At 38.9% G+C, this 144,179-nt stretch overlaps 2 protein-coding genes and 1 long non-coding RNA gene across 5 annotated transcripts; all 3 read left to right on the top strand.

Annotated features, from left to right (window-relative positions):
- The first annotated feature begins 27,315 nt into the window (after positions 1–27,315).
- Positions 27,316–91,130, top strand: si:ch73-60h1.1 (calcium/calmodulin-dependent protein kinase type IV). The gene is given in 12 exon segments (XM_048155849.1): positions 27,316–28,133; positions 29,785–29,863; positions 29,969–30,031; positions 30,123–30,205; positions 36,341–36,413; positions 61,655–61,745; positions 61,870–61,944; positions 62,147–62,222; positions 78,227–78,353; positions 78,557–78,598; positions 78,600–78,710; positions 90,189–91,130. Coding segments are annotated over 12 exon segments (1,407 nt in total). The 5' UTR covers positions 27,316–28,026; the 3' UTR covers positions 90,669–91,130.
- On the top strand, positions 53,407–54,717 carry LOC125245359. The gene is made up of 3 exons (XR_007179500.1): positions 53,407–53,731; positions 53,915–54,191; positions 54,309–54,717. It is a non-coding gene; the product is annotated as an uncharacterized LOC125245359 (long non-coding RNA).
- Positions 91,131–105,632: 14,502 nt separating the features above from the next.
- elavl1b (ELAV like RNA binding protein 1b) lies at positions 105,633–111,848 on the top strand. Of its 3 annotated transcripts, none has more exons than XM_048155859.1 (8): positions 105,633–105,773; positions 106,314–106,379; positions 107,118–107,180; positions 107,317–107,497; positions 108,751–108,854; positions 109,660–109,813; positions 109,901–110,126; positions 110,280–111,848. In XM_048155859.1, the coding sequence occupies exons 2-8, from the start codon at positions 106,344–106,346 to the stop codon at positions 110,602–110,604; spliced, it is 1,089 nt and encodes a 362-aa protein (XP_048011816.1). In that variant the 5' UTR covers positions 105,633–105,773; positions 106,314–106,343; the 3' UTR covers positions 110,605–111,848. The 3 variants fall into 3 exon arrangements, with proteins under 3 accessions (XP_048011816.1, XP_048011817.1, XP_048011818.1); XM_048155860.1 differs by having other exon boundaries at positions 105,634–105,773; positions 107,320–107,497; XM_048155861.1 differs by lacking the exons at positions 105,633–105,773; positions 106,314–106,379; positions 107,118–107,180; positions 108,751–108,854 and having other exon boundaries at positions 107,361–107,497.
- Positions 111,849–144,179: the final 32,331 nt, after the last annotated feature.

Genomic DNA, 144,179 nt, shown 5'->3' with positions numbered 1-144,179 from the left:
AAAAAACGCTTAAAAATGTTTTTGGCCCCTGGACTAGTGCATCTCTATGTTTTATTATAGTTCAAATCAGATTGGACACCGGGCTGTAAGTTTGACACCCCTGATATACAGCTATTTGCACTGTAAATTGTTTTATTTACTATGGTCTAATAAATTTAACCTCAATAAAGGTTAGCCTGGGATGAACGCAAATTCCCATGATAAACCTCTGGGATTTTGGAGCACCAAATTGTAACAGTAGGTCAACATAACTATTGCATTCTTTAATTGATTCCCTGTCTTATTCTGCCCTCTAGTGGGTAATATCGAACATGCTGCTAACCCTGCCCAATAAATAATTTTAATGTTATTAAACACTCGTTATGCAGGTTATTTGCACTTTTATAACATTGTTTTCATTTTTATTGAAAATAAATGCCTTTTTTGATATGTGATGTGAAACTAGAGAAGAACGAACTCGGCAAAAGGCGGATTCGAAACTGCGGCAATCGCAAGTAAAAGCTAGACTGGCGGTCCAATATTTTAGCGTTGCGCCACTGGGGACATTAATAAATGCATGTCCTTTATCATACTTGAGAGACAATGAAGAGTTATGTTGAAATAACAACTTATTATGTCGTTATAATGACTTATTATGTTGAAATAACGAGATATTATGTCGTTATAACGACTTAATATCTTGAAATAACGAGATATTATGTCGTTATAACGACTATTATGTTGAAATAATGAGATATTATGTCGTTATAACGACTTAATATCTTGAAATAACGCTATATTATGTCGTTATAACGACTTAATATCTTGTAATAACGAGATATTATGTCGTTATAACTACTTATTATGTTGAAATAACGACTTAATTATCTTGAAATAACGAGATATTATGTCGTAATAACGAGATAAGTTTTCGGGGTTTTTTTCCTCCCCACCAAGTTTTTTTTTTTTTTTTTTTTTTTTCACCATGCAGTTCAGGGCTTCCGTAAGATATACAGACAAAAAAAAAAGAAAAAAAGAAAAAAAAAGGTGAGCATCATGTGATGAGCCTAAATGTTTGACAGTCAAAATACTGTTACAAAATCAGTTTATCATATAATGATATAATCATATGTCATATAATATATTCACTGTATAACAGAGCCTCACATAATAATAAATAATAATAACCAAGTAACTAATTGAACCATTATTCCACTGAAAGATATAGTGTCCAAAATCTTGTGCCTTTCATGAGCGCTGCATAGCAATATAGTAAACAGATGTTTCACATCATAGCTATTGCCCTATTGTGCATTTTAGCATGACTGGAAAGCTGTATCGACCAATCATCATCCAAAAATAAAAATTCCGTAAAAATTAAGCAGGCCTATATACAGTTGACTTTAATTGTAATAAGCAGGGATTCAGTATTTCTTTCGGACAAAACTTGGCAAATTTATATGATTTATATTATTTATACTTGCGGTCAGAGAGGTGTTGGATCAAAACTGTAGCTGTTTTTTTCTGAATGTGCTGCCAGAACCATTAGTGAAGCTCTGGCCTGTGGTGGGCCTCTGGGGGCCAAAACAATGAGATACAGGAGCTGTCAAAAATACCAAGAGGCCCTCAAAGAGAGCTGCGTATGCACTTATGTGTCCTCACTGAATTAGTATTCCAGACATGGGTGCTGATAAAATTCTCATCCAGATGATGATGGCCAGCTTTTCAATATAGTAAGATCTGTGCCTGTTTGCTTGTTTTTGCCTTCAGGATAAACTCTAATTTGTTTTGATACACATCTGAATATTTCTCTTTTTAAGTCAAACAGTTCCAATATATGTCATTTTTCATGAGTCATTTAAGCAGACACTTTTATCCAAAGTGACATATCACTCAAATAGAAACTGTTACAATATTATGTTATTCATACAGGGAAATGTGTCTAGCACCTGTATAAGCAGCTGGCTGTATGACAGACCTATGAATGCTACATGAGCACAATAGCAGAGGAATTTATTTAAACAGTTCCCAGAGAGTTTCTCACGGTTACTAATTTTAGAATGCAGTAATTATGAATCCCTTTTAAGCGCAGCCAAACACCCTGTCTATTTGAAATTTACTCTATTTGTTTAAGGTTTGTGGTTCATTGGCAAACAGATGTTGCAGGACCCACTTGATTAATACTAATTGTTCCAGATGAAAAATAGTCTAAATAAATTAATGCAGAAATAAAAAAATCTCCCAAACTCAAATGGTTTCTGTAAGTCTAATGGAAATCTATTATTTAGATGTACTGAAAAGTTTCCCAAACCCATTTTCCTTCATTAAAGCTACAAGAGCATCTCTGAACACACGATCCAGGAATCCATTTGAGTGTGAGTGTTTTCATATTCAAGATATGCACTGATGGCACATCCATATTAGTGTCCAAATGAAAATAAAAATGTGTTGTGTGATTTTGATGGTGAAACTATATAAATGCAAATGGGCGCCGGGCCTGATGGGTGTTTCCTGTCCCTGAACATCACCTTTCAGTCTGCCTGACTGTCGCACTGAGATTCATAAACAATTTGCACAACCAAATTGATTCTTTTATTTAATTTTCTTCTTTTAAATGGTGGTGAACTACTTTTCTAGAACAAGAAAATGTTTGATATTTTAGTTCTCAGAAGAGACAGAATTTTTTGGTATTCACCCTTGAAAAATTAGTCCAAGCAGCAAGCCCTTTATGTATTACAGTTTTTTTTCAACTGCTTACACACAAAATCCTTTTTCTGAAACCTGACACTCAAACACCAATACCACATACCAAATCTGCAAAACCATACACTAATTCTCAGCCTTTTTACTCAATTTCATAAAACACTTTTTGCAAAACACAACACACAATTCTCTGTAACACACAAAAATCTAACTGGAAGTATCTTGATTTCTTTTTTTTTTTTTAAACATAGCCATTGTTTCTGTCCAACTACACATGGTTGATGTATTTCTTTTCCTTTATAATACTGTATTCACAACCATAAATGCTTACAGTAAAAAAAAAAAAAAAAAAAAAAAAAAAAAAAAGTTTGGTTTCAATCTTGCTCTTGTGTTTACCATGAATTTTTCAACATCTCTCTGCCAATTACTTTCAATCTTGTACAGAAATGTACATAGGAGCTCATGAAAGAAAAGCTTAAGTGTGAGGGACCGAGGAGCCAAGGACAAGGAACACCAGCAATTTACCATAAATATGGGTTTTTATTAGAACCCAAGGGAAAAATGTCAACTTTACAACTCAATCTTTCACAACACAAAAAAAAAAAACACAAAAAAACCCAAAAAAAACAAAAATAAATAAAAGGCAAACAATGAAAGCAACAAACTAAAACTGACTTGACCTTGAATGAACAAAGCAACAACTTATAAAGGAAAGGATGGGCCCATTACAAATTAAGAGGGGAAACAAATGAGACTCAACATTAACATATAACACCAAATAAATCAAAATAGAATCATACAAAGAAATATATCAAATCAAAATAAAGAAAAGCAAAATGTAATCAAATACCGCAAATGTACAACTACATAAACCAATTAACAAAAAGCAACAACGTTTCCTTCTCCCCCGGGCAACTTCAGCAAATGGAAAGTCCGGGCGGAACCAATAATGTTTAAAAGCCCTGTTCTGGCCGGACACCAATTCTTGCGACACCAGGATGCGGCTGCAACAGACCCTGTCGAGATCGCCACCCGTTAACGGTAAACTTAAACTCAAAAGATAGAAACAAATATAAGAAACAGATACAATGTAACTAATTTGTGTGCACTCCAAATCAGTAACAATGTATATAAAAAGTATGTAATAAATATTATATGTAAACCAAATAAAGAATTAATGATTATTGTTCGTCTTGTATAATTATTAAAGCAAACATTATATTGAAACCAAAATGAATGTGAATGACAAAATAGGTTTAAATAAAGATTACCTTAAATGAACAAACATGTCCTCCAGGTAACATGTGTACATGAGGGCTTGCATGTGAACGTGTGTGTGTGTGTGTGTGTGTGTGTGTGTGTGTGTGTGTGTGTGTGTGTGTGTCTCGATACGATCACATTACCCCTCTTGTGCGGCCATCACTCAGGCCGTCACATTTCCCCCCTCTTCAGGAATCTCGCCAGTAGAGCGGGAAAGATAGTCAGCAGTAACGTTGACTTTACCAGACACACGTTGAATCTTGAATCTGAAGGGCTGCATGCCGAGATACCATCTTGTAATTCTTCCATTAGAATCCTTCATTTTCTCCAACCACTGCAACGCTTTATGATCGGTCTCCAGGGTAAACTCACGGCCTAGTAGATAGTATCGTAAGGAATCCAAGGCCCACTTTATGGCTAAACATTCCTTTTCGATCGTCGAATAGCGTACCTCTCTCGGAAACAGCTTACGACTGATATATGCCACTGGCCGTCGGCTCTCTGGTGGTCCTTGCAATAGGACGGCGCCTACACCCCTCTCAGAGGCATCAGACTGTACAACGAACGGTTGACTAAAGTCAGGATTGTGCAGCACACTATCGGTGGTCAAAGCTCCCTGGATGTCCCGGAAGGCTTCCAATCTCTCCTCCGTCCACTGCAGTTGATTTGGGCAATGTGCCCCCACCATATCCGTTAGTGGAGCAGCCCTGCTGGAAAAGTTAGGGACAAAGCGATGGTAAAATCCAGCCATACCCAAAAAAGATTGCAGATCTTTACATGTCTGAGGCACCACACACTTTTCCAAGGCTTGAACTTTCTGCACTTGTGGTCGCACAACACCCTGGCCAATGACATAGCCCAGGTATTCGGTCTCTTGTTTGGCTATAGCACATTTATTACGGTTGACGGTGAGACCGGCCCGCTGAAGGCGCTGCAAGACTTCCCGGAGATGCTGCACATGTTCCTCCCAGGTATTGCTGTAAATAACAATATCGTCAAGATAGGCAGCAGCAAAAGGTAAACCACGTAGTACTTGATCTATTAACCTCTGAAATGTTGCCACGGCCCCATGAAGGCCAAACGGTAAAACCTTAAAATGGAAGAGGCCTCCTGGTGTTCTGAATGCAGTTAAGGGCCGTGAAGATAGAGTCAGTGGAATTTGCCAATACCCTTTAGAAAGGTCCATGGTTGTCAGATATTTGGATTGGCCCAAACGATCAATTAAGTCACTTATGCGAGGGGTAGGGTAGGAATCAAACTGAGATACTGAGTTCAGGTATCAAAAATCAATGCAGAACCTAATACTCCCATCCTTCTTTGGCACAAGGACTATGGGATGACACCATTCGCTATTCGAAGGCTCAATAATGCCCAAGCAGAGCATAAGGTCAACCTCTTCCTGCAAGGTCTCCTGGAATCGCTCAGGCATTCTGTAGCTCTGGCGCTTCACAACAGCATCAGGTTTCAGTACTACATCATGCTCAATCAAGTTGGTAAATCCAGGATATTCAGAAAACACCTTTGAAGTAAAGAGAGCTTGTACCTGTGACCACTGGGAATCTGTTAGATGATCAAGCCCGATGTCTCCAGGAACTGGCTGTGGCAGATACTGCTCATCCGATTCTTCCTCGTCAACACAGCGAATCATCAGTGACTGGGATTTCTCAGAACGGGGAACCCACTCCTTCAACAGATTAACATGTAAAACTCGACTGGAACGATCTTGACCAGGCAGACTGATTTCATAGGTCGTAGGACCCAGACGCTTCTTAATTTCATAAGGACCCTGCCATTTGGCTAGCAGTTTACTCTCCTGACTGGGCAACATGACAAGTACCTTCTTCCCGATCTCCAAATTCCTTTCTCGAGCCAGAGGGTCATACCAGGTCTTCTGCCGTTCCCTGGCTTCTGCCAAATGATTCTGTGCCAAAGTAGTCATTTTCTGTAAACGTTCCCTCATTTGTAGAACATAGAAGACAACACTGGTGGGCTCTTTCTTTTCAGGACTTCCTTCCCATGTCTCCTGGAGCAGAGCCAACGGGCCCCTGACATCATGGCCATACAACAGCTCGAAAGGAGAAAAGCCTGTGGAAGCCTGAGGAACTTCCCGATATGCAAACAGGAGATAGGGCAACCATTGATCCCAATCTCGACCAGTCTCACTGACAAACTTCCGTAGCATCTGTTTCAAAGTCTGGTTAAATCTCTCAATTAGCCCATCCGTTTGAGGATGATAGGGGGTCGTGCGCAGACTCCTAATTCCTAAGAGCTGGTAGACCTGCTTCAGCAAGGTAGACATGAAATTGGTGCCCTGGTCGGTTAGAATTTCTGTGGGAAATCCGACCCTGGAAAATAACTGGACTAAGGAAGTAGCTACAGGTTTTGCTTTCACAGATCTTAATGGAAATACCTCTGGGTATCTGGTGGCATAGTCTGTTATCACCAGCATGAAGCGGTTCCCTGAGCGACTCCTCTCCACAGGACCAACGACATCCATTCCAAGTCTCTCAAATGGAGTACCAACAATAGGAAGTGGTTGCAGTGGTGCTCTTGACGGACGTTGAAGGGAAACTGTAACACAGTTCGTAAATATGGGAAGAAGGAGGCGGGAACCGGCGAACATTCAACAAAACTTTAATTGAAAAATAAACAAATACAAAACGAAAGTAATGCCGGCAGACCCTCGCGGACGTCTGCCGGCCACACAAACATAATAAAACACAACGTAAAGTCCAGGCCTGGTCCTCTCTCGTCCTCCACGGTCGTCGCTCCTCCTTTTATGCTCCCGGAGCTCCTCCATGAGAGACTCAAGGCCGGTCCGCCTCCCAGGTGATGCTTGTTATCACTTGCGTCACCGGCCTCGCGCCGTTCCCTCACGGCTCTCGCCCGCCCTGGTCGCCACAGAAACCTTCTGACAAACAGGACAGCTTTTACAAAATTGGGCTACATCAACTTTCAAACCGGGCCAGAAATATAGTATTTTCTGATTCTTGCAGTGGTTTTGTTTTTCCCCAGGTGGCCAGCCCAAGGAATCAAGTGACTCAGATGTAACACCATCTCTCGAATACACTGTGGAACCACCAATTGTTTCTGGGCCCCGATCTCTCGATAGAGTATACCCTTGATCATCACATATCTGGCTGTATTGTCATTTAAAGGCTTCTCCTTACTCTCCGCAGCTCTAACAAAGCACTCTGTGAGACTAGCATCTTCCTGCTGCATCTGAATAATGTTTGTGACAACTGGAAGTTCACAGGTAAATCAGAGGTCTTATTTTCAGACACTCTTTTCTCTTCTAGTCTTTCTCCTCTTCGGCACCCCAGCCTCAATCTCTGCATTGAAGAAAGGTAAAGTACTTAGTGTGGATTCAGTCTCCTTTGACCGATTCACCTTTGCTCTGGTCACTACCATGTGGCTCTGTCGCGTCGGGTGCAACAACTCCAGCAGCACTGGTATATCTTGACCCAGAATCACAGGAAAAGACAAGTAATCAGCCACCCCCACCTCCACCATGTAAGCCTGATCTTCTATCTTGACATAAACATTGGCGGTAGGTAACAATCTTTCATCTCCATGTACACAGCAAATAGGTAGTTTGTTCACTGTGCTGATCAAAGAGGGTGATATAAATTTTCTTCTTACCAGAGTCTGGTCACTGCCGGTGTCAATCAAAGCAGTTAATTTCTCACCGTTTATCTCTACATTTGTAGTTCTCAAAGAGCTTGCGGATTTGGTTACATTCCTGCTTTGTACGAAACATAGCTGTGTAAGCTGAGCTGAGATCTTTGGACAATTGGGCTTAGTGTGCCCTTCTTGACCACACAGGTAACATATAGGAGGTCGTTTAGGAGCAAGATTTGATTTGGTTAAAGGATGTTTTCCCAGGTAGGGCTTACCAGACCCCTCCACCTTCCTTTGCTGAAAGTGAGGCACGTCAGGAAAACAGCAGTCTTTAACAGGCTTCCAAGCCCACAGCTTATTCTTTCCTCTGGCTGCAACAAACACATCTGCCAAAGATGCTGCTTCCGCTGCTGTTTTGGGATCTCTCTCCCGAATCCACACCTGAAGTTCAGGGGACAACATTTTAAGATATTGCTCCAGAATGATAATTTCACTCACCTCCTCCACTGTTTTCCTCTTAGGCTGGATCCACTTTCCAAAGAGTTCTTTGAGCCGGCTGTAAAGCTCCTTTGGACTCTCAGTTGGCTCTATTGTTAAGGAACGGAACTTTTGTCGATAAGTTTCAGCATTAACATCATATTTCTTTAAAATAGCATACTTCACTTTGTCATAGTCAGTAGACTCATTGAGATCCATGTTGACATAAGCTGCTCTTGCTTTACCCGTCAGCAAAGGGATTAAATGCCAAACCCAGTCAGTTTTAATCCACCTACAAGCAACTGCAATCCTTTCAAAAGTAACAAGAAAGTGATCTACGTCATCAGTGTCACTCAGCTTTTCTAATTGAGGGGTCCGAGATAATGGTGGGCCTATATTGTCCTCAACCTGATTAAAACTTTGATGAGCTGAAGCCAACGAATGTCTGTCGGAATCTGAAGGATCCCCATCAGGCCTTTCCTGGGCCTCCCGGCCAACACTGGTTAAGTGAAAATTAGGAGAAGTACGTGCTTGGACCTCCATTTGTAAAAGACTGAACTGGTGCTGGAGTGCCTTAAACCGTCGCTCCTGCTCTACCTGCTCTTGCTGTCTTGCAGTCTCCCGGCCTTCCGTCCTGGCCATATGGGCTCGAAACAAATTGGCCAACTCAGTCACTGAAACTTCTCTATCTCCTGTTGCCTTCCCTCCTTCAACTCCTTCTGCCACATCCTGATCCTCCTCACCCCTTTCTTCCTCTTGCTGAAAGGGTGGAGCTTTAGGCATATTTTTCTTTGAGGTACGACTCATGATAACAGAGAAAAAAAAAACACAGCCACGTGGGGCAAAAAGAAACAAAACAGCTTAGTGTCCTTGACCGACTGAATGCATCCCACCGCTGCCACCATATGTGAGGGACCGAGGAGCCAAGGACAAGGAACACCAGCAATTTACCATAAATATGGGTTTTTATTAGAACCCAAGGGAAAAATGTCAACTTTACAACTCAATCTTTCACAACAAAAAAAAATAAAAATAAATAAATAAAATAAATAAAAAATAAATAAAGGCAAAAATGAAAGCAACAAACTAAAACTGACTTGACCTTGAATGAACAAAGCAACAACTTATAAAGGAAAGGATGGGCCCATTACAAATTAAGAGGGGAAACAAATGAGACTCAACATTTAACATATAAACAAATAAATCAAAAAGAACATACAAAGAAATATACAAATCAAAATAAAGAAAACAAAATGTAATCAAATACCGCAAATGTACAACTACATAAACCAATTAACAAAATGCAAAACGTTTCCTTCTCCCCCGGGCAACTTCAGCAAATGGAAAGTCCGGGCGGAACCAATAATGTTTAAAAGCCCTGTCCTGGCCGGAAACTTCTTGGAAGGATGCGGCTGCAACAGACCCTGTCGGGATCATAGACATCATATATAGCTAGACGCCCTACGAATGCTACTGCCTATTGGCACGGAGAGCCGTGGAGCCGCCATCTTGGATCGGTCGCCAGCTCCACTCAGTGTAACTTGTTTGACAGGTGCAATGAGCTGTCAGCGCATTTAATTAATCATATCTCACTGAATACCTAACTGATTTTGACTCGGGTTTTTTTGCTGCAAAGGTAATTCATGTAGCTATGATACAGGACACATTGTTGAATGTATTTTAATATTCATAGTAGACTTAACAGTTATATAATATTCTGATATAATAAAGATATATAATATAAAAGTGACCAGACGTCCAAAATCAAAATATGTGATGTAGGATATAAGGTAATTTATAAATCACACATTATAGATATAATAAAGAAGCAGAAACAGATAGTTGCAGTAAAATACGATATTTTAGTAATACTAGCAGAATAACAAGATTTGCGCTTTGCCGTCATGTGTGTATGCTTCCTGATATCACGTGCACAAACACAAATAACTATTTTGTCCGGTCGAACAATGTATGTATTAAATTCAGATTGGATTGTGTTGGTAATAGGCACTTAACGTTACCTAACGCTAAAAGTAAGTTTCGTGCATTGAGCGCATTCTTGTGCTTTCGAACTTCCTTCTGATCTGAATAGTAATTATGTGGAAAACACTTGCGAGGTCCGACGGTTAAGCAGAGCGGTTAAGATAAAGGGGCTTGAATAATTAATAATCAATATAACCTTGACGAAAATATATTTATTAAATGTTATCCACATTATATTTAATCTGCAACAGCACTGTGAACATTTATAACGATGCGTTTGGTCATTAACTTTTAAATGCATCATTATGCAAAGATGAGGAGAGTTATTGCATGAAAGACCCATGACTGGCAGATCAACGTGCGACTACATCTCTCCGAAACGGTAGGAAAATAAATTTAATTCAATGTGGAGGATTTTAACTGTGACAAGATGATTGACAGGGTAGTTTAAACAGTTACAGGTTGCGTAAATAAGCGATATAATGTCCGTTAAAGACGCAGTTATGACGGTAGTATGTCCCAAAGCTTGTCTACTCTTCTGCTACACACTCAAAAGTATGTACTTTTTCTTTACAAAAACAGTAAATGCTTTTAGGACGTCGTATAAGTAGGCGAATTGGGACGCAGCTTAGGAGTACGACCGGTCTAAGATGGCGGCCGCAAATCTCGGCGCCCTAGTGGCCAATAGGGCGTCTACCTATATGATGTCTATGGTCGGGATCGCCACCCGTTAACGGTAAACTTAAACTCAAAAGATAGAAACAAATATAAGAAACAGATACAATGTAACTAATTTGTGTGCACTCCAAATCAGTAACAATGTATATAAAAAGTATGTAATAAATATGTAAACCAAATAAAGAATTAATGATTATTGTTCGTCTTGTGTAATTATTAAAGCAAACATTATATTGAAACCAAAATGAATGTGAATGACAAAACAGGTTTAAATAAAGATTACCTTAAATGAACAAACATGTAACATGTGTACATGAGGGCTTGCATGTGAATGTGTACATGAGGGCTTGCATGTGAATGTGTGTGTGTGTGTGTGTGTGTGTGTGTGTGTGTGTGTGTGTGTGTGTGTGTGTGTGTGTGTCAATACGTTCGCATTACCCCTCTTGTGCGGCCATCACTCGGGCCGTCACATTAAGGTTTTGAATAACTGTGTATTAGGGTTGCATGGTGTACCGGTACTACGGTAATATCGCGATACTAAAGCTTCAAAATACTGGCGATGCCATTGTATTTTTTAAACGGTAGTATCGTCAGTACCGTAAGGAATGTTGTATGTGCGGCAGGTACACTTCAATTGAACATGTGTGCCTGCAAAAACATTACAAGAGACTGCCGTTGACTGTCTGCTGTGCCCTGTGTAGTAAATGCTCTGTAGAATTAGCGCCTTATTGTTTCCTGATGCTTCAGTTAATTTTGCAATGAGATAAAGTTGCGCTTGCACGTTGTTGTTTGCAGTGCATTTTATCTGGAGAAAGGGTCTGAAATTCACTTAATTAACATCATAAAATCTTTATATAAGAATGAATTCTCACAGTTTTCCGTTGCTCATTTGGCCACTTCAGGAAAAGATTAAATAGCTTGTTTCTAGAAACATCTTTGCGAATACGATTCAGACAAATGCAATTCCATTCATCAATAAGTTATAGCGGGTTTGCACTCGGTTCTTATCAGTCATATCAATCGTGATTTTATAATTATAAATGTATTATATGTTTTAATATACATACTGCTCTCCAGTCAGAGTTAGATATTTCAAGATAGGCTGGCAAAAATATTCCTGATAGTTCGTGACACGAGCAAGAATGCTGTTTTTGTTTCGTTTCTAAATGAATCTGTTTTTGAACAAATTTGGCGAGTCACTGACTCACTAATCCATTCATTAAGACAGTCATTTGCTTCGTTCCTGAATGAATCAGCCGTTTTGAACGAATCGGTTGAATGATTCATTGACTTAATCATTAACACTTGCTGCCACCTACTGGCGACTTTAGTCTCCCATCTAAAAGTAGGTCTATTCTATCATTTTTTTCCACCAACATTTTTATTTCTATATTCAAATTTTTATATTTGAAACATTAATATCATAACATTATTTATGCAATTGTAATTGAAGTGTAAATGCATAAATGCTACATCGTAATGTCAGTTCATACAGCTTCTGTGCAGTGCTAAGATGAATTTTGTTTACAATGATTCATTTGATTGGTAATAAAAGCCTGTTATTCATTCTCATTAATGAAGTATTCAGAGAAAAATCTGGTCTGTTTTCGTGTTTTTATGAAAGTTTGGTTCATTTTGTATACTGCATGGTATCACGATACTACTTGGTATCGTGATACTTCAGCTGGTATAGTACCGTAAGACATTTTTATGGTATCGTGACAACCCTACTGTGTATATGATATATCCAAAAAATAGAATATTATGGCAAAGGTGTTTGCAACGTAAGACAAATGTTTGTTTTTGTGATATTTTGAATGCAGTGCTTCATTTTGCAAGAGATGTGAGGCATTTTGAATTTTGTGTGTGCAATTCTTTAATTTGTGTGTAAAGTTTTGGGGGGAAAAAAGAGTTTTGAAAATGTGTGTAAGCAGTTGAAAAAAACAACAACTAATTTATTTATGAAATACAAGAGCTACAAAGAGCAAGTTACTGGTGTAACACTACTAGACATAACACACATCTCCCTCTGGGGGGCAGACTGTAACCTACTTGACCATTAGGCTAGAAAAGCCTCCTGCCATTAAGTGTAAAAACAGAGCTATGCTGCGCATACTGTAGGGAACACACCCTAGGAAGTAAAATTAGCTCAAATGAAATAATTTATTAGGGAATTATAAAGAGTTGTAAGTTTACGACCGAGCAGCTGATTCGTCCAGCATTCATTTGCTCGAGCCGTAATAAGCTCTTCTAGCGGATATAAATATCCAACAATCGTGAAAACACTGATTAAAGCACGGTAAGATCGCAGTTTAAGACATTAAATTACAGAAGCACATAATACAAGACACATTCTTTTAAAAATCTACAAGAGATTTTATTTATTCTAACACAAACTAATCTAACACAAACACACGCACATACACACACACATACATTCATACGCGTTGCAGTAAGAAGGAAATGATAGAGAAAGAGTTTTGAGAGAGAGAGATATGATTAACAGAATTCCTATCAATGCATTTCAAAGACCCGAACGAACCATGAATCATTAATTTAAATGCACCAGTTCAGTTTTCATCTGGAGGTAGGCTACTTGCTTGCGTTGACTTTAAATGTGAATTTCCCTCGTCGTGCAGAGAAGGGTTTCCCAAGTCGATGATTTGTCCAGAGTCAAGTCCGTGTGGAACAATGAAAGGAAGTCTCTTTGTCGCTGGAGTTGAAGCGGCAAAAGTCGTTGGTTGAACTTTGCGGCGAAACTTAGGACACAAGACTTTCAGCGGTAAAGAAAAATTAAGTAAAAGAAAAGTGAGTGAAGGTTGGATGGCTTGAATGAGCGGCTTGTCTGTTCTTCTTGTTACGCCATTGTTCTTGGTACTTGTCTTGACTTCTTTTTTTCAGAACTAACCCGTTCGCTATCTTGCAATATGACAATTTAAACTTAGTTGTTTGTCACACCTCTGAGGAGTCTTGGCCAATCAGACATCGTCCTGTTTCAAAAGGGCTTTTCTCTGCCCCCAATAAAACATAGGTGTTACATCCCGGTCTGTCTCTGCTTTAGCAAAGTGCCATTTTAACATAATTTCTATTAACTGGAATACATTTTAAACAGATTTCATTCAAGCCATAATTTAAGAAAGATGAAAAGAAATAAATCAAGTCCAAATAAGGCATACTTTCAGTCATTCAGTCAAGAGTTAACACATTTACATGAATTGTGAGTGTTCTAAAGCATAACTGGTTACAGGCAGTACTTGTGGACACATAATGCAAAATGTATGTAGTTAAAAGATGTTTGATAAGTCCATTAAAATTGTTGGAACAATTTTGATGCAGTTTATTTGTAGAACAGTCTCTTTGGCTTTTCTGTGAAGTAAGGAAACAAAAGGGTCTGCATTGTCTCTCTGTTTCTTTGCTCTGGTGATCAAAGAATCTTTATCTTCTTGGGTGACCATTTGGTGTCGCAAATGGCTGAGTTCATCACTTCTCCTTCTGTCAGGAAACATGGATGTCGTAAAAATCAATCAGCATTGGTTTTCTCTGCAGACGAGTTGGAGCCGAAACCTCGATTCTGAATTGGAATTATGTTTTGAAAGAATCATCTGAATGATTAATTTGTCTGGTTCGTCCATGGTTCCTACAATACATAATGTAAATATTGCTTTAAATATAAATACATTGTCACTGAATATTTCAATCAATGTTTTATGTATCTGTTGGTACAATTACTTGACGGTAAAATACATCCCCTCATATGCATCTCTTTTGGTGTTGGAAAATAGCAGTGCATTTATATTACAACCCAAGCATCTGTTTGCAGTCAGCCTCAGGTGCCAGTGTTTCATTTAGTTTACCACTCTGTATCTATTTATTCTGATCCCATAGCTGGAAAATTGATTTCTTTGCTTTGTACTGTTCATTATTCACCAGCAAATGAGTCTAAATGTGCTGAAATAAAACATGAAACACTTGTGGAGTTTAATTAGCTCTCTTTGCACTTACCTTCCTGTACAAAGTGACAGACCATTCAAGAGGAGAGGAGAGGAGAGGTTGATGCGATTAAGTGTAATGTAAGAAATGAGCTCAGAGAGCACAATCAAGTAACTATATATATATAACTTATATTAACTTATATAGTCCCTTTATTTAAGCAAAACCCTATTGTGTACTCTGCATTCTGTTTAATCATACATTATTCTCCCTCCAGTTCCATCGTGGCAAACAGGGTGACATCAAAACAGTCCCAATTTAAAAGCTCAGAAAACAGCCAAGGCTCTCCTCAAAGCACACATGAATTGCCTCTAATGGACCTCACACTCATTTACAAAGCTTATAAAACCTCTGGGGGGATTTTCTGCATCAAATTAGCCCGCGCAATTTGAGGCACTTACAGTGGTCTGAAAATGTAGTCATTTACTTCGCCGAATCCCAAACAGATGAATCACCAGTGGTGATAGGCCTTTAGAGGCAGTGAAGTTACAGTGGGTATAATGTCTTTAATAACACACTGCAGTCATTTAAAGGTCTTAGTACTTTCAGTCTGGCTTCAGGAAACAAAAATCTTGTTAAGCAAAGCATATTTGGAAGTACAGGAGGAGTCTATGCCATTATATTGCCATAAGGTCATGTTTCACTCTCCGTTTATATAGGCTTCCGACTGTACCAAACATAGCTGTATACATTTTAATTTTCAACTGTGAGATTGTCCGTGGTTTGGTGAGTTGAAAAGATTATGTAACTTGTGCCTTTTTTTAGCTTTGCTTATGATTTATTGTGCCTCATAAACACATAAAACCCCTGCATGTGGGTTTAAGCACACATGAGCATTTCACATCGCACTCCAGAATCTGAACCTGGAGGGTAGTTAAAATTATTCTCCATGTCTTAGTGTTTGCTTCCATCCAGTGGATAAAGTATAAATTGCACATGCACATGAGATTAAAGGTCCATTGATGCAATAATCATTGAAGATTGAAGACTTTCTTTATAGCCTGCGAGTATATATATATATATATATATATATATATATATATATATATATATATATATATATATATACACACACTATATTGCCAAAAGTATTGGGACACTCCAAATCATTGAATTCAGGTGTTCCAATCACTTCCATGGCCACAGGTGTATAAAATCAAGCACCCAGGCATGCAGGCTGCTTCTACAAACATTTGTGAAAGAATGGGTCGCTCTCAGGAGCTCAGTGAATTCAAGCGTCGTACCGTGATAGGTTGCCATCTTTGCAATAAGTCCATTCATGAAATTTCCTCACTACTAAATATTCCACGGTCAACTGAAGCAATTGGGAACAACAGCAACTCAGCCACAAAGTGATAGGCCACGTAAAATCACAGAGCAGGCTCAGCACATGCTGAGGCTCACAGTACACAGAACGCAGGCCTTCTCGCCAACATCACTGCCTGAACTCACAAATGTGCTTCTTGAAGAATGGTCAAAAATTCCTATAAACACACTTGGGTGGGCCAACTCCATATTAAACCCTATGGATTAAGAATGGGATGTCATTAAAGTTCATGTGCACGTAAAGGCAGGCGACCCTTTTGGCAATATAGTGTATATATATATATATATATATATATATATATATATATATATATATATAAACAGTATGAATATGTCTATTACATTAATATTGCATAAATCAATTTTTTAAATAAATTTTAATTGATTTCACATTGACACTTGCACACTGTAGGCCTATTTGTTTTTAAAGGTGCCCTAGTTTTAATAAGATGTAATATAAGTCTAAGGTGTCCCCTGAATGTGTCTGTAAAGTTTCAGCTCAAAATAGCCCATAGATTTTTTTTGTAATTATTTTTTTTAACTGCCTATTTTGAGCCATAATTATATATGCACCAATTCAGTGCGTGGCCCCTTTAAATCTCGCGCTCCCCCGCCCCCGAGCTTGGGACTGCCTTAACCAGCATAAACAAAGTTCACACAGCTAATATAACCCTCAAAATGGATCTTTACAAACTGTTCGTCATTCATGCTGCATGCATGCATCGATTCCTGTGAGTATAGTATTTGTTTGGATGTTTACATTTGATTCTGAATGAGATTGAGGCTGTGCTCCGTGGCTAACAGGCTAAAGTTAACATTACACACTGTTGGAGAGATTTATAAAGAATGAAGTTGTGTTTATGAATTATACAGTCTGCAAGTGTTTAATAATGAAAATAGCGACGGCTCTCTTATCTCCGTGAATGAAGTAAGAAATGATAGAAACTTTAACCACATTTAACAGTACATTAGCAACATGCTAATGAAACATTTAGAAAGACAATTTAAAAATATCACTAAAAATATCATGATATCATGGATCATGTCAGTTATTATTGCTCCATCTGCCATTTTCGCCATTGTCCTTGCTTGCTTACCTAGTCTGATGATTCAGCTGTGCACATCCAGACGTTTTGCCCTTGTGTAATGCCTTGAACATGGGCTGGCATATGCAAATATTGGGGGTGTACATATTAATGATCCCGACTGTTACGTAACAGTCGGTGTTATGTTGAGATTCGCCTGTTTTTCAGAGGTCTTTTAAACAAATGAGATTTACATAAGAAGGAGGAAACAATGGTGTTTGAGACTCATTTCCATGTACTGAACTCTTGTTATTCATCTATGCCGAGGTAAATTCAATTTTTCATTCGATGGCACCTTTAAGGTGGAAAACCATGTAGTGAACAGCACATTCCAGGGCCCAGTTTATGGCCGGGCCCCTCTCTGTCCGTAACAGCGGACAAAGGTTTGCTACATTTTGATTGGATCTTGGTGGACTAACACAAACAAACTGTCCAACACCATCAGATAAAGATGTAAAGACAACATCCAGACACCTTTTATAGGGCAAGAAGAAGACCTCTTGTACCAAGCATGAGAAGGACAGGTCTTCTCATTGGTCCACATGGAGTTTCTGCCCTTCACCCATCTAGAGACTAGGTTGGCTAGAGACCATAAGGTCCTCAGGACCTTAGCAGCAATGTGTGAAACAGAGAGAGATCACAAAGACCAATCCAAATCCATTTAAAACTCTGTTTGAAAACCTTAGAACTGATGCAAACTACACATCCATCTCATACTTATTCACAGAAATAAGAATTCTCAGTGACAGCTATTTGTAGTCCAACATCTGAAACAAATTCAGCTGTTAATGTACAATTGAATGACAGTTCAATCTTTTTCCATCATGTTTAGTCTCTATTTGTTTATAATATTGCCAAAGGTATTCTGGTGGTGGTTTGGAAAGTGAGAAATGCATTGGTATACTTTAAAGACACTGTAAAGATTTCCAACTTTGTGCTTTATGCAAATTAGTTCCACAGGGGAAAGAAGGGTGGGCCACACTTTGTGTGTCCTGTCTGATGCCAGCAGCCAATCACAGCACTCGAATGGAGAAGCATTCAAGGTTAAGCTCAGGAGAGCAAACCTTCACTCCAAGGTACCTTCGTCTGCGTGTTCCAGATTGTTAAGGACCTTCTGCACCTACGCCAGGGCCTCATCTGCGTGTTCCAGATTTTAGGACCCTTTGGTGCTCCAGGAGATCAGCATCCCACAGAGCTTTGTGTTCAAGACTGTTGAAACAGATTCCGGCTCCTCTCCCCAATGCATTGTCACCCAGCACAGCCAGTGGAAGACGTCACCGTCATCGGACTCAACCACGTGGAACGTAAATATCACTTAACCAAACCTCTTTCCAGAGACCTTGGCATTGTTGTATAACATCAGTATAAAATGTCCTAATTCCCATTAGATATAATATAGCTGATGTTAGTTAATAACAAATAATCTCTCGTTTATTTGTTTGGTGCATAATAAGGTTCTCCGCCTTATTATTTTCAGAGAAACAGTTTATCTTTCCATAAGATAACGTAATTCTTCCATAGCCACACCCAACTTAATCACTTGTATTCTATGTATCCTATGCACTTTATTCCTTTATCATTCATGGTATTCATTTAGTAGTTGTTTTAGTTATTCTTGTTTATCTTTTTGTTAATAAAATGTATTTTATTACACTTGTGTCTTCCTTGTGCTGATAATACAGAAGATGTTCTACAAGTTAGCAATATCACCCCTTCACTCCAAGGTACCTTCGTCTGCGTGTTCCAGATTGTTAAGGACCTTCTGCACCTACGCCAGGGCCTCATCTGCGTGTTCCAGATTTTAGGACCCTTTGGTGCTCCAGGAGATCAGCATCCCACAGAGCTTTGTGTTCAAGACTGTTGAAACAGATTCCGGCTCCTCTCCCCAATGCATTGTCACCCAGCACAGCCAGTGGAAGACGTCACCGTCATCGGACTCAACCACGTGGAACGTAAATATCACTTAACCAAACCTCTTTCCAGAGACCTTGGCATTGTTGTATAACATCAGTATAAAATTTCCTAATTCCCATTAGATATAATATAGCTGATGTTAGTTAATAACAAATAATCTCTCGTTTATTTGTTTGGTGCATAATAAGGTTCTCCACCTTATTATTTTCAGAGAAACAGTTTATCTTTCCATAAGATAACGTAATTCTTCCATAGCCACACCCAACTTAATCACTTGTATTCTATGTATCCTATGCACTTTATTCCTTTATCATTCATGGTATTCATTTAGTAGTTGTGTTAGTTATTCTTGTTTATCTTTTTGTTAATAAAATGTATTTTATTACACTTGTGTCTTCCTTGTGCTGATAATACAGAAGATGTTCTACAAGTTAGCAATATCACCAATCTTTCAAATAAATCAGCTGACCACTTTACGTTAACTCTAAATGAATGAAAAGCCCCTGTTGAGAGTGTTCTCATACCGCCAAGGTAAAATAACTTGACTGGTCCCCTGAATTGGGGGGGAAGTGGTCATCTGATGTACTCATAACCACACCTTAAGAGACGTGTGATCCAAAAATCACAACGTCAGCGGTGACGTGAGTACCAATCCCTATTTTACTTTGCGTCCTTGGATGGACAAAGTAAAAATCATTACAACCAGTTATTTATATGGACTGTAAAAAACGATCCCACTTCATTTTTCACGACATGTCATGCCTGTCTTGAAGATAATTATTCCTTCTTAACAGGTTTCAAACAAATCAAGAAGTTTTAATGTACCTCAGTGTCCATATCCTTAAATATTAAACACATGCGCCATAAAATCCCAGATTTATGTGAAAATGTACACTTTTCTTTTAGTCATTCATTCATTTACCAAACACAAATTCCATGTGACTAATAATTCCATATTAAAACTCCTTCCAGCAGCAGACAAGGAAAAATTCACACACACACACACACAACAAAAAAAGGAGGGGGGAGGGGTTCAATATCGAAAGTAGCATTCAGTAAGGAGCAGTCAATATCTGGTGTGGCCACCAGCTGCTTTAAGTTCTACAGCGCATCTCATCTGCACCAGATTTGCCAGTTCTTACTAAGAGATGCCCCACTCTTCCACCAAGGCATTTGCAAGTTCTCAAACACATCTGGGGGGACATATGATTACACGTGGTTTGGCACTGCAAGGGCAATCAGCTGTCCTGCAAGCATCAAAAATATTGTGTAAACCCTATATCCAATAAAGATATGTAAAGCTTATTTGGATTTGCCATAATTTACATACTTATTTTTAAAATAATATATATATATATATATATATATATATATATATATATATATATATATATATATATGCAAGAAATAGTTTATAGTTTTCACCCACTATAACATTATAATATTGATTGTATAGTTACAATAGCACCTGTCAGCAAGCAAAAAGCTTTGACAATTATAGTGATTTTTACTTTGTCCATCAAAGGACACAAAGTAAAATAGGGATTGGTACTCAAGTCACCACTGACGTTGTGATTTTTGGACACACGTCTCTTAAGAGGTGGTCATGAGTACATCAGATGACCACTTTCCCCTTTTTCCCTAGTTCAGGGCACCAGTCAAGGGTTGTTACCTTGGCAGTATGAGAACACTCCCAACAGGGGCTTTCATTCATTTAGAATTAACGTAAAGTGGTCAGCTGATTTATCTGAAAGATTGGTGATATTGCTAACTTGTAGAACCTTTTCTGTATTATCAGCACAAGGAAGACACAAGTGTAATAAAATAAATTTTATTAACAAAAAGATAAACAAGAATAACTAACACAACTACTAAATGAATACCATGAATGATAAAAGAATAAAGTGCATAAGATACATAGAATACAAGTGATTAAGTTGAGTGTGGCTATGGAAGAGTTACGTTATCTTAGGGAAAGATAAACTGTTTCTCTGAAAATAATAAGGTGGAGAACCTTATTATGCAACAAACAAATAAACGAGAGATTATTTGTTATTGACTAACATCAGCTATATTGAATCTAATAGGAATTAGGAAACTATATACTGATAATATACAACAATGCCAAGGTCTCTGGAAAGAGGTTTGGTTAAGTGATATTTACGTTCCACATAGTTGAGTCCGATGACGGTGACGTCTTCCACTGGTTGTGCTGGGTGACAATGCAGTGGGGGGAGGAGCCAGAATCTGTTTCAACAGTCTTGAACACGAAGCTCTGTGGGATGCTGATCTCCTGGAGCACCAAAGGGTCCTAAAATCTGGAACACGCAGATGAGGCCCTGGTGTAGGTGCAGAAGGTCCTTAACAATCTGGAACACGCAGACGAAGGTACCTTGGAGTGAAGGTTTGCTCTCCTGAGCTTAACCTTGTTGCAGATGTCGTCACTGTCTCGCTGGACGGAAACTTTGAACGTAGTGTTGGTTAACGTCTCTTTCCTCAAAAGCTGGAGGCTTAGAACGTGGTCATCTCTGTTGCTGCCTCACAAGCTGTAGACTCAGATCATGGGATCTGTTGTTGTCTCTTCTGGATGGACCAGAGGCTCAGAACGATGTATCTGTTAATATCTGTCCCCGTGCAGGACAGACTCAGAACGGTGTATCTGTTGTGTCTATCCCCTTTGACGGACAGACTCAGAACAATATCTGTTATGTCTCACCTGATGGGAGACTCAGAACAAGGAGTGTCTGTTGAAAGGGTACCTTTATCCCTTTCCGATGAGGAGGAGATTGCATTTTGGCGCTTCTCCATTCGAGTGCTGTGATTGGCTGCTGGCATCAGAGGGGACACACAGAGTGTGGCCCACCCTTCTTTCTCCTGTGGAACTCATTTGCATAAAGCACAAAGTTGGAAGTCTTTACAGTGTCTTTAAAGTTTACCAATGCATTTCTCACTTTCCAAACCACCACCAGAATACCTTTGGCAATATTCTAAACAAATAGAGACTAAACATGATGGAAAAAGATTGAACTGTCATTCAATTGTACATTAACAGCTGTATTTGTATCAGATGTTGCACTACAAATGGCTGTCACTGAGAATACTTATTTCTGTGAATAAGTGTGAAATGGATGTGTAGTTTGCATCAGTTCTAAGGTTTTCAAACATAGTTTTGAATGGATTTGGATGGATCTTTGTGATCTTTCTTTGTTTCACCCATTTCTGCCAAGGTCCCAAGGAATTTTTATGGCAGTCTCTGGCCAACTTTAGGAAGTAGTGTTTAGATGGGTGAAGGGTAATAACTGCCTGTGGACCAATGAGAAGTCTTGTCCTTCCCAGGCTTGGTACAAGAGGTCTTCTTCTTACCCTCTAAGAGAGGTCTGGATGTTGTCCTTACATCTTTATCTGATGGCGTTGGACAGTTTGTTTGTGTTAGTCCACCGAGATCCAATCAAAATGTAGCAAACCTTTTTCCACTGTTACAGAGAGAGAGGGGCCCGGCCGTAAACTGGGCCCTGGAATTCACTACACAATGAAGCAAAGCAAAAAGGTTGCCTGGTCTGAAAAAAATATGTTTACTTTTAGATCGGTGGATAGCAGGTGCATGTGTGTCTTTTACCTGGTTTAGAAACTGCAGCAGGACACACTATGGAAAGAAGGCAGGCCGGCTGGCTGAGGCAGTTTTATGCAATATTGGCAATGTTCTGGCATTCATGTTGATGTTACTCTGACATGTACCACCTACCTAAAGATTGTTGCAGACCACATAGCACATACTTGCCTGGAAAATCCAGCCTCACCACTGTACCAGCGGATGAGTCTGGTTGGCCATTGAATCAATTCGATTTCTAGGGTGGAGCAAATCCGAGCAAACAGGAAGCGGAGTAAACCAATCAGAGAAGGGCGGATATGACGTTAGCAAAGTGACAAGAGAGTCAACAGCGAAAAGTAAATAATTAATCTGTTTTTGGTCATTTAAAACTGAATTCACTGCTGAATAGAACAAACTCTCGGGTCTCCCGTGCGCAATCTTTGTTGATATTGAAGGGACTTTCGCCGCACTAGAGTGACGCTGTTTGCGTCACTGAAATAAACGAATCTGATTGCACGATACGGTTTGTAGTTGACTCGAATCGCGACTCGAATCTTGTAGAAGATATATCAGTCTGGCCTTGCCAGGCAAAGCACGTACACCCCTTCATGGCAATGGTGTTACCTGATGGCAGTGGCCTCTTTCAGCTGGATAATGCACCCTGAATGGTTCAGGAAAGGTTTGAGGAACGTGACAAAGTGTTTAAGATGTTGCCTTGGCCTCCAAATTCCACAGATCTCAATACAACTGAGCTCCTATGAGATGTGCTGGATGAACAAATCAAAACTTGCAGGGCTTAAAGCGTCTGCTGCTAATGCCGCATTGCCAGATACCACAGGACACTTTCAGAGGTCTTGTGGAGTCCAATGCATCAGAGCTGTTTTGGCAACACAATGGGGCCTACGTGATATTATTAGGCAGACAGAGGCTAATCTATATAGCCTGTACACACACATAAATAAATAAATTATTTTACTAAAAAAATAAGAAATATTTTATTTGTTTATCTGCAAGTCATTTGAACATTGCCTGCATGTCATGTGACCAACATCAGAGAACTGTGTATATGCGAATATACTGGTAAATTACGTTATTACTTAAAACCACTTTTACTTGAAATACCAGAGGGTACTTCAAGTAAAAACTTTAGGTCAAAGGGGATCGGCTGATAAATGAGCATGGGAATCCTTTTAATAGAGCATTAAATGAACATTAGAGGGCAGCAGTGAGTGCATTCCCACTCTCTTTTCTTTCTGTCATGATGTGGTGAACTAATTTTTTATCAAGTGATTATCTGCTAAAAATATTGAATCTGTGCACATCATTCTCATTTTATTATTTAAGTTTGAATTTGTTGTCATACTTTGTTTTATAAAAAAAATTAAAAATTTTCCCCATGTGGTCAGATCGAATACTTTTTTCAGATTGGGTGTTACAAATGGCCTTTGCTATGAACTGTATGCACTGTATTTATTATTAAAGAATATTTCTGACAAGACAACTCACCGTATTCTCCGTCACGTTTGTTCTGTTGTCAAATTTGCACAAAATTGCACGTTTCACTTGTTCAAGTCTTTGCATTGATTGATGCATTTACATTACATGCCCATATTCTGTCTTTATGTTGCTACAATTTGTAACAACATGTACATAAAGGAAACAATGTTGTCACATAATACAGACAAATGGGAAACATTTTATGTGTATCTTTTGGTCATTTGTTTGTGATTTAATATAGAAATCGGAAAAATGGGAAAAAAAACGGCACCTTTTTCGTTTTTTTTTTTTTTTTTTTTCAAACTAATATAAAACTAATATTCGGCTTGATTTTTCGTTCAGTGGTAGAAAATGAATAAACAACAATTTTAATATTTGATCTCTACATGTGGGCGGGAATGAAACACCCCTTTCCGCTGATTGGTCGACCAAACATTAAACCGAGCCGTCTTCAGGGCTGCGTTGACAAAACGTTGCAAAACGTTTTTTAAATGGAAACGGTGGTGCGTTGAACACACTGTTCTGATGACGCAAGAGCTGCAGCTATGGCAGCTGAGAATGCCATTATTTGTGTTCCTTTTCAAGAATTTTCGGAGCCTGATGAAATACGTGTTTAATACTGCAAAATACGCTCGATGTTACAGTCACTGCCCTTGCCGTCCAGAATAAAACAGAACATCCCAATCGAGTGAAGGGATTTGTGGAAACTTCTAATTATTGTGATATAACATTTGCCTTGCATTTCAGCATGAAAAGACAAACATTTAAGGTGAAGGATAATCCACTTCTTACCTCCGAGACTGTTGATCTATATTATTTTTATTGTGAGTATTAGGCTTATCATTATTGCTGATCACTGTTGTTGTGCTATGATATTGTAACATTTACCATTATATAATCAGAGGAGTATAGAAAAGTTTATTATAGTGTCACTTCACAATACAATAGCAAAATATATAAGTATTTTTATGTTACATTAATACCCATTGTGCGAGCTGTCTCTTTAATACCGCGTGGTTTATATACATCTTGCCGCTGATTGGGCTGACATTTATGACACACCCACTAAACAAGAGAAAACGTATCTCAAACCCGTTGCACACCGTTTCTAGGAAACATGTAGTTAAACCCGGAAAACGTAGCAAAACGTTGCGCACTGGTTTGAGCTTGAACTTGCCCCAGTTCTTCCGCAGTTCCGCGCAGCAGAATAACAATCCACTGCTATGGATTCATAACGCGTTTATTGCAACTACATTTAACTCTCGTCAAACAGCCAGACTAACGAATGGCTTGACACATACCATACCGAGGCAGAGCATAGACAAGGCTTTTTTCTGTGTGTCCATAAATTCGGCAACCTACGCGTATTTATCTCAGAAATATTATTATTAAACTAGTTTATCTCAGAAGTAATAATTTACTTAGCACCTGCACTCACAACTACCTAATAGCCAACACCGTTGGCACACTGCCTGTTTTATTATTGTTGACCCCGCGACTCACTGGACAGCACAGAGATATGGTAGTGAATCCCAGACCAGTATCAATTTAAGTCATCATACAGAAGTCATAACTTTTTTATAGTCAATAATACGCTGAGATATGGACAATGGAGGAACTTAAAATATATCACAGATATGAAAAGAAATGACATCGTATCGTAGTTTATGTTCACAGCACATCTAGTTCTATTATGATTTTTATTCATACATTACACAGATGGATATCATAATGTCGTTATCCCACAGAATGGCTGTTTCAAATATGAATTTGACGTCATGATTTTAAAATGAACTCGTTTGAGTATGAATAAAACCCTGAAATAAGATTTTGAACAATAAACCAGAGATGAAGGGTTTTCATATTTAGTGCCATCTACCAGAGTCAGAAATTAACTTTCCCATGTGAGGCAAATGATTTTCAGGGTTTTTTATTTTCTTTTACCTTTCTGTAGGATTTCTTTCCTAATCTTATTAAATATGTATGCTATTAAAGATAGCATGTTAAATTCTTAAATTTAGTCAAATAAATTTAAATAAATAAATATGACACTATAGGCTGTTACCAATTAAATCAGTATTAACCAAGTGCATGAAGTTGCTTTCAGATGTAGCTATTTACAGTAAATACATTTACATAGCATTAAAACTGTATAATATAATGAGATTAATATTTTAAACAACATTTTTAACATTTTAACATTTAACATTGTGTTAAGGAAGGAGTCATTTATGTATTCATAGATTCGTTCAAAACGCTGATTAATTCAGGAATAAAATCAAGATGTTTTCTATATTAATTGATGATTGAATCATCGTCTATATTAATGGGTCGTTCAAAGACTCTTATTCATTCAGGAATGAAACAACTCTGTGTGCCTACTGCAAGTCAGTCGCACAACGGTTCATTCCCGCCCACATGAAGAGATCAAATATTCAAGTTGTTTATTAATTTTCTACCCCTGAACAAAAAACGAAAAATCAAGCCAATTTCTTGTTTTTCGTTTTGTTTGAAAAAAAAAAAAAAAAGCGGAAAAGGTGCCGTTTTTCCGATTTCTATATTAAATCAAAAAACAAATGACCAAAAGATACACGGACCATTCATTGTATCATTTCTTATGCATGTTTGAACAGAAAATTGTCTTTATTTAAAATGTTTTATAAAATATATTGTTGTTAAATATTGTAGATATCTATCCGATCAAAATTCATGTGAAAACAGCAGAACATTACGTGTAGGGGTGCAGCTCTATTAACTATATAAGCTCCGCCCATAACTTCCGTCCTGTGGCTGCTGGTTTGGCGATGCTGGTCTGAAACTGCAGCTATCTGCCGCTGGATACTATTGGAGATACATTTATAGCACCACCAAGCTGTCATTTTGCTAAGACGGAACAGTCTGAAACAAGTTGAGCTGTCCGAGGTTCTGAAATGAACCACGCGCAATTGACTATGAGCAATATTGTATTTGATTACGGGAAACGTTTTTAACTGTGATATGTAAGATTACTCAAACGTGATACCTAGTGATGGGATCCGTAAGAAATTCGTATTTGGCTTATCTTAACGATTCCGTAAGAATACATTCCCAACCCTAATGATAGCAGAAACACATCCGTTATTTTGATTGAATATTCCGCTTCCCATTTGCAGCCCACAGTGAAAGCCAGGGATTGGAAGAGAGGCTGAGAGGGCGTGTGTATGTGACTGTGTGTGCGTGTGTGTGTGTGTGGTTTACCGTGTGACAGACCCCCTCCCTTTCTCCACCCCTTACCAGCACAAACAGCAGTGTGATATTTACATTAGGAACGACTTTACTTCATCTTCACCCTTCTAATTCACAATATTCGTCAGCTTTTTGAGAAGCATCTAAGAAATAAGACGCTGATCTGTTGTTTTTCATTCTGGCGAGGACCAAAGCAAGGAATCTTTCATCATCCTGTCGCTTGTGACATCGGGAATCGCAGGATTATGATATTTTCCTGAATGTTGTGTGTCGTGGGAGATTTAAGGGTTGGGATCTATGAGGCCATTTGGAAGCTGAAGACCCACTTTGAAAACAGCCTTTGTATTGTTTTGAGTAACCGAGTAAAAAAACATAATTTATGAGATATGTCTTCTTGTTAACGTAGGATATAGATATAGATACATTTAAAATAGACCGGATTTGGAGATCAACTCCAGCCCGCAGTGATGCTCAGTGTCTGGACTGACTTTTAATACGCGCACTCAGACGGAAATGGAAACCTGGACATTTTAAATCATTGATCACTTTGAAGAGCAGATTCATAAACATAGACTAGCAACCATAGCATAGCTTAATCTGACACTCAGATGTAAAAGTGATCGAGGTTTCCTGGGCTTCCCTGATCTAGGGATTAGTTGTATTCATTATAACGGAAGAACAGTCTTCGGAGAGTCCATCATGCCCACCTCTCGGTCCGGCGCGTGCACGGTGGAATACTGGGTCGATGGATCGCGCCGAGATGCGACAGTGGAGGATTTCTATAACATGGGCCCAGAATTAGGCAGGTAAGTACATTACTGCATCCAATTTACATTTATTTTGATATTATATTGTAAATACATAGGCCTATACGTTCAAATTACTTGTCGACCTATATTGTTTTTATGACCATAGTGATACAAATTATGTATCATATGCAGAACCAATATTTAATTATTTTATTTTATTTCTGCTTTTTACCATAAGTAATCATCAGACTGCAACAACAACAACAAAAAACCTATAACATATTTGTAAGTATCATTGTTAGTTGAAACCGATCATTTTTTTTTTTTTTTTTTTTTTTTTTTTGTGAAGTTATCATTGTGGCAAACTGCCACTAACATAAAAATATGAATAAAGAATAAATTAGTATAAATGGCAGCTATTTAAGTAAAGATAGCCGATTAAAATATCGGTAAAATAATATTGGTCAAACCAATTAATGGTCTTTCATTATACTTAATATGTATTTACTATGTGGAGCTGTTATAATAGTGTTATTACTGCAGTTGGTTATATTTATATGTGCAATGTAAGTGTTAATATTTGTGTTACCTTTGTCTATATATGAGCAGGTGGTTTTGTGTTGTAATAAAGTTTATTTTGTCCTGCTAATGAGTGTGATAGGTTATTTCTAAACTAATTGAGCTAAAATTTTATCTCCCTGTTGTAAACAAACACCCAATCTTTGCAAATGTCACCAAGTATTTTAAAATGTTATCATTACCTCCCAGGATGTGGGATGCAAAATGTTGAGCAGCTCATGCTGTCACCTGATTTCAGTTTGTCATTATAGCCGTGTGGCATGGTATGAAATTCAGCACAGAGAATGACTTCTATGGGGCTCGTTTTCAAAGAATGAATTGTTTTTAATGTACGCCAATTCCTGCACATTGTATTACCGTCAGTAGATTGATGTCTATTGCTGATTATATGGAATTGTTTGTCAGACACTGATGCATTGAAGTGCTGGATAACAAGGCAGCAGATGGAGAAATTATGGCCTTCTCTTTGAGTGCTTGTCTGATTGAGTCATTCAATGACCATGAAAAGCAAAGACAAGATCTGAGAGGCAACATGAGGACCATATATGGTTATATATAACACAAATATTGTATAACATAACACAGCCATGTAAGGGCTTATGTACTAGAGAAGGAAGGTGATTTATTTAATACATTACATATTATGTTCAGGCTAGTACATCAGGCAGAATACAGTGTGGAGAATATTTGTATATGTGAGCATTTTAAGAGCCTTGTCTGAAGTACAGGCAAATTTAATTTTTGGTCCAGTTTAGTTTAGTATGATGTCATTAAATGTGTATTCCCTTCTTTAAGATTTCATGTCCTCATGGAGACTGACAGTTTAGACTCAGTTGTCATGGAAATGCACAGACATATAGTGGTGATGGGGGAGGTAGAATGTAGGTAGGAACCTTCATGATCAGGTGAGCAGTGGAGGCCACATTTGGTTTTATTAGCATCTTCCTATCTGTCACTTTGTGCTATTTGTTTATGTATGGTAATTTCTGTGATGTACGTTTATCAAATTTAAGATCCTTATTAAATTATGAGTATATTATATAAATATATATATATATATATATATATATATATATATATATATATAATATAAGTATACATAAGTATACTGCTTTGTGTTAACCAACAGGGGTGCCACATCTGTTGTGTTTCGCTGTGAAGAGAAGCAGACTGAGAAACCTTATGCTGTGAAGGTCTTGAAGAAAACTGTAAGTTGATTGGTGATTTTATAGGAGCATATTTTCATTTTCATTTTCATTTCTGAAATCCCAGAATGACTGTTTGAGGTTATTTTCATTGTGTCATCAACTCAGATTGACAAGAAAATTGTGAGGACTGAGATTGGAGTCCTGCTGCGTCTGTCTCATCCAAATATTGTAAGATATTTATGTTCCCCGTTCATTGTTTTCCATGAGAATATGGATGGGCTTGTTCTGATGTGACTGTTCTCACTTTGTTTTGATTCAGATTCGTCTGAAGGAAATTTTTGAGACAGAGACAGAGATCTTTCTCATCCTAGAGCTGGTCACAGGTGGAGAGCTCTTTGACAGGTATTATGTCCCCCATTAATTAGATGCAATTCAAATGTGAAACAGGCTTTAGGACATTCATCGTCGGCTTAAAGGGATAATTTACCCAAAAATGAAAATTCATCATCACCCTCATGTCATTCCAAACCTCTTTCTTTTGTGGAACACAAAAGAAGATATTTAGAAAAAAGGTGTACTCTTTTTGCCCACATGATAAAAGTCAACGAAAGTGAAAACTTCATTATAAATCATAAACTTTTATAGTATTTATTAATATTTTGAATTAGGCTTTTCATTGTATATTTTTCAGTTTTCATTGTAATTTTAAATTTAGTCATTTTCTATGTGCTTTTGACATTTTTATATTTTTTATGTCTTTTTAGCATTTATTTACTTTCAATTTCAGGAATTTAGTACCTCAGCTTATTTATTTCAGGTAGTTACATTTATTTATCTATTTATTCATTTATTTATTTATTTATTTATTTATTGAGGTTTTCCATCTGATCTAATATTTATATTTTATTTTATTTCAGCTTTATTTCAATTCCCAAAAATGATTTCCAATTGCTTTAGTTTCAGTTAACAAGAACAACACTGCAGAGAGGAAAGAAAATCATACTAGTTTGGAACAACATGCGGGACAGTAAATGATGATAGGGAGAACTATCCCTTTAAGCAACTGTCTTAACACGGTTTATTGCTCAAAGTATATTACAGTTTTTTTTTCAATTGCTAACATCCCTTTGTTCAATCTGTAGTCACATTTTCAAAACTCTAAACACAATTAGCACAACATCTGTCTGTTGTGGCCATACCATTAAACCAATTCATGTTGTTTTCATACAAAATGCAGTCAATTAACATGTTTCTAATATGCTTAAATGTTCTTTTCACACAAGCTTACCCCATACCAAAATCATGGATCATTCTGATCTTATTTACAAATTAAACACAGCAAGTCAGAAATGAAGACCTAATGTTCCACACTTTAAATTTGTTCAATGTGGATGCAGAACAACACAGAGTAGCAGAGAGAAAAAAATGTAAGGGAGAGGAATAGATGAAGGAGGAGAGGAGTAGTTGGATCAGGACAAGGGAGAAGAGGTATGGGAGAGGAGTGAGATTGTGTGCTGGATTGTGCATCTCTATATTTTTTTCCCCTTACACATGTGGAACCTATGAAAGCTTATTTCTGCCATGAATTAAAAAAAAAAAGAAAAGGAAAAAAATAAAAAAAAAGTAATTCTTACTTTTTATCTCACAATTACTTTTTCTCTCAATTCCTATAGTTTACTATATATCACAATTCAACAAGATGTAAACTCACAATTGCAAGAAAAAAAAAAAAAAAATAGAATTGTGAGATAAAAAGTCACAATTTACCTTTTATACTTTTTTATTCTGTGGCAGAAAAAAGCTTCCATAATAACCAAAGGCCATGTATGTTGGATTTGTTGTTGATCAATGGAAGCAATATCATGTTTTCATTTCAGTAAAAGCTTCATACTACAGTGATTTTACTACAACAATTCAACTACCACTGTTCCATATATGCAAAATATGTGGTCTGTGTAGGGCACTAACTACCAAGGGGACACCATCCCACCCTCTATGGGGGCATCAACAAAACACCACCCCACCCCACCCCCCACAAAGCAATTTCAACCAAGGGGGCAACTGAAGTTCTGCATAGGGGACTCATTTGACCAGTGGATGCCCTGAGCTATTTTGTTACTTTCGTCTTCTTTTTTTTCTACTGTACATTCTATAATGGGGACTCATTCACTTTTTAGTATGTTGCCAAGAATGCACACATTAAGCACTCAACCAAAAATGTAGAAAGGCTTACATGTAAGCATCCTACTTTTACTGCAGTAAAAGGAAACTGAATTTTATAAAAACAATGGATTTCATATTGTCTGCAGGTAGAACTGAAACAGTAATGCAGTTTTCATAATGCCATCAACTGTTAGTATTTTGACAGTCATTGTGCAATGATTGACTATATGTTCATGTTGGATAGAAAACTAGTGCTTGTGCTTTGACAGAACGACTTGATTTTGAATCAGGTTTGCTGTGTTTTGATAGAGTTACTATATGTAGAAAAAGGTTTTTAGCATTTTGAAATTTAGAGTTTGTATTTATTTAACAAAATATGGTTTTGGGCAGAAAATTAACTATTTGGCTAAGTATGTGATGTAGGAGTGTTGCTGTATTAAGAGTTTAAGTATTAAAAGTACTTTAAGTATTGGTAAACGCTTGCAATTGTAAAAAAAAACTGAGATATAATCTACCACCGTGTGATGATATGATGAGGGCCAAGTTTCTCTCCTTAGATCTTATATAGGAATCTCATTCTTTCTTTATCATCAACACCTTCTGCTCAAGTTCTTACAGCTCAGTGGCCGTTCTATCTGCTCTTCTACCAAACAGTGAGACGTAATTGAACATAAGTGGGTTTGGTGTAGAGTAGGAACAAGGTTTAAGTGGGTTTGGTGCAGAGTAGGAACAGGATGTGTTTGCCTATATATATATATATATATATATATATATATATATATATATATATACATATATATACATATATGCCTATATATATATATATATATATATATATATATATATGCCTATATATATATATATATATATATATATATGTATATATATATGTCATGATCACCGTCTGTTCCTGTCACTTCCCGGACTTCATTCCCCATAATCCTCTCTGCCAATCACCTGCACTCACTCCACCAATCACTGCACTAATCACCACACCCAGCTGCCACGCATTACCTGGACTATATAAGACTCACACACTCTTCACCTGATCGCGAAGTCTTGATTCACCCTGTGACAATTCTAAGCGTTATTTCCCTGTCTGCCTGTTCGTTACTGTTTCTGCCTGATTCCTGTTTTACGACCCATTGCTGCCTGCCTCGATCCTTTGCCTGTACCCTGACTACGATTCTGCCTGTAGTGATGGCGAGATGAAGTCTCATGAAGCATTGAAGCTTTTCAGCCAAGTGGTTCACAAAAGGGTTCATTTCTCGAGGCTTCATTTGCTCACAATTCCACCTGGTGGTCAAAGAGTGTAAAACAAGCAGATACATTACAGATGACCTGATGTGATCTGATACACTTTATTTTGCGCCAGTTAAGGCTTATAAATAACGGTGAAGAAGAAAAAAAGCAATTTACACATAGACTAATATATTTATTTGAATGTAATGTGTATTTTCTATTGTATATAATTACTGTTTAACATAACTGTGTAATAAACATATTTGCTTCAAATTAATGGGGCTATCAAATGTGTGCAAATAAATTCTTTGGTCATAACAGGCAGGAGGGGCGATATTATTATTCTAAAACCACAAATTCTGAGGGGATCCCATGGTTTATATATCTGTCAAAATGTCACGCTAAGATTTGAACCGCATCCTGAACCAGTCAGGCAGAAGCGAGGCTTCGAACGTCATCAATGACGTCATTGATCTAAAGTGATACAAGCCTCGATACGCGCTTCACTAAAAGCTTCCGGGATTTCTCGACACACGCTCCGAAGCCTTGGCACAGAACGTAACATCACTATCTGCCTGTTCTTTATTGCTCCTGTTTGTTCCTGTTTGACCCTGCTTGTACGACCACGCTCACTTTTAATAAAATGCTGCATTTGGATCCCCTGCCCGTCATTACAGAAGACTTCGCCACACTAGATCCAGCAGCTTCCACGAGCGTTTCCAGCCTCAGCATTGACCCAGCATGGTGTCTCGTCAGCCTCCGCCAAGGTACCCGTACCCTCGAGGTGCACATTCAGAACTTTTTGGATATAGCTAACTTATCTGATCTGCCGGATTGTGCCCTCATTGTTTTTTTTTTGTTATGGGTTAAATGAACCACTGAAGGGCTATTTAATCACCAACGGTCCCCGAGGATCATTTGTTGAACTTCTGGACTTTGCCCTGTTAACTGTTGGTTCACGTTTTACTGTGGGTGTCGTGGAGGATTCCGACACCGCAGTGAATCATGTAATGGCCGCCGCATCAAAGACCACTCACAAAATGGCGGCCACTACAACATCACATCACGTCTTCACTGATCACCCAGAGCCACGTCCTGTCTCCACAGATCGCCCAGAGCCACGTCATGTCTCCGCTGATCACCCAGAGCCTTGTCACATCTTCGTTGATCGTCCAGAGCCAAGTCAAGTCCCCGCTGAACGTCCAGAATCACGTCACGTCTCTGGATTCGTCCGAGAGTGGAGGAGGTTACGTTCCAGCATGAATGATCCTCCACTGACTACAGCACGAGCAGCTGGCATTCCTAAGCCTCCGCCGGCCGCTTCGTTCTCAAGTTCGCCGGTTGCAACGCACTCAAAGTCGCCGGTTGCAACGCACTCAAAGTCGCCGGTTGCGACGCACTCAAGTTCGCCGGTTGCAACGCACTCAAGCGCCCTGGACGCGTTGGACAAGATGGCTGCTTTGCCAGGTGCCTCACAGGCAAGATGGCCGCCCCTTCGGTGCTTATGGATGTAGGGGGCGTTCCAGCCATTGAGTCCGCTCCAGAACCCGCTGCAGCCAGTGAGTCTGCTCCAGAACCCGCTCCAACCGGTGAACCATCGCCTCATCCTCGGAAGAGGAGGAGGAGGAGGAAGAAGGCTTCTTCCATTCTTCAAGGCTCAGAAGCCTTTCAAGAGCCCGCTGTGGGTCTGGAGACCACTCCAGAGGTCTCTCCTGCTCCGCCCAAGCGTCGTGCTCTGCCAGCACCACCCAAGCTTCTTGCTCTGCCAGCGCCCCCCAAGCTCCTAGCCCTGCCAACACCGCCCAAGCTCCTAGCCCTGCTAGCGTCGCCTAAGCTACTTGCTCTGCCAGCGCCGCCCAAGCTTCTAGCCCTGCCAGCGCCGCCCAAGCTCCTTGCTCTGCCAGCGCCGCCTAAGCTCCTTGTTCTGCCAGCGCCGCCCAAGTTCCTCGCTCTGCCAGCGCCACTCAAGCATCTTGCCCTTGCCGGCGCCACCCGAACTCCTTGCCCACAAACCCGCTACGGACCCCATTGAAATCCCCAAGAACTTTTTTTTGGGGGGGCAGTATACCTAAGGGTGGGGAGCTTGTGGGTGGGGAGCTTGTGGGGGGAGCTTGTGGGTGGGGACCCTGCCCGGCCACTGCCGTCATCGGCCTTGGAACTGTTATGGCCACCCATGGACTGTAACCCACTATGGCCGTTTATGGACTCTGACCCACCGTGGTCATCTATGGACTCTAACCTGCCGTGGTTGCCCAAGCCACCTAACCTGCCGTGGTTGCCCAAGCCACCTAACCTGCCATGGCTGCCCTGAGCCACCTGACCTGCCGTGGCTGCCTGAGCCACCTGACCTGCCATGGTTGCCTGAACCACCTGACCTGCCGTGGATTCCCGACACTCCTGACCTGCCGTGGCCGCCCCAGCCACCTGACCCGCCATGGCTGCCCAAGGCTCCGGACCCGCCGTGGCTGCCCGAGGCGCCTGACCAGCCGTGGCTGCCCGAGGCTCCTGACCCGCCGTGACTGCCCGAGGCTCCTGACCCACCGTGGCTACCCTGAGGCTCCTGACCCGCCGTGGCTTCCCGGACTTCATTCCCCATAATCCTCTCTGCCAATCACCTGCACTCACTCCACCAATCACTCCACTAATCACCACACCCAGCTGCCACGCATTACCTGGACAATAAAAGACTCACACACTCTTCACCTGTTCGCGAAGTCTTGATTCACCCTGTGACAGTTCTAAGCGTTATTTCCCTGTCTGCCTGTTTGTTACTGTTTCTGCCTGATTCCTGTTTTATGACCCATTGCTGCCTGCCTCGATCCTTTGCCTGTACCCTGACTATGATTCTGCCTGTTCTTTATTGCTTCTGTTTGTTCCTGTTTGACCCTGCTTGTATGACCACGCTCCCTTTTAATAAAACGCTGCATTTGGATCACCTGCCTGAGTCTCCCATCATTACTATATATATGTATATGTATGTACACACACACATACACACCTAAACATCAGCTGTTCATTTTTAAAAACAAATGACAGTCTCTATATCTGCTATGTGCTACTGTGAATTTTTTTTTTTTATTCTTTTTAAATTTGTCTCTAAGATGGTCCTACATGAGATGTGTGTCGTTTCAGGATTGTGGAGAGGGGCTACTACAGCGAGCGAGATGCAGCTCACGTTATCAAACAGATTCTGGAGGCTGTGGCGGTAAGACCATATGAATCATGAATCGTGAAAGGCAATAATGGTAATGTGAATGTTTAGGATTTAAAATTTCCTGGGTCTTTTTAAGTAAAAGAATCTGGGTACTGGGTAGACATACTCTAATGTTCACAATACAAAACTGCAAAAAAGGCACATTCAGAAATCTCCATGGTTTTGATGTTATAACATATTACCACCCACTCTTACAGGTTAATGTCTGTTTACAGTTTTTTTTCTTTCAAATTGCTTACACACTAAAAGTGGTACTTAAGGCCCACTCAGTGAAACCATTCACTCGTGTATAGAATCTTCAGACCAAGTCTGCAAAACTATTTTGCAGACTATTGCTATTTTGCACATTATGTGCTTTACACTCAGTTTGCTATTGTAAAACTTTAAATACAGTTCTCTACATCACACATTGCTCAAACCTAACAGCTCTTGTGTTTAATTTGGGAAACACTGCCATTTATAGTTTTTTTAACTGCTTACACACATTTTCAAAACTTTGCCTTTTATTTTACACACAATTTTACACACAGATCCAAGAATTGCACACACAGAATGCAAAATGCCTCACATCTCTTGCAAAATGAAGCACTGCATTCAAAATATCACAAACACATCTCAAAAGCAAACATTTGTCTTATGTTGCAAACACCTTTGCCATTATATTCTGTTTGTGTGCACATGCACACATATGCACACAGTTAGTCAAAACCTAAAGCTCTTCTTTCATGAGCTCCTATGTACATTTCTGTACAAGATAGAAAGTAATTGGCAGAGAGATTCAAGGTAAACATGAAAGCAAGATTGAAACCAAACTATTTTTTTACTATAAGCATTTGTGATTGTGAATACAGTATTACACAGTATGAAAGAAAAGAAATACATCAACCATGTGTAGTTGGACAAAAACAATGGTTGTATTTGAAAAAGTAAATCAAGATACTTCCTGTTAGATTTTTGTGTTACATAGAAAATTGTGTGTTGTGTTTTGCAAAATGAAATTAATGAAATTGACAACTCAGTCAAAGGCTAAGAATTAGTGTATGGTTTTGCAGATTTGGTGTGTGGTTCTGGTGTTTGAGTGTCAGGTTTCAGAAATTGGGTGACAAGTAATGATTACGTGTGTAATCAGTTGAAAAAAAAACTTTAAATGCCACACTTAATTTCCTGATCACCTACACCCAATGATCATGTGTGAAAACTCTTACACATAACACATAGAAAAAACTGTAACAGAAAAGATCATGTAAGTGCTTTTATAAAATTATAAGTTTCACCATTCTACTTTTACGTCCCTTTCTAAGTGTCTCATTGTATCCTTGATTTTTGCTTTTCTTTAAAGAAAACAAGTGATGCATTAAAATAATTTTTGTGTTAATCAACTTTATGCCACATATGCTGTCGATTGAGCTTACTAAACCAGAATATTCCATTTAAAGATGCAGTAGAAGTCTTAAAGGTGCAGCATATATTAAAAAATGTTTATTTTTCAAGGATCAGAGAGAAGTTAGAAAATGTAGTGTAAAACATAATCATGATTTGTTGAAGCAACATTACAAGACTTAACTATGAAATGCTACAAAAGGTGTATAATATGGCCCCTATAATGTGAGGCAAATAATATGACCAAATAGCATGATATAATGATACGTGTCATGGGGGACTGCAGTTGCTTTAATGCATTTTCAGCTGGAGGATTATTGTGAATGTGTTGGTGTGGCTGAACACATGTCCAGTGATGGGCTGACAGTGGAGAGATGTGGGTCAGTCTTGTCGTCACTCAAAAGTGGACGGTAGAGTAAGCGGATGTGTGCACAGAGCTGCTAGTGAAAAATAATCTTCTCAGAAAAAAAAACATTGCAATTTTTTCCCTCAGCTTTTAATCTCCCTGAGCAAGAGGAATGTGGGGTGGTGTTACATAACAGCTCAGCAATCTGACAATGAAGCAACAATGCCACATGTGCTGATTTATGTGTAGAATGTTTGTGTGTGCAGGTCGTATCTGTTTAATACACATCTGTGACATAATTTCTAGTGCTTGATTGTGACATAAGTTTTATATATGTGCATATATGACAATTTTGGGAAGACTTTGTATCTGTCTCTGACCTGGGTTGACCAGGATTTTTTTGTTTTTTCAGTTGCTCAGCTAACCCAGTAAATCCCATTTTGATTTGGCAAACCCAGAAACCACAGAACACCCTAACAATTGCATAGCAATCTGCTAAATCCACTAAAAACAGAAATCTGACAAACACCTTAGCACTAGATTGGTGATTTTGCTCACATTTTTAGAAAATCTAAAAATCTAGCTAAATTTATAATTTCCTAAATTATTTGGCCTAATATTTAAACCTAATATTTAAACTCCCACTGAAGTGCCTTGAAACGTGTTGCGTTATTCAATGTGTTTATGTAATTTCCACTGAAACAGGAAGACAGGAAGGAATATAGTGAGTGGCTCATCCCCTTTTTTAAATAGCCAATAGGTTTTCATTTATATCACAGCTTGGCCAGAGCTGTTGAACTTGGCAAAGCCGCATTTGACAGCTTATGACAACCACATATTGTATATAAATTTAATCTAATAGATTCACTCTTTAGATTTAATATGAAAGTGTTACTACAAAACAGTGGTCATCATCGTCATAATGCCGAGGATGCATAGTTGTGTGTGTGTGGCCCTGGTAAACCCTACGTTGTGGGGCAAAATGGACAAAATATTCTTTGGTCCCCATGAGGAAAACAGCTTATAAATCATACTATATGATGTTTTTGAAAATGTATAAATGCAGAAAGTGAGGGTTGTGTTTAGCAGTAGGGTAAGAGGTTAAGAATATACAGTTACAGTATAAAAACCATTATGTGTATGGAAAGACCCCTTAAAATATGGAAACCCAACAGGCTGTGGAGGTTTGCATAACACTGCCATGAAACCAGACTGCATTCACCTTAATGGAAAGAATATTTTCACTGTCTAAATTGTTTCTGATGAGAAGCTGAAGAGCAGAATGATGTCATCAAATTCATTGACTATTACATTTTGAATGGATATATCTTCTAAATGCCAATTTTGTTTTTGGTTTGGAGCACATTAGCTTATAAATAACCTTAAAGGGGACCCACTATGCCCCTTTTTAAAGGGTTAGTTCACCCAAAAATGAAAATTATGTCATTAATGACTCACCCTCATGTCGTTCCAAACCCGTAAGACCTCCGTTCATCTTCGGAACACAGTTTAAGATATTTTAGATTTAGTCCGAGAGCTTTCTGTCCCTCCATTGAAAATATATGTACGGTAGACTGTCCATGTCCAGAAAGGTAATAAAAACATCATCAAAGTAGACCATGTGACATCAGTGGGTTAGTTAGAAGTTTTTGAAGCATCGAAAATACATTTTGGTCCAAAAATAACAAAAACTATGACTTTATTCAGCATTGTATTCTCTTCCGGAATCCTTTCCATTAAATTGATTCCATTGAATTGATTCCATTGAATCCTTTCATCTGTCGGCGTTGGTAATGCACTTTTACATCGTTGTTTTTGGCGATTAGGACATCCGCGACATGCACACTTATGCACCATTTTAAAAAATATAGCAATACCAAAATACAAACAATGTAGAATAGCTTGAATACAGCATGCGTCTCCCTCAGACTGTAAACGAAGCTTCGGGCGCACCGGATAACACGTCAGCAGCGTCATTGCGGAGTCGTGAACCCGGATTGACAACAGACCCGGAAGAGAATACAATGCTGAATAAAGTCGTTTTTTAAAATAGTTTTTGTTATTTTTGGACCAAAATGTATTTTCGATGCTTCAAAAACTTCTAACTAACCCACTGATGTCACATGGACTACTTTGATGATGTTTTTATTACCTTTCTGGACATGGACAGTCTACCGTACATACACTTTCAATGGAGGGACAGAAAGCTCTCGGACTAAATCTAAAATATCTTAAACTGTGTTCCGAAGATGAACAGAGGTCTTACGGGTTTGGAACGACATGAGGGTGAGTCATTAATGACATAATTTTCATTTTTGGGTGAACTAACCCTTTAAGAGATGTAAAATAAGTCTCTGATGTCCCAAGAGTGTGTGAAGTTTTAGCTCAAAATACCTGACAGATAATTTTTTATAACATGTTAAAATTTACACTTTTTGGGGTTGAGCAAAAACACACCATTTTAGTGTGTCCCTTTAAATGCAAATGAGCTGCTTCTCCCGGCCTAAGAGGGTGGAGCTTCAAGAGCTGATGCTCCGAGCTCCGGTGACAGAACAATCTCATGCACTAATAATATAAGAAACTCTCCGTAGCAGTGTTCAGTTCGAACCGGAGTCTGAAAATGATGCCTACAGAGCCAGGAAATATATGCTGCATGGAGATAGAACAGGTACAGTTCAGTTTAATTGCAGTTATAACTCATGTTGTCATCTTGCTTTTATCCACTATTACAGTTTTTTTTTTTTTTTAATTGCTTTGGTGCAATTTTCACAAGCAACTGGTAAATTTTCAAAACTCTTAGTACTAATATCACAACAGATCATCAAAGGTGCACTTTTTTCAAACATTTCAGCATATTTTCAATTGTGTTAGTACAATACACAAAATCAGTAGTACAATATTATAAAATCATTTTCACTACACAAAATAAGTGTTTCATCTATATAAATGTTTCATTCACAGTAACTGCCTTTCATGAAGCTAATACTATAAAACTTTTGATTTGCATCTCTTCTCGTTTAGTTTAATACATTAATACATTTACATAATACAATACACAAAACACTTCATACATGTCTCAAATCAACTCATTCTTCCAGAACACTAGCAAAGGTTTTCACCATAAAACATTGACCTAAAAACACTAACATCAGTTAGAATTATACATTTTGTTTTTTTTTTTAATTTCTTTACAAAACAAGAATGACACTCTCTACTGCTTATAATTCACTGCAGTATATGTGACCAGATCCAGCAAAATGAGTCACAGTGACCCAAATTTCAAAATTGAGATTTTGGTATCAATGGAAAGATGAGACTATAAGCTTTAAAATGATATCCTAGTCAAGATATACCCATTTTAATTATGGTTGTCTGCCCTCTTTTTCCAGTTGAAAACCTGAGAAAATCGCTTTTAAAGTTTTTTGCCCGTTTTTTTGTTATCTTTCAAAATCCATTGCATTTAAAGGGATAAACTATTTATTTTACAGCTTAATTTGACCAAAGACATATATATATATATATATATATATATATGAATGCTATTAAACCAGGCTGAAGCTCAAATATTTTAAAGTATTTATTTGAATTAACCCTTTAAGACCTGAAGGCTTTTTTAGAGTTTTATTTATTTATTTTTTTATTTATTTTTTTTCTCTGAGCGACACACACAAAAGTAAAGACTCATAACTCCAAAACTCTAGCAAGGAGAGTCAAAAGGTAGGTATCATTTGATAGAAAACATTTTAAATTTTAAGAAAATATAAATTACATTACATTTGGCCATTTTCTTGCTGAGAAACAGCTGATAAAAGACAAAAAATATATATAATTTTTAAAAAATAATTTTTCTTTTTTTTATTTGACTTGGAATAACTCAGGAACACAATAAGATCGCTAAAAAAATCTTTTTTGGTGATACTCTCCTATATGTGAGCTGCATCTGGTTCAAATTTCGTGGTGATATTATAAAGAATAGTTTGAAAAATTGTTGTTCATTTTTTCCACAGCCAGGTGGCGCCAACGGGCGGTAAACTCAGGTTTAGAGGTGCTTCTCAGCACTCGTTAAGAGTTTGTCAAAATGATTAGATGCATTAAAAAGATGAGATTCTAAGCTTTAAAATGATATCTATTTTGTGTTATTCCACGTTGGAAAACGAACATGGATGGGTCCGGGAACACTGGATACACACTGCATCCCGGAGAGATGAGAGACATGTTTTTAGCCAAGTAGCCTATGTTAAATCATTTTGTGAGTAATATCTTGTGATCAACGCAATATATTATATTGATTTTGGATTCGTTTTAATCTTGAGAATCTGCTTTAAATATTGATGTGCCATTTTTATGATCTGTGCATTTTTCATGAAGTTATGAGCACGTGAAATATACATACTTGTATTCAGTTAGCGGCTGTGCTGTTTTTGTTGTAAACACATATTACTCAGACTCATTAGAGGGTGAAAACAACGCAACAGAAGCATGTTGGAGGCGTGATATTAAAGTTTAAAGTCTTTGGTTTTGTATGCAAAAAGAATTTTTGTGCTACCTATATGGATTCATTTTTTATTGGCTCTTAAAGAGAGACACGCAAATGGCTGGACCGATCGCGTGCCTGTCAGTCGAAACGGGGCTTCCCATTGTTAAAAATCAGCATTTAGGTCAGTGTGTTTACATTTCTAAGCTTTTTGATTGGTTCTATACAACGTGTAACACCATATTTGTAGAGCAGAGATAATGACGTTTCAGGGGATACCGGGAAATACTCATAAGTGACAAGAGGAGTTGAGAAGTTCATTTCCAGCGAATTTAGTAAAACCATGTCAAATTTAATAGCCATTTAAATACCTTTACTCAATTATCTGGACTACGAAACTTTGGGAGATTATTTTTGAAAGTCTGTTCTTTGAAATTAGCTTAAAAAAATCGATTTTTTCATTGTTTTTCCACATTATCGGCCCATATCTTAAAATAGAATGTTGCGACTTCCGACTCATTTCGCCAGATCGGGTCACATATGTTACATGGCCCATGTTTACATTACAGAACAAAATTATTCCTAAGTTTCCCCTTTTTAATGGATGGTAATGAAAATGAAAGACTAATGCTTGTGTAGGTGTTCAATTTCATCTAATTGTTTTGGTAGTAGTTGATTTTTTAGATTCAGAATATATGTCATAGCTATATTACTGTAGAAATGTAGCCAATTTCTGTCTTATTCAGTTTGGTATTATGTTATTGTTTTGAACACAAGTTTAACAGTTTGAAAACAGTATGTAAGCCTCTGCAAATTGGCCTGTACGTACAAAGAGTTTTGGCAGTTGTTGTGTCTGAGTGAGAAAAGAATTCATGAAATTTGAGAGATGTAGTCATTGAATGCATTTTGTGCCAAAGCAATGATAACTGATCCTCAGTTTAGCCCACATAGACTTCTGTTGTGCTCACTGTCTGAAGAGTTTTGCAAAAGTTGAATGGATTGAAGTATTGAGAAATGTGTCCTAGCATCTGTAAAAAACTGTAACGCAACATGAAGCAATTGCATAAACCAGCACATTAGTTTTATTCTTGTGCACACACTAAAACACAGACAGTTCCGTTCATTGGTGGAAAAATGTGAACGTGCAGAACTGCTTGTGTTTCCGTGTGTGCGGATGAAATATAATCATCCGTGACATTCCTCTGCCGTTTGTCTTTGCACGCTTCAACTCTCAATGCACTACAACTGCTCCTGACAAAAATGCAATTAAATGATTTGGTGGTCTTGTATTAAACGCATAAATTAAAATGATTTACTTTTCATTCAGTAAACGTTTCTGGATTTATTTGACATTTTTTTTGCTCAGGATCAGTTTAATAATTTATTTAATAATTCATAATATTTTGACAGCCCAGAGGGCTGCAGTCCATATTTCAATGTGCAAATAAGGGCCATTAAAGTAGCATTACAGTTTTTTACAGAGGCTAGGACACATTTCTCAATACTTAGGTCACTTTTGCAAAACTCTTCACACAGTTCTCCTAACCAACTTTCAGCTTGGCAAAGCAGTTCATTTCACATTCAAAATGCACTACAACTACCAAAACACTTTATTCAGGTCTCAAATCAACTCATTCTTCCGGAACACTAGCAAAGGTTGACAGCCGACAAACACACTTTGTCACCCACAAAACAATGACCTAAAGAACACTAACAACATGTAGCATTATATAATGTTTTCTTGTTTAAAACAAGGACACATCTCTGTTTATATTCACTGCAATATATGTTACTGGAATGAATCAGACATGATGCAGAATTCGTCAATATTTTATGTTGTTTATTTGTTTTTATTTTTTTGCACTGAGTAATTCCAAAATACAAGAATTTGTATACACATCATCCACTGATACAGATACAATTCAAGTTGTTTTTATAACATTTAATTTTAAGATTTAAAATATATTTCATTAAAATATTACTGTAGCAAATTGCTGTCTTATTCAGTTTTATATAATGTTATTGTTTTGAACACAAAGTTTAACAGTTTTGAAAACAGTATGTAAGCATGTGCAAATTGGCCTGTACGTACAAAGAGTTTTGGCAGTTGTTGTGAAATTTGAGAGATGTAGTCATTGAATGCATTTTGCGCCAAAGCAGTGAACAATTGATCCTCAGTTTAGCCCACATAGACTTCTGTTGTGCTCACTGTGTGAAGAGTTTTGCAAAAGTGACCTAAGTATTGAAGAAATGTGTCCTAGCGTCTGTAAAAAACTGTAATGGGAAAAGTGTATTACAGTAGGTGCATTGAAGTGCATTAGGAATACACAAATATAATAAAACTTCTGTAGTGATTTTTACTTTGTCCATTCATGGACGCAAAGTAAAATAGGGATTGGTACTCACGTCACCGCTGACGTTGTGATTTTTGGATCACACGTCTCTTAAGGTGTGGATTATGAGTACATCAGATGACCACTTCCCCCTTTTTCCCTAGTTCAGGGCACCAGCTAAGATCTTTTACCTTGGCAGTATGAGAACACTCTCAACAGGGGCTTTTCATTCATTTAGAATTTATGTAAAGTGGTCAGCTGATTTATTTGAAAGATTGGTGAGATTGCTAACTTGTAGAACCTCTTCTGTATTATCAGCACAAGGAAGACACAAGCGTAATAAAATATATTTTATTAACAAAAAGATAAACAAGAATAACACAACTACTAAATGAATACCATGAATGATAAAGAAATAAAGTGCATAAGATACTTAGAATACAAGTGATTAAGTTGGGTGTGGCTATGGAAAAGTTACGTTATCTTAGGGAAAGATAAACTGTTTCTCTGAAAATAATAAGGTGGAAAACTTTATTATGCAACAAACAAATAAATGAAAGATTATTTGTTATTAACTAACATCAGCTACAGTATATTACATCTAATGGGAATTAGGAAATTATATACTGATAATATACAACAATGCCAAGGTCTCTGGAAAGAGGTTTGGTTAAGTGATATTTACTTTCCACTTGGTTGAGTCCAGATGACGGTGACGTCCTCCACTAGTTGTGCTGGGTGACAATGCAGTGGAGAGAGGAGCCAGAATCCTTAGAGCCTTCAACAAGAGCCTTAACAATCTGGAACACGCAGACGAAGGTACCTTGGATTGAAGGTTTGCTCTCCTTTAGCTTAACCCTGTTGCAGATGTCGTTACTGTCTCGCTGGACGGAAACTCTGGACGTAGTGTTTGTTGATGTCTCTTTCCTCACAAGCTGGAGGCTTAGAACGTGGTCGTCTCTGTTGCTGTCTCACAAGCTGTAGACTCAGATCATGGGATCTGTTGTTGTCTCTCTGGATGGACCAGAGGCTCAGAACAGTCTTGTGTCTGTTAATGTCTGTCCCCGTGCAGGACAGACTCAGAACGGAGTATCTGTTGTGTCTTTCCCCTTTGACGGGCAGACTCAGAACAAGGAGTGTCTGTTGAAAGGGTACATTTATCCCTTTCCGATGAGGAGGAGATTGCAATTTGGCGCTTCTCCATTCGAGTGCTGTGATTGGCTGCTGGCATCAGACAGGACACACAAAGTGTGGCCCACCCTTCTTTCCCCTGTGGAACTCATTTGTATAAAGCACAAAGTTGGAAGTCTTTACAGTGTCTTTAAAGTTTACCAATGCATTTCTCACTTTCCAAACCACCACCAGAATACCTTTGGCAATATTCTAAACAAATAGAGACTAAACATGATGGAAAAAGATTGAACTGTCATTCAATTGTACATTAACAGCTGAATTTGTGTCAGATGTTGCACTACAAATAGCTGTCACTTGAGAATACTTATTTCTGTGAATAAGTATGAAATGGATGTGTAGTTTGTATCAGTTCTAAGGTTTTCAAACATAGTTTTGAATGGATTTGGATGGATCTTTGTGATCTCTCTTTGTTTCACCCATTGCTGCTAAGGTCCTGAGGAATTTTTATAGCAGTCTCTGGCCAACCTAGTCTCTAGATGGGTGAAGGGCAGAAACTCCATGTGGACCAATGAGAAGTCATGTCCTTCCCAGGCTTGGTACAAGAGGTCTTCTTCTTGCCCTCTAATGAGGTGTCTGGATGTTGTCCTTACATCTTTATCTGATGGCGTTGGATAGTTTGTTTGTGTTAAGTCCACCAAGATCCAATCAAAATGTAGCAAACCTTTGTCCGCTGTTACGGACAGAGAGGGGCCCGGCCATAAACTGGGCCCTGGAATGTGCTGTTCACTACACTTCTGATCAGGTATGTGAATTTATTTCACCATTTCAAACTGACTATATGTTGTTTTCTTTATTTGTCATATTTACAAATATTTACTATTATAACTACCTTCTATATGTATATTTGCTTTGCAACCATGCAAAATTGTGAAAAGTGCAATTAAATTAAACAATAGCCTACCTGATATTCAAAGTGTGAGCAAATTATTAAAAAAGGTAAATATCATAATTAAACTTACTTATGATTATTTTTTGCAACTCAAAACACATTTCCTGTAAGCTTTTATCTAGGCCAATACTATTTTTTATACTAAACAAGTAGAACTCAAATACTGTTCATTGAAATAAATTACTGAAGTACTTAAAAATGTAACAAATGAAATCATTTTATTTGTAAATTTCTCATGGTTACATCTGAGCTGTAAGGCAAAAGTTGTGTTTGAAAATTCTGCCCTTGTTTGCACAAAAATAAATTCTCATCTAAAAAATTATATAGCATCATCTAAAAATAATTTGATCTTTCTCAGATTTGAAATACATGGTGAGACTTGTGTCTTTAGTTACAATGACTTTCTAGACCCTAAAGTGTCCTTCTGACAAATGTGCCAAAATCTGCAACACAGATTCCCAATTGTGTGCACTCCAGCGAGTTTAGTTGTTTAGCAAAAGTACAGCAAAACCGATTGTTGGTGAGTGTGATGGCATTGGCTTTATGGCGTGTTCAAAACATATCAATCATTGTGGTTCAACTAGTACGTTGGGGCAGGCCAATGGGGGTCAAGGTTTAGCTTCAGCAGTTACAGTGTTTTCAAGTCATGTCAGAAAGAATGTATTTACTTTATTTGCAGTTCTTCTTTATTGCACAATGCATATTTCTTAATATTAAGCCTAAAATGTGTTTAATATCACTATTAGTAAGGATAGTATGATCACTGTATAATTTGAACGCAAGATATATATACATGTACTAAAGTATACTTGCAATAGTTCTACTTTAGCATAATCAAATGTACATAAGTATATCTTTAGTTGGACCTCAACACAAAAAATACTTGTTCCAGTTTAGCAGACTTTAAGGGTGCTTTCACACCTGCCTCATTTAGTTCGGTTGAATCGTACCAGAGTTCGTTTTCTCCTTTGGTGCGGTTCGTTTGGGCAGGTGTGAAAGCAGCAATCGCACTCGAGTGCGCACTAAAAGCGGACCAAACAAGCGTACCGAGACCTGCTTGAAGAGGTGGTCTCGGTACGCTTTCAACGACTCTGGAGCGGTTCGCTTGAGATGTGAAAGCAATCCGACCCAGTTAACGGACCAACGAACCAAATGACATCATAATTCATAACGGAAAATGTGATATAAAAAGCGGTAGTGTCTGATTCTGTGAGTGAGCACATTATTTACCACAGATGTAAACCAACGAGCGCCTCTGTTGTGTAATTGCACTTCTCCGTGTGAGAATGCTGTCCCGACAAAGCCTTTTTCCTGCTCTGCTTCATTATAAAATGTATATAGTCTCTCTCGACACGCTGACAACAGGTCGCTTACTACACAGCGCTGGGAAACCAGAGACAGACCGAGAGAGACAAAGAGCGCGCGTTTGAATTTGCCGCAGTATTAATATGAATGTAGTATATAATTTAACAGCTGGAAAGACGGCTACATTTATAAAGTGTTTGCGTGTGTCTCGACAGTTACAAATAAAGCCACAATAATCTCATGGAGCGAACTTGTCAATCATTATTTTGATGGATGACGCAAAGAAAACTCTGACCAATAAGAGGACAGTTTTACTCGCATGTGACTTGCCTAAACGCATTTTGGTACGCTTTGAAATGTTGCCATGTGAAAGCGAACCGAACCAAGAAGAAAATGCAACATTGTAACAAATTTAGTCCCTGTTTCGGAACAAAACAAGCGATCCATAGGTGTGAAAACACCCTAAGTATACCAATTTAGTTTACTAAAAGTACAATTGCAGGGTATTTATATTAAGTACATGCAAATGTAAATGCAATTGTAGTACACTTAGCATAAAATAAATGCATTTCAAATAGATTTTAGTATATTTGTTTTTCACTAGGGTAGATTTCTATAGATATTGATTCTACAGGCTATTTGCAATGTTCTACATAAAACCTCATGACTGTGTCATATTTCATCACACCTTTTGATAACACTGAATAGATACTATTACAAACATTATGGATTTTATGTCAATTATGTAATTTAGGTAATGTAAGTGTATTTTCTAATGTGGCGTCTGTAGCCTGTGTAACTATTTCAGCAGCAAGGTTGATTTGAAACATGTATCTTGCACTGTTTGCTTTTGAATGAACTGATTGTTAAAAGTACTAAACTAAAAGAAGAACATACTGTTGTGTTTTGGTGATTAAACCAAATGTTCTCATTACATATTACAACGATCTTGTGTTTTGAAACAGTGATTATGTAGAATGAAAATATGTAAAACTAGAACGAAAGCATGAGATCAGGTTTTGAAAGAATGACTAGCTGTGTTAGATGTGTGATCAGTTTGGAGTTTTGTACTAAGAGTTTTGAAAATGTACACCTTACTTGTGAAAATAGTACCAAAGCGAATTAAAAAAAAAACTGTAGTACAAGCCTGTTGTATCAGACCCTGTTTGAATAATAGCCAAAACTTTACTGAATAAACTTTATGAAGTTTATTGTACATCACACAAAACATGAAGCATATGTTTTCACTCCAGAAAATCACCATTAGAGCTGAATAAATCAGTACAAGAAGTGCACATTAAAGTCTTTTATCTATAAACTCTCTCTCCCTTGTATTCTCATCAACATACACAGCGAATTACACAAAAACACTCATTACAACTAACAGTAAACAAATATATACAGACCTTGTGTCTTTTTGGGGGTACTTAATAAACTGGTAAACTTTATAGCTGTAAAACAACTCCGATGGACTATAATAAAGTGCGCACTTTCCCTTAAACAGTTTTTTACCATAGGTTTGTACTAGGGCTGAAACGATTAGTCGACATTATCGACAACGTCGACAATAAAAAATTGTCGACAAATATTTTTGTTGTCGAATAGTCTCTTGATCTCATACGACCTATTTGAAGGGCCTGCAATAACGCGGTGTAACCAGTGGGGCGCTGTAGCGCAATACTGTAATGCAGCCCTCCCGGATCCAATCCAATAAAAGAAGTCAGCGCTTTGGAGAGCATAGTGCAAACGAAGTCGAACCCGTGAAATGTGGGAGATTAACATAGCATAAACATAACAAACATAACATTTAGCATAACTACAGAATACTGTCATGCAGGGCCACCAACTCTCATTCAAACTCACTGTTCTCACGCCACACGTTCATGTTCTCACACAGTGAAAGATGCATCGCAGAGCAAAGAGGACACAGAAAACGCACCGACAGATCAGGTTACTTTTGATATAAAACTAAGTCTAAGCTTTTAAATTCAGTCAATATTACTACGGGATTCAAACAATACTTGTGGTGGTGACGCTGTTTAACGTTGTGAACCTATTCCTCTCTATTACAGCGCGTAAACTTGTGGCAGATAAACTCGATAGTTTGTGTGTGTTTGTGTGTGTATGTATGTATATATTAGGGTTGTCACGATACCATAAAAATGTCTTACGCTGTATCACGATACCAAGTAGTATCGTGATACCATGCAGTATACAAAATGAACCAAACTTTCATAAAAACACGAAAACAGACCAGAACACAAATGAATCATCGTAAACAAAATTCATCTCGGTTCATAAATAATGTTATGATATTAAGCGGCATGTGAACCTATTCCTCTCTATTACAGCGCGAAATAAACATGAATGAACATCAAAAAGTACTTACTGAACTTACTGAAATGAAGTCAATAAAACTTGCAAACAAATATATCACACAAAATGTAACATCTACCTCAGGCAAACAACAAAAGCCATTCAATGACCATAAACTCGATAGTTTGTGTGTGTTTGTGTGTGTATGTATGTATATATATATAATATGATATATAATATGTGTGTGTATGTATGTTGTTGTTTCATTTTTAAAAAAAAACCCAAATAATAATATTATATTTTTTTAACCTGAAGGATATTGGTCTATTCAGTTGGCTTGAAAATTATTAAAAATACACTTTTAAAAGCTGAAGTGATTTCCTTGTTTTATTTACTAGTTAAAGTACAGTATAACTCAATATTTTAACTAATTGCTGAAGTAGAATAATCGAACAAAGCTTACTGATTAACCAGTGCAATAATCGATGATTAGTCGATTAATCGTTCTAATAATCGACAGATTAATCGATTATCAAAATAATCGTTTGTTGCAGCCCTAGTTTGTACTAACCTATGATCCATCCTGGAGTAATAACTTCAACCACGGTGTCCACAATGACTCAGATGGCTGGAGTCTATGAAACCTTGTATGTTCGTTGGTACATCCAACAACAGAACATTTGTAATGTTTTTTTTGTTTGTTTGTTTTGGAACAGACATTGTATATCTCTAGCTGATACAGCAAGTAAACAGAAATGGCAGACTCTGTGATTCTCACTCAGGGAGGTATCTATGCTAACAGGGCAGATCGCCACCAGTCATGGGCGGGGTTTGTCTACCCTTACGTAGGAGTAGGGGGAAATATAAAACAGCATGTTCTGAGAGATTGAAAATGATAAATGGGGATTATAAAAAAGTATTGGGTGGATCTTTACCATTATAGGCTGGTTGTTTACACACACTGTGGACACCCATCTGTGTTAAAACACCTTATAAAAGTGAATTTTGCATAATAGGTCCCCTTTAATGCTAACATATTCATACTAAAAGGCAAAAAAAAAAAAAAAAAAAAGCACCATCAAACCATCCTACAGAGTATTTGTAATTAAATGTTTACAATGTCAAAAAACTCCAGAACTGTATTTCAACAAAGCACAGAGTGTGTAGTAGGACTGACTCACCTCTGGTTTTCACACTAGTCATGTGCTAAAACAGAAGAGTGACTTCTGTCACCTTCATTTAACCACTTTGTCATCTGACAAACACTTTATGTATTTCATCACGTTCTGCTGGGCTCACATTTACAAGGAAATCATTGTCTTCTCACCCTGTCGTGATGCACTTTTATATTTTTGGAATTATGTTAAAGGAACAACATCTGTCTTGTGCCTATGAACACAAAATTAATTAACACGACCTGACACTGAATGAGTCATCCTCGCACTTAGCAGACCCAGATCACAAACGCCCATACACAGATGATGGGGAACGACCCCATGATCTTAACAGAGTGTTAGAAAAATCTCTTCAGGGATGACAGAAGGTTTGAGAGGTTCAGGAAGAGACAGTGTGCAATTTGCAGTGCTGAAAACTGGAACCCAGGGATGATTTGTTAAAGGAATAGTTTGTCCAAAAAAGAAAATTCTGTCATAATTTTGTCATGTCACTTCAAACTTGAATGACATTCTACAAGCTGAATTTTTCAACTCACTGATTCAATTATTCTGCCATTAAAGTCAGCATGAAATGAAAAATCACATTTTCTAAATGCATGTTATTGATCTTATTTTGAACAATTCATCCATGCATTCCATTTTAAAATTATTTTTGACCTCATATCTTTTCATTAAAATATCTACTCAATCTAAAATCTTTTCTTTTCTCGACACATTTCTTACAATCGATTACAAACTCGCATTTAGATCTGCCTCCATCCAATTAACACTCGATAAATACACTGAACAAAATTATAAACGCAACACTTTTTTTTTGCTCCCATTTTTCATGAGCTGAACTCAAAGATCCAAAGGCCTGTATAAACCGGGACGAATATTGTGCGCGATTATCGCCAACGTTTAACGTCTCCTGACTAAACAAAGGGCGCCAATGTGAGTGTGCACACCGACGTGAAAAACGCGAGGCATAAAAGCGTCATTTTTTACAGTTTTTTATGATTGTTTACACACTAAAATAAAAATTTCCACACAATTTGCAAAATTCTACTCCAATGAGCAAAACACCTCCACAGATTTGCACAACATTACACACAATGTCTGCTTAACCCTTTTCGCAAAACATTACACACAGTGATTTGTAAAACTCTACACACATTTTCACACCTTAGACACAGATAAGGACTGTGAGGTTACTTCCTTGTCATTACAAAGCCCCGGATTGCCAATGACCACACTAATGAACGAATTGGATAATCACATCCACCAGGTGTGGAAGCACACATGTGCTAATTTGAAAACGCAGCACTCAGGTGTGCTATAAAAGGCAGCAGGTGAGTTCACCTGTCTTCAACAAAAATGGAAGGAGCTAGAAGAAGAAGAAGAAGAAGAAGAAGAAGAAGAAGAAGAAGAAGAGTGAGAATGAGAATGAGAATGAGAATGAGAGGGGGAGCTCAAAGAGGAGATGAAGGAGGTAGAGGAAGAGGAGAAGGAGGTAGAGGAGGAGGCCCAGGTAGAGGTAGAGGAAGAGGAGAAGGAGATAGAGGAAGAGGCCTAGGTAGAGGAAGAGGAGAAGGAGATAGAGGAAGAGGCCTAGGTAGATGAAGAGAAGAAGGAGATAGAGGAAGAGAGAAGGAGATAGAGGAAGAGGCCTAGGTATAGGAAGAGGAGAAGGAGGTAGAGGCCTAGATAGAGGAAGAGGTAGAGAAGGACTTGAAGAGTTGATAGAACCTGAACAAAGAAGATGAGGACCAAATTTGACTCAAGAAATCCATGCAACACTTATTGACCATGTTATCAACCATGGACTGACACTGATGGAAGCTGGACAAATAGTTCAACCAAATCTCAGCAGAAATACTGTTGTGTCAGTAATTCGGGCATTTCATCGAGAAAACAGGTAAGCTAACCACACAGTACATTGAAACTGAAGCTTGCTGTACTTATCATCAATATTGTTTACTGTGACATTTGACAGTAGGCTGCATGTGTGTGTGTATATATATATATATATATATATATATATATATATATATATATATATATATATATATTTTTTTTTATTTTTTTTTTTGAAACTGAGGATTGAGGACACCAAGGTGGAAGTGGCCCTATGTTCACTCGTACACAACGAGGCCGCCATTGTGAACATGGTTTTGACCAATAATTGTATCAGGCTGCGAGAAATACAAGCCAATATCATCAATGATGACCATATTTTCAATAACATCCAATGAGTCTCTCTGTCAACATTAGGTCAAATCCTCAAGAAAAATCAAATATACATGAAGCAACCGTATCAGGTACCATTTGACAGAAATTCAGAGAGAGTGAAACATCTGCGCAATGAGTATGTGGAGGTATGTATTGTTCATCTTACTATGGTGTGGTATTGTGCACTGCTCAATGTTCTGGCACAAAAAAATACTGTGCAATAGATATTGAATAGCATCCTATTGTCTTTTACTGTGTTTCAGAGAGTCTTGCAAATGGATGCTGCAGAAATTCAACATGAATTTATATATGTGGATGAGGCTGGATTTAACCTTGCGAAAACAAGAAGAGGGAGAAACGTAATTGGACACAGGGCAATGGAGAAACGTAATTGGACACAGGGCAATCACCAATGTGCCAGAGCAGCGAGGGGGTAACATCACCCTTAGCACTGCTATTACACAAAATGGGGTCCTCCACCACCATGCAATTCTGGGACCCTATAATGCAAATCTAATACTTGCATTTCTTGACAGATTGCACAAGATTGTCACAGCATTAAACCAAGTGGACCAGATGCGGTACATTGTCGTTTGGGACAATGTCTCATTCCATCGGGCTGCTCTGGTCCAGAATTGGTTCCATGGCACCCTGAATTTGAAGTCTTATACCTTCCCCATACTCCCCTTCCTGAATCTGGTTTTTTTCAGCATGGCGGTGGAAGGTATACCAATCTATGACCGTTTGCCCCTCATTCAGGCCATGAGCAGGCCTGTAATCATGAATGAATGAATGAATGAATGAATGAATGAGGCATTTATATAGCGCTTTCATAATTTACACCCAAAGCGCTTTACAATCATAAGGGGTCTCTCTTCCACCACCAGTGTGCAGCACCTTGGATGATGCAACGGCAGCCCATACAACGGCGCCAGTGCGCTCACCACACCCAGCTGTAGGTGGAGAGGAGAGAGAATGAAAGAGCCAATTCAATGGATGGGGATTATTAGGAGGCCGTGATTGGTAAGGGCCCATGGAGGGAATTTGGCCAGGACACCGGGGTTACACCCCTACTCTTTACGAGAAGTGCCATGGGATTTTTAATGACCACAGAGAGTCAGGACCTCGGTTTAACCGAAGGCCGGTGCTTGTTACAGAAGTGTCCCGTCACTATACTGGGGCATAGGACCCACACAGACCAGGGTGAACCCCCTGCTGGCTACCAACACCTCTTCCAGCAGACCGTTTCCCAGGAGGCCCCTCATTCAGGCCAGCCCTGCTTAGCTTCAGTGGGCACCGGTCTTGGGCTACAGGGTGATATGGCTGCTGGCATCATATCGAAGCAGCTTCTGTGCAGGGGTGGATTCGTCACATGAGGCGATTCTTCCAACGGTGCCTTGCCAATGAAGACACAGCCTGTGATGTGGATGAAATCTTATGGCCTGATCCAGCCAGACAGAGAGATGATGAATAGTTTTACAGTAGTTTTTCTTCAGAGTCAAAGTGTATGTACTTCATGCAGTAATTTTTATTTGTCTACAGATTTTATTTGTTTCATTGATTTCATTATTGGTTGATTACTGTAACTGATTATGGTAAGAAATACTGTAAGTATTGAAATAAATACTTGAAATATTCAGTCTGCAGCATCAGTGTTGTGCAGTGCCTGGTAAGTTTATAGTAGGCCTATTTGTGTACATTCTCCCTATATCTCAAACTAATCATGAAGAATGTTGTGGGTTTGTCACTATTTTTTTTTTTTTTTTTTTTCATCTAAATTATCCCTTACATAACAATGTCTGGCCAAAAATCTAGCACATGCTATTCCTAAAATTAGTTTTTTTTTTTTTTTTTTTACAAATGTGTTTTATTTATCACAGCAGTGAAAGCAGTAAAACTGGCTACAATAGTGTCTGATCATTGAGGACTGTGTTGGTTAAATGAGAACTAATAGCATTTTCACAAATGTGTATATGTTTTGACTGAAGTGTGTCATTTTGCAAACAAGCTAGGAATTATGCACATTGAGTGTGGTGTTTGGGTAATTTTGTGATTATATTTTGAAAAAAAGAACCCGGTTTTCAAAATTGCGTGTAAACAATTGAAAAAAAACTGTAAAAAACGCCTCTGGTTTGTTTTTTTGGTTTGACTCGCCGCGTTAAAAACTGACTGACCAATGAGAGTGGCTCTTTTGTTCACGTGCCTGGAGCTGCTGAAGTTACACATTGATACCAAGACGACGAAGAGAAAGTAAGTAGACGAGGAAGACCCCTACAAACTATCCCTGCATCTCAAACAACTCCCTAGCTTCCTAGGTCGTATCAGTATACCGTGTAAATGAATGTGGCAGACTCCCTGATCAGTGCCCTGACTACTGAACTAGGGAGCTGATTGAGACGCACGCAAAGTGCTCTGCCACTTCTTGGCCACACCTATAGATGTGTATTATTTCTGTATTTTTACTGTTTGTTTTTTTTTTCTTTTACATTCAAGAAATATAGTGGAGAATGTCTATTTCATAAATATGTTTATTTGCACTAGCATTTCTGACTACTATCTCTCATATGTCATATATATGCCATTTAATATCTGCATTTTTATCTTATTTAACTTTATTAATATCATAAATATGTTTATTTGCACTACCGTTAAGCACAAGCGCCACATACTGACAGTATGAATTTGCACGTTTACTCTGCGCATCGCCAGTGAAAATCGTTTGGGTATGAACACAAAAAACGTCTCAAAAAACGCTGGCGATAAACGTGTGCGATATTCGTCCCAGTGTGTACAGGCCTTAAGGCTTTTTCTATGTACAGAAAAGGCCTATTTCTCTCAAATATTGTTCACAAATCTGTTTAAATCTGTGTTAGTGAGCACTTCTCCTTTGCCGAGATAATCCATCCACCTCACAGGTGTGGCATATCAAGATGCTGATTAGACAGCATGATTATTGCACATGTGTGCCTTAAGCTGGCCATAATAAAAGGCCACTCTAAAATGTGCAGTTTTACTGTATAGAGGGTATGCACGTGACGTCGCCGTCGACCGTTACGACTGTGGTTACGACCACTGAGTGGCAAAAGACTGAGCGGCAGCATTGGTTTTTAGTGTGAATGCAGCGAAAAACACATCCAAAATGGGAATGAGCTTTGCGATTGACTGTACAAATAGCTTTGACACAAAATCTGAGGTAGCCTATATATGACTGCCGAAAGCTACAGAAGAAATAAGCAAATGGATTGTTGCAACAGAAACAATTGGACTCCAGGCAGAGAAACATGGATTTGCAGTTATTATTTTGTGTTAAAATGTTGGACTTTGAGGTAAAATCATACCGTATATATTGTATTGTTATATATTATGTTGACAAATTATCAATCATATATTTACCATCTTATATTCTACATAATTGAGTGTTTTTAAATAAACATTGACAAAAACTATACAAGTTTTAGGACTGGACAATATTACTATATATATATATATATATATATATATATATATATATATAACATTGATAAAAGTGATTACTCGGATTTAAACCTACCTATATTGTAGTTACAAAAAATATTCACAGGCAGAATGCTTTATGTATTTCCCCGGCGTCGAAATCAGGCACATATAAATGTCAGGAAACACATCGATGGATTAGGTTTATTTGACAAGTTGTAAGAAACACTTTAGAGCCAAACCTTTAGAGTAATTGTTTGTTTTACTCGCGTTTACGCAGTTTCCCCTATTAAAGCCAGTCATGCCGCAGGTTCTTTTGCCACTCAGTCCCACTGAGGGAGCGCATTCCGGCGGGAAAGTAACGTCGATGCAGAGATAGGGGGTCCAAAAACCAGTCAGTATCTGGTGTGACCACCTGTCGCGCAGTGCAACACATCTCCTTCGCAAAGAGTTGATCAGGTTGTTGATTGTGGCCTGTGGAATGTTGGTCCACTCCTCTTCAATGGCTGTGCGAAGTTGCTGGATATTGGCAGGAACTGGAACACGCTGTCATATACGCCAATCCAGAGCATCTCAAACATGCTCAATGGGTGACATGTCCGGTGAGTATGCTAGCCATGCAAGAACTGGGATGTTTTCAGCTTCCAGGAATTGTGTACAGATCCTTGCAACATGGGGCCGTGCATTATCATGCTGCAACATGAGGTGATGGTCATGGATGAATGGCATAACAATGGGCCTCAAGATCTCGTCACGGTGGGATTCAAAACGCCATCAATAAAATGCACCTGTGTTCGCTGTCCATAACATTTGACTCTCGAGTTAGGGGGGTCAAGAAATTTATTTTATTTTTATTTTATTTTTTTATTTTTTTTTGCAGGTAAATGTCTTTTTGTACCTGCATCAGCAAATTATTCGCAGACGTTTTAAGCAAACAAGTTTGTTTGCTTTTTCTTTTTTTACTTATTTATTTAATAATTCACTTAATTTTATTATCACGGGAAATGATATACGTGGACAATATCTGAATCAGTGTCCATCATTTTAAAGAAAAATGTCACGTCGCAATATTGAATATATTTCCATTTTAAACCATGAAGCCGAGCCAGTTGATATCACACAAACAATATGCAAACTTTGCGTGAGAGACTTATGCGGGTGAAGTCTCACTAGAGAACAGTAGTGGCTTCTGGCCATAAATATAGGTAGGCCAGATTCTGGGTCTAAGTGCTAGTTTATGATAGCCATTTTGTAAGCTTTATATTCTAATCGTTGAACACAGACACACTTTTGGCAGAATTCGAATGTCCTTGCGTTATTCAGCCTGAGGGTGGCGCTCTAATGGTGATTGACAGACTTTAGACACACAACACACAGAATCTTAGAACTGTATTTATTGCTTCCGAATTTTGTTTTAGAATAGTTATGTAGGAATTCGAGTGATGAAAAAAGTCTCGTCTATTTTCAGAACAAACATAAACAACAGAACTACTATAAAAGCTATTAACATGAGCACGTTTAAATTAAAGGGTTTATACTCTCATTAATTTGATACGCTACTCCACATAGGAAGAACAAGACATGCCAAACAGTTACTGACCTGAAGCAGACACATCTGAAGCAGAATTATATCGTCTTGATCTGGAGCGAGGTGTACGTGAGGTGTTGTTTAACGTGGAAATAAGTGGGGCAGCCAGAAATCTGCCACAATGGCTCCATGAGAGGGTGCTGCAGTTCCATTTTACACCACAGATTTACATAGGAAAGTTGTGTGGCGCTGTAGAGTTGGGAAGGGCTCTGAGACCGGCTGCCCCGCATAGTATTATGAATACATGCCTGTCGAATCCATGCTCTTCATTTTAATATATCCTGCTCACTTTACGACTTAAAATAGTCTAGAATATCTGAAAAATATTTGTTGCAGAATGCTGAACACATTAATAATTTATTACTAATTCAGTGTGCATAGGGGCAGGCCTATAGGATGAATATTTTGGTGAGGCTCTGCCCCACCTGCCCATACAGAGCCGTGGCTGCTACAGAAACTGAAAGTAAAAACTGACTGAGCTTTTGGCATCTGTCGCTGCATTAACGGCGCATATTCTCTTAGAGACGATTAATTTATTTTCTTGATATTTCTCTTGTGGTCCATAGTGAGGAAAAAAAAATATATAAAATTATACGAAAATATTTCCTGTTAAACAAGTTGTTTTTTTAAATGAGGAGTATCCAACTAATCTTTTATTATCCTCACTCACAGCGCATCGGTTATGCGGTGATGCGCTATGATATTGCGGGGCAAATTAATTACAATATTATTTTAATAATAAAAGTAGCATAATAATAATAATAAGAATTTAATAGCCCTACATGCCCCGTCCGATATACGCCACTGTGAAGCAGCTGTCCGGGTGGCTGGTCTCAGATGATCTTTGAGGTGAAGATGCTGAATGTGGAGGTCCTGGGCTGGTGTGGTTACACGTGGTCTGCGGTTGTAAGGCCGGTTGGATGTACAGATGTACAAATTCTGGATGTACAAATTCTCTGAAACGCCTTCGGAGACAGCTTATGGTAGAGAAAATGAACATTCAATTCATGGGCAACAGCTCTGGTGGACATTCCTGCTGTCAGCATGCCAATTGCACGCTCCCTCAAAACTTGCGACATCTGTGGCATTGTGCTGTGAGATAAAACTGCACATTTTAGAGTGGCCTTTTATTGTGGCCAGCCTAAGGCACACCTATGCAATAAGCATGCTGTCTAATCAGCATCTTGATATGCCACACCTGTGAGGTGGATGAATTATCTCGGCAAAGGAGAAGTGCTCACTAACAAAGATTTAGAAAGATTTGTGAATAAAAACTATATTTGAGAGAAATTGGTCTTTTGTGTACATAGAAAAAGACTTAGATCTTTGAGTTCAGCTCATAAAAAATAGGGGGCAAAAACAAAAGTGTTGCGTTTATAATTTTGTTCAGTGTAGAACCAACTACATTTTTTTTTCAATGATATGTTTCACTCAAATGTACGTCACAATACAAAAAAAAAAAAAAAAAAGATCTGTTGCTACTTTCAATACATTGCGACTTCAACAGCTCAATGGAGGGAAACTTATCAGTGAATGACAACTTAAATTTTGGTCTGTTACTCATGACCAACATATGACTTCAGAAGACAGAACCCTCAAGCTATTTCCTCCTTTTTAAAGCTTGAAAGCCTCAGCCACCATTTATTGTGACTGCATAGAAAAGAAAAACCAGGAAATTATTTAAAAAAAAAAAATCCTTTTATATTACACAGAAGAAAGAAAGTCATGCAGGTTTGGAACGACATGAGTAAATGACGACAGAATTTTCTTTTCTTTTTTTCTGTGAACTACCACTGTGAAGTGAGGAGACACTGAATACAGAGTCTGTCTCTGCCTTCATGACAGCTGTTTTAACAGAGAACTGCACCAGACTGCCTCAGTGAACTCATCTTTCCCACCTACACTCCATCAGGACTTCAGAGAACCAAGGATGTAATCTACAGTCACACACAATAAGACACACAAACATGCTCCTAGAGCTGCATAATAAGTTCTAATGAAATAAACATAACAAATCACCTATTAGAGTAGCTAAATGAGGGGTGGTGGGGGCTTAGTAGACATTCTGATTACTCTCTGAAATTTTCCATGTTGCCTCAATCATATCGCCAGTCATTTTACTGTTTATCCAGTTAATCCATGATGCTCCTTCTATGATTTAGCAAATTGCTGCAGATTCCATTGAAATTCACCAATGAATCTGTCTTAAAGGCATAGCACACACACAAAAAAAATGAAAATTCTGTTATCATTTACTCACCCACTGTTAGATTATTTTCTTTATCTGTCAGCGCCCTCAAATATTCTCAGCCACAGGAAGAAATGAACACAAACATAGTTCATTGTTCAAGCTTCTTCAAAGTTTATTGTTCAAGTGTCGGCTTATATACGTTTGTGAACAATGGTAAAGGTGATTTCCCTCTTCTCTCATTATCTCATAATGACATTTGTCTCCCCCATACATTACATTTGTCACCTATGTACAAAAAACACAGAGAGTGAATCACTTAAATGATCATTGTATGTACACAAAACTGATCTGCTACCTTTGTTCTATCTCTGTTGCAGTACTTACATGAGAATGGAGTTGTTCACAGAGACCTCAAACCAGAAAATCTCCTCTATGCTGACTTGTCAATAGACGCACCTCTTAAGATTGGTAACGAACTGTATACTCATACATTTAATCCATTATATCTTTGATGTGGGAAAAATGAGACTGAACAGTGAGTTCTTCACTCTTCAGGTTTTTATTGATTCCATCTTTTCTGTAATGTCCACAGCGGACTTTGGCCTTTCTAAAATAATTGATGAGCAAGTGACGATGAAGACAGTATGTGGGACCCCCGGCTACTGCGGTGAGTCAGAATTTAAGATAACACATTATTTGTATTATGATTTAACCACCCCATTACTTATTTCCTTATTTTTAGATAAACAGGTACCTCTAAAATAAATCATTTAGGTGTCCACAAGCAAGCAAATTCCAGTGAATGATTTATAAAGTTTTATAAGCCAATTAATTTGCAATCATTTGCCTCTATTCTCACATCCACTCAGCTCCTGAGATCCTCAGAGGAAACGCTTATGGTCCTGAGGTTGACATGTGGTCCGTGGGAGTCATCCTTTATATTTTGTGAGTATTACATTTACACTAAAGGGGTCATGAACTGTGTTGGTTTTATAATGTTTCTTGGGGTGCACTTACAATGTTAGTATGCTTTTTACATCCAAAATTGTCATAATTTATAAATAAAAGGCATTTTTCCTACCCTAATTTTAGCATCTGGTTTGAACGCTCCGTTTTAAGGGGCGTGTCTGCTGTGAGACTTCAGTGTAAACACCCACTGCTGTGATTGGCTGACATCTTTGCATATGAAATGGCCAATTATTACTCTCTCTTTTAGTGCGTTTTTACTATTAAAGCTCTCAAGGTTAACTAATCGTGAAAAGTGACAGACAAAGATCAACTGACTGTACATGAATCATTAATATCAGATCAGGCATTAGAATTAACACAGTTACTGACATGTTGTTGCATTACTGTCGAGTCCAGGTCCTGCACAATATTTTCTAATCCTCAACGGCATGTTTGCTTGGTAGCTCGATCTGGTTTAGCACCACGTAGGCCTATGTTACTTAGGCCAAAGAATATACATTATCAAGAAGCAACACTTAATAGAAAGTTCCACTGAAACATCGGCGCCCAGCAGCAGCCCTACGTTTCCGCCATTTTGTGGTGAAAGCGAGTTGGCAGTCCAATAGTTTCTATCAGCTGCTTCGTTTAAAAAACAAAAAAAACAAAAAACGTACATTAAAGCTGAAATCCAACCTGAATGATGACAACACAGAATGAAATACTATCACTAGTGATCATCAAATCCTTTTTACAGTTTATTTTACACACTTTGTGTTTAAGTCTTCCACTTTTTTCACAAAACCTTTGCTCTCTAGTCAGTTTGGGTTAAAAATCTTCAAGTTCAAGTGTTAGCATTATAAACACTGAATTAATAACAACATATGAAATTAAATTAAGAACATGCATCAGAAAAATTGGGAATGTTGGACAATAAACAACTTGATTTTGCAGTGTTGTCTAATGTCTGTTAAATCTCTTGTATTTGACCAGAAAGAACACACATGAATGACTGTAACTATATGTTACTGCCTCTGAAATAAAGCAACATGCAGCATAACATTGGTGTTTTCTGACTCATCCTGGACTGAAGCACAGGCTCTACTCTCCAGCACAATGGTGACCCATAAAACACACAATAGAAACACTCTAAATCCCAACAGAACATGAAACACTAACAGATCTCTCAAGATCTCAGCATCTTCACTTATTGCAATCCAGACTTTATTTCATATTAAAGTTCTTATTGAGAATTAACAGAGGTTTAGATGTTGCTGTTTTATTGAATAAAATAATAAAGTTTGAAGTCACCGTTCTGGTGGTCAGTGCTTGCTTTAATTGAGCTCTTGACCCTTGACACTTTAACATTAGTATTTCTCTGACTGCTTTAACTGTGTGTTTCTGATACACGTTTGTTATAGCAAAAAAGAAAAAAAAATCTCAGATCAGATGATGTTGGTCACTTTTTAATTGATGATAGTCATCATAAAGTGTCTGACTCATTGATAGCAGGTTCTGGTCTCTAAATTGTTTAATATCAGTTGTAATTTAAAATACCAAAACTTCTGCAGTGCTCTAATACTATAAACTATTTTTTTTTTTCTGTCAAGGTCATGCAGGCTCACACAGACACCAAGAATCAGTGTATGAATCTCAACAAAAAACAAACAAAAACAACAAGAAACTCAGATCAACTCACTACGTCACAAAACAAGCTACTAAAGTCACAAAAAATCTTTGTTGATTGACTTTTTTTTTTTTTTACACTTTTTAAAGTGAAGGTATTTGATTGTAATAATTCAGGAAATACCTGTAAAATAACAGCGTTTTTCGGTTTATTTAAATTAGGATATTTTACTTTAATTCTACAGGGTTTTTGGGCTGCCATTCATTTGACCGTTTTACCATTTAACTGTTTTGTTACTGTTTAATTACTGATAATTTTTTTAATTTTACATTTGTTTGTAATTTAAGAAAACAGAAAAAATACTGTATAAAAAATACAGTAAATTTTCTGTAAAAAATATGTGAATTACTGTAATTTTTCATTAATGTCATAACACATAAAAGAGTTTTGAGTATAATTTAAAAGAAAAGAAAATGACCGTAAAAAATCACAGTTATTTTCCATAAAATTAGGATTTTTTTTTACAGTGTAGGAGCCATACAATTTACTGATGACTTAATTTAAAAAACTGTGCTATTGCGCTTCTGATTTGGCAGTAAAATTGTGAAAATGTGAAGGATTCTATGGTCCAGTTAGTATTTTCACCCCATAATGGCGGCCGCGCTACCGGAACGCCATCTAGTGGTTGTTACCCAAAAAGTATCAAAGTGTTGCCTCTTGGGTTCTAAGCTCTTTGCTTAGGCTACTGAGGATCTTTGTTGACATCTTTGTACGCATGCGCGGTTGTGTGGCAACAAAACAAACAGTATGGCGGGCTGTAAAGACGCGACGAGCACTTTCAAGAGAGTTAGCGGGCGAAATCCACAATATATAAGCACTTTAACATCTGAAGACCGGAGGAGGTTTGGAGAGAAGCTCAAAATCTGTATTGGTGACAAAATTGAAGTTATTCAAAGCCCATATGAGATCTGGGATGACAAAAAACGTTGGTCCGACTCGCCCGTGTCTTGGCCACCAATCTGCTGGGGAGACATTTATTCTTATTTAATAGAAACCCCTGGACCCTTCACTCATGAAAGATTAAAGGCTTTCAAAAGTCTGGAGGCCTATGATTATTTTGTTTCTCGCAAAGTTGGGCCGATCTTTTCTGCCAAACAGAAAGCAGTGATCGTGCTAAAAGCAGAGGTTAGACCTGGCCAAGCAGAGTCACAGCGTGATTCGCATCTCCCGTGGGCGATCGCCAAAGAGAACGGCGAAATAATCACTGCTCACTGCGACTGCAAAGCCGGGTAAGAACGCGAAAACATATGACTCGGTTGATTTGACTCAGTTTTATTTATTTTTTATTTAATCTTCTATAAATACATAGTCACTAAGACTTACCATGAACAAAATGTGCCTCACAAACTCGATCAGAAGCTGCAGGAATCCAGGCTTTCTTCAGAGCGTCCAGGTTCAATCGCCTAATTGCACGCAACCATTTCTTTCGTTTTTCGCTATCCTTTTCGGAGGGAATTCGAAAAAACTTTTTATCAGGCCCCCAACGAGCCGTACAATCGACCACACAGCAAGAGTGAACCATCCTCTTCTCTAAATCCTCCTCCAAACGTGCAAAACAATCAAATTACAGGTATCTAGCGGCGTTTCTTGCCACACGACTCCCATGATGCAACGCGACAAACATAAACAATGACGTCACAAAAGATCCGCCTATTGCATGTCATGCACAAATCGGTGGGAGGGGCTAAACAGGCAGGAATAAAGTAGGCATTGATCTTCTTCTGCAGAGGCGGTGCTTGCTGCCCTTTGACATCATAGATCCCCACTTTGTAAATCCTGTCATTTTCTGGGTCTGGTGTCAATTAAAGCTTTTATTGGACTAACAAGAAAGTTTTCAGCTCTGAAACTTAAAGGATATTCTTATAGTATGATGACCTCTTATATGTCAAAAGCTCAAGGAAAATTTGATTTCTCAGTTCATCACCCCTTTAATGTTTATTCATTGTGCAGACTCTTTTATCTGACTTGCAAGTAGTATATGGAAAAATTTAAACACAAGTGCTTAATCATATGATTTTTTTTTTTTTATTATTGTAAAATAACACCTTAGTGGCATATTAAAAGTGGTAATGTATAATGTCATATTTTTGAATTATAGGATTTTTTCATAATACAGCTATGTCATAATTATTCAACCCCTATTCAATATTGCTGTTTTTAAATCACTTACTAGTATGGTAGAGTACAAAATTGTGTTAAAAATCAGTTAAGCCTTTGGGAACTATATAACAGCACTTTAGTTAGAGACACATAAATTTAGCTCATGCATGTGCTGAAATTGAGTAGCAGATATGGGCAAGACAAAAGCTCTCTCACAAAACCTAAGAGAAGAAGGCTATGGCTACAAGATATTTCCAAGACACTAAAAGTTCCTAGAAACACAGTTGGCAGCATTGTTTGTAAGTTTAAAATGCATGGTACCATAGCAAACCCTCTAGCATGGAAGAAAACTCACAATTTTATCAAGGGGAATAAGATTTTTTTTTAGCATAGCTGAGCCTCAAAACCCTCAAGACTTGCAAGATGACCTGTTGAGAGGACCTGATGAGAGGAGGATAAAACATTTCAATGCAGATTATAAGAAGTACACTAAAGACTATAAGAATATTGACGTCATGCCCAAACACCTCGACGAACGCCACTCTTGACCAAGAGAACAGGGTGACTTGAATATGCTAAAAAAGCATTTGATTAGTTCTGGAAGAATGTTTTATGGAATGATGAGACCAAAGTATCAGGACATTTTGGCAAAAATTATAAAGCCTTCAGTGTGTAAACTAAAGCGTCACTGGATCATTGGACTTTCCAGCTGGACAATGATCCCAATTATCTCAAAGTATCCCAAATCTACCAAGCTTGGTGGAGGGATCGGTCCTGGAATGTTCTTGAGTGACCTGCTCAGTCTACAGAATAAAATCCCCTTGAAAACTTCACTTTGCCCCCAGTTCCTCAGAAGGAGAGCTAGCTTTAGCCACACTCGCCTTTTTGCTCTTATCTCCAGTAACTTGTTCCTGGAAAGGGCACAGACGATTTATAAAGAGGAGCTGAAGGGAATGGAAAAAGGGGGCAAGAGCTTGGGTCTCCGTCTTGCTCAAACATTCTCCTCTTTCTTCGCCACACCCATAGCTCCCCGATCTGTGTATGGCTTTTTCCTATTGTGCTGACTTTGCCCCCCACTTCTCGTAGAGAAAAGCTGGGCGGGCAGCCACACTCGTCTTCTGTTCTTAGGAAGGGCCTGATTGAACCCGGCAAAGGATATACTTCCCGAAAGGCAGACAACTGCGTTCTCGCCTCTCTAAACCTGTCGACCACCATCTCAACAGCAGTGCTAAACAGCCCAGAGGGGCATCAAGGAGGATAGCTTTATCTGACTCCTTGATCCCTGACAAATTAAGCCAGAGATGTCTCTCTGTTGCCACCATAACATGGAGAGCCAGATCTATGGCCATATGCAGTTCAGAGACCTCCTCAGGAGATAACGGGAGTCTTGATGAGTATGAGGATGAATTTAGCAAAGGTAATTTGCTAAATTACTTTCCTCCCGAGGAATCCACCCATAACCCTGCTCGCTCAGCCCCTCTACATTCGAGTAACTCAAAGCCGAATGGACCAGACGGGCAGAGTATAGCTCTCCACACACCTGACACCTCAGTGTGCAGGTCTGGGATAAAGGTAAGGATCACCATTCATCTAAGATACCATTCATCTAAATGACCTTCCACAGTCTCACGCTTTGAGCCAGACCAGTTTAAATTCAGTCTGGCTGTGGCACTAGTCATAAGTTTCACCATTTCATCATAATCAGCGGTTTGCAGCGTTGAGCAGGAAACAGATCTATTAAATACATCCATTTGTACTGACACAACATCTATTATATCAGAATCATTGATGAGCAATGAGTCCTTGCTTTCCGTGAGCTTGCTTTCCTGAGCTGGCTTCTGCTTCTGGTACAATGATGATGGAGCCGGCAGGAGAGGTGAGGGGAACTCCAACAAGCTACTCCACCAGCTCCTTCTGAGATTCCCATGATCATAGCCTGCGCGCTGCCTCAGCAAATGCAGAGTTAGCGCTGTGGGGATCAGCAGCTTGACTCTCTTAACTCGTAAAACCATCACAATGAATGCATCCAACTTCATCGCACTGTGTCGGCCATTGTATGGCGTGTTTGTACACGTGCCTCAGACACCGTGTTCTGCGAGGGCACATCCCTGTAGAAGTTCCCTCGAAAGGGAACAGAGGTATTTATACCATGGGGTCAGTATGTTTTTTTTTACAGTTTTTGCCCGTTGCTTGAACACATTTTGCAAAACTTCGCTCATTGTGCCAAAACTCTACACACAAGTAAACATGACACAACACTGGGAAATATACCATTCACATCTCTGTCAAATTGAAACTCTGCTATCAAAACTTAACATTCCTTTGTCAAAATGTAACTCTGATGACAAAATGACACACACTTGCATCATATGAATACACTTTCAGATCAGCAGTAACACACTAGTCTACTTTATATAAAACACTGCAGTCTTTAATTTTCACTGTTTTTATTCAGTTCATCAGTTAGCATTCTGTGAGGCTCAATGCAACACTTAGTTTTTGTTCTGCTTTTTTTTTCCAACAAAGGTTTTCACAACAACCAAAAATGAAAGTACTGAAAGGTTACAAATGACATCAACTCAATACTGCACATCACAGTACTGTACTTTACAGTACAGTAAAGTAAATGCAGTAACGCAAAAATAATACAAAAATAAAACAAAATACACTACCGTAAATACAGGAAAACAGGCAAATTGTGCGTGGGTGGGATTATAGATCCTGCTGTCTGTTTGGGTCTGGCCACATGATCCACCACCATTGCTCTAATATCATCTGAAATATTGTTCCGTGCATAGCCTCTTTGACCATGTCCTACTCCTCTCTCTGTTTGTCTTTCTCTTCCTCTTCCTCTTCCTCCACCTCTTGCTCTCCATGCTTGCAAAGTTCTCAAAATGGCTTAACTGAGGCCGTTTTGTAGCTGGCTGATTGGTGTTCAGTTTTGTAAGTAAGTGTTTTGAGGTGTGTATTTGACTGGTTGCAATTACCCGATGTGTTTTGTATTTTGGATACATGTGTTTTCCAAATGGCACCCTGAGATTTCATTTTTGAACGAAGTGTCTTATGTATGAAATAGAGTGTAGTATGCAGGACCAAGTGTGTTGCATAAAGGAGTAAGTGTGTTGCAGAATTGTAACTAGAGTGCAAAGCAGCGCTTTTGTTTAAGGTATGGGTACATGTGTTTGAGGTATGGTAACAAAAGCTTCAAGTTGTGTTACTTTAGTCTAAGCATGGGTCTATAGTGTTCAAGCAACGGGCAAAAACTGTAAGAATTTACAGTTTTTTTCAATTACCAATACTTTTTCTAATCTCTTAACACAGAGCACAATTGATGGCATTATGAAGCTGGCATTAATAACCTCTCTCAAATCCCTTTTATTTTTCTTTGAGTCCCACCTCTTTTGAGCCTTACTCCTGGTATCAGGAGGATGAGCTCAAGGGGTGACAATCTGGGCCTGTCTGTGGCCCGCAGACTCAGGTGGCCCAGGATCCCCCAAGGTCTAAAATTATCGACCACCACCTCAACGGACGTGCCGAACAGCTGAAAGGGCGAGACTGGCGCATCGAGAAGAAAGCGTTTCTCTTTCTCCCCGATGTTGGCCAGATTGATCCACAGATGTCTCTCCGTGGCCACCATAGCTGCCATAGCACGACCAATCGCAGCAGCAGTCCGCTTTGTGGCCCGGAGAGCCAGATCTGTGGTGCGGCACAGCTCTGTTACCGCCTCAGGGGAAAGACACTGTCCGTTATCCAGGTCCTTAAACAGGTCGGCCTGGTAAGCTTGTAATACAGCCATAGTGTGTAAAGCTCCACTGGCCTGACCTGCAGCCACATTCGCCCTGCCATTCAGCTTAGATGTCATTTTTGAATGGCTTGAATGGCAGGGTTGGAATATCGATGCATCACCCATTGAGAGATAGCCCGCGAACATCTCTTCAAATGAGAGGCATCCATGCATATCCATGCTTACGCAATCAATCCACATTCGCATAATTCGAATGCTGAAATGAACAAACGTGAGCTAAATATGGTTTCTTCCAAGACCTCTCAACCTCTGCATGGTGGTCCGGAAGAAACAAAAAACTCGCAAAGAGCTCGGTGGTTACGGCCAGCCAAGAAATGCTCGTCTAATCTTCCGTGAACGATCTGTGGCATTTCGCACTTCCACGGAAGATCTAATCGCTGTGTCGTGCGAGCCATACCCTCCTGCAGCTCACTGTATGCAGGGCAGGCAGGCGGGCTGCGAGGGCTCCATAAGACTGTCTTCGCCTTGCGCAGCCACATCCTGCTCTTCCTTCCAGAAGAGCGCTATCCACCAGATCGGATGATTCAGATTAATGAGAAAGAGACATACCCAATTCAAAGTCCTCCGCCAGCTCGACTTTAGAGTCCCAGGATCTCAATCTCCACTGTGCCTGAGCTGCAGCAGGTCCTGATCCCCCAGGCACTGATGCTTGTTTCAATTCCCTCGAGAAAAGGGCCAGGCACGAATTGAGCTTTTCCATAGTTCCCTCACAATCTGTGCATTCCGCTCCCTCAAGAAAGGAACACGTATGATCCTCACCAAGACAAATAACACACATATCATGTGTATCGTCCGGTGTCAGATAGCGCTGACACGGGGGGACACGCTTCCTAAAGTGTTTGTCAGAGGAGGATACAGTCACCTAAACACACTTAAAACAAAGGGTCACCTGAATACAAAAAAGCAGATGACGTATACTCCAGGTGCTCCTTTTATACTCCCGGTCGCACTAGATTGACGTCACTGGCTGTCACAGGCCAATGTCATTGTCGCGTTTCTATTCTTACTTTAGACATCGTCGTGCCAAGGCCCAAAGTGTCTTTGACACAGTGCGAGTTCCCATTCCAAAGGGAATTACAGGTTTTTTCAGTTGCTAACGTTACTTTTGTCCAATCTGTAGTCACATTTTCAAAACTCTAAACACATTTAGCAGAACATCCATTGGCCATACCATTAACACAATTCATGTCGTTTTCACACAAAATGCTGTCAATTAACACATTTCTTAAAAGCTTACATTTTCTTTTCATATAAGCTTACCCCATACCAAAATCATGGTGTTACGGATCCCTTGTTTCCCTGGACTCCATATCCCATGATCCTCCTGTTCTCCACACCTGCACTCACTTCCCTCGTCAGCTCCCCATCGTCACTCATCACCTGCACCTGGACTCTATTGTTAGCACTCCCTTTATATTGCACTCACTCCCTTCACTCCTCGTCCGTCTTGAATGTTGTTTAATGTGTATGTTGGCGTTCCTGCCCTGTGTTCATTAAAGAAGTGTATGTTTGTGGAAATCCGTATCTGCCTCGTCTCTCTACACCAGCAACACGTAACACATGGATCTTTCTCATCTAATTTGCAAATGCTTAAACACAGCAAGTCAGAAATGAAGACCCAATGTTCCAATCATTAAATATAGTATGAAACCTATACTTTTGCAACAACAGCAATACAGGAAAAGTACTGGAAAATAAATATAAAACAAATACTGAAACAATTGATAAGCATTTTTAATTAGCAGATCACTTAAATAGTGAGAAATAGCAGATTCCAATCTCAGTTGGAGGAATAGTCAGGTGTTGAATTTATTTTCATTATATGGACATACAGTAAAATAGGACTCTTTTAATCGGATTTGTTCAGTGTGTATGAAGAACAACACAGAGGAGCAGAGAGAAAATAATATCTGGGTAAGGGAGAGGAATAGATGAAGGAGGAAAGGAGAAGTTGAATCAGGACAAGGGAGAAGAAGAGGTATAGGAGAGGAGGAAGAATGTGTGCTAGACTGTGCATCTCTATGGTTTTCCCCCTTACACATTTGGAACCTATGAAAGCTTATTTCTGCCATGAATAGAAAATTAAAAAAAGGTAATTGTGACTTTTTATATTACAATTCTTACTTTTTTCTCTCAATTCCTAGTTTATATCTTACAATTCTGAGAAAAAAAAGTCAGAATTGTGAGATGTAAACAATATTAAAAATATTTTGTAAAATAAAAAAATATTTTTGATAAAAAGTTAAAAAAAATTACCTTTTGTGCTTTTTGATTCTGTGGTGGAAAAAAGCTTCCATAATAACCAAAGACCATGTATGTTGGATTTGTTGTTGATCAATGGCAGCAATTTCAGGTTTTCATTTCAGTAAAAGCTTTATACTACAACAATTCCACTACCACTGTTCCATGTTTACAAAATATGTGATCTGCATAGGGCACTAGCTACCAAGGGGACACCGTCAACACCCTCTATGGGGGCAACATCAACACCACACACCCAACCCCAGAAAGAGATTTCAACCAAGGGGGCAACTGAAGTTCTGCATATATGGGGACTCATTTGACCAGTGGCTGCCCTGTTACTTCCTGTTACTTTCTGTTACTTTCTTCTTCTTCTCTTTTTCTACTGCACATTCTATAAAATAATGACTCACTTCTGTTGCCAAGAATGCACACATTCAACACTCAACCAAAAATGTAGAATGGCTTACATGCAATATACTTTTACTGCAGTAAAAGGAAAGTGAATTTTAAAAACTATGAATTTCATATTTTCTGTTGGTTGAACTGAAACATGACAAGTAAATGCAGTTTTCGTAATGCCATCAACTGTTAGTATTTTGACAGTCATTGCACAATGATTGACTATATGTTCACGTTGGATAGAAAACTAGTGCTGTGTTTTGACAGAAAGACTCAATTTTGAATCAGGTTTGCTGTATTTTGATAGAGTTTGTGCTGAAAAAGTTTTTAGCATTATGAAATGCAGAGTTTGTGTTTATTTAACAAAATATGGTTTTGGGCAGAAAATTAACTATTTGGCTAATTGTGTGATGTATGTGTGTTGCTGTGTTAAGAGTTTAGAAAAAGTACTTTAAGTATTGGTAAACACTTGTTAGCAATTGAAAAAAACTGTAATCACTGTTTCAAATAACAAGATCATTTAGATATGTAATGAGAACCTTTGGTTTAAGTCACCGAAACACAACAGTATGATCTTATTTCAATTTAGTAATTTTAACAATCAGTTCATTCAATAGCAAACAACACAAGATACATGTTTCAAATCACCCCTGTTGCTGAAATATTTACACAGGTTACAGATGCCACAATTAGAAAATACACTTACATTACCTAAATTACATAATTGACATAAAATCCATAATGTTTGTAATAGTATCTATTTTCAGTGTGTTATCAAAAGGTATGAAGTATGACACAGTCATGAGGTTTTGTGTAGAGCAGAGTTTGCTGCCAATACAGTAAATGTTCTCACTGTACCATATGACTGAATCTACAACTGATCTTATAGACGTTTCGTTGGTAAATGTGGTTTACGGGGACTCTCCCTATAGGCGTAATTATTTTTAGACTGTACAAACTGTATATTCTATCCCCTACACTTACCCTACCCCTAAACATACCCATCACAGAAAACTTTCTGCATTTTTACATTTTATAAAAATATAATTTCATATGATTTATAAGCTAAAAGTCCAAACAAGGTCTAAAATTACTGGTGTTACCATCCTTGGTTCACACTTTGAAAAAAAAAAAAAATATATATATATATAGAAACTATGCCTATAGAATCAATATCTATAGAAATCTATAGGTTTACCAAATGATCCATTGATTAACCATTACAGTTTTTTTAATTGCTAACAAGAGTTTACCAATACTTAAAGTACTTTTTAACTCTTAACACAGCAACTCCCATACATCACACAATTAGCCAAATAGTTAATTTTCTGCCCCAAACTATATTTTGTTAAATAAACACAAACTCTACATTTCAAAACTCTAAAAACCTTTTTCAACATACACTAGCTCTATCAAAACACAGCAAACCTGATTCAAAATCAAGTCGTTCTGTCAAACACCAACACTAGTTTTCTATCCAACATGAACATATAGTCAATCAAAGCGCAATGACTGTCAAAATACTGACAGTTGATGGCATTATGAAAACTGCATTATTGTCTTGTTTCGGTTCTACCTGGAGAAAATATGAAATCTATTGTTTTTTATAATTCATTTTCCTCTTACTGCAGTAATATTAGAAAGTTTACATGTAAGCCATTCTACATTTTTGGTTGAGTGTTGAAAGTGTGCATTCTTGGCAACAGAAGTGAGTCATTACTTTATAGAATGTGCAGTATAAAATGATGGTGCCCTCATAGAGGGTGGGATGGTGTCACCTTGGTTGTTAGTGTCCTACGCAGGCCACATATTCTGCATATATGGAACAGTGGTAGTGGGATCGTTGTAGTAAAAGCTTTACATTAAGCTTTCACTGAAATGAAAACATGAAATTGCTGCCATTGATCAACAACAAATCCAACATACATGGCCTTTGGTTACTGTTGAAGCTTTTGGTCCACCACAGAATAAAAAAAAAGTATAAAAGGTAATTGTGACTTTTTATCTCACAATTCTATTTATTTATTTATTTATATATATATATTTTTTGTTGTTGAGTTTCACATCTCACAATTTGACTTTTTTCTCAGAATTGTGAAATATAAACTATAGGAATTGAGAGAAAAAAGTCAGAATTGTGAAATAAAAAGACACAATTACCTTTTTTATTCACGGCAGAAATACGCTTTCATAGGTTTCCACATGTGTAAGGGGGGAAAACCAAAGAGATGCGCAATCCAGCACACATTCTTACTCCTCTCCCATATACCTCTTCTTCTCCCTTGTCCTGATCCAACTACTCATCTGTTCCTCTCACTTACCCAGACATTTCTCTCTGTTCCTCTGCTTTCTCTCTGTGTTGTTCTTGATCCACACTGAACAAATCCGATTCAAAGAGTCCTATTTTGCTGTATGTCCATGTAATGAAAAGAACTTCAACACCTGACTATGCCTCCAACTGAGATTGGAATCTGCTATTTCTCAATATTTCAGTGATCTGCTAATTAAAAATGCTTATTTTTGTTTGATATATTTTTTCAATACTTTTGAGCTGCTGTTGTTGCAAAAGTAGAGGTTTTATATTATATTTAATGATTGGAACATTGGGTCTTCATTTCTGACTTGCTGTGTTTAAGCATTTGCAAATAAGATGAGAAAGATCCATGATTTTGGTATGGGGTAAGCCTATACAGAAAAGAAAATGTAAGCATTTTAGAAACGTGTTAATTGACTGCATTTTCTGTGAAAACGACATGAATTGTGTTAATGGTATGGCCACAATAAGACAGATGTCCTGCTAAATGTGTTTAGAGTTTTGAAAATGTGACTACAGATTGGACAAAAGTATGTTAGCAATTGAAAAAAAGTGTCAAGTGTCAAGTTTCATGCAATCAGAAGGATGCTAAGTGCCTCAGAAACCCCCATAAAGAATATTAAAGTTTAATGCGTTGCCATGACAACAGTATTCAAGATATAAAGAATCCTTTCACAGGTGTGCATCTGCCATTTTTTGACATTATACTGATGAAATTTGAAGTGAATAAGAGGGCGATTTCAAAGCATTTTGAAAGTGACACACTTCCTGCTGCCAATTGGTGGCACTATGACTTTGACTCACAATAGTCACATCCATGTGATCTACCTCCTACAACGAGCACACAGCTGAAGTTTCATCAAAATCAGTTAATGTACGCAGAAGTTATAACACACTTCCTGTTTCCCTTTTCTCACCATAAATTAGTTTCAACGCCACGGCCAAACCATTCAAGATATCTAAAATCTGCTCGCAATTTAGCATCCTCAATGTCTTGAATTATATGCTGACCGAGTTTCATGGTGATCGGATGATTCTCCTAGGAGGAGTTGTGAAAGTTGTTCAGCCCTATGAGATCTTTAACTGTTTGAAGTCTTACTGTAGGTGAAAAGGGGTGCACTACAGAGCCCCTCAAATACAACCATATAAAAGGGTGTGCCACAGAGCCCCCCATGACGATTTGTGCCCAGCCCCGATGGTCAAATTTTCCAATGTGTGTGTAAAGTTTCAAGGGTTTTTGAGCATGTTAAGGGACCCAAAAGTGCCTGAAAGGTCAGGGGGAAAAAAAATGTACCTAAGGAAAACAATAGGGCCTTTGCCGTTTCAGCCCTAATAATTACATTATTAAAATGGAAAACAGTTATTTTTACAGGTTTTTTTTTTTTTTTTTTTTTTCAATTGCTAACAAGCGTTTACCAATACTTAATGTACTTTTTCTAAACTCTTAACACAGCAACACACATACATCATACAATTAGCCAAATAGTTAATTTTCTGCCCAAAACCATATTTTGTTAAATAAACACAAACTCTACATTTCAAAATGCAAAAAAACATTTTCAACATACACTTACTCTGTCAAAACACAGCAAACCTGATTCAAAATCGAATCGTTCTGTCAAAACATAGCACTAGTTTTCTATCCAACATAGACTATATATGACATATAGTCAATCAAAGTGCAATGACTGCCAAAATAATAACAGTTGATAGCATTATGAAAACTGCATTGCTTGTCATGTTTCGGTTCTACCTGCAGAAAATATGAAATCCATTGTTTTTTATAATTCATTTTCCTTTTACTGCAGTAATATAAGAATGTTTACATGTAAGCCATTCTACATTTTTGGTTGAGTGTTGAATGTGTGCATTCTTGGCAACAGAAGTGAATAAGTAATGACTTTATAGAATGTGCAGTAGAAAAAAGACGAAAGTAACAGAATTGCTCAGGGCAGCCACTGGTCAAATGGGTCCCCTGCAGAACTTCAGTTGGCCCCTTGGTTGAAATCTCTTTCTGGGGTTGGGTGTGTGGTGTTGATGGTGCCCTCATAGAGGGTTGGATGGTGTAACCTTGGTTGTTAGTGCCCTATGCAGACCACATATTCTGCATATATGGAACAGTCGAAGTGGAATCGTTGTAGTAAAAGCTTTACATGAAGCTTTTACTGAAATGAAAACATGAAATTGCTGCCATTGATCAACAACAAATCCAACATACATGACCTTTGATTACTGTTGAAGCATTTTGTCCACCACAGAATAAAAAAGTATAAAAGGTAATTGTGACTTTTTATCTCACAATTCTATTTTTTATTTTTTTTATTTTGCAATTGTGAGTTTACATCTCACAATTCTGACTTTTTTTCCTCAGAATTGTGATATATAAACTATAGGAACTGAGAGAAAAAAAGTCAGAATTGTGAGACAAAAAAGACATAATTACCTTTTTTTTATTTTCTGTTCATGGCAGAAATAAGCTTTCATAGGTTCTACATGTGTAAGTGAAAAAAAAACAAAAAAAAAAAACAGAGATGCACAGTCTAGCACACATTCTTCCTCCTCTCCTCTACCTCTTCTTCTCCCTTGTCCCAATCCAACTTCTCCTCTTCTGGCTTCATTTATTCTTCTCCCTTACCCAGACTTTTTTTGGGGGGTCCTCTGTGTTATTCTTCATCCACACTGAACAAATCCGATTCAAAGAGTCATATTTTACTGTGTGTCCATGTAATGGAAAGTAATTGAACTCCTGACTATGCTTCCAACTGAGATTGGAATCTGCTATTTCTCAATATCAGTGATACGCTAATTAAAACTGCTTATCAATTGTTTCGGTATTTGTTTTATATATTTTTTTTCAATACTTTTGAGCTGCTGTTGTTGCAAAAGTAGAGGTTTTATATTATATTTAATGATTGGAACATTGGGACTTTATTTCTGATTTGCTGTGTTTAAGCATTTGCAAATAAGATGAGAAAGATCCATGATTTTGGTATGGAGTAAGCTTAAATGAAAAGAAAATTTAAGCATTTTAGAAACATGTTAATTGACTGCATTTTGTTTGAAAATGACATGAATTGTATTAATGGTGTGGCCACAACAGACGGATGTTGTGCTAAATGTGTTTAGAGTTTTGAAAATGTGACTACAGATTGGACAAAAGTATGTTAGCAATTGAAAAAAAAACTGTAATAATATTTCACCATATTACTGTTTTTACTTTATTTTTGATCAAATAAATGCAGCCTTGGTGAGCATAAGAGACTTCTTTCTAAAACATTTAAAAACTGAACCAAACTTTTGAATGTTAGTATACATGAAGACTGTCACTGAAGATATATATATGTATATCCTCAGTTGTGCATATAATCAGTGTGTTTCCCCTCCAGTTCACCGTCCAAATTATAAATTGCAATTTCTCTGCTATCTGCTTCTGTTCTGTCTGTCTCCACCCTCAGGCTGTGTGGGTTTGAACCATTTTTCGATCCAAGGGGGGACCAGTACATGTACAGTCGCATTTTGAATTGTGATTATGAGTTTGTCTCCCCCTGGTGGGATGAAGTCTCTCTCAATGCAAAGGATCTGGTGAGTAATGTGTGCTCACACATCATTATTGTCCTGTTTGTAATCCTAATGATGATCATGCATTGCAAATTGATTTCAAATGAGATATGTCAAAATATCAAAGGCCAACTCAGATGCTAATTTGATTATTCAGTCATTCAAGCTTTCTCGCTTTTTGTTTATTTACTATTAGTTGTTGGTTATCTTTTTTATGTTTTCTTTAGGTTAATAAGCTCATAGTGCTGGACCCTCATAAACGTCTCACCGGTGAAACAGGCTCTGGAACACCCATGGGTGCTTGGAAAAGCAGCACGATTCTCCCACATGGACACAACACAAAGGAAACTACAGGAATTTAATGCTCGCCGCAAATTAAAGGTCAGTCATCAGTGCCCTGCTATGTTTTAGCAATGGCAAATAAGTGTTCATAATAACTCGAGTCTACAACACATAACACAATAAATCTAATCTAGTCTACAACACATGCCTCGTGGTCTCATATCATTTTGAAAAATCCATTTATACCATTAAGAAAATGTAAATGACTCGCACCTTGCATACAGAGTATACATCTTAATCATTAAATATATTTTTCAATGTCAAAAATGATCAGGAATTATTAATTCATTAATAAGTATAACTTATTTTTGGGAAGTCGCACCACATGACATTTAAACAATCTGAACTAACCATGCCTTGTCATTAAAAGGTCAGATTATCTGATATTTTAGGATACATATTGAGGTTTTATGTTTTTTTTTTTGTTTTTGTTTTTTTTGTTTATTAGTTGCACTACATGACTTTGTTAGTAGAACTAGATGACTGATTTGGCTGATGAAAGTTTTATTAATTTTTAATTAATTAATTAAATATTTAGGCAGTGAATCAGTTTTGTTAAAATATTTACTTTTTAATAAGTAATAAAATAATAAATAATGAAATAATATGTTTATAACTACTACTACTTTTCTTTCATTTTATTCTTTCTTTCTTCTCATTCTTTGAGGCTTTTTTCTTCTTTATTATAAAGACAGTTGTTTCACTGTGATGTTTTTGGCTTCATGGCTCCTCAAAAATATCAAAATCAATTTTGATATAAAGATTAAAAACATGCTGTGTGTTCAAGTTGTTGTTTGCATGAATTGCATTTTAATGCAGTGGTTCTCAACTGGTTTGGCCATGGGACCCACATTTTTTGTCATTAAGCTGTGACCAAATATTTTAGGAAAGAATTTGTACCAAGCAAATGTATTTCTCAAAAATGGTTGACACACACACAAGTACCATCCCACTTTACTTAAAATTAGTGGCTAAACGGATTGTAGTTGATCTGTGAATCCATATGGACCAGGCCTGCATATTTCAGCACATATGTTTAACCATCATAGAGTGAAAGTTTATAATTTGCGAGTGTTTTGTCAGTTTACACATTCAAGTGATTTTAAACCATTCCAGTGAAAGAAACAGCAAAAGAGAACTCAATTTGGAACTCACATGCTGTTATCTGTGTGCACAACTGCACACACACATTCAGACCGCAGGTAAATGTGACCCAAATCCGATTTTTTTGCTCATATGTGACTCAGATCTGTTTTTATCATGACAGCTTGAACAGCACAAACCACATGCAATACGACCTCAGTATGAACAGTCATGTACTTCACTCTAGCTTAAAATTCATCACAATTCTGTGCTCATGGGAGTCAGACTTTACATACCCTAAAGTTATCAAGACAGTTGCGAAAGGTTGTCAGTGGAAGGACAGTGATGTGTCAGAGCTCATAAGTATTAAAGTGACAGCTTCCATATACAAGCAAAACATGAGGGCTCGTATCATAAATGTTTAAAAACTCTGCTCTCTTTTTCGCATCTTCGTCTTTGTTTTTTATATTGCCTGCGCATAATTTTGCTGGCTTCCATGGCAGATCACACTATAAATAGATGCGTAATCACTTACTTTAACGTCCTTCATGTTTACTTCCAGTTGACAGCATGCTGCGTAATGTCTTTTTATCGTTCTTTTGCGCATGTGGGTCAGTCTAGGACCATGATCTGTTTACACTGGAATCTGATATTGGATACATTTAAAACAACAATGTGAACAGCTATACAAAAACTCAGATCTGAGTAATAAATCGGAATTGAGCACGAAATGTTCACAGTGTGAACATAGTCAGAGGAGTGAACACAAATTGATTCCTCTTTCGCATCTCCTTGTGCTTGAACAAACACACATACACACAATTATGGCAAAACACTCGTCTCGGCAAGTATTCTTGTAAACATTGTTGGTTATGTCTTAAGTAAACATGGATCCGTGCATTAAGTCTTAAAGTGACAGCTAATAAATAACTGATGTTGTCTCTGTCATTAATGTTAAACAAATGACAAAACACAGCTTTAACAAAGTCTATATTTAATTTATATATTTAATATATAACACAATAGTTTTATTTTTACATTTAGGCCTAATTATTACTTATTACTTATTATTTATTATTACATGCTCCTATTTTCGTTTGCTCTTTATAGTGAAGTGACCATTTGAAGTTTGTGCGTAATGAGCACAGTATAACTTCTGACAGGGCAAAGTTTGTTTTTCTTTTTATTTCGTAACAAGTTACAAAAAATAACGTTTAAAGATAATGACGCTGACATGTGTATGACATGTTGTGGCAAAAATCAACATGACTCTTACTGCATAAGAGACAAACATGTCCAATTGTCTTTCAAAAGTTTTATTTCTTGCAAGAAAGGTCAAATAGTCAACAGAAACACAAATAGCTGTAGAGTGTAAGACAAAGAACGAAAGCTTCCCCTCACTTTTATATCTCTAACCTCCAAGGCTGAAGTCTCTGTCCTTTTACCATATTAGGAACATGTTTACCCCTTCAGTGTTTTTCCACTTTTCCCCCTAAGTCACCCAAAGAATGCATACTTAAGCACTTCTGAGAAAAACAAAATCATTTAACCATAAGCAAAATCATATGGAAATTATACAGAAACTCAAAAACTTCCCCCACAATTCCCCCCTTTTTATCATTCATTGATAACTAATCACTACATCTATTATAACGCTTCATTAAGTAAAAATGCATATCTTTTCAAAAAAATATGAAAACAAGCAAATTTGCGTTATTACATCACATTTATACTTCATCTCTAATTTTCATACAAACAACAAATTGAGATACATCGCCCAATCATAAAACTAAAGACAGCATCCTTCATTACATATAGCATGTACCATCTTAGTTGTATAACATCTTTTCACAACAGATCTATTTTGTAGCCCACGATGTGTCATTGTCCAACCTCAGTGGTGATTTTGAATTCCTTGAGCTGACTTCACCTGTACACAAACCTTAGAGAGGATAGAAGACATTTCTTTGCAATAGTTAAACATGTCTTGTTCACACAATTCGGTTGATGCCACTCATTGTTTAGCCCCTTCCATTCCCAAAAATGGGGTCTTCCAACCTAATTTAAAAAAAAATTCAGCCATACATTACTTTAGTTATCATCCCCTCCTTTTGATGTATTACCCATCAATTTATCATAGTGGTTGGAGAAATGTTTCTCTAAACAACATTTGCCATCAACATGGAACTAAACCGTCTTTAATTCTGCAAACAGATTTTCCTCCAGCTTTCTCTGCCTCTGAACATGCTCTGTAAAGAGTTAGAAGAATCAAGGTTATTTACAGATAACAGATTACACACAATCTCCTGTGTCTGCTCCAGCACTTCCTACAGAAACAGAAACTTTTTGCATTAGTTTTTTCAGCACAAACAAAAATTCAAACAGCACCCAAAAAATCGTCTACCACCCTGAACCAATAACGAGCGTCTGTGTAGATAGTCACAATTTTGTCAGTCATCAGTTTACAGAGGGTCACAAGCTCATCTGCTTATACCAAATAATTAGACTGCGGTCCTGAAACTAACACTTCACATTCCATGGTCACAACTTATCCTTCACAATTCAGGCCTGTTGTTTTGTCTCTGAAGGCAGAGCCATCTACAAACAACACGTTCTCACAGTTATCAAGTGGTTTGTCTTAGCAGGTCAAGTCATGGTGTAAAGACTTGATCAAGGATAGTCAAACAACAATGATGTTCCTTCCCATCCTCCTTTGTTCTCCCACCAGTCCTTCATACTGTGAATGTTACTGGGCTCTCTGGATAATTTTGATTGCCAGTGTGTCACTGTTTCTCTGCCGTCAAGTCTACAACATTTTTTCGTTTAACATTGTGACCACACATAGCTGACAGTGTTTAAATTCAGACCCTCAGTTGAATTTAGACAAGGGGTTTTAATCCATGGACGGCAATCTTCAATTTCACAATTCCAGTTTTCCATAAAAACTTACACATACTAATCCAGAGAGTAATTCAAATCAGCATCATAAATGACAAAAGTAGTCATAATTACCACTAGAAGACAGAGCTGGATAACCAATCCACTTAAAGCTCGCCCCATGTTCTATATCATCTTTTCATCAGATTCAATCAGAATTATTGGCTTGTCAAAATTTGTCGTTTCACTTAACCCATCTGTAATGATTAAATACTCATTCCAGAGGTTAATGACATATACACACTCTGAGGACAGAATATTTCCCCAAACTAACACATACAAAATATAACGTACAGTCGCTGTCACACACACTCACACTAGACACATGCATATGAACCTGCTCATTTTCAAAGTTTGCTTTTGGTGTTAAATCTAAAAAAAAATTAACACATTTTTTCTGTAGTTCTTTACTTAGTTTTTACATGATCTCTTATCCAGTCTCAAAGCATGTCTGTTCATTATAATTTGTATATATATATATATATATATATATATATATATATATATATATATATATATATATATATATATATAAACGTCAGCTGGGTTGTTTTGGTTCTAATCTCATTGCTTTATTTTGTTTAAGCTTTAGCAGGCTGATAACAGACAGACAGAGTATCCTTGCAAAATCAACACAGCTTCATGAATTCAGGGATTCATCATAATGCTGAATCCTAAACTTCTATACCGGTTTTTGCCAATAGGGAAACCAACATCATGTTAATACATTTTGCTATGGTCTCCCCAGAAATTACAATCAATCACCTCATGGTCTCAGTCGGCTCTTGAAAGCTCATTCCCATCAACTCTTTATCAATAATCTTTTTTCCTCAGGGTGTCCCCTGGCATATTTACATCATATTTGCACACTTGTCACAATGAAAAACAAGCCATCCTAGGAATGCGGTTTCTGGTGAGTGGTATAGAGGAACATTTTTGGGGCAGACTGCTATAACTTCTCACAGGTCATCCCCCCTTTATGATGCTGCTGGCCTCACACACATCCGCTCCACTCTCATACCCATCTCACATAAAACACCTCCCTTCAGGGTAGATGCCCAGTGGTGGCGGTAACCCCCGGCCTTAGGTTGTCCCCTGTCTGGCCAAAGAGGATCTTATCCGTCATTGAGAAATCACCTCGTGCACACTGGTAACCGCTCTTTCCCATCATGAAATCTTTGACAGTTTTCTTCAACAGAATCAGGTGTTATCTGGAGCTTAGGAAAGGTGCATTCAAGAGCCACCAGAGCCATTGGACGGCCTAATAGTGTTAAAACATGGAGACAGGTTAATGACAGCAGTATTTAATCACTAAAATAATTAGACATTCCCTAAAGCAGCAACATATCAGTGCTGAGACTATACTCAGTGAATTTAGTTATCACAACTGTCCATTCAGTGTAGTGTTCTGCTACATCTGTAACTGGAGCCATTGGCCCTGCACATGGTGGTGACAAAGATCAGACAAAAAGTTACTGGTCATAGAAGAAATTCATCAAAATAGTCACTTCTATCATTCAAGGTCTGTATTAATAATTTAAATACCTCTTTATGCTCATTGAGTTTTCCTTTGGCAAATTTAACAACTAATTGCATTCTTCATGGCAATCATTTCTTTTGATTGATCAAATCTCTGTGTCCATGATTTTCAACTGAGACACTGTGCTTCACTATAAATAGCTTGTTATCACTTATGACACAGCCTCAGATAGAAGCTTTTAGCTGACTTTGAATGAGAGAGACTCTGAGGAATTCAGGACTCGACACTGCCTTTTTATAACTTTTAACATCAAAATATCTTTTGACCCTGGCCCAGCTTAAGATTTTTCCGGAAAAGACATATGTTTTCAAATAAACAACTGTGTTTATATTTGTCTTTTACTAACACATCACAAAATTTGGAAATTACAAATTTACAATCAGGTGGAGTCTCTGTTTCAAAAGGCAGTCTCATTTTTGCCATTTAAACCCCCTTCATTTTGACTATCAAAAACCCAAACATTTAGAAAGTAAAGGTCCTAAATCATTTTAGTTACAGCGGGTACAGAAAGTATTCAGACCCCCTTAAATTTGTTCACTTTTTGTTATATTGCAGCCATTTGCTAAAATCATTAAAGTTCCATTTTTTTCCTCATTAATGTACACACTGCACCCCATATTGACAGAAAAACACAGAATTGTTGACATTTTTGCAGATTTATTAAAAAAGAAAAACTGAAATATCACATGGTCCTAAGTATTCAGACCCTTTGCTGTGACACTCATATATTTAACTCAGGTGCTGTCCATTTCTTCTGATCATCCTTGAGATGGTTCTACACCTTCATTTGAGTCCAGCTGTGTTTGATTATACTGATTGGACTTGATTAGGAAAGCCACACACCTGTCTATATAAGACCTTACAGCTCACAGTGCATGTCAGAGCAAATGAGAATCATGAGGTCAAAGGAACTGCCTGAAGAGCTCAGAGACAGAATTGTGGCAAGGCACAGATCTGGCCAAGGTTACAAAAAAAATTTCTGCTGCATTTAAGGTTCCTAAGAGCACAGTGGCCTCTATAATTCTTAAATGGAAGACGTTTGGGACGACCAGAACCCTTCCTAAAGCTGGCCGTCCGGCCAAACTGAGCTATCGGGGGAGGGAGCCTTGGTGAGAGTGGTAAAGAAGAACCCAAAGATCACTGTGGCTAAGCTCCAGAGATGCAGTCGGGAGATGGGAGAAAGTTGTAGAAAGTCAACCATCACTGCAGCCCTCCACCAGTCGGGGCTTTATGGCAGAGTGGCCCGACTGAAGCTTCTCCTCAGTGCAAGACACATGAAAGCCCGCATGGAGTTTGCTAAAAAACACCTGAAGGACTCCAAGATGGTAAGAAATAAGATTCTCTGGTCTGATGAGACCAAGATAGAACTTTTTGGCCTTAATTCTAAGTGGTATGTGTGGAGAAAACCAGGCATTGCTCATCACCTGTCCAATACAGTCCCAACAGTGAAGCAGGGTGGTGGCAGCATCATGCTGTGGGGGTGTTTTTCAGCTGCAGGGACGGGACGACTGGTTGCAATCGAGGGAAAAATGAATGCGGCCAAGTACAGGGATATCCTGGATGAAAACCTTCTCCAGAGTGCTCAGGACCTTCAGGCCGAAGGTTTACTTTCCAACAAGACAATGACCCTAAGCACACAGCTAAAATAACGAAGGAGTGGCTTCACAACAACTCCGTGACTGTTCTTGAATGGCCCAGCCAGAGCCCTGACTTAAACCCAATTGAGCATCTCTGGAGAGACCTAAAAATGGCTGTCCACCAACGTTTACCATCCAACCTGACAGAACTGGAGAGGATCTGCAAGGAGGAATGGCAGAGGATCCCCAAATCCAGGTGTGAAAAACTTGTTGCATCTTTCCCAAAAAGGCTGTATTAGATCAAAAGGGTGCTTCTACTAAATACTGAGCAAAGGGTCTGAATACTTAGGACCATGTGATATTTCAGTTTTTGTTTTTTAATAAATCTGCAAAAATGTCAACAATTCTGTGTTTTTCTGTCAATATGGGGTGCTGTGTGTACATTAATGGGGGAAAAAAAATGAACTTAAATGATTTTAGCAAATGGCTGCAATATAACAAAGAGTGAAAAATTTAAGGGGGTCTGAATACTTTCTGTACCCACTGTATTTTACACTATGATAGCGATGCGTCACATAAAAAACATACTTGAGACTGTTCAAATATTTTTCCATGAAGCAAAACTTTCTTTCAGAATTTTCACTTTCATAACATTAATTCTTGCTGCTATATTTCTTTCCATTATAGCCACTTATCCCGTATTCATCTATCAAATAGTCTGCAGATGCAAAACATATTATCAATATGGTTTCTACCGTTTGCAGAACCACAATGTTATTTTACCCATATCTCAACTACAGCCTTATAGCTGCTTTCTCCTTCAACCATTATTATATAAATTGTAGTTCTCTAGACATCTAATGTCATGCATCCATTTAATGGATGAAAAGCAAAACTTTTTGTAAGTTACATTCAGTCCTCCTTCCCTACATGCCATTTCTTTCTGCATCGAACTTCTTCCCTTCTGTCTGCTTCCTCTAGCCTACAATCTATTGTCTGCTTACATTTCACACACACACCGCTTTCACACAACATCCCCACATCGCAATTCTCTTCAACTCATTCCCTTACGACCTTAAATTTGATGACACTCAATGTTCCTTCTCTCGGAAAATCATAATATTTGACTAATTTTCCTGCATCTAGCATGCATTTTTGGCCATACAATTTTCTCATTTGATAAAACAGGGTGCATCATATTCTGCAAGCTTACTCTGGGATTTCCCCATATTGGCTCTCCCAAACTCTCGTGGATTTACCTTGTCGGTGTGCACCTAAATAATCTGTTGGACTCCTACAGACCCGACTTTTCACCTAAAATCGGACAGGTTGAGCCTTCCGCTCCAGCTTAAGACGTCTAAGCCATGTCACACAGCCTCAGTTTCAGGCTTCTCCTGAACCCACAAATTTTCTGTAGTCCCCTGACTACAGCTGGATTCCCCAGAAATTTGCTTGAGTGTGTGATGCAACTTAGATTTCCCTTCCAGAAACCTCCCCTTGGAAACGTCTTAACTGTCCTAACGTGATTCAGTTTCCAGGAACGTCTTGATCACGCTGCCTTCGCCCACAAAGTTTTGTCTAAACTGTGTCACACAGCCTCGGTTTTAGGCTTCCCCTGAACCCACAAATTTTCTGTAGGTCCTGACTACAGCTGAATTCCCCAGAAATTTGTTTTAGCTGTGTGATGCAGCCTGAATTTCCCTTCCAGAAATTAACTATGTTGCTTTTGCCCACGTGATCTCAATTCCCCTGAGAAACCCCTTAACCACGACTATAGAGTCAGTCAGACCAACCAATATGGTTTGTCCCATATTTTCCTAATCTTTTACCCAATTCACCAAATCACAAATTTTTCCCGTTTCCTAATCTTCCAAATTTTACCAAATTTTACTTTTAATCGCTCTAAATCACAAAATTTCAATTCCCCATAAAATTTAGATTTATCTCTTACCAGAGAGTCGTGATGCCACCTGGGTTCGTTTTCTGATTCCAGTGGTGTTCCCTTCTGGACCCCGGCGGTCGGCCCCTCATCACTCAATCTATTCGGGGTAGGGATAAGACTACTAAGTCCAGGATGATCAGTCACCGTCCGCTCTCGGGTCCAAAAGGCACATCTAAGGAATCCCACCTTCTGACACCAAATTGTTGTGGCAAAAAATCAACTGACTCTCACTGCATAAGAGACAAACATGTCCAATTGTCTTTCGAAAGTTTTATTTCTTTCAAGAAAGGTCAAACAGTCAAACAGAAACACAAGTAGCTGCAGAGTGTAAGACAAAGAACGAAAGCTTCGCCTCACTTTTATATCTCTAACCTCCAAGGCTGAAGCCTCTGTCCTTTTACCATACTAGGAACATGCTTACCACTTCAGTGTTTTTCCACTTGTCACCCCAAGTCCCCAAAGAATGCATACTTAAGCAATTCCGAGAAAAACAAAATCATTTAACCATAAGCATATAGGTAAAATGATATAGAAATTATACAGAAACTCACAATTTCCCCCACAGACAGAAGAGTCAACAGCGCTCACGCACATCTTTCGGAATAAAATTCTTGCATCAGAAAAAAATTTAGAATTAGGTTTTTTGTTAGAGCTTCTTTCTTTGAATACACACTCTATGACGCACTCAGAACGGTCTTGCGACCCACTTTGTTTTTCCCCCAAAAAATATATTTATTGGCATTTGTTTGAACATTAAAACAATAAAATAAATAAATAAATGAATTATAAACAAAATTTAAAAAACGCATGAGTAAAATATGCATTTATATACATCACAGTTCACAGCCTTTCATTATGTAATTTATCTTTGCTACTTTACCAGAGTTATTGGTTGTTTTGCTAGAATACAAGAACTGCTTTGTATAATTGACATGTCTAATAGGTGGGTATAGTTCAATCATCCCAGGTTGCCTGATCCATTTGGTTGTAGTAGTGCAAAAAGGGAGTCCAAATTTTGTAAAAGTCTTTTAGTTTCCCTATAACTACATATGTCAAGTTTTCCAAGGCAAGGTTGCTGGTCGAAAAAGACACAGATTTAAAGGTGCCCTAGAATCAAAAGCAAGGCATTACACAAGGGCAGCCAGTATTAACGTCTGGAGCAGCACAGCTGAATCATCAGACTAGGTAAGCAAGCAAGAACAATAGCGAAAAATGGCAGATAGAGCGATAATAACTGACATGATCCATGATTACATGATATTTTTAGTGATATTTGTGAATTGTCTTTCTAAATGTTTCGTTAGCATGTTGCTAATGTACTGTTAAATGTGGTTAAAGTTACCATCGTTACTTACTGTATTCACGGAGACAAGAGAGACGTCGCTATTTTCATTTTTAAACACTTGTAGTCTGTATAATGCACAAACACATCTTCATTCTTTATAAATCTCTCCAACAGTGTGTAATGTTAGCTTTAGCCACAAAGCACTGCCTCAAACTCATTCAGAATCAAATGTAAACATCCAAATAAATACTATACTCACATGATCCGACGCATGCATGCAGTATGCATGACGAATATCTTGTAAAGATCCATTTGAGGGTTATATTAGCTGTGTGAACTTTGTAAATGCACTGTTTTATAGTCGAGAGCTTGTGGGGGCAGGGAGCGTGCGGTTTAAAGGGGCCACGCACTGAATCAGTGCATAGTTAATGATGCCCCAAAATAGGCAGTTAAACGAATACAATGAATAAAAAAAAATCTATGGGGTATTTTGAGCTGAAACTTCACAGACACATTCAGGGGACACCTTAGACTTATATTACATCTTGTAAAAACTGGTTCTAAGGCACCTTTAATGTATTTTTTAATCAATTATTATATAGGGCAAAAAAAAAAAGTTCCATGTCATTGACCTTTAACTCTTTCCCTGCCAGGTTTTTTTTTTTTTTTTTTTTTTTTTTTTTCACCATTATTGATCATTTTCACAAACCTTTAATGACCTTCAGAACATTTTGTTGTATGAATATCTGAACAGGCAATAAAAGAAGAACAGAGCCTCTGCTTGTAAACAAAAAAAAAACAAAAAAAACAACAACATTTTATTCTAGCCTACAACGTGCATAAGCAATGCTTTTATTGCTTGTTTCTGCTCATTTTTTGCCTGTGTTTTGATCTGGAGGTTCTGTAGGCCTACTCTTTCATAATAGCACCCTCTACTGTATAACAGTGAAAACATGGAAAGCCGGAAAATTCAGCCAATGGCAGGGAAGCATTGCCTCATAAATGACGGAAAATTCCGTCAATGATGGGGAAAGAGTTCAAAGTCAAATGTTGTTCAGTGTACAGAACTAGAATATGATTTCTGTGTTTCTTATGAGCAGAATCACAAGCATTTTACTGAAACAGTGAATAGTAAAAGTTACTCTGTCTATAGGCTGCTATGAAAGCTGTAGTTGCCACAAGCCGCATGCACGAGGGCTCACGACGGCGGACGGACAGCTGCGAGATGCCCAACACAGAAAAGACCTCACGCCAGAGCAGCATACAGAAGGAAAACACCTTGGATTCTCAAAGGGAGCCCATTCCCATTAAAGAGGGATTTAAGCAGGTTGAGGATGGGGCTCAGAGTCCCTCAAGTACCCCGCTTCACCCTACACATAAATCTAAATCTTCTGCCCTATCTGGGCCCATGCCCACTCGCCCACCTCTAATAGCAGACGGACACAGGCAGATCTCTGTCATACCGAAGGCTCCGGTGGTGCGGCCCAGGGTGCCCAAGAAGAGCTGCTCAGTGGATCCCGAGGGCAAACATGAGCCTTTGCCAGTGAGCACCACCCCACCCAGTCCCAAGAACCTCAGTAATGGTTTCTCAATGGGTGTTGAGACAGGTGGCAGTACAGCAGAATGTCAGTAGACTGTATGATCTAAATATTTGGATTCTTACGGAATACGGAGGGCCTCGTGCGAGGAGAAGAGCAGGAGAGACAATGCTTTAAAAATACACTGGGAATTTCTTCTTCTCCTCTTCCATTTTTGCCATGAGATATTTTGATACAGGACTGACACATGATGAGCTATTTGTTTCTTAAAGCTCTTCATATGGAGGCATGTGGCTTTCGTGACAACTTTAGGTTAGTGGCACAGCGAACGTTGTTTTTCTCTTTGCACAAGCATTGTTAATAAGATTGTCTCTCATCTGAACTGAACTTAATTTTTCTCTTCTTTTGCTATCATATGCAAATGTTCATACAATCTTATTCTATCTCTAAAGGTAGTGAGGATCATGTATCTGTGATGTTGTGATGCTATATATTTGTTTAGGAATGACTGCTAAATGACCCTATATATATATTTATAGTGGCAAGAAAAAGTATGTGAACCACTTGCAGAATCTGTGAAAATGTGAATAATTTTAATAAAATAAGAGAGAGATCATACAAAATGCATGTTATTTTTTTTAGTACTGTCCTGAGTAAGATATTTTACATAAAAGATGTTTGCATTTAGTTCACAAGACAAAACAATAGCTGAATTTATTAAAATGGCCCCATTCAAAAGTATGTGAACCATTGATTCTCAATACTGTGTGTGGTTACCTGGATGATCCACAACTGTTTGTTTGTTTTGTGATGGTTGTTCATGAGTCTCTTGTTTGTTCTGAGCAGTTAAACTGAGCTCTGTTCTTCAGAAAAATCCTTCAGGTCTTGCAGATTCTTCAGTTTTCAAGCATTTTTTGCATATTTGAACCCTTTACAGCAGTGACGGAATGATTTTGAGATCAGTCTTTTCACACTGAGGACAACTGAGGGACTCAAACTCAACTATTAAAAAAGGTTCAAACATTCACTGATGCTCCAGAAGGAAACACGATGCATTAAGAGTCAGGGGTGAAAACGTTTGAACAGGATGAGGATGTCACAATTTTTCTTATTTGTTTAAATATCATTGTTTTTCATTTAGTACTTCCCTTCAGAAGCAACAGAAGATACTTGCATGTTTCCCGGAAGAAAAATTAAACCCCCCCCCCGGCTCTTGATGCATCGTGTTTCCTTCTGGAGCATCAGTGAATGTTTGAACCTTTTTTAATAGTTGAGCTTGAGTCCCTCAATTGTCCTCAGTGTGAAAAGACAGATCTCAAAATCATTCAGTCACTGCTGGAAAGGGTTCAAATATACAAAAAAATCTTGAAAACTGAAGAATCTGTAGGACCCAGAGGATTTTTCTGAAGAACAGAGCTCAGTTTAACTGCTCAGGACAAACAAGAGACTCATGAACAACCATCTCACAACAAACAAACAGTCGTGGATCATCCAGGTAACGACACACAGTATTAAGAATCAATGGTTCACATACTTATGAATGGGGTTATTTTAATAAATTCAGCTATTGTTTTGTCTTGTGAACTAAATGCAAACATCTTTTATGTAAAATATCTTACTCAGGACAGTACTAAAAAAAATAACATGCATTTTGTATGATCTCTCTCTTATTTTATTAAAATTATTCACATTTTCACAGATTCTGCAAGTGGTTCACATACTTTTTCTTGCCACTCTATATATATATATATATATATATATATATATAAAATCTTTATATGTATTTTGCTCCCATTTTAATTCACCCTTTTGTGTTAGCAAAAAAAAAAAAAAAAAAAAGACTAAAGGAAGGACATGACATCATGCCAGGATTATCTTTTCCTCAGCTCTTCTTTGGCAGGTTATTGACCATTCAATCAAATTGATGTCCTTCAGGGTTACCACATTCCCTTATTTTCAGTAGTCATGATGAAATACAACATCCAGCTTCAACATCTGGGAAAGTTTTACTGAAAATCACACCTAAACTGCCACTGTACTATATGAAATCTTCTCTATGAGGTGGAACAACTAGTACGCTTCAGCCAGACTGTCTACCTCTTCTATTGTACAGGGGCTTCCAACTTCTCAAATAGGAAATTCTGTAGTAATCTACTGTTAGGATAGAAAGCATGGAAGAGTATTTTTCAATGTTGAATGTCGAAGGGCTGTTTTTGTGAACTTTATGTAAGCTAATTTTATCTGCCTCTAACATGTAACAGCATCACAAAATGTTTCAGTATATAATATAGCTGCTTGTCATTCTACTTTATTTCGATCTTTGCCAAAAAAAGAAGAAGAAATAATGCTTTGTACATGATGCTGACATAAACAGTAGCCTGATTAAACATCACTGAAACATTATAGCTATGTATAAATAATAATATTTTGAAGTTAAGATTAATCACCTAATAATTGTGTGTTCAAGTGCAAGCCAGTGTAGATGCTCTTTATGTTTGAGCAGGAGTTTCCATGTTTCCAAGATTAATAAATTGTGCTATCAGATGTTCTCTAGTGAGTTTATATGCTTTTTGGTATAGCTCATATATGCTGACTGTGACAATTGTTTGCTATATCAGCACACATCAACACAGTTGTTGAAGCAGCAGCAGAATATTCTGTCAGTTTAAGGAGTCTAAGAAAGGGTCTTTATTGACCTCAGTATTTTTAACATTAGCCCCGCAAGTGAAATGTAAAGACCATAAAACTGTAGGCCACTATTAAAAAAAAAAGAAAAAAAAGAAAAATAATTATATTATTTACTTATTTTCTTATTTTCTGGCATGCTATAAAAATGGTACAACTGATGTTACTTCTGATTGTCACAGTTTTTTGATCATTAAAATTAATAATACATAATAAAAAACTTACAGTTACATCGGTATATTATCTGAAATTGCTTACATTTTGCATTGCTGCATGAGTTTAATTGTTTATAGTTGAGAGGGTCATTGCCATTTAAAGGGGGTAGGATACAGATTGATACAGACATTATATGTGTTAAAAACTAGCTACATTTCATGCTAAATTATTTTTATAACCCGTGTTATATAATACTTTGACAAACATAATAGATTGCTGCAAACAAGAAGAAAGAAAAAAAAAAACATGGCAATGCTTTAAAAAGGTCATGTGATGTTTTGTTGAAGGTGTTGTGAGTTTAGATAGGGGGTGACTCCACCTTTGGTCAAAATAACTTATTGTAACTACTTTTTCACTACTAAAAGGTAATCACCTTTTGGCTTGCACAAGTTAATTTTAACAGCCCTGTTGTGCAGTGATTCTCAACCAGGGGGCCTTAGCAAACTTTTGTAGTCATTCATTTTACTGGCTCAAAAAAATGTAGTAACATTTCTACATTCATGAACTGAAGTCTGACAGAAGAAAAATGTTATGGAAAAATAATGTTAGGATGCATTATGCAGATATATTCTTTCTTGACATAAAAAGGAATGTTAATGTTTTGTAAAGTATTTATCTCACTTTTAATGAATTCTGTTAAACATTCCCACATAATAATCCTGGAGTGCCACGTCCACATGTTTTCAAAACACCAACAGATGTTTTTATAGGTGTGTTTAAATCACAGTCTGATCATGGCAGAGGTGTTGAACCCTGGTTGGCATCGACACCTAGAGGAGGATCAGTGCTGTTAGGGAATGTTTTCCGGGTTCTGTTGCCCCAGATTCCCTGATCCCAGCGGTGACCTCTGGAACCTGCCCCCACGTCTATGACCCATCATCCTCTGCTCTCAGCTGTGGCTCGGTGACCCCTCGGCAGTCCTGTCCTGTAAGAGAATAATTTCTGATGTCACATGGTAAAGTTTCTGTTTCGGTGTAAGATAAATATATAAAGTGGCATCCAAAAAAATAGAAACAACAATAGATTTATTAACTAAAATAGCCTTTCGAATAGCTTAATACTTACAATACTCATTTTATTATTATAACTTTATTTGCAGGTCTAAATATTTTTTAAAAAATGTGTAAATATGCTCTTAGATTTTTTTAAATCTATCGTATCGCCATTGCTGTTACATTAAAAGGTGTTCGGCTGTTCTTCAATGGTGTAAACATTACAAAATGACCTTCATATGACTCTAATCTGTCTATTAAAGTGTTTCCCTTTGAATTAGGCACTTTGAAGTGATGCAGTTAATCAAGCTGAAGTAACGAGCATCCTGACGGAGGTCAGTTAGCTCTTTAGCTGCTTTAGGTTGTGTCTGTATTTGTTCCTCTCAAAGGACATTCCCTTCAGTGCTCCTACAGGAAGACAGTGCCCTGAGAGCATTTGGATCTCAGCTGGTGTCTGAGGTAGATCTGGTGTCTGTCTTTTTCCTGTCATCTGCTGTTGCGATTGCAATCCGCTCCAAGTGGTTCTCACTGCAGAGTCTATGATGGCCAGCTCCTCCTCTCTGGACGTCCAGTGGGGTGGAGGGATAGAACTCTCCACCTCTCTGGATGTCGAATGGGGTGGTGAGATAGAGTTGTGGGTAGGGTTAGGGTAGGATTAGGTTGTGGTTGTACATTCGCTCTTCCTCGCGGGACGTCTAGTGAGGGGGAGCTAACGTAAGCTCCACCCATTTGCTCTGCGGTGAGCACCTTCTCGGACTCATTTAGAACAGTGTATGATGATTGATATGTTATTTTATTCTTTAATCATTCTAATTCATGGAATTAATGGAGCATCCCGCTCAGGAAAATACCTGATGCAGCACATATGAGTAACTGGATCAGTTGCGCACGCTTCTAGTTTCTTATTATTACTTAAATTTGAATAACACAATAGATGATATATTTAATGAACTAATATACTTATCATATTGGTGCTTATATTATATCACTTCTAAGTTATTGTAATTTAAAAAAATAATTTCAATTTGAGACTCGCTTTGACGCGTATTTACGCGTATTAATTGGCGAACATGAGACATGGTTGAGTGTCTATCCAGCTAACAGGGAACATTCTCAGAACTTTGGCCAACGTTCTGCTGGTTCTTTCAATGTTGTGAACAAATGTTCTTCCAGTAACATTAATAGAACCTCCAGTTGTCAGGTCTTTATTTATGTTCTGTAATCCCAATTTATACATTATTATGTTCGTTCATGGGATTGCTTATCAATGATTATTTTCAGAATTTTTATTTAAAATGTTACTTACTACTTGTTTCAGAACGTTTAGAGAATGTTCAAAACGAAGCTTTTTACAAAAATTTAATGTTTTGATTGTTCAGAGAACATTCATAATTAATAATTCTGAAATCAATGTTTTCATAACTTGATGGGTAACGTGATATTAGTTAGCTGGGTAAACCTATTGAGCTGCCAGACAGCAAAAGCAGCATAGCTAAGATGACTCAGAACCTATAATACCTAAAAACGCTATGTCGGCAGCTTACAATGTTCAAAAATACACAAATACAAGGTTCTGTATGACTGTACTTAAAGGTGGTAAAGAGGATGTTTTGTTTTATACATTTTTGCAATATTACTTGAAACTGTCTTTACTAAGTGATAAAAGACTATTTATTAGGTGCACTGAAAGGAATATTATTAATATACATCATCTGTGCACGAGGTAGGGCCTTAAAAACATCAGCCAATCGTTTACGCGATCATCGCGTAAACGATTGGCCCTCTGGCTTGTCAATCACTGCCATTGTGAGAGACGTGCGCGGATTGGCCCTCTGGCTTGTCAATCACTGCCATGACGTTCCTTGTGAGAGACGCGCGGCTGCGCGCTCTAGTAACTTTTAACACTACATGCGCCGCATGCAATGTTTTTGTCAGGAGACAGGAGTAACAACTGCAGATTATGAGGTGAGTCCGACATAATGAATCCACTAAGTGTGTGCGCGGCTTAACGATTGTAAGGCCGATTATGAATGTAAATTGATACTTATGACTTATCGCGCTCAAACGCGTCCAGTCAGTTGCTTTCAGTCTGCGATTACAGTCGGTGTTCAAATTCCATGTGAAAGTATATAAATCTGCTTCAGGAGCAGGAAACTATCGCTGTATGTTGAGCATAGTCAGAATGTTTTAGCTAGTCGTAAAATGTGCATCATTTCAAACGCTCATTTCAAAAACTCAGTCGACGAAAACATCCTCTGTACCACCTTTAACAGAGAGAACAGGACCAAGGCAAACAGGTGATCTGTGTTATTCCTACTGTTAAATTTAAGTTATTTTAGCATATATTTAGGCAAGAAGAAAACAAAATACAGTGATCCATCAAGATACCACTATTGCATTTGTTTTATAGCATTCTCATGTAAAAGTGGGGAAAATTTAATACATTAAGTGTTGGTGAGCTCAGAAAGATGTGTGATTGTGTTTATTAGGAAGCTGAAGGCTGGTCCAACTCAGTTTATCACTATTTACTGACATGCAAAAAGTGATTCTGTATAAGTTCTTATAAATCAGGCATCATATTATATTTTTAGTCTCTAATTGTCATGGGCTGTCTTGGGACACTCGTGGGCCACTAAATCATGTTTGAAAGCATCCACGACTTGCTGTTTCAGTTGACCTTCTGCTGCCTGCTGCCATCAGGTTCTCACACAGCTGCTCCAAGGTGGACATCCTGATAATTTACCCTATCACCCTGATCTCCATGTAACCACATGAAATATCTCTATTTTACAGGGTTTTTTTAATTGCTTTGGTGCAATTTTCACAAGCAATTGGTAAATTTTCAAAATTCTTAGTACTAATATCACAACAGATCATCAAAAGTGCATTTTTTTCAAACATTTCAGCATATTTTCAGTTGTGTTAGTACAATACACAAAATCACAAAGTATCCTTTTCACTACACAAAATAAGTGTTTCATCTATATAAATGTTTCATTCACAGTAACTGCCTTTCATGGCTGTTACTATCAAACTTTTGATTTGCATCTCTTTTCGTTCAGTTTAATACATTTGTCTATTATTTAATCCAGATGAGCTTAATGGTTAATCAATGAATCATTTGGTACACCTATAGATTTCTATAGATACAGATTCTATAGGCATAGTTTCTATAGATCACATTTGCAATTTCCAATATGGATAATCAAATGTAATCAATTATAAGCAATTTATCTTAGATGATGACCACAGTTTTCAAAGTGTGTGTCTGTGTGGTCCTGGTAAACACTGCGTTGTGAACTAAATGTCCCAACAAGAATGGCAATTTTAGACCTTGTTTGGGCATTCTTTTTGGTCCCCATGAGCAAAACAGCTTATAAATCATACAGAATTATCTTTTTTGAAAATCTAAAACAACCCAACGTGTTTGTGTGTGTGTGTGAGTGAGAGAGAGAGAGAGAGAGAGAGAGAGAGAGAGATACAGATACAGAGGGATTTGAAATTTGTGAACACAGAGCAGGACAGAGTAAGGGAAAAGAAACTGTCATTGACGATAACTTCCGATTGATCAGAGATGCATCAGAAGAAGGGAGACGGATGGCATCGTTTTACATTATAGTATGCCATGTGATACTGGAAACAGTTTCCTATGGTAGAGACTGCCACATTACTGTAACTCACCCTTCATCTGTAAAGATCAACTACAGCATAGATTCAGTCATATACAGTGAGATAATTTACTGTATTGGCAGCAAACACTGTTCTACACAAAACATTATGACTGTGTCATACTTTACACCATTTGATAACGCACTGAATAGATAGCATTACAAACATTATGGATTTTATGTCAGTTATGTAATTTAGGTAATGTAAGTGTATTTTCTAATGTGGTATCTGTAGCCTGTGTAATTATTTCAGCAACAAGGGTGATTTGAAACATGTGTCTTGCATTATTTACTATTGAATTAACTGATTGTTAAAAGTACTATACTGAAAGAAGAACATACTGTTGTTTTTCGGTGATTAAACCAAATGTTCTCATCAAATATCACAATGATCTTGTGTTTTGAAACAGTGAGTATGTAGAATGAAAATATGTACAACTAGAATGAAAGTATGAAATCAGGTTTTGAAAGAACGACTAGATGTGTTACAAGTGTGATCAGTTTGGATTTTTGAAGTAAGAGTTTTGAAAATGTACACCTTAGATGTGAAAATAGTACCAAAGTGATTAAAAAACCTGTAATTTCATTGTGAGTTGCGTAAACTTAGGAAATCAAATGTAAGTTTGCTATGGTCATGATGACTTATGATGTTACTGCAATGAATGTTGCAAATCCTATATTTTAGGCAAAGGGCACAATATAAAACAAACAAATTAATGCATTATGATGACATTACAGAACCTTTTTTTTTTTTTTTTTTTTGGAAAGTCACTTGATTTGGTTGCACTTACAGTTTTTTACTGCTAACAAGCGTTTACCAATAAAGTACTTTATCTAAACTCTTAACACAACAACACCCACAACACACAATTAGCCAAATAATTAATTTTCTGCCCAATATTTTGTTAAATAAATACAAACTCTATATTTCAAAATGCTAAAAACCATTTTCTACATATAACTCTATCAAAACTCAGCAAACCTGATTCAAAATCAAGTCATTCTGTCAAAACACAAGCACTAGTTTTCTATCCAACGTATAGTCAATCATAGCGCAATGACCGTCAAAATACTAACAATTGATGGCATTACAAAAACTGCATTACTTGTCATGTTTCCGTTCTAGCTGCAGACAATATTAAATCTATTGTTTTTATAATTAAATTTCATTTTAATGCAGTAAACGTATGCTTATGTAAGCCATTCTACATTTTTGGTTGAGTGTTGAATGTGTGCATTCTTGGCAACATACTATCTAAAAGATAGTAAGAAGTTGCCACCTCCATTGAAATTGCTTTCTGGGGGTAGGGTGGGGTGGGGTGTTTATTGTGCCCCATTGTGCCAGCTGTTTTGAAAACTAGTGTAAACAAACACCGAAGAAGAGTATCCTGAGGGCTGTTTCATAAAACAAGATTAGAATACAAGCCAGGCTTATTTTAGTCAGTCAGACTTATTGTCAGTGAATTCTGCTTCAAAAAGCAAACTTAAATTAGTTCAAACTCAGTTACTCTGGCAACTTATGCTGGGAAACTAACCTGGTCCGGAGCAGGCTAACTGTCACGCTGCATTCACAGGGGGCGCCGGCGTTAACATTTCTCATTTACTTTGAATGGGTGACGTCATGCGTTGCCGAACTGAATTGTGGGTTCCGTCGCGTCGCTTCACTCGCGTTGCAAGCGGCAGAAGTTGAAGATTTCTCAACTTTTCAAGCGCCAACGCAGGCATCATCCAATCAGATCGCCTTATGCAAATACCCTAGAGCAGTCGCTAGCCAATAGCACTCATGCAACACAACGGGAAGTAAAGTGATTGGCTGTTATCACTATAACGGTTGCATCAACACAAGCTTCAGACATGCCCTCCATCAAGCGTTGGCGCTGACGCCCCGTGTGAATGCAGCGTCAGGCTAAGCTGAGCTCCTCTAACACTGACCAACAGGAATGCAATGATATTACAGCTGACTCTCTCACATACAATTATTTGACTTTATTAACCACTATCAGTCCAAAAATAAATAAATATAAATATAAATAAGATTTTCTTATCAAAGTGATAAAATGTTGTGTTACAAAATTGAGCTAAATAGTGCTAAGTAAAAAAATATTGGTGTAAGTTTAAGGCAATTTTTCATTAAAATGCATGATGAACCAAAACATATAAAGATAAGTAATTTCTTAAAAATTAAGTGTTATACAGCCCACTGAATCATTCTCAGACTTAATACAGACAAAAATGGAACCACTTGGGAGAGAACTCTGTAAAACTTATTTCTTAGGACAAAAGAGGACTGGTAAAAGAGGATTACCAAATCATTGTTTTAAGTGTGAAAATATAGCAAAAGTAACACAGAAATTCAAAATCAATGGACCTGTGACAAGGCCCCTAAAACAATCAGGCCTTCATTTATTTATTTAGTGATGAGTGATTTTTTTGCTTGACAAAGAGCAGGAGAAATACCAAGCAAGTGTTTCAGAGACAGCAAAAGCTATGAAAAGAGTGACAGAGTAATATACAGCCTGCAGAAGTGACATGCATGGTTGTTGTTCAACACTAGAAATAGGCCTACCTACTGTAGTCAAAGCACAATCAGCAAGTCAGCTAGCCTTTTCCAAGGCCCATATTTACTCAAATATAGACCTCTGGGAATCTATATATCTGTAACCTACAGGTTTTTTTTTGTGCACAATATTTAATTAGATCTTTTAAAATATATGAATACATTTCTCTCTGGTTTTGTTTGGCAGCTGTAGTATCTTTTATGGTTATTAGAAGAGCAGAAATGAAAATCACAAAATTAAAAGTTAAAATCAGTATGCACAGACTAAATTTTAATTGGTAAGATTAATCTTAAACTCAGTAACTGGCCTAGGCTACAGTATATTGATATTTACCCCATTTCAATAGTCCATTTACAGTTACTATTATAAAAAATACACTTACTTGTAGGTTTAAAATTGTACCTGAGGCACATTTGATGTCCAACATCAAACATTTTAGCGAAATGTATATTTTAGAATTATTGCGCTTCTGTAATTTGACTTGACATTTGATATTCAACAGTATTCTTGACATTTATTCAACAGTGCTTTGATCTGCCTGCATTGACACTATTCTTGAAGAGCTGCTGTGCAGCAAAAATTATGTACCAGTTATCAATGTAAAGCTGCTTTGATACAATCTGCATTGTAAAAAGCGCTATATAAATAAAGGTGACTTGACTTAATTGCCTTCCGTGTGTTTAGCGCGCAGGCGTGCAGCAGCGCTCATTCACTGTGAAGTTTAGCAGCAAAATGGAAATATTTGCATGACTTTCTAACATTTACAAAAAAATTACATTTACAAAAAATACTAAAATTTACAGATGGAGAATAAACTTGTGTAAAGTCAGTAAGCACTGAGGAAAACACCATGTCTCAAACGCATAAAATGTATGCTGTTTCCTATGGTGGATCGATTTGATCCATGATCGACCTTTAGGGCTGCTTAAAAAAACCGTGCACGCGAAATTATCTTGACTAACGTTAGGTGAACCTGGATCGAATTAGCGGGATTGCATGAACTTCAATTACCTTTTATGAAACCGTTTTAGCCCAAACTCATTTGTTAGGTTAATGCAAGTCAGGTTTTGGAGTTTAATCCTCGCTTTTCTTAGCATCTTTTATGAAACAGCCCTCTGGTTTAGTCCTTTATTCCAAGCTAATGCTAATCGAAGCATATACAATTAAACGACAAAACAATGCAGTTAATTATGGTACATAACTTCCTGAAAAATCCCAATACAAAACACATACAAACATGACTTTAATTATCAATTCGGTTTACCAAAGCAGACAACATTCATTATATTAAAATGCCAGCTATAGCGTAGCAACACAAGTAATGCGCCGAGCGAGCACCAGAGTGCGCCCCACCAGAAACAAACCCTACATACTGTAGTCCCGGGAAGAAAAGTAGAATTGTCTAAACATAAATGAACAATAAAAATCAGAAAACGGTTTAGATTAAATTCAATTTATTATTGGTAGTTATTAGTCTATTTTCCACGCTTGATTAGATATTAGATGGATCTATGTTATTAATGGCAAAATAATCATGTATTTGATCAAATCCGGAGAGGTTTTTTATCCCCTATAGAAAGCAAGTGTTATTACCACATTCAAGGTCCAAGAAAATTAGTAAAGACATAATTAAAATAGTCAACTGTTCAACCTTAATGTTATGAAGCAACTAGAATACTTTTTGTGAGCAAAAGTGAAATAAAAATAACAACTTTCAACAAATTCAACAATTTTGTCTCTCCCCTGTCAGTCTCCTATGCTGTTTATGTTGTATAGACCGTGCAGGCTTCTGTGTACTACATCAGAACACCAACTCATTATTGGCCGGAGAGATGAAATTGTTGAATAAAGTCATTATTTTTGTTTTGTTTTTGCGCATTAAAAGTATTCTCGTCGCTTCATAACATTAAGGTTGAACCTGTAGTCACGTTGACTATTTTAACATGTCTTTACAACTTTTCTGGACATTGAATGTGTTAGGCTAATTATGTTGCTTTCTACAGGGGATAAAAAACCTCTCAGATTTCATCAAAAACATCTTAATTTGTGTTCCGAAGATGAACGAAGGTCTTACGTGTTGGAACGACATGAGGGTGAGTAATTAATGACAGAAATTTCATTTTTGGGAGAATTAACCCTTTAAAGTTCATTTGCATCATCCCTTCACAGCATCTCCTCCGAGTATGAGGTCTCTGCGGAACAAAAAAGGGTGTTTCCCAATTTTGGTGCATTTTCAAATAGGGAAAGGCGTTTTTCAACCTCTTTACCTGATTTGTTCAAATTGAGTGGGAGATTCCCAGAAAAACACTGAGAGAGATGGCTTGTTGTACACTAGCCGTTAAGGCTATTCATTTGTGTTAGGCAGTTATTTATTAGAAGTTAGGGTATTTCATTTGTGTTGCATTTGCTAGCTAGCTACTCTCGTTGTAAAAAGCTCAAAGCAAAGTTTTTAATCTAGGCCTTAACTATTATTAGCTAACAACATATGAATCTGTTTGTCACTTGATTTGTTTTAGTATTGTCAATAGGTTGTGACTACAGTGTCTGTGTGGTCAATAAAATTATCCTAAAGTTTAAAGTTTTACATAGTCATCATTTCAGGTTAACACATTTTCTTTCTATGAATGCTTGTACTAGGTCACTTATAGCCTCAGTAATATATAAAGTTCATGCTGCACAAATACTCTAAAACAGGCTAAGGCAGTCATGTGCTTCTGTACGTCGTGTTGTTGATAGCCTATAAAAAACAATACACTTACAGTACAATAATAAAGTTAATTTTAAATCACTAACACGCCAAATGTAAAGCGCTAAGCCTAGTCAGTGCGCTCTGCTCGTCTGTTGACTAGTGCCTTATGAAGCTCCGCCCCTTTTCAGCGTTGCGCTCGTTGTCTTTTGACTTCCGGTTTGTATTTACACAGCGATATTACATTTATGAATGAACTGCTCGTTTTAAAATCTTCCCGATCTACTGACATTTGTTAAGACATCTGCTTTAAACATAACAATGCTCATGATAACTTTCATTAACTCTACAACTGGTAAATCCACTTCACCAGCTAATTATTCTTCAACAGCGATGCCATAGAAATATACAGGGCTACCGCAAAAACGGAAGTTCAAAGACAATATTCTAAAGATGGCGGCGCGCATGTTTCTCTGGAAAATAAAGGTGCGTTCACGCGGCCTCGTAATTCCTGTAGTTACAAGATTCTAGCTTGTAAAAAGCGTTCACGTCCTCGTAGAGCTCGTAATTACAGCTTGTAAGCTGGGAGTTTTCTGAAAGCTCCCAGATGTACCACGTGGCCGCTGTACCACCTGACCGCTGTAGATTGATTTATTAGGCGTTGATAGTGGTACCATGGAAACGCATAATTCCCAGTCCAAGGACCAAAAGGACGTGAACAGCTCCGAATATAACGTCAGGTGTTGTCATTTCAAGATTCCGGTAAATACGAGGTGACGTGAATGCAGCTTTAGGTCTATAGACACCTTAATCGCCTACGTCACTGTGACGTCACCGCTCTAGCTGGAGGCAAAACATAAATAAGAACTAATAGCGGGCGCGCTAAAGTTTGAGGTTTTGACTTTAAAATGTCGTCTTGTTGTGTTTTTGGCTGCCAGAATAGAAGGAACAGGACTTTTGGTTCAAAACTAAAGTTTTACCAGATCCCGGCAGACATTCCTTCACAGAAATCAAAAAGATAATTGTGGTTGAAAGCAATACGGCATACATACTGGACTGAGACGATCATAAATAATACTCGTGTTTGCAGTGCACACTTCATATCAGGTAAAATAATCGATGCATATGTAATGGTGTGTTGGTTTTATCTAGTACAAATCAGCAAGTTTCTGTTTTATAAGTGAAATGTCGCCAACTTCAGCACACTAGCTAGCTTAAATGTTAAACAAACATACAGCGATAGATGTGTGTGCCATCCTTTGAATGGTCTCTTAAAATAATCCACATTGCTAGCCATAATCATAGTTAGCCCAGCGTTAGGTTACATTAAACAGTAAGCCTTGACAAAATTCCCCGAACCACCCGAAAGTAATTCATATGTTGTCTAGGAAATAAAACTTAAGTTAATTTACAAAAATAGCTGTCGCGGTCCCGCAGAGTCAGTGACTGTACATATTCGGACAGTTCTGAACCTTCTTCTGCATTTATGTTTAATAAATCCCTCCTAAAACATGCTAGCTTACGCTTGTCAACATTGAGTCCAGCGTCTCTTTTTTGCCTCCAGCTAAGCCCCGCCACCAGGAAACGTTGCAATGTTTACAAACTTTTAAGGGTCTATAGGCTATACTTAATAAATTTTTGACATGATAATTCTTGTAGTGCAAATGTAAAAAGATTATTAATATGTCCAACCTCGAATGACTGAGGTCTGTCTTTGTTGGTGATTCGGCAGCAGAATCAATCTCAAACAATTAAGGACAAGTTCAGACAAATGACGAATAAAATGTATCCTATGTAAATAGTCTTGCTATAGCCTAGCATTTTGTCTGTGTGTGTAATTTTGTCACAATATATATATATATATATATATATATATATATATATATATATATATACATATATATATATATATATATATAATGTTAACGGCGTTACGCTTTACGGAAGTCAAGCATGCAGCATTATTTCTTTATTTCTCATTATCCCGACATAAGTTGTTTTCTCGTGATCTGTGTTAACAGTAATTGCGATCACGAGAAAACAAGAAAGAAAAAAAATAAAATAATGAATGGCCTCTTAGGCTTTGTAATTTTTTGTTTGGATAATTAAAAGACACATAAAAGACACCTAACGCCCCCAAAATCCGCCCTAAATAATGAATATTACTAATGTCACTAATGGAATGCGTGAATGAGACGCAGGACTTGTCTCCTCCAGGCAGGAGGAGGAGGAGGAGGAGGAGTGGTTTCACTTCCGCTTGAATGCGACACATCCTGAGCGCAGCCCAGTCTTGATCGGCGTGTGCGAAGTAGGTACAGCAGATCTTCGCTTTGTTACCTAATCGGTTTTTTTTTTACTCGTTTTTTGACGACGGTCGAGGACGAAGGAAACCAAGGTAATGTTTTTGTGCTAAAAAAGGATGCCATTCTTGTTATAATTTGTGAGAATTATTTTCTTTGAATGTGCGGACAGCACGCTCTCACAAACTCACATGAGCGTTCGCTGGTAGCTTTGATGGTAGCAGGCCTCAAAAGAGCGGCCTGAAGCGATAAAAGTAACTTACCATTATAACTGGCAAAACGAATTCAGGTAATACAATAACAAATATATGTCTGGATAATGACACTATTGGAATGTTGTTATTTAGGTATTTATTTGTAACGATCGGTGTTGTGCAGCTTATTTTAGTTTGCAGCTTAGCCTAGCATACGTGAAAATTAGCTCCTCCTCATTGTTGTGTTTGTCGGGGAATGAAGTATACGAATAAACATGTATTTTCAGTGTAAATAATGGACTTGAGTGATTTTTATCCTCAAGCCAGTACAAACATGGTGGAAAATTTGAAATGGTCTGAATAGATTGATGTGCGGTTTGTAATAAAGTAATGTTTGTCCTGGTGCTCTAATAGAGCGGCGTCTTACAATTTCTCTTTCAGAATAAAATCTTGAAGCTGTAAAGTGTCTACATGGCCGTCAGAAGAGGACACATAAGGTATTTAAAAGTGAGTATTTATTTATAATCTACTTTTACATTTTCTTCAATTAAATGCGAGTTTCCGTATAACATTTCAAAATCTATGTACTATCGAAATATTATCGATATATTTGTTAACCATTGAGCAATGGTTGCTAATTATTTAATCGATAGTTGGGAATAATTTTATTGATGAATCAAGTATTTATACACAGAAATGACAGCAACCGAAAATATTCGGCCTTAAAAAAAAATGAATTGATGGTTTGGAGGGCCGACAACGTGACCGAAACTGTGATGTTTAATTGGAGCATCTCTGATGCGTTTTAACAATGTAATTACGCAACGTGGATAAGCTACCACAGGTAAACATGTAAGCTGTATAACTATGAATGCACTTCATCATGACCAAAAATGATGCCAGAGAAGCCATATGTAACGTTTGTTTGGCAGAAATAAAAAGAGGCAGCTTGTTGCTTAAGAACTTGACTGGTTTAATTTATCATTTGCTAAAACAATCCCTCTGAACAGCATACCAATTACCGAAACATTATTTTAAATTTCTTGGTTGAATGAAAATCTTTAGGTAAAATCATTTTGGTGCATCAATAACTTTCTTGGGTACTGTTATAAGATTAAACTTACTGATATTTTGCGTACAAGTATAAATCCCAGGAATTGCAATTGGCAGCATCTAACCAAGTGTCCAAATAGCATTATATTGCATAGTGTTATTTAGGTCCATATTTGTATCTTGTTGCTGCAGGTTTGTGAGGTTCAGAACCAGGGTAATGACAGAGACTCACACAAGGGTGCCAGCTCAGTAAAGGTAAAATTAGCCATTAATTTTGTCTGTAGACTAATGCTGCATATCATTGTTCATTTTACTTGCACTTCATTTTTGTTTTGGTTTAAGTGTGCCAGTGTAAATTTGATTTGGAAACATTGCATGTTGTTCTGTGAAGCAGGAAGTATACGATATGCCGAACGGTTACGAGGACCACATGGGTGATGAGCCTAGTGATGCCAAAACCAACCTGATTGTCAACTACCTGCCCCAGAACATGAGTCAGGAGGAGCTCCGGAGTCTCTTCAGCAGCATTGGCGAGGTTGAGTCGGCCAAACTCATAAGAGACAAGATGGCAGGTATGTCTCACCGAGCTCAACACAATACGTTTGTGGAATTCTCTTCTGTAATAACTATATATGAAGACAAAGGCAGGTTTTATATATTTAGTTATTTTTTCATATGTAGTTGTTTATTACTAGCACTTTGTTTGTTTGTTTTTTTTCCCCAGTCACTTATTTTTTTTTTTTTTTTTTTTTTTTTTTTTGAGGATTATTATTATTATTTTTTTTTTTTGTAGTTATATAGGGGATGTTTTTCATTTAAGAATTATTTGTTTTTTTCTTTTGATATTAAAACATCCTTGTTTTACTTTTGAGCAGTTTATTGAAGCTTGGGTCAGGGTTTGTGGCAGAATTTCACTGTCCACTGTGGTATGTTTTATGCTGTAATAAACATTTTGCTCACAAATTTTATTTTATTTTTTCCTTTATTTGAAATGGAGTAAAGATGGTACTGGCCTGATTACATTTTATTGAGCTTTTGATTAGACTTGCACATTTGTTGTTTTGTAAAGCTTTTTTTTTTTTTTTTTTTTTTGGAGTGTGGAGATTGCAAAAAGCTCAACTCATTTGACATTTTGACATACTTCTCAGTATTTTTAATGGTGTGGGCATCCTGTTTTGCGTGCACAGTGTAATTTTTTTTTTTTTTTTTTTTTTTTGCTTATTGTTTGTTTTTTTTGTTTTTTTGGTTGTCACTTTTTCCCCTATTGTTTGAGAACAATTATCAATTTCCAGTTGAAGTGTGGAGATCCTGGAGTAGCCAAATGATGTCAGTCTGGTGCCATCTTCATGCATCTTTGCCATTAGCTTTTTTTTTTTTTTTTCCTGCCCAAAGCATCTCACCATCTGTGGATTTTTGTATTTTTAGAAATGTGATGTATAGTTGATGTTTTGAATGTACATTCTGTATTTTATTTACTTGAAAATGCTTAAATGCCTACTAATGTTTATTTTTTTATTTTTTTTAAGGAGGTGAAGGAAGGTATTTTTTTTATTCTTAGAAACTATTCTATGAAGATTGTTTTTGATGTTTGGCTTTTATTTCTGTATCTTAATTGTTTCCTTGTCTGATGTCAAACTTTTAATGGTATTTGATGAACGTGTAATTTTTTTTTTTTGTTGTTTTTTTTTTTTTTTTTTTTTTTTCCTTTCACAATTGTTATTCACGAGATTAGATTGTTTCTTTTGTCCAGAAAGAATAGTCTGCAGGATGTGGACGAACGTTTGTTATTTTTATTTTGTTTTTTTTCCCCTTTTGTTTTCTCTAGGCCACAGTTTAGGGTACGGATTTGTTAACTATGTTAACCCTAGTGATGCAGAAAGGGCAATCAATACACTCAATGGCCTGAGACTACAGTCTAAAACTATCAAGGTAACGTGCTAAGAGGTGTTTTTGTATCATGTGTTAAATTATAGATGCCATGTTAAACTAGACTCAAAGCAGTAAAGGACAAAGTTCCAGTCCTGCCTGCTTTCTGTAAGGAATGAATTATTTTTTTTCATGAGTTTCTACTATTGTTCCCTTTTTTTTTTTTTTTTTTTTTTTTCTCCTCATTTCTTTGCTTTCAGTTTCTTGACATTTGAAGTCTCTAGACTTTGGCCCTTTGTAATCTGTATGATTGGCTGTCTAAGCATGGTTTAATTTCGGTACAGAATTATACTGAAGTCAGTGACCCTTTTTTATTTTAAAGTTCAATTAAGATCAATGTGCTATTTTCATTTTTTCTTGTGAGGATGTGGTGTAGAAATGGAGGGTAAATGTTAGTAGTCATTTTCTTGAGTATGAGATTGTGCCGAACAGAAGCCCTGCATTGAATTCCTAGAGTTTTATTTCATTTTGCTTTGAGCATTGTAGTTTAATTCAAATTGAAAGTTGTCGACTTTTTTTTTTTTTTTTTTTTTTTTTTTTTTTTTTTTTTGTCTTTTGTGTTGTAGGCATAGACTACAAAAATGTTTTATACCTATGAACTACAGAATTTTATTGTTTTTTTTTTTTTTTTTTTTTTTTTTTTTTGTTTTTTTTTTGTTCATTTGTAAAAATGTGAGGTTCCACTTTGGCTGCACGAACGAACTACATTGTTCCATCAGTAATGTGGGCAAATATGATGGCTTATTTATAAATTGTTTTTATAATTCATCCATGAAGGGGTCTTGATGTGACTCTCTGTTTAAATCAGGTCTCGTATGCCCGGCCAAGCTCTGACAGCATCAAAGATGCCAACCTTTACATCAGCGGTTTACCCAAGACCATGACACAGAAGGATGTAGAGGACATGTTTACCCAGTATGGTCGTATAATAAACTCGCGTGTATTGGTCGATCAGGCCTCAGGTAATGATTTTTAACCTGCTTTTGCAATTTATCATTTTGAATGTAGTCTGGGTCTCAACTTTTTTGGGGGTTTCTTACCTGTGTTAGGTCTGTCACGTGGCGTTGCATTCATTCGTTTTGATAAGAGGTCTGAAGCGGAGGAAGCCATCAAAGATCTTAATGGATCCAAACCAGTTGGTGCCTCTGAACCAATCACAGTGAAGTTTGCTGCCAATCCAAACCAGACCAAGAATTCCCAGCTGCTCTCTCAGCTCTACAACACTCAGTCCCGTCGGTTTGGAGGGCCTGTTCACCACCAGGCACAGCGCTTCAGGTGAGAAAGCGGGATTTAGGAAATATTAAAATATTGTCCTTCATTCTGTATGTTGTCATTTTTGCATTGGATGTTCTTGATACTTGGCTGTTTGTGAGAAAAGCCTTTATCTCTCTTAGAGTTGCTCTCCTGATTAATCTCCTGCTTTCACAGGTTTTCACCCATGAGTGTTGACCATATGAGCGGTGTCTCTGGTATGAATGTGGCAGGAAGTTCTTCCTCTGGATGGTGTATCTTTATCTATAATTTGGGTCAAGATGCAGACGAAGGCATCCTGTGGCAAATGTTTGGTCCGTTCGGTGCTGTTACCAACGTCAAGGTCATCCGTGACTTTAACACCAACAAATGCAAAGGGTTTGGTTTTGTTACCATGACAAATTACGAGGAGGCAGCAATGGCCATTGCCAGCCTGAATGGATACCGCTTGGGAGACAAAGTTCTACAAGTGTCATTCAAATCCAGCAAGTCTCACAAGTAAAGGGACTTTATTTTTGTCATGAGAATTTGAAAGTTAATTGAGGTTTCTTCTAAAGGTTTCAGTTATTGTTGACTCTCTACATAAGCATACTCATACATCCATGTTTGGGGTGAAATACATTTGTGCTAGTGTTTTACTATGGGGTTAAGCAAAAGCTAGAAATTTGCAAAAGTGATTTGTCCCTGATGACTGGCATTTGTGAAACCCTGGACACACATTTGAGGATCCTTTTTTTTTTTTTTTTTTTTTTTTTTTTTTTTTTTGCACACTTTTGGGATGCCTTAAAGATGTCATGGCATTGTTGCTCTTCTAACCCCCTTTCGCTGAATCACAATGGACTTGTTGGTCCTATTTTCTTTATTTTTTTGTCAGTATGAACTATACATCCTCACCTCGTCTAGGCCTTTGTAAATAGTAACTAGGCCACATCTTCAGTGCTTCAGCTCACCTACTGTAAGGTAAAAGAACATGGGAAGGACCAAAGAACTTGGAGTGAAAAGCATATGCCTTTAAGTGTTTTAGTTTTCCTGTTGGGAGGTTAAAAATTCAAATGGCAAGTATTGTCATCTTGTTTTTTTTTTTTTTTTTTTTTAATAATCGCAAGTTATTTGGTTTCATATTAAAATTTTTGCATTTAACAGCACATTACTGTTCTTGTTTTTTTTTTTTTTTTTATATTTGGAAGGTGGTTCAGGAGCATTTTAAAAATTTGGTTTTACGTGTTTTTTTTTTTTGTTTTTGTTTTTTTAAACCATTATATTTACTCCCCACTCTGTAAGGTCTGGGAAGTTTCTGGATAAATGGATTGAAACTGGTAGGAGCGGAGTTGTTAGGCACATGGCTGCAGGCTAATATAGATTTTGGTTAGATCAATGTTCACTTACACATTTGCTTGCAGAATTAAAATGAATCCATTTTAGTGTAGTGTTTTACTCTGTACTTAGTCAATCTGTAAATGCAGCTTTGTACATTTTAATGTGAAATTTGGATCTGCTTTGAGACCTTGTCAAGTAAAGGCCACACAAAGGTGAATAATTGTATTTAATTGTTCTCTAGATATCAGTACTAGTATACATCCTGTTGCAGACCAGCACTATATTTGTGTGCATGTTCATTTATGACAATGTTTGACAACAGTAATTCTACATGTCATGCTTTGGGTCTTTATTGATGATGTGACTTAAAGTCCTGTAGCATGATGATCCATGTATATCATTTGAATAAATACCATTGTTTTGTCATAATGTATTGTTACTTTCATTATGATTTTAATTGTACTTCTATGGTTGACTTAAAATTCTGGTTTTCTTTATGGTTATATATTGAAGATACATTACCTATTTTAGTTGTACAGAGACTGACTTTGAAAAATAATTTGACATGAACTTGAGTATAAGAATGTTTCTTCTTAGTAATCTAGTTCATGAGTCCTGTATTATGCTTGTGATACGTTTTAGTACTTTGTGAGGTTGGGACTTATTTTTAAGAAATAAAATTATAAAGTGTTAAAATAGGCTTGTAGGTTTAGGTGAACCTTGAGAATTTGTCACAAGGGTTTGAGTCAAAAGCAGAAGGTGGCCTTTGCGATTCAAAGGTCCATTTCAAAGAAATAGTTGGAGGCCCCCCAATGAGAGAAATTATTTTATTTAGTAAACTCTACTCTTAATAGCCTATCTCTTTAACCAGAACTCTTGTTACAATCACGACCAAAATCAAAAACTGCAATCCATCTTCATCACTCTCAGCCCCATCGGCTATAATAAAATTATACTTTCAGGACTGGTTTCATAGACAGGGCTTAAGCTAAGACAGATTAGGCCTTAGTTCAGTTAGGGTATTTAAGTAGCTTTTATAAAAGTAACCTAGAAAAAAACATTATTGGGGTGCATCTTGAGACAAAACAATGGCTCTCACATATTTTAATATGTCAGTGCAAGTTACTTTCAGTTAAAAAAAGCTCAAACATGCATTTTAGTCTGGGACTAGCTTAAGTATGGCGGCCAAGAGAACTCAACGCACTGCAAATGGAGAAAACATGCAAATAGAAAAAACACCAGCAAATAAAGAAAACATCAGTTTGACAGCACGTGCTACAAAGTTCACAACGCACCCAAATACAGAAACGCGCTGCAAAAGTTCACAATGCAAGCAAATACAGAAACGCGCTGCAAAATTTCACAACACAAGGAAATACAGAAACGCGCTGTAAATAGGCCTGCTCACAATACACATACAATCATAGCCGGCCCTAGCCTCTTTGGCGCCCTAGGCAAGATTTTTTTTTTTTGGCGCCCCCTTATATTGCGATTTATCTAAAGGGGCGAATCTAGAAAATTATTTATAGGGTGGCAAAGGGGTGGCATGAGGTCTATGAGGGGTGGCAACACCTAAGCAAGCGCCCATGCATAGTTTTTGGAGATTTATAGCCTTACATACACAATTGTGTTCACAAACATTGCATTACCAGAAAGTATCTATATACTGTTTAAAATTAATAAATAACAAAATTTCAATATCCATCATGGCACCAAGTAAATACACTATATGAAACACTTCTAAATGAGTCTGAACTTGTATCACTAAAGGAGATGAGCAGTTTTATTAATATTACACAGGCTACTTCAATGGTATAAATCACATGTTTTAGTGCAAGTTAAAGAGCAACAAAACAATTTTTGAGTTTCTGTTATTAGCAGAGGTGGGAATGTCTGTGTGTGTTCACCCAGAACACCCTATCAACTACATACTCTAGCAACACCCCAGCAACTGCATAACAAGAGCCTAGCAACCACCCATTATCTCCTAGCAACCACCTAGCAACACTTTAGCAATCACCCAGAACATCTATATTCTGGACTAACTGACCAAAGTTTTTACATTTTTTAAACAAGACTTGAAGTTAAACAGACTACCTCACTGCCTAGTGAACACTAGTGAGATCAATTCATATAACATGGTAACAAAAATACCTCTTTTTCATTTTACTATTATAAATTGATCTTGCAGTAGATGAAAAGCATGAGAAAAATAAGTATGAACTTGGTATGCACCACAATGCAGTATACTGTCAATTGCAGTAAAAGTAAATTCAGCATCCTCTGCACATTTGGCTAAATTGCATTACAGTACAGTACTATAGCAGTGTATTGGTCTTCTGACACAAGACTATATCCCTAGGCAATCATTTCTCAGCGCTGCAAAAAAAATACGTACAACAAATGGCTACAAAGAAAGTTGACAATCACAACATTGAGGGTGTACAACGTGAAATTTCCCTCATCTAAAGTAGCCTACTGGTACTGTGTAAGTTTAAAACCCCTGTAAATTATTCATTCAGCTCTCTCAGATTTTTACTGGTTTGTGTCATCAGTTTTGCTACCTAATGTTGTCATTGTTAAACGTTTTGAGAAATTAATTTGTGTCTTTGTTTTGATAACTGAAGGAATGGTTTGAGAAACTGGGCCAACTGAATCACTTCTAATGTGTTAGCAATCGAGAAAAGCTAAAATACGTTTAGATTCTTACCTAATTTTCTTACCTATTTTTTTAGTCATCTCATCATATTGAAGCGCCGCTCCTGAAAAGCAATACTTGAAACACTGCTTATATATTTTATTCTGTCATAATTTTGGGGTGGCAAAGCTTTTTCTTAGGGTGGCACATGCCACCCCGTGCCACCCCGGTAGATCCGCCCCTGTCCATGCATCCGGCCTCTTTGGCGCCCCCTAGCGAGATTGCACCCTTAGCATTTGCCTATACTGCCTATATAACAGGCCGGCTATGCATACAATCAGGATGTTAAGGTAAACAAAAAGCTCACCTTTCAGGTGCACACCACTGAAGAGTAAATATTGAACAATACAAAATTTGCATTAAAAATATATATATATTAATAAATGATTAATAATAAATAATATTTTTTAAATAATTTACTTGATTTTATGTCTCAAATCCCAGTCAATTATTCACTGCAGAATGTGAAACTAAAAACTCAGCGATTCAACATATAGTGTTCTGATAACACTATTTAACCTTAATTTATTTCACCTTTAATTTATTTTCTTAATATTTCTCTTTTGGCCCACAATGAGAAGAGATGTAGGTGTTAAACAATTTTTTTTTTTTTTTATGAGGAGTTAGCTAATCTTATTACAGCGCATCGGTTATGCGTGATGCGCTATAAATTATTGTGGGGCAAATTAAAATATTCATTTAATTCTAAAAGTAGCCTAATCATCATCATCATCATCATCATTCAGATCATCGCAGAGGGGGGGCTTGAGATCTCTGGGCCTAGTATGTGCTGTTTGCAGCACGTTTCTATATTTGCTTGTGTTGTGAACTTTTGCAACGCGTTTCTGTATTTGCTTGTGTTGTGAACTTTTGCAACGCGTTTCTGTATTTGCTTGTGTTGTGAACTTTTGCAGTGCGTTTCTGTATTTGCATGGTTTATGAACTTTTGCAGCACGTTTCTGTATTTGCTTGTGTTGTGAACTTTTGCAGCGCGTTTCTGTATTTGCATGTGTTGTTAGTATTTGCAGCGCGTTTCTGTATTTGCATGTGTTGTGAACTTTTGCAGCGCGTTTCTGTATTTGCTTGTGTTGTGAACTTTTGCTGCGTGTTTCTGTATTTGCTTGTGTTTTGAGTATTTGCAGCACATGTGTTGTCAAACTGATGAAGATGTTTTTTTATTTGCATGTGTTTTCTCCATTTGCAGTGCATTGAGCTCTCTTGGCCACTGTACTTAAGCCTTATGTATGAAACCGGGGGTATAACATGAAACTAAAACCGCCAGTAGGTGGCGGCAGATCATTGTCTTACAGTTTTTTCAAATTACTTACACACTAAAAGTGATACTTGAGGCCCACGCAGTAAATCAGGGGTGGAGCCAGACATTGTAAACATTAGGGGCTTAGCCTATGACCCTGTCCCAAATGGCACACTTCATGTGCACTTTCAGTCTTGTGGACTTACAATGGCCACTGCGTGCGCATGTCCGTTAAGTCACAAGACCGTAGGGTGTTCTATTCGTCATTTAAAGCAGAACTAAGTAACTTTTTTACCTTCATAAATAGTTTTCTAAGTCCTTACGATGGTTAATTGACTTGTAGTGGTGTGTTTGAGGCGTGCACTAACCCCCTATGGCACGTCTACGCCAAAAAACAGCACTTGCAAGTTGAGCTGCGCCGACCCGACAAAATCTCGCCTCATGTTCATGTCCACGCGAGAGTGACAAAATGCTTTACGGTAATTCCAAAACAATGTATATATTATGACTTTATAAGACAATTTCAAAAAATACCCACCTCCATCGAGATTTCTTGTACTGTATTTGCAAAACTACTGCGCTGGTGAGCGTTGTAGTCGTTGTGGTCCAGAGCTGCGTTTGGAGTATTTACGACAGTGTGATTCACTGAAGGAACCTGTAGGGGGAGCTTCGCAAATCTTACTGAGTTCCGCTTTAAGCTTAAAGAAGTTTGCTCGTAAGTGCCCCCTTTGCAGCTGCTATGCACCCTCGATACGCACTTCTGCTGAGCCCGCAAGACTGTAAGCTACGCAGAGGACTTTACCCGGCAGTCAAAGTGGCATTACGTTGTGAAAGTGCGGACTCAGAGGAAGACCGTGAGGGTTTAGGGTGCCATTTGGGACAGGGCCTAAATCTAGTTTGTTTGCCTTGAGCATCCGGTGAGTGAGGTCTGAAAACGCACTCTGATGTCGGAAGTGATCTCTCGCACTTATACTTCAATGAGTGCGAGAGATCTCTTCCATTGTCAGAACGCGTTCAGACCTCACACACTGGATGCTCAAGGCAGTTGGACATAGTGGTGTATTAGAGGTAAGAAATTATATAAATACTGTTTGGTTTCTTGCACAAACCGATCGTTTCATGTCTTAGGACATCAATGTGTAGTCACGAGCTGCAGGGCTTAATTTGGATTTGTCTGTGCATGTTTTTTTTTTTGCTCTTATAGACGAAGTTCCCATTGCCATGCATTATACGACTGACAGACCGCAACGGTTGGAGTTAAAAATCATCATTTGTGTTCTACTGAAGAAACAAAGTCACCTCATCTTAGAATGCCCTGGGGGTAAGCAGATAAACATCAAATTTTCATTTTTGGGTGAACTATCCCTTTAAAGAAAATGGTGTCATTATCCAGCTTAAGTAAATTCAGTATTGATTCATTCCATTTTAAGAATCAAATTAGTTATTAATTTAGTTAATTTATTTATATCAGTTCTGGAGTAAACAGTGATGTCATTATCCAGCTCAGTTCAGTTCGCATACAAGGGTGTCGATGCAGGCAGATCAAAACATTGTTGAAAATCAAATGTCAAGTGTCCCTAACTAAGCAAGCCAAAGGCGACGGCGACAAGGAATCCACTCCAACAGGTGACATCAGGTGGCAAACAGGTGTTAAAATTGAGAAAATTAACCTTGGGAGAAACCAGGCTCAGTTGGGGGGCCAGTTCTCCTCTGCCAAACAGCGAACAGTGCATGATTATGATTCAGGCAGCTTTCATAAGTCCGATTGGGATCGCAACAGTCAAAGTATTTATTCCAGTTCCATCTAGTTGAGGATCGTATTCATCACGCCAGTATGAGACGGTTTGTTGAGGATCTGTGCCACTGGCTGACTTGTCGATGAGGCCTTCACAGGGGATGATCTAGTTGACACAATCTCTGCTGACACTTCAGGGCTGCGTTGTCGTCGTTTCTAGGTCCTCGATCTCACCTGGATATGGCCTGGATCCGGCTGACTACGGTAAACCTTGGGATAAACAGAGAGACTAATATTAGCATAGATGCCATTCTTCTTCTGATGTAACGAGTACATCTGGTGTTATAGGAAGTGTTCCCGTTTCCGGCTGACCTAATTTATGCAGCCTAACATTCCTTTAACGGATTTGAAAACATAAATTGATAATGTGTTGTGTGCATGCCAGGTTAAAGAGATGCGTTTTTAGTCTAGATTTAAACTGACAGAGTGTGTCGGATTCCCGAACAATGCTAGGAAGATTGTTCCAGAGTTTAGGTGCCAAATAGGAGAAGGATCTACCGTCTGCGGTTTATTTTGATATTCTAGGTATTATCAACTGGCCTGAATTCTGAGATCGCAATAGACGTGAAGGACTATAATGTGTTAAGAGCTTGCTCAGGTACTGGGGAGCTAAACCATTTAGTGCTTTGAAAGTAATTAGCAAAATTTTAAAATCTATACAATGTTTAACAGGGAGCCAATGCAGTGTTGACAGAACCGGGCTAATATGGTCATACTTCCTGGTTCTAGTAAGAACTCTAGCTGCTGCATTTTGTGCAAGTTGTAGTTTGTTTATCAAACGAGCAGGGCAACCACCCAGTAATCTACAGATTTGCATGTGTTGTGAATATTTGCAGCACGTTTCTGTATTTGCATGTGTTGTGAACTTTTGCAGCACGTTTCTGTATTTGCTTGTGTTGCGAAATTTTGCTGCGTGTTTCTGTATTTGCTTGTGTTTTGAGTATTTGCAGCACATGTGTTGTCAAACTGATGAAGATGTTTTCTTTATTTGCTGGTGTTTTATCTATTTGCATGTGTTTTCTCCATTTGCAGCGCATTGAGCTCTCTGTTACAGTAATCTAGCCTTGAGGTCATGAACGAACATTAACACTTTACTTGAAGGGGTGTGCTTAAGACTGACATGACACCTTCATCATCAGGACATGACACATGTCATGAATATGAAGGTTTTATGCATGTTTAGTTATGCATGTCTAAACAAGTGTCATTCGCTCAATTATGTCATTTTTAATGCAAAGATGACATCGTTTGAGATGTCTTTGTTATGACAACTTGACATAAACCAATACATCATAACCTGTCAGTGTCTTTGTCATGACAACTTGACATTACCAAGACAACATAACCTGTCATAAACATAGCAGATAAATTATCAAACTTAAGAAACTACCTTGCTTTTTAACAATAACATTACATTACATTATTTTGGTAACACTTCAGTATAGGGAACGATTAAATATGACTTTTCCCTCAATAACCTCATAATTTACTGCTTATAAATATAGTTAATTGTTAAGTTTAGGTATTGGGTAGGATTAAGAATCTAGAATAATGTCATGCAGAATAAGGCATTAATATGTGCTTAATAATTACTAATAAATAGTCAATATTCTAGTAATATGCATGCTAATAGTAATAAGCAACTAGTTAAAAGACCCTAAAATAGTGTTACCAGAAAGAATTTTGCAGAGACTAGTGACTCTGACTTCATTCTTTCTGAGAAGGACAAATAAACCCTCTTAATCCTCTATATAACCACTTATGAAATGTATAAACATGTATCCAATTTTCCCATCTCATGACTTTCCTTTTATAGGCTTTATTCTATGTATTAATTCTCTCTTTTGAACTATTTTGGTACTAATGTTCCATAGTTGCAAATTTATCACAGTGGTAGCACGTTTGGTATCTACGGACTCCAACTTTCGTTTCCTATTTGGCAATTTATGTTGCATGTTACTAACTCTGTGACACATTAGTATTATAAGAATCTAGAAGGTTCTTTTTTCATTCATCCAATCCAGTGTCTTATGCTAATATCTTGCTACAGAACAAAGCCTCGTAAAACTTCCCTCTGAAAGGGAAACTCCTTATTGGCTCAGACACCTCAAGAGGGTGTGACATCTTCACCCCTTATATTCACTGATCACAAGATCAAACTCTCTTCTTCTCTTTTACTGACAAATGCTGATGTCAAGATGACGCTGTAAGAAGCTAGAAGCTTCTAAGGAACCCAAGCTTGTGCCAGGCTTCGGCCTAGACCTTCCATTTACCAAAGATCCTCTGAATCCAACTGGTTCTCTTTCATCAAGACAATATCAGCAAAGATTCAACGGGAGCCTCCACAAATTGCATCAGGACAGTTTTAATTCAACTTGGAGAGACATGCAAGTATCAAACTTAGTCTCATTATCTGATACATTGAGTATCCTTACCCCTTTTAAAGAAAGGCCTGTTAAAACTAAACTGATGGTTGGCTCAAGGCTGTTGATCTGCTGAATGTCAAACAATGCTGTAACTTCTTGCTTTCCTGTACTCTGCTTTAGCTCTCTCTTTCCCTTGGTAAACTGTATGCATGTATGTGTGTGAATGTTAGAGTAGTTAAGTGTTTAGTCTAGTTAATGAAGTCTTGTTCATGTCACACGTAAAGTTGTCTGTGTTTCACGCTCATATACTGGAGTCCCTGTTCATGCAGATCCTGACTACAGGCTCTGAGTAGTAAATGAAGTCCGGATGAATTTAGTACTCCGGTGACGGAGCCCTTACATGGTGATTGGAGGGAGCCACAGAGGCCGCATTCGTGACAGAGCCCCCTCCCTGCGAGCGGCTCCTGAAGCGAGGAGGTGGTCGACGCCAGGCCTTCCGCGTGGACGGGGGGCAGGTCTCTCTGGATGAGCTTGATGAAAGTCATTGATGAGGGTTGGGTCCAGAATGTCCTCTTCATTGACCCATGATCGTTCCTCTGGGCCATACCCCCAGTTCACCAGATATTGCAGTGCTCTAACCCTTCATCTGGAATCCAGAAATTCACGCACTTGGTAGGTCTATGGTCACCGGCCTCGTCCTGGTCCTCCTCTCCTCTCGGACCACCTGTGGGCTTAAGCAGAAACACATGGAAAGTGGGTGAGATACGGAAACTAGAGGGGAGAGCCAAACGATATGAGACTGGGGGTAATTTGTCTGATTATTTTGAAGGGACCCACGTACCTGGGGCTGAGTTTTCTGCAAGGTAGCCGGAGACATAGATCCCGAGTCAATAGCCAAACCCATTGACCCAGGCAATAATCAGGATGATGGCAGCGTGAACGATCTGCTGTTCCTTCTGACATCTGACAGCCCTTTGCAGGTGTACATGGGCTTCGTTCCACACATTCTGTAGCCAATCGTTGACTGAAGGCAGATCCGAAGGTTCTCCTGACCAGGGAAACAGAGGGGGTTGGAATCCCAGGACGCATTAGAAAGGTGTCAGTTCAGTGGAAGGCTTGTGAAGCGAGTTTTGAGCATATTCTGCCCAGAACAGAAAGCGACTCCAGTCAGTCTGGTTGCGATGACAGTATGATCTGAGATAACGGGTGAGCTCCTGATTAACCCTCTGGAGTCTGAGGCTGATTTGGGGCCTGGAGAAGTTTTGACATGCCCTGACATTTGTGATTTTTTCAGTTGTTCATAAACATATTAATGGAAAAAGTGTCATTACACTGTATTCAGCACAAACTAGGCTACAATAATATGTGAGGAACATGTATGTACATGTTTGTGTTTTTGAAGGAATAACATTTATGCGTGGTTATTGAAAAAACAAAAAACTTAAGTCACTGAAATAAAGCCAAAAAAAGTATAGTAAATCTGTGTTCACAAGACTTTTGGGTATTGGAGGTTGTAGACAAGAGTTTTTGCTTCAAAATTATGTAAAAATTATGCTGCCTACTCATTCATATAAACAATATATTGATTTAGTTTTTGTAAGACACTTTTTGCCAAGAAACACAGTATGCGAGGAGGCGTGAATCACCACTGAATAATGGGCCATTCTCACCTGAGAAACAAAAGAATTGGATAGTAATGAGCTGAAATGACTTGCATATTAATGAGGCATTTCAGTCAGGTAGGCTGTGAAAAAAACCTTCTGTGATGTCTCAAGCTCATCATGATATATGAAACATACAGAAAAATATTATTACAATATAAAGTAATGGTTTTATATTATACTTTAAAATATAATGTATTTCTGTGATGCAAAGAGTCTGAATATAGGCTTTTAGTTTAAAAGAAGCACATTTGGAGAAATATTGGATTCTCATATGCTTATGTCAATTTTCTATACAGAGGAGTTATATTTATTTAATATTCATTATTTAATGTCATTACTATGAGCGCTGGTGTTTTCAATTCATCCTTGAAGTCGGAGGGCGCTCTCTGTGCATATTTAGTCCACAAATTCATCTAAAAGAAGAAGAGGCTATTCCATGAATGGAGTTTCCAATTCATACTGCAGCCGGAGGGCGCTAAAGAAACAAAAACTCATCTAACATTCATCTATAGAAGAAAAGAAAACAGGAACTAACTGCATGTCTTCTAGAGCTCGCTAACCATGACTTTTACACCCAGATAAACACTTTTCAAGACAATAAATACACGATTGAGACGATGAATGCATGTATTGCCTCTGAATTTGCGTCTGAATAGCGCTGGCTCTGTGGGCGTGGCCGCATTAGCAGATAATGAGCTGAATCACGGACTTTGACATGGCTCTCTTTTCATACAGATTACATAAACACAGAAGGTTTGTTTTGATTTGACTTACATGATTTAAAACCTGACATCTTAACGTTTTTTTAGACATAAGTTTAATTTTTCTGTGATTAGTATTCATTAAGTTACAGTTCATTTTCTGAGAACTATCAGATTGGACTTCGTTCAGAGGGAGAGGAGAAATCAGCATCATGTTGTTTTCTTTATTTTACAAAAAGCACAACATTGTGTTTTTACTTTGAGTGTATACAAATAAAAGAAGATATTCTATAGTTTCAATTGATATATTACTTATGTCTCTATGACAAAAAATGACGGAGATTTTAAGTCTGTTTTGCGCAATGGAAAAAAAACCTGCAAAACGCGCCGGCGCGTTTTCAGACCTCAGAGTGTTAAGGCGTTCCACCTGTCCATTGGCCTGGGGGTGGTAACATGAAGTTAGGCTGACATTAATGTTGAGTTTCTGGAAACTGCGATTTGGGGGACAATTGGGTGGAGATGGTTCTGAGCGTTGAGCATCAGTGATTTCTGCCATAATTTCCCATTGTATAGGGGCCAGGATGAGCATAGCAGGGAGAACGGGTTCACTAGTGGGTGGAGCTTGAACGAATTTGTGTTGTTGGGAAAGAGCATTGGCTTTAACATTCTTGGAACCTGGTCTGTATGTCACGGTGAACTGGAACCTGGTGAAAAAGAGCGCCCATCTTGCCTGTCGGGGATTGAGTCTCTTGGCTGAACCTAAGTATTCCAAGTTGCGATGGTCGGTTAGCACCAGGACTGGATGTTTGCTTCCCTCCAGCCAGTTCAAAGGCCGCCTTCATGGCTAAAAGCTCACGATCTCCTACGTCGTAGTTCTGTTTTGCAGAGGTGAGTTTTCGGGAGTAGTAGGCGCATGGGAAGAGCTTAGGGAGGTTGCCATGTCTTTGAGACAGTACTGCTCCGATGCCAGTGTTGGAAGCATCAACCTCGATGACAAATTCCTTCTCAGGATCGGGATGGTGCAAGGTTGGGGGCTGTGGTGAAGCGTTCCTTTAACTCTTGAAACGATCTTTCGGCAGCTGCGGACCATGATAGATGACTTCCCCCCTTCTTAAGCATGAAGGTTAGTGGTGATGCGATGGTGCTGAAATTTCTTATGAAGCGCCTGTAGAAGTTTGCGAACCCCAGGAACTGTTGTAATTCCTTGACTTAGGATGGTTGTGTCCATCGTAGAACAGCTTGCACTTTGTTGTCATCCAGAGCGATGCCCTCAGAACTGATAATGTATCCTAGGAATGCAATGGATGTCTGATGAAACTCACACTTCTCGGCCTTGGCATAGAGCTGATGAGTAATGAGTCATTTAAGGACGGTGCGGACAATACCCCACATTGTGGTCTTCAAGGGATGTGGAGTAAATGAGAATGTCATCGATTTAAACAATGTCCCCGTTACTGAGCAGGTCACGGAAGATGACATATTCGTCCCGCTCACGGATGCGGATGAGATTGTATGCACTTCGTAGGTCGAGCTTCGTGAAATACCAAGCAGAGCGTAGCTGTTCCAGAGCGGAAGGGACTAGAGGCAGTGGATAGCGGAACTTGACTGTGATTTCGTTGAGATCCTAGTATTCAATGCAAGGTCGCAGACTGCCATCTTTTTTTTTTTACAAAGAAGAAGCCAGCAGAAGCTTGGGATGTGGACGGTTGAATGAACCCCTTAGCTAATTCCTCTTCAATGTAACTTTTCATGGCCTCGGATTCAGGTTGCGATAAGGGAAACATTCTGCCTTTGGGTGGTGTAGTGCCAGGGAGCAGCTCTATGGGGCAGTCACTAGATCGATGAGGTGGTAGTTGAGCTGCCTTGGATTTACTAAAAGCCTCACTGAGGTCGCTGTATCCGGGTGGTATGTTGGTCGTGGTGTCAGAGTGTGGTGGAGAGGAAGGGAGTGGAGATTTCTTCACTGGACCGGATTGAAGACAATTCTTCACACAAGGATCAGACCACTGCATGATTTGGTTCTCTGCCCAGGAAATCTGTGGATTGTGCTTACGAAGCCAGGGTAGTCCGAGGATAATGGGATTCTGTGGTGTTTTGATGATGAAGAAGCACATGGTCTCTGTGTGTAGTGCTCCAATTTGAAGTATGACGTCCCCAGTGGTGTAATGGACATGGCCGGTCCCCAGGGGGCGTCCGTCTAACGCTGCCACTGTGAATACAGATTCACATGGGATTAGAGGGATTTCGTGCATTTTGGCAAAGTCTGAGTCAATGAAATTAGCAGCTGACCCCGAGTTGATCATGGCTGTAGTCTCAATACAGGTTCTAAGTCAGTCTTACAGATATTACAACATTAGAGGATGAATGAGCTTGTTCACTCACCGCAGGGGAATTCCTGGATGTGGGTCGAGTGGGACAAGATGCTCTCATATGTCCCGGTTGCCCACAATACAAGCATAGCCTCTGTTGTATGCGTCGTTCTCTCTCCGCTGGCGAGAGGTGTGTGTATCCAATCTGCATGGGTTCGTGATCAGATGTCGTTGGGGCGGCTGGCAACAACACGGAGGGATTTCTGTTTGGCCGTCTCGAGCGGATCAAATTGTCAAGACGAATGGCGAGATCAGTGAACTGATCCAAATCTTTCCCCTCATCGCGGCACGCGAGCTCAGACTGTAGTTCCATATTTAATCCTTTACGAAACAACAACTTCAACGTGTCATCCACCCACACAGTTTGAGCCGCGAGAGTGCGGAAAGTGAGAGCAAACTCGGCCGCGGTTTGTTTACCTTGGTGCAGTGCCAGTAGTTGTTCTCCAGCCTCAATGCCTCCCTCAGCATGTTCGAAAATTTCCCAGAATCTTTGTAGGAAGTCACTGAATGTTGAAAACATTGCCCGTCCATCACTCCATACCGCCGTAGCCCATTCTAAAGCCTTTCCCGTCAGCAGAGAACAAACGAATGAAATACGAATCTCCTCCATGGGGTATAGCGAGGGTTGCTGAGAGACAAATAGTGTGCATTGTAGCAGGAAACCCTTACACTTTGTGGGCGAGCCGTCATATTTTTCTGGGAATGCAAGCCGCGGGCTGGCAGTCGCCATTACCGGTGCAGCATTATTTGTAAGCATGGATGCAGGCGGGCCTGCCTCAGCGGAGGGAAGATGCAAACTCTGTAATGTCTTCACCAATTCCTCAGTGATGGACATTAGCTGGGTGAGCTGCTGTTGATGAGTAGCCAGAATACTTGCTTGAGTAGAGACCTCGGTGGATAGCCGGTGGATAGCCGGTTGATAGCCGCTGGATCGGGGTCTGGCGAAGTCTTCTGTAACGAAGGGTCGGAAGCCATGGGATCCATTTGCAGCTTTATTGTAGACAATCGTAGTATAACAGGCAAGGGTAAATCACCGGCAACAACAGTATCACAGACAAGGCAGAAACGTAACGAAGGGACAGGCACAAGGTCGGGGCTGGCAGCAGACAGAACTAGCGGTATCCAGATAAACAGGCAAGGAGTCAGATGGGCAGGCAGCAAGGTGTTGTAACAGAATAAACAATCCAAAGTCGTACACGGGAAAACAATACACATGGGAAAACGCTCAGAAATGTCAGCCGTGGCAAAATAAGACTTTGCGGTGTGTGTGTGTGAGTGTGCGGGTTTTATAGTCCATGATTAATTATTCATATTTCTTTTGAGCTGTTGGAAACTTTTTTCCTCGTCGAAGCAGAGACCAGGAGATGTTGGGATATCTTTCAAGCAGAAGTTACTCTTTATTAAGTTACTCTTTTATCGCTGTAGTCATCCAAGTCTAACTAATGCAGTGTATACATGATGTTTTATAGGCATTCAGTGGGCAGTCCTTAAAGGTGTTGCCCTTACACACAGCATTAGAAGTGACCACTAATACAAAAGCATCTAAAGACAATACAGGAAATTACCCCCGACTGTGTAGATAATAGTACCCCAAATAGTATAAACAGTAGCTGGTCACGAGAACTAAGACTATGTAAACATTCACACATAGTTTGACTTCCAGTAGGAAGATCAAAGCATTCAAATGCATAGGTGCTAACCCAATCAGTCTGACAGTATCGCCCATACCTTTACATTATTATAGAGACAAAAGCACAGCTGTATCTTGAGCTTGTCATGCCAAATGGTAAGGAAGTGCATGAAGACAAAAGGTTTATGTCACACACCCCTGAGCTGCCTGCCTTGATCTCCTTAGAATGTCATTATCTTTACCTTAACATGATAAATACAATATACTTCACCTTAGTAATTCATGTGAGGTGATGTCAGTATGTAGGATCAACAGATCTTAAACAGACTATTAGATTTGTAATCCCACAGTCCCCCCTTTGAGAGTTCTAATAACTCACATAATACAAATTTAAACCTTCTTAAATCCCTTCTATAACATATGTTTGTTAACATAAGTCCCACCTTCCAGTCATGCAACTTGTAACAGCTACAGGCACATACATCTTATTCTGTGTCGTGTCCAACATTTACATAAGTGTTATTCTTTAACTTGAGTATACTGTTGACACACATATACAACGCAGGGTGGTAACATGTTGTATAAATTACATGATGACACAGAAAACCATGTAGCATAAGCGTGGAATTCCTAAAAGTCCATGGCGCCTGAATATCTGTGGAGTCTGTTCCATGTAGAGTCCATTTCCAATGCATTTTGATGTCTGTTCCAAGTTGCTCAGATCTCATTATGAAGGTTGTACATGGATCATCTGAGGTGATGCTTTACACCAGTGCTGCTTATGAGCTGTCATGGAATATACACATACCTGCAACACAAGAAAACAAAGAAACAGCAGACCAGCAGTATTCATGCATAGACTTTAGTACGTTAGACCTCTAATGATCGTATAGTTTTTCTGTCTAACTCTGATCATCATAAACTTCTAGTGATCGTATAGTGGTTTTGTTCTTCTTTTTCTTAACCTAGTCTTAATCACTTTGACACCTATAGACCAGTAAGGTGGGGAAAAAGTACTGAGATGGGGAAACCTATGAGGAAGTCTTCACCACAGGGTTGGTCCCCGAGGCCTTTTGCACTTCGGTTCTTCCCTGGGCTCCTCACTGGTCTGTGTGTCCTATTCTCTCCCTTTAGTTAATTTGCAAACTTTACTGTGCTACATCTCCATCTTCCAATGAAACATCAGTCATAGCAGACATCATAACCCATAGAGGATGGATAAGTGAATGGAGTGTGCTGTAGCATAACTTTTAAGGCTGTGAGTGTACTTAACCCGTGTCCCCGAATGGTGGAAGTGATAGTCAACTTTCTTTTGTTCAGAATGAGTCTTTCAGCTTTCTTGTAAATGACTGGGGAAATTAAGCACTCGCAGCCCAAATGGTTAGCATGTCAGCAAGCTGTTTCTCCAAGAGTTTGGAGAAGAGGGGAGGGGCAGTTTCAATGTAGCAAGTAGACTGAGTAGGAGCTGAGTAAAGCTGTTCATTTCTTTAAATGTCTTTTTGTTTTACCTACACTCTTTCATCCAATGTCCAGGTTTACCACAGTAATGACAACTGCCTTCTCTCTCAGGACATTTATGTTTCTGTCGATCCTCTGTGTTGTCCTTAAAGGATGCTGCTGCAATCATTACTCTTGTCTTGACATCGGAGTCTCTTTCCCAAATAGCTAACCTATCCAAGTTGTTTTGCAGGGTTCCATTGGACCATGTGAGGTCTAAGAAAGGCAATGCATTTCTGTATTCTGATGAAAGCCCATCAAACCAGATGCGGACCAGTGGTCCATTATCCTTTAACACCTTTCTCTGGAGTGTCAAGCTATTCCTACTGTATGCTGCAGCTGACTGACAAAATCTTTCAGTGTACTCACTTACAGTTTCATCCTTCTTCTGTACACAACTAGTGATCTTTGACCAGTCCACCTTTGGTCCAACAAAGTTCTGTGACACTCTCAAAACTCCTTCTCTCAATTTGCCTTTGCTGGAATGCTGAAACTCAGAATTATTTACAGCACTTTCAAAATCATTGAATTCTGACTCTTTCAGGATTTGTGACATTAGCTGTGTGACTTCAGCTAGGGACATATCATAGAGCTTCATTTTTCTGGACAACTCTGTCCTAAACTCAGAAAAGTTTCAATGCACTGATGGCAAATTCTCAGCAATTCTTTCTATGTCTTCAGGACCTAGAGCGGTACTGACTGCTTGTAACTGCAGTATGGGGGTTAAGATGGTAACTGTGTCAACCCCTTTTGCCCTACTCTGAGCCTTTTGTCTTCACTCCACACACTTCAACTGCATTTACATCTTTATCCATGAATCCAGTATTGCTATTGCCCTCTAGTCTACAGAAAGACTGTAATGTCAGGATAGCTTTCATCTGACTCTTGGACTTTTGAGTCACATTTGGTTGAGGCTTTGTTAAGGCCCAACTTCTGAGTGAGACGAGACACTCGACTGTGCAACTGTTTGTTCTGCTTCTTCTAACTTAGCAATACGTTGGATTATGTTCTTTGTGCAATGGATAGAGTAAATTCTCTGTGGCAGCAGATAATGCCCTTCATATTTTTCTTCCGAATACAAGCACCAAGTACCTTTTTGCATTCTTCAATAGACCAAACTTTTTCTGGATGAATCCCAAATTTCTTTGTCAAATCCAATCTGACTGACTCAGTCACTATTAAGTCCATGTGCTTTCCTAACAATGATTTGAATCTGTCCATAAAGGAGTAGCTAGTCCGCCTTTTCCAGTTGATGGAATTAGTCTAGCATTCTTTCTCAACATTTTGTAATGTCTTTCTGGCACAACAATACACTTCAACACTTCCCTGACAGAGCAGAGGTTAATCCTAGTTAATACACATCATAATGTATTCAACCTTCTCTGGCAAGCAGAGTAGAACCAACTTGCTAAGCACACTGTAACAGCTGTAACCTTCCCTGAATTAACAGAGGATGAACCTTCTTCTCTAGCAAAGTAGAGGATGGCTATTCTGTTAACACACCACCTTCCTCTGATTAAACAGGATAAACAACACAAATTATTAGCACTTTAGGACTAAATTCTTCCCTAACTTGAACAGAGGATACCCAATATTAGCACGTGATGCCAATCTTCCCTGCCTAAACAGAGGATACCAATATTAGCATTGTAATGCTAATCTTCCCTGCCTGAACAGAGGATAAACTTCATCTCTAAAAGAACATTTTTAGAGGATAACTTAGTTGTCTGTTACCCTAAGCTGTCTGTTAACTCTTCTCTGATGGCGCAGAGGATAACAACATTTGTACTGGTCTTAAATGTTCTTTTGGATAGAGTATCACTCACCAACCCTTGGGTGTACAGGAAAATTCAGCCTGGATCTTCTTTTGGATCAGATCTTTGTTGTGCTTGAAGTTTCAATTTGGATTGAGGTGAAAAGCTCTATCCGGGTCATGGCACCAAAACCATTGGAAACTTTTTCCCTCGTCGAAGCAGAGACCAGGAGACGTTGGGATATCTTTCAAGCAGAAGTTACTCTTTAATGAGAAATGCACTGTGCGTCGCTGTAGTCATCCAAGTCTAACTAATGCATGTTTTATAGGCATTCAGTGGGCAGTCTTAAAGGTGTTGCCCTACACACAGCCTTGGAAGTGACACTAAAACAAAAGCATCTAAAGACAATACAGGAAATTACCCCCGCTGTGTAGATAATTACCCCAAATATATAAACAGTAGCTTCACGAGAACTAAGACTATGTAAACATTCACACATAGTTTGACTCAGTAGGAAGATCAAAGCATTCAAATGCATAGGTGCTAACCCAATCAGTCTGACAGTATCGCCCATACCTTTACATTATCATAGAGACAAAAGCACAGCTGTATCTTGAGCTTGTCATGCCAAATGGTAAGGAAGTGCATGAAGACAAAAGGTTTATGTCACACACCCCTGAGCTGTCTGCCTTGATCTCCTTAGAATGTCATTATCTTTACCTTCCACATCTTCCACATCACCTTCCACATCAACTCAGTGACTTTCGATTGCTCCTGTCTGCCTCACTGCCTCTGCTCACTGCCTCGCTGCTGGTGGTTTGCGTCTCCGTATAGCTTTGTTTTCTTTTTTATTGAATCTCTTACTTTTATTCATTGTTGCTTATATTATTATTATTGCCTACCACATTAATCTGACGTCGCTAGCTTGTAATCTTTGAATCTAAATCGCTGTTACAACGCGTTTGCATCTTGCTATCTTGTTAACTTGTCATCAGTCTCGCGCGCTCCTCTTTCAATGCGTTCATCAAACAGCTGTGGTAACTCGGATCGGATCAGTCTACAAACACGGTGAGTCATGTCATCCTCTCCCAGAATTGTTTCCTGTTCCATCTGTCACACGTTCAGTATAGCTCTCTCTGTCAGCGACGAGGGATTTACATGTTATAAATGTAGGGAAATAGTCAGGCTGACAGAGAGAATCTCAGAATTAGAGACACGCATCCAAACTTTAATCGAGGATAGTAAGAATGCAGGGGCTTCAGATACTGTTTTGGATGCGACTAGCTTAGTGAACTCTGTACATTGTTCGGTTCCGGCTGTAGAGCCCGCGCAGCAGGGCACTTGGGTAACGGTGAGGCGATCTAGCCGCGGAAAACACCACTCTTCTGTTCCAATAAGAACATCAAACAGGTTCTCCCCACTCAGTGACGTACCCACTGAGAATCCTGTTGAAAGTGCCCTAGTTATTGGCGATTCTATTACATGGAACGTGAAAATAGAGACACCAGCAACCAGTCACATGTTTGCCGGGAGCCAGAGCACCTGACATCAAAGCAAATTTAAAAGTGCTTGGCTAATTGCTAATCGTAAATATTCTAAAATTATTATTCACGTCGGCACAAATGATGTTCGACTTCGCTAGTCGGAGATCACTAAAATTAACATTAAAGAGGTGTGTGAACTTGCAAATACAATGTCAGGAGAAGTAATTTGCTCTGGTCCCCTTCCTGTTCGTCGGAGTGATGAGATAGTTAGCAGATTATCATCACTCAATGGCTGGCTGTCTAAGTGGTGTCCGCAGAATAATATAGGTTTCATAGACAATTGGAAAAGTTTTTGGGGCAGACCTGACCTGTTGAAAAGAGATGGTATTCATCCGTCCCGGGATGGTGCTGCTCTTCTCTCTAGTAATATGGCACATAGTCTTAGAGCTGAAACATGACAAACTGGGACCCAGGACAGGAAGCAGACAGACTGGCTAAACCGACCATCTGCTAGCTGCCTCATGTTACAGAAGTCAGATAAATCCCAACACATAGAAACTCTTACACCTAGATATTATCACATAGAGACTGTGTCTGTACCCCGAATTAGTAAAAACAAAAAACTTCCAAACCCATTCAATGGTAAAAATTTAATTGATGTTCAACAAATAAAAAATAGAGATAATAATGATAAACAAATGATAAAGCTTGGATTGTTAAATATGAGATCACTTTCTTCAAAAGCACTTATTGTAAACGATATTATCACAGACAATAATCTAGATGTGCTGTGTTTGACAGAAACCTGGCTAAAACCGGACGATTACATTACTTTAAATGAGTCTAGTCCTCAAGGTTATGATTATCGACACAATCCTCGTCAGAAAGGCAAAGGGGGAGGTGTTGCTGTAATTTATAGTAATATTTACAGTATCAGCCAGAAGTCTTTCAAATATAATTCCTTCGAAGTGATGGTACTGTAGGGCCTCGCTCGACAGAACTTACCAATGACTTTATCAATGAACAACATGATTGAACAAAGCTTCATTTGGTCCAAAAGATCCATTTCCTGACAGGAAACACCTAGCCTTAACAGAAGTGATGACGTGACTTCTTTTAACAAAGGACTCTGTCTAAAGGACTTCTTAGCTCATCAGCAATAAACTAATCAGAACCCATCACGTGGATCTGATCACATTAAATCTATTGATTCTCTCACAAAACCCTCTTGTATTATCGGACGGAACAGGAAAACACCCATCAACGGATTTAAAGACGAATCTGTCCTATCAATACCTCCCTTGTATTGAGCAATCCATCCTGACCCGGTCACTCGTGACTCCGGTCAAAGTTTAAACTATGCTTAAGGACTCAATCTTGAATCTCAAAAGGGACAATTGTCGATTACTTAAAGTATTAACTATATCCAGAATAACATTTGCTATGATGTGATTACTAACATGTTGGATTCAATGCATTATATGTTTGTATTCCTGTATGCATCTTCTTTCTCTTATAATCATTGTTTTTAATTAGGTCAGTCTATAATATGTGTGGAAGAAGTGTGTCATGTTTGAGCTCTAAATACAGAGTTTATAATTCTCTGTAATTCTGTGTGAATGAAACATTGAAATTCAGTATCAGGAAAATATTAAGAAACATTATAAAGTTGTTAATAAAACAGGAGAATGTTCCACAGATATCACGCGATGTGATCAATAGACAATAGACGAGGCGTGTCTAATCTCCGTAGCAACGTCTCATTGGAGGATCGCTCCTTTAAAACTATGCTGTCCAAACAAGCTAGTGCTGGAAGTCAGAAATCGGTCAGAAGTCGGACTGAAGCACAGTCGTGGAAGCCCGGTAGCCGAAGCACCGCTACTTTGACCACAGCGGAAAAGTCGCATGGGTCAGTGAGAACTGATTGACCGGGGCTGATTTTCCATCCATTTCCTCAACCACGAGCCGCGCCGCTGATCATTCAACAGCCGTCACATCCAGACTCCAAAACACTTTGTGAAATATCTGACCAAGTCTCCCAAGAAGAGAGCCGCTCAAGCCAGACGCTCAGAACAGTTGCACCAGCCAGCAACATCCTTCAAAGCTTCCGCGCAACCCACAGGGCTCCCGAGAAGACGTCACCTGAAAGACAGCCAATCCAGAACGGGATTCCGCTGTACACGAGTCACGGAACAACCCGATTACCTCCACTGTCAGAGCAAACGCAGGTACAAGCAAATTTCTCTCTCTCTTGCTGGAAACTGGTGAAACTCCTTTAAACCTAAAGAATCAAGCCAAAGCTCTGCTTTTGTGATTTTCCTCAGGTTATGAGTTAAGTTAGCACTGAACTTGGGACTTTTCATGACTCATATCAACTCCGCGAATGTGTGTGCATGTATGTATGTATGTGTGTGTGTGTGTGTGTGTGTGTGTGTTTAGCCTTAGTTTCTTGTAATCATTAGAAGTAGTCAATAAACTTTGTTTTGATTTTCACATATACGAGTTTCTTGTGCTGTGTGTCAAATTACTGCCTTAAACGTAAAAGATCAAGTTACCTCTTGCTTATAATATAATAATTACAATAATAACAATAATCATAATAAAATATTGTTACTGTTGGCCGCAGAATAATATTTTATCCAGAATTGGTAAAATACTCTAACCTCAATTTTCGCTGGACGAATAATTGATGAAGTGTTAAATATTAATTCTGAATCATTTACAGTGAATCATTTACAGTTGATTCAATTCTTATTCCCTGTAACAATTAAATTGAGCTAATAAATAGGCTAAGTCCTTACAGTGCTTTACGTAACATTATGTAAGTTGACATTTGTGCTGGCTACTGTATACAGGCCACCAGGACACCATACAGACTTTATCAAAGAATTTGCCGATTTTCTATCAGAATTAGTACTAGCTGCAGATAAAGTCCTTGTTGTTGGTGATTTTAATATCCATGTAGATAATAAAAAAGACTCATTGGTATTGGCATTTACAGACATTCTAAACTCTATTGGTGTTAGACAACACGTTCAGGACCCACTCATTGTCGTAATCATACTTTAGATCTAATATTGTCACATGGAATCGATATTGATGCCGTTGAAATTCTGCAACAGAGTGACGACATCTCAGATCATTATCTAGTCTCGTGTATACTACATTTAGTCAAAGAGGCTAAACTGCCTCCCTGCCATAAACATGGTAGAACCGTCACTTCTACCACTAAAGATCGCTTTATAAATAATCTTCCTAATCAGTTTCATCACCTTAGCATACAGACAGCTTAGAAGACCTCGATGTTGCAACAGAAACTATTGCCTCTGTCTTTTCCAGCACATTAGACTCAGTTGCTCCTTTGCGTTTAAAAAAGATTAAAGGGTTACTTCAGGATTTAGCATTAAGCTTTGTATTAGTAGAATACCACTAGTATTTTCGAATTAGCGTGCTTTCCCCCTTCATATCAGCCCGAGATGAGAGATTTATGCATTTTTATTCTGTAAAAAAGCCTCCGATGACGCAAAAATCATCATTTTGCGTCATCGGAGGCTTTTTTGGCCAGAGGCTTAAAACTACAGCCAGTAATAGCAGGTAGTTCCGCATTTTTTCACCACACCCATACATATGCGCTTTTGAGGTTACTCACGGACATAGATCAAAGATTTTATCAAAAGTGGGTGTCAATTATATTTTTAAGCTTAACATATTTTGTTATAGTCTGCACTACATCAGTGGTTCATCTCGCAAATTTATCGGTCTCTGCAGTCATCTCAACCAATACAGCAACAGACTTTTGTGGTAACGTTAGCATAAATAGATAAATAGATTAACTCGGTTTTACAGAACAGTGGCTTTACTTTGATAACAGTCAACTTATATGCAACTTATATGTAATTGTCTATCTAACGTTACTTTGCTAAGTTTGCAGTTTTACTGCTACCTACAACACTACATATAGGCTACTGTGTTATCAGTCTAGTATCAGCGAGTCTTACCTCTATACGCTTAGTACCAGATGCCCAGGCTGTTCGTCCTCTGGGAAAGTGAATATCGATCGCGGTGTCCTTCAGAATGGTTCTCTTCATTGCAAGGATATTTGGTTCATAGTCCTTGAGCTTGAAATGGAGACTACATATTCTGCGTTTTTTTAGGTTTTCTATAACTGTGTCATCTCCAAACTTTGGGTGTTTGATGGCCCGCAGCCACTGTTTACATCGCTCCAAATCTTTAACTTAATCGGAAAATGATGGAAACTTACTTGTCCTTTCCTGCTTTTGGGTGTACATCCAGGTACAAAGCAATTTAGCACCATTTCGCTGTAAATGTATGAACTAACTCACGATTTATAGAATTAATATGTAACAAAGCAAGCCTAGTTGTTTGAATTTTCCTGGTAATTCCGCCTGTAACCGATAGGCGTGGTTTGGGCGTGGCCTCGCAGGGGCAGCAAAACAAGTGCATTCTGGGAGTTGTTGTCTTTCATCCACATTAGTCAAAAATAAATTTTCTGCCTTTTCTCAGTCTAGAAAGCTCCAAATTCAAAAATAATTTCACATTTCTACTACATAAATGACCAATTTTAAATACACATTCATCTTTCCAGGGGTGAAGTACCCCTTTAAGGAAATTAATCCAACGCCATGGTACAATGAGCACACTCGGGCCCTAAAAACAGCAGCTATAAAAATGGAGCGCAGCTGGAAGAAAACAAAACTAGAAGTATTTCGCATTTCGTGGAGAGAGAAAATTGATTGAGTACAGAAAGGCCTTAAAAACTGCTAGATCTGCCTTTTTTTCAAAACTTTTAGAAGAAAATAAACACAACCCTATGTATTTATTTGATACAGTGGCTAAATTAACAAGAAATAAAGCTTCAACTTCTGATGTTTCCAAAGAGCATAGCAGTAATGATTTTATGAACTTCTTTACTTGCAAGATTGATAATATTAGAGAGAAAATTATAACCATGCAACTGTCTACTACAGTATTGTGTCAGACAGTGCATTGTAGTGTCCCTGAAGAAAAATTCAAAGAAAGACGTTTCTGCTTTAGGAGAGGAAGAATTGTCTAAACTTGTTAAATCATCAAAATCAACAACATGTATGTTAGACCCTATACCGACTAAGCTATTGAAAGAGATGCTTCCGGAGGTCATAGATCCTCTTCTTTATATTGTTAATTCATCTTTATCACTAGGATACGTACCAAAAACTTTTAAGCTGGCTGTTATTAAACCTCTTATTAAAAAACCACAACTTGATCCTAGAGAATTACAATTACAATTACAGGCCGATTTCAAATCTCACTTTTCTATCAAAAATACTAGAAAAGGCAGTTTCATCACAACTATGTTCCTTTTTAGAAAGAAATAGTATCTGTGAGGATTTGCAGTCAGGATTTAGACCGTACCATAGTACTGAGACTGCTCTCATTAGAGTTACTAATGATTTGCTCTTATCATCAGATCGTGGTTGTATCTCTCTATTAGTGTTACTGGATCTTAGTGCTGCATTTGACACTATTGATCACAATATTCTTCTAAATAGACTCGAAAACGTACTCGGTTACTAACGTAACCTCGGTTCCCTGAGATACGGAACGAGTACTGCATATGGGGAAAAGTCTCCCTTTTTCCCCGTCACTGAAGCCTTTTTCAATAACGCAGTGTAACTGCACCATCATTGGTTCACTCATAGACAAGTTGTTGAACCAATGACGGCGCGGCATAGCTGCACGGCCTATGGCGAGAAAACGCGCGAACTTTCCCGCCGAAATGGGCGGGGTTAAGGGCTATATAAGCAGGCGTTTCACCATAGGATTTCAGGTCAATCGACTGAAGCGACGACTCTGAGCCACAGCCTCGTGGCACGGCAAGTAACGCAGTACTCATTCCGTATCTCAGGGAACCGAGGTTACGTTAGTAACCGAGTACATTCCCTTTCGATACTTCACTCGTACTGCGTATGGGGAACGAATTCAACCGCGGCGTGCCACGGCAGGGAACGACATAACTTGTTTTGGACACTGGAAGGGGACCAAGAAAACAAGTAAGAAGGCAAAGCCGCCGTATCCCTTGTTACACTACAAAGGAATTAATTCCTGTAATAGCGTGAGGCGGAACTCGTAAGAGGCCGCCCAATCACACTGAAAGAACCCGAGCTTGCAAGGTCGGGACATCAAGATGATAAAACCTGACAAAAGTGGACGGCGAAGACCAGCCGGCCGCCTCACAGATGTCTTTAATGGAAACTCCGTTGGACCAAGCCCATGAGGAAGCCATTCCTCTAGTGCAGTGGTCACCAACCTTTTTAAGCCCAAGATCCCTGACCTCAACCTTTTTGAAAGACAAGATCTACTTTATAGAAAAAGACAGCCCAGATTGTATTTAGTATTTTTTTCGTGGTCAATGTAGATTCTGATTTATTTATTTATTTTTACAAGCAAATTGGCAGATTCTGATACTGGTTGCAGATATTTATTATTAATATTATTATAATAAACAAAAATACATAGCCATTTCAAATTAGAGGAAGGAACCACTGCTTTTTAATCACAATCCAAACAAAGATGCTACGCACGTTGCATGAGCAGTTGTTTTTTATTTGAATTATATTATAAAATAAAATACCATTGCCATCGAAATCTTCCTGAAGACTGATCTCCTTTTAGAGATGAATTCATAATCCCTCACCCCCAATTCAGTATTTATATATTTTTTCCCTATATTTCGAGCATCGTGAAAAGTGAGCTGCTCTGCCTGCTACAGAATTTTCTCCTCTTCGCGTCCGTCTTCAGCGTCTCTGGCCTCTTGTTAACGGCCGTTTACAGACTCGGACATGATGTGGGCTATTTACCTTTATCTGTCTGTCCCAGTAGCTCCAGAAAATAACATAAAAATAAATACAAAAATACAGTACAAAGACTGGAGAAATGTAATGTATTTTTGTACTCATATTTCTGTTATTTTCGCGAGCTACTGGAACAGTGATAAAGATCGACCAGTCGATCGCGATCGACGGGTTGGCGACCACTCCTCTAGTGGAATGGGCTCTGACTCCTATGGGGCATTCAGCGCCCAGAGGAGTAACATAGGTTAATGGCGTTGACTATCCAACATGAGAGACGCTGTTTTGAGACCGGAGACCCTTTGGTGCGGCCACCAAAACAAACAAAGAGTTGATCCGACTGCCTGAAAGGCTGCGATCGCTCCACACAGGGCAGATTAACTCCAGCTCTCGTTCATCCGTAGAGGGAGGAAGAGCAGAAAGCGAGATGACCTGTGCTCTAAACGGGGTTGAGAGCACCTTGGGAACGTAGCCATGCCTGGGTTTCAGAATGACCTTAGAATCATTAGGCTGAATTCGAGGCATGCAGGGCTCACAGAGAGGGCCTGCAAATCGCCAACACGCTTGACCGATGCTAAAGCAAGTAGCAGAGCGGTTTTCAGCGTCAGGGGCCTGAGGTCAGCTGAACGCAGCGGCTCAAAGGTGTTACCTTTTAGGGCCCTAAGGATCAGGGAAAGGTCCCAAGTGGGAACAGTGAGGGGACGAGGTGGATTTAATCGCCTAGAACCCCTTATAAAACGGACCACAAGGCCGTTTCGACCCACTGATTGGCCAGCAATAGGAGCATGAAACGCTGCGATGGCTGCTACATATACCTTAAGCGTAGAAGGGGTATGCCCCATATCTAAACGCTCTTGGAGGAAAGACAGTATGAAAGATACGTCGCTCTCCACAGGGTCTATGTTGCGTGAAGAGCACCAATCAACAAAGACCGACCATTTCTGGGCGTAGAGGCGTCTCGTGGACGGGGCTCTCGCCTGAGATATGGTATTTAGAACGTCCCCGGGGAGGTTAACCAGCTCCCATCGAGGGACCAGAGGTGTAGAGCCCAGATTTCTGACTGTGGGTGCCAGATCGTTCTGTTTGCCTGAGAAAGGAGATTCCGTCTCAGGGGAATCGGCCAAGGGGCTCTCGTAGAGAGCTTGAACAGCTCCGAGGACCAAACTTGGCTCCTCCAGAGCGGGGCCACCAGAAGGACTCTGTGTTGGTCTTCCCTGATGCGCCTGATGACCTGGGGAATCAGTGCGATCGGGGGAAAAGCATAAAGGAGTGTGCTGGGCCATGTGTGTGTTGGGCAGTGAGAGTTGTCTTCTGAGGCGAAGAGGTCTACCTCTGCTTTCCCGAAGAGCTCCCAAATCATGAGAACCGTCTGGGGGTGGAGTATCCACTCGTCTGAGGGGATGTTGCTCCGTGACAACATGTCCATGCCCAGATTGGTCTTGTCAGGAATATGAGTCGCTCTGAGCGACTGAAGTCTCGGCAGAGCCCATTCTAGAAGGCGTTTTGCCAGAGCGCATAAGCGGCTGGACGAAAGACCGCCCTGGTGGTTTATGTACGACACCACTGTCATGCTGTCCGATTGGACTACGACATGGCGTCCTGTCAAGTGAGCCTGAAAGGATTGAAGGGCTTTCATCACTGCTAGCATCTCGAGGCAGTTGATGTGTAGACAGCTTTCCTCGTGAGTCCACGAGCCGAAGGCCGGTCTGCCCTCGCACACAGCGCCCCAACCCGAGTTGGAGGCGTCCGTTGAGAGCACCGTCTGTCGTGAGACCGCCTGCAGGGGTACTCCAAGACTGAACCAAGCAGGGTTCAACCAAGGTTTCAGGGCCAGAAGACAGGCCTGATTGACCTTGAGACATAGGGGGCCGTGCCGCCAGGCGCTTGGAGGAACCCGGAACTTCAACCAGTACTGAAGAGGCCACATCTGAAGAAGGCCGAGCTGCAGCACCGGGGAGGCGGAAGCCATCAACCCTAACAACCTCTGGAGAAGCTTCAGAGGGAGATAGGCTTTGTTCTTGACTGAGGCCGCGAGCTGCTGAATCGCCAGAGCGCGTTCCGGCGAGACTACTGCCGTCATACGGACTGAGTCGAACACTGCCTCCAGAAACGAAATTTTTTGGCTGGGGCACAGCGAGCTCTTGGCTAAGTTGACCCTGAGACCCAGACATTGTAGATGGCTGAGGAGCACGGGTCTGTGGTGTTCCAGCTCGGCTCACAAACGGGCTAGAATGAGCCAGTCGTCGAGATAATTTAGAACCCGGATTCCCATTTGTCTCAGAGGGGAAAGCGCCACGTTCATGCACTTGGTGAAAGTGCGAGGAGCCAGAGACAGCTTGAAGGGCAGGACCGTATATTGGTACGCCACCCCCTCGAATGTGAATCGCAAGAATCGTCTGTGATGGGGGGCTATCTGGATGTGAAAATATGCATCCTTCAGGTCCAGCGAGCAGAACCAGTCCTCGGGGCAAATGTGCGCGAGGATCTGCTTCAGCGTCAACATTTTGAACTTCCGTCTCATGAGGGAGCGATTCAAAAGTCTGAGATCTAGGATGGGTCTGAGACCGCCATCCTTCTTGGGGACCAGAAAGTAGCGGCTGTAAAAGCCTGACTCGCTCTCCGCAGGGGAAACTATTTCCACAGCTCCCTTTCTTAGCAACGTCATAACTTTGGCTCGGAGGACGTGAGTGTCGTCCGGGTTCACCGAGGTTTGCAGCATCCCGCCGAAGCGAGGGTGCCGTCGTGCAAATTGGAGTGAGTAGCCCTGAGTTACGATCCCCAGGATCCAGCCTGACACATCGGGGATGGCTTGCCAAGCCTCGGCCCAAGTGACAAGAGGTTGTATAACGTCGGATGACAGGCCACCGGTGAGGGGGCCGTACACCGAGAGAGGTGGAAGAGGAAATTTGCTCTCTTTTTGATTAAGTAAAATAGTGTTCGCCGTGAAAACGGCGGTTTGTGTGGGCGCAACAGGTGTGGGCCCAGTTACAACATGTAGCATGTCTCCCACGCCCGGAATTAGACGAGGCAGAGGGGAAACTGCACGCAGGAGCTTTTGGGGTGGTCCGGTCGCAACGAGACAATCCCCCATCCTCTTCCTTTCTGATAAATCAGGACGTCTTCGGAGTCACCGGGTCCAGCACAATCTTGGGCCGGGGTCCCTGGCGTCTCGGGAAGGAGGGGCGCTTTGTAGGGCGCGAGCGCTGGCGGTGCTCCTTTGGAGGCGCTGCCTGGGAGGCGGGTGGAGCTGGCTTGTTCTGCTGAGCCGGCACAGTCCTGGGGTGGCTGGAAGCAGAAGCCGAGCTGGAGCGCTTGGGCAGTAAGTGTCTCATAGCCTGAGACGACTTCTGCGCCACGGTGAAGCGCTCGGTAAAGCCATCCACTGCTGGCCCAAAGAGACCGGAGGGTGAGACCGGAGCGTCCAGAAAGGCCGTCTTGTCCAGGTCCTTGATCTCTGTTAAGTTGAGCCATAGGTGGCGCTCCAAAACGACCAGGCTGGCCATTGAGTGGCCAATGGCTTGGGCCGTAGCCTTCGTGGTTCGCAGGGCTAGGTCGGTGGTGCTGCGCAAGTCCTTGAAGGCCGGTGCGTCTATCCCAGATTCATCCAGCGAGCGGAGGAGTTTGGCCTGGAAGACCTGGAATATGGCCATTGTATGGAGTGCGGAGGCAGCCTGGCCCGCCGAAGTGTAAGCCCGTCCAGCCAGGGTGGATGTGGTCCTGGCAGGGCTTGGAGGGAAGGGCCCTCTTCGTCTTCCATCTCACAGCCGCGGGAGGACAGAGGTGAGCTGCCACCGCTTCATCCAGGGGCGGCAAGTGCTCGTATCCCTTCTCTTCGGCGCCATCAACAGCGTTGAGGGCAGAGCGATGCGTCGTGTGGAGGCGGGCGGAGTACGGAGCGCGCCACGACTTCGTCAGCTCCTGGTGGACCTCGAGGAAGAATGGAGCTGAGTGCTGGCGAGGCGCTTGGCAGCGGCCTGGCAGGAACCATTCGTCCAGGCGGCTGCGTGATGGCTCCTCTGGAGGGGCCCACTCGAGGTCCAGTTCTTCCACGGCTTTAGACAGGATGCGGAAAAGTTCGGCATCCATGCCTTGGCCGTGTTCTATGGGCTCCAAAGGAGGTGGGGGAGCGGGATCTTCCGGCTCGCCAGCCCACACTTCTGCTTCGGAGGCCGCAAGGGACATGGAGTCATCCGCTTCGTCGTCCGATCCTCCAAACGAGACGAGGTCACTTGCATCAGCAGAGGGACATTGCTCGGGTCGGGAGAACAGGACGGGAGAGTGTTCCCTTGGAGGAGAGGGCGAGGCACGCGGGGGCTGGGCCAGCTTGAGCTCACTCAACTCCGGGCGCTGGATCGCTCTACCCCGCTGTCTCTTCCTAGCTGGCTCACGGGAGGAAGGAGACGGGAGGGCGCGAGCGGCAAGGCGGCAGGAGACACGCTGGGAAACGGCCGGAGCGGGAAGCGGGAGGCGGCGACTCGAAGACGGCGCTGTGGGCTGCAGTCAGCGAGTGCGCCGGCGCTGTCTCAGACCGGCGAGTCCAGCTGAGTCCGCTGTGGGAGCCTCTTCTGATGGCGGCGAGAGCTTCTTCGAAGGCGGCGAGCTTCTTCGGCTTCAGGCGGATATCAGCGAGGAGAAGTAGAAGTCGTCGCTGAAGGAGAAAGAACTGAAATCCTATGGCGGAACGCCTGCTTATATAGCCCTTAACCCCGCCCATTTAGGCGGGAAAGTTCGTGCGCTTTCTCGCCATAGGCCGCGCAGCTATGCCGCGCCGTCATTGGTTCAACAACTTGTCTATGAGTGAACCAATGACGGTGCAGTTACACTGCGTTATTGAAAAAGGCTTCAGTGACGGGGAAAAAGGGAGACTTTTCCCCATACGCAGTACGAGTGAAGTATCGAAAGGGAACTATGTTGGCATTAGTGGAATTGCATTGGCATGGTTCAAATCATACTTATCTGACCATTATCAGTTTGTAGTAGTAAACGATGAGATGTCATATCAATCACAGGTTAAATATGGAGTACCGCAAGGCTCAGTACTAGGACCGTTGCTTTTCACTCTGTACATGCTACCCTTGGGAGATATCATTAGGAAGCATGGCGTTAGTTTTCATTGTTACGCTGATGATACTCAGCTCTATATTTCTTCACGCCCTGACGAAACTTACCAATTCGCTAAATTAACAGAATCTATAGCTGATATAAAAAACTGGATGACCAGTAATTTCCTACTACTAAATTCAGAAAAAAACAGAGATTCAAATTTTTGGACCAAAAACTACTTCACGCAGTAACCTAGAATACTGTCTAACACTTGATGGCTGCTCTGTTAAGTCTTCGTCGTCAGTTAGGAACCTGGGTGTGCTCTTTGATACCAATCTTTCATTTGAAGGCCATGTTACTAGCATCTGCAAAACCGCATTCTTCCATCTTAAAAATATATCTAAACTATGACATATGCTCTCAATGAAAAATGCAGAACAGTTAGTTCATGCGTTCATGACCTCAAGGCTAGATTACTGTAACGTTCTACTGGGTGGTTGTTCCTCCTGCTTGATAAATAAACTACAGCTCGTACAAAATGCAGCAGCTAGAGTTCTTACTAGAACTAGGAAGTATGACCATATTAGCCCAGTTCTGTCATCACTGCACTGGCTTCCTGTTAAACATCGTATAGATTTTAAAATCTTGCTAATTACTTACAAAGCACTAAATGGTTTAGCTCCCCAGTACCTGAGCGAGATCTTAATGCATTATAGTCCTTCACGTTTATTGTGATCTCAGAATTCAGGCCAGCTGATAATACCTAGAATATCAAAATCAACCACAGGCGGTAGATCCTTCTCCTATTTGGCACCTAAACTCTGGAACAATCTTCCTAGCATTGTTCGGGAAGCAGACACACTCTGTCAGTTTAAATCTAGACTAAAAACGCATCTCTTTAACCTGGCATACACATAACACATTATCAATTTATATTTTCAAATCCGTTAAAGGATTATTAGGCTGCATAAATTAGGTCAGCCGGAACTGGGAACACTTCCTATAACACCAGATGTACTCGTTACATCAGAAAAAGAATGGCATCTACGCTAATATTAGTCTTTCTGTTTATCCCGAGGTTTACCGTAGTCAACCGGATCCGGGCTGTATCCAGCTGAGACCAAGGACCTGCGCCTTGACACGACCACAACGCAGCCCTGAAGTATCAGCAGAGATCGAGTCGACTAGATCATCCATTGTGAAGACATCATCAACACGACAGCCAGTGCCACAGTTCCTCAACAAACCGACCATACCGGCGTGATGAATACGATCCTCAATTGACCACAACGACCACAACGCAGCCCTGAAGTATCAGCAGAGATCGAGTCGACTAGATCAACCACTGTGAAGGCCTCATCGACACGACAGCCAGTAGCACAGTTCCTCAACAAACCGTCCATACCGGCGTGATGAATACGATCCTCAACTGGATGGAACTGAAATAAACACTTTGAATGTTGCGATCCTATCAGATTTATGATAGCAACCTGATTCGTAACAAAGCACTGTTCGCCAGAGGAGAACTGGTCCCCCGACTAAGCCTGGTTTCTCCCAAGGTTTTTTTTTCTCCATTTTAACACCTATTTGCCACTTGTTTGCCACCTGATGTCACCTGTTGGAGTTTGGGTTCCTTGCCACTGTCGCCTTTGGCTT

Source organism: Megalobrama amblycephala, linkage group LG14 (assembly GCF_018812025.1).
Source record: "Megalobrama amblycephala isolate DHTTF-2021 linkage group LG14, ASM1881202v1, whole genome shotgun sequence".
Classification (NCBI taxonomy): domain Eukaryota; kingdom Metazoa; phylum Chordata; class Actinopteri; order Cypriniformes; family Xenocyprididae; genus Megalobrama; species Megalobrama amblycephala.
Note: the sequence above shows the minus strand (reverse complement) of the source record. Positions and strands in the feature narration are given on the sequence as shown.

What these genes read in the sequence shown, in the direction of transcription:
- elavl1b (XM_048155859.1), top strand. Translation starts at nt 106,344, where the DNA reads ATGGCCGTCAGAAGAGGACACATAAGGTATTTAAAA. An exon ending in TACAGTCTAAAACTATCAAG is followed by an intron (nt 108,855 to 109,659) that starts GTAACGTGCTAA and finishes TGTTTAAATCAG; the next exon opens with GTCTCGTATGCCCGGCCAAG. An exon ending in CACCAGGCACAGCGCTTCAG is followed by an intron (nt 110,127 to 110,279) that starts GTGAGAAAGCGG and finishes CTGCTTTCACAG; the next exon opens with GTTTTCACCCATGAGTGTTG.